The sequence below is a fragment of the Heterocephalus glaber genome, unplaced genomic scaffold (genome assembly GCF_053883595.1).
Source record: "Heterocephalus glaber isolate CG9 unplaced genomic scaffold, H.glaber_assembly_v1.0 deba00001509, whole genome shotgun sequence".
Classification (NCBI taxonomy): Eukaryota; Metazoa; Chordata; class Mammalia; order Rodentia; family Bathyergidae; genus Heterocephalus; species Heterocephalus glaber.
Genome location: NW_028258325.1, coordinates 29,379,506 through 29,523,684, shown reverse-complemented (window position 1 = coordinate 29,523,684; position 144,179 = coordinate 29,379,506). Strand labels below are relative to the sequence as shown.

The 144,179-nt window shown below is 36.9% G+C and overlaps 1 protein-coding gene and 1 pseudogene across 1 annotated transcript; both read right to left on the bottom strand.

Annotated features, from left to right (window-relative positions):
• Positions 1-2,208: 2,208 nt before the first annotated feature.
• Positions 2,209-2,428, bottom strand: LOC147825100 (U2 spliceosomal RNA; annotated as a pseudogene).
• A 77,988-nt stretch (positions 2,429-80,416) lies between these two features.
• Positions 80,417-143,891, bottom strand: Dthd1 (death domain containing 1). The gene is made up of 10 exons (XM_004867674.3): positions 143,456-143,891; positions 140,979-141,585; positions 136,315-136,642; positions 133,764-133,943; positions 132,001-132,248; positions 121,710-121,874; positions 118,507-118,796; positions 110,839-111,083; positions 87,244-87,301; positions 80,417-81,609 (listed from the first exon to the last, which is right to left on the bottom strand). Exons 1-10 carry the CDS (start codon positions 143,724-143,726, stop codon positions 81,287-81,289), a joined length of 2,715 nt encoding a protein of 904 aa, XP_004867731.1. The 5' UTR covers positions 143,727-143,891; the 3' UTR covers positions 80,417-81,286.
• Between the last annotated feature and the right edge of the window lie 288 nt (positions 143,892-144,179).

The following is a 144,179-nucleotide window of genomic DNA, read 5'->3' as shown; positions in this document are numbered from 1 at the left end:
AAAAAAATAGCAGCCCAAGTAGAGTAAGACAGCAATAAAAAAGGTTATAAAGCATTCTTGCCAGCTCTATTAGTGCCCTAACAATCCCCATTCCCGCTCCCTGAGAGATCCCAAGGCTCACACATGGTCAGGCATCATTTGACATCCATTGCTTTTCTACTAACACAATAAACATGGAGATTCATGAGGGTTTGCAAATAAAGAGCAGTAGAGGAAAAGTGACATTTGGAATTTAATTTTAGGAGAAAAATTATCATGTTCCTTGATTGATGACAGATGCGGGACTGTGGAGCACAAGTCTCAAGATCAAAGGTGAGGGCTTTCATGTGGCTGTCATGTGGCACCTGTGTGAAGACCATCCAGCCCTACGCTGAGCTAGCCATCGCAGCAGCACCTGGGACAAGGGACAAGTGAGATTTGGAAACTTCAGAGTGTTACCCAGGAGGTGTTGGATACACAGAAACCAGTACAAAATTTAGATTTAAATTTGTACATGACATCTAACCTGCACAGGGAATTCATACCATATATTTCCCATTATCAACTCCATTTGTTTTACTTTCCTTGATATATGGGATTCTACAATTTTAACCAAATTTATAACTAAAAAAGGGGAGGGGGAAGAAAAAAGACTATTGATTATATTAAGTACACAAAGTGAAGAAAAAATTTTATGTGACATATAATAAAGAGAAAATTGTACATTTTCATGTTTGAGATAGTTGGAATTCTTTGGATACAATCCTTCCTACATCACGGGTTTCCTTGTTCTTGCATAATCCAAGACAGAAAATATATGGGAAAACATTTTAGCTTTTACTCTTGTAACTAATTCATAGTTTAGACTATATTCATACTTTCACTCTTTTGGAAATGCTTATAATGAAGTTTTATTATATTTGTCTAAGCGTGTATAGGCTATATGCATGTGTTTATATTTACATAAACAGCCTGAGTATGCAAATAACAATTATGTAAATTTTATAATTTGCTCCTATGATGAAAATATGAAGTTGATGATTGTCATTCATTCTAATTGGTCTAATGTTTAACATATTACAGAGAATATTATTCTAATGTATTACATATTAAAAAGAAAGTCAATTGTACTTACCAATGGCATTGTCCTCATTAAAAATGATCCACAGAAGAAATTGTATTCCTTCAATTCGGTTTGCAGCTATTCCTAGGAAATGTAAGCAATTACTCTGTGGAATTTGTACATATTTAAATATTTATGATTGGCTTATAAATATTTATGCTTTAATAATTCTGTAGATGAAAAGTAAATGAAAACTGCTATAAATATGTATTGGATTTGAACAATTAAATAAATGGAGGGCGGGTGGTATGGTCCCTATCTCTCACTGGTGTAGACTGAAGTTACAGATGAGCATGGGGAGGAGACTAGAAAGAACCACATAGAGGTAGATTACAGTTGCCCAAAACTTAGTTGTTAATATTATTCTACAGCAAAAGGAACCAGGGCTCCTTGGGTTTTTAAAGAAATGGTTAATTATAATGCTGGGACAGGAAATAAAATAAGCTTAGACCATCTTAGTGTCAGAAAGTAAGAAAATGCAAGGACTGGGGCAGGGGGAGCCAAAAGGACCTCACAACCATGTCAGTGAGAGCAAAATACATTGAAAGATCACAGGAGCCCACTTGAAGTAGTCCAAATGGTCAAAGATGAAACAACTTGAACTACAAAGTAAGTAAAATAATACTGGGTTAGAATGCAAAATATTTGTACTAATGACTCCATTCTGATATAAATAAATGATCAATCAAATAAATAGTAAATGATAGAAGAGTCAAATTTTTCAATACAGAAGGCCTCTGTGAACATCCTATTCTCAGGGAGGTTGATCATAACTCCCAACAGTTCGAGTACCTACTGTGCATGGTGATTGTTATGGGTTACATGGTGTTTCCCACCCCCTGGAAATCAATGCCTTGAACTCCTAGCTCCCAGTACCTCTGAATGTGACCTTATTTGGAAATAGGGCCATTGTACACATAAGTTAAGAGACGAGACTTTCTTACTGCAGTAAGGAGGGGCCCTAATCCAGGAAGACTGGTGCATTTATAAAACAGAGAAATTTAGAGAAAGACACAAACACAAGAGTACCATGGAGCCTGGAGGCAGAATTTAAGATGATCTGTCTGCAAACCAAAGAAGAATTTGTAAGATTGTAGCAAACTAACAGAAGCTAGGATGAAATCCTGGAACAGATTCTCCAGGACCACCTTCAGAAGGGATCAAACCTACTGACACCTTGGACTTCGAGTTTCATGAAACAGTTTGGAACTAGAATCCCCCCCAAAGGTGCATGTGTTTCAGCTTGATTCTCAGTGCTACTGGGAGAGATTGAACTGATAAGAACTGATACTACACTTGATCTTAGCCAAAAGGCCGATAAGAGATTACTGGGAGAGATTGGAACCTTTGGGAGATGGGATCTTGGTGAAAGTGTTAGGTCATTGGAGATGTTCTGTTCAAGAAAATATTGGTACTCCAGCCCCTTCCTGTATCTCTGTTTCATTTCCCAACTGCCATGAGGTGAACAGCTTTGCTCCATCAAAGCCTCTTACCTTGCTACTAGCCCAAAAGCAATGGTCTAAACCATTATGGACTGAAACCTTTGAATCTGTGATGCAAAATAAACCTTTCCTTCTAATAAATTTATTATCTTGGGTATTTTGTCACAGCAATGGGAAGATGATGAATACATTCCAAAATTCTGAGACAATAAATTTCTGTTATTTAAGCCACTCAGCATGTGATATTTTGTCATCCCCAGAAAATCAATATAGTGACTTGCCTCCAAAGGTTATGATGTGGTAAAAGGAAAAAAAATATGACTCTACAGTGGAGAAATGTAACAAACACTGTCTCAGCCAGCCAATCAGGTTATAGCAACAGTGGTGAGTCAAACTACTAGTGTGTACCCTTGATATAATGTGATGACAAAGGCATTTTATCTATAGTGTTCCTCAAAACAACCCATAAACCCAGACTAATTAGGAAAAAAGATTCAGACAAATTCCAGTTGAGGGACATTTCATAAAATACTTGAGTAGTCCTTCCCAAAACTGTAAAAGTTACCTAAAATGAAACAAAATTTGAAGGACTGTCACAGCCATGAGGAACATAAAGAAAGATGATAGCTATCATATTCTACATGGAATCTATAAACAGGAAAGGGACTCTGCTAAAGCAAGGAAAATCTGTTTGACATGTGAACAATACAGTAGTCAATAATACAGGGGTACTTCTGTTCATGAAATTAATTGGAAGATGGTCAAATTCCTGGTCCTGCCAGGAAGATGACCTTGGTCCTTTTTGTCACCCCATGTGGAGTTCGTGAATGGAAGCAAAATTCTGTCAAATACTTCTGATTGCAAACTGGTTCGCAAGCAGAAGCATTCATGAACCAAGATATTACTACAACATGTTGATACTGGTTAATTAATCTTTCTTTTTATTTTTATTAGTACATGTTTGTAATCCATAATATTTACATCTCTTGTGGGAAGTCGGTGCATGTACATTACCCCCTTTCCCCTTTCCTTCCCCCTCCCTCCACCTCTTGATCCTCTTCCCATTTGTAAAAGATCTATCTCCCTAATTCCTATTATCTGTCATTTATTTTGCCCTTTATTTATATTTTGGGTTTCTCAAATAAAAGAAATCATGACATATTTAAGCTTAGTTATTCAATTTTAAAAGACATTAATGTAAAATGTTATCTTATCAACTTTTGCATAAATCGAAAATTGTTTTAGAATGACATCACTTTAAACACTTACTGAAAAAATTTGAATCAGCTGCAGCATGTTGAGTGATATATTTTAAATCCATGAGACAAAGTACCTGAAATATAGATATACTTTTTATGAATTGTAGTTTGCAATAATTTCCACATGCTTGTAAAAGTTAATGAGCACATTAAATATAAAATAGTATGATTATAAATTATTTATACAAATCAGGCTCTTCAGTGATGCAGAATGCATATTTCAAAATGATCTCCAACTCTTTTAATCCTTTCAAAGTATAACTAATAGATAATTTTTCCCTGTCATCTTACTAGAATTATAATAATCTTTGACATATTTTCCTTAGTTACATAAACAACATGTGGTTCATTAATTTCAGTTTAACAATTTTTTATGTTCCACAATAATGACTCAAAAAAAACACCAAAAGAGTAAGAGATTTATCAGTAGATTTTATCTTCTGCATTATATGCAAGGGTTGTTCTGTCACCTCTCACCTTGCTAAGTTCAGGCATCCCTCTTTAAATCAACAGAAGAGAGGTAGGCTGTTTATAAAAACATCTAAGGCACTCATTACCAACTCATGTATAATATATTGTCTTTCTCAGTAGGAAAATACTTCTTAAGAGATTAGAAATATTTTAACTAATAATTCTATGAATTAGACCTGAGAATGATTAATTGCCATCTTGCTTTTTATTTTGTTAATGATTACCATTCATGTTTTGTTGATGAACCAACCAAGATTCAACCAATAAAGAAGTGTCAACCTGAGAGTTTTGGGATAAAGAATATATTGCTGGAAGTAGACCTTACATAACTGGGCAACAGAAGACCATAAGAGGGACTGGGTCAGAGATCGAGTCATCGAGCATCTAATAAAAGAAGACATGTCCTTTCAGCTGCAGACATGAAACCATAAAAGCAGAATTCGTGGAGAACCCTGAGGGGAGGCAGTGCCTCCAAGTAGCTGCAATCAGCATGATTCAGGAGAGAGAGGAATAAATGGGCAGAGCAAGCACCTCTGTGAATGTCTGTCACACACATATGGTTAATAAAAGGCTTTCAGAGAACAATGGACATTACTTCGTTACTCTCTTCCAAATTTACACAGGTACCTTTAACCAACTAATTGGGAACCATACAAGGAAAGGTAGCTGGCAAGTATAATCAGTTTACCCTCAGTGAGTGCCATGTATATACCCTGTCCATGTGAAAATAAAGTGAATGTATGAAATTTGAATGTTCCTTAAATCTTGAATCTACATGTGCTCAAGGCTTTGTTAAAACATTTCTTGCCCATTTGAGCACTTGAATAATCCTTTAATAGACAACTTCATTGACAAAAATGATATTTTGATAAAATTCCCCTAAATTGGAATTACAACATAATTCTGATTAACAAATGCACTCTTCAAAAATGTAAAATGGCGGCCTGGATTTAGCTCAGTGATTCCGCCTCCTGCCTCACAAGCACAAGGTCCTGAGTTCGATCTCCAGTACCAAAAAAAAACCCCAAAAAACAAAAATGTAAAATAAGAGACACTGATGGTGCATATGTCTGGATGGAATGAACACATATATTAGACTTGGAGAGAAAATCTATAATGGAGTAGAAACACCTAGAGATAACATCTAGAAGTTGGGAGCCTGTGCTGAGTGGTAAAGAACCAGGGAATTTACAAACGCAAATGAGAATAGTTGGAGATGAACAAGTCATCCTTAACAGAGGTGTCAGACTGCTCTACTTCAGAGTGAGGCAAACCTGGTTCTAGGATTCAGCTCCCCTGCTTATTGGTCACTCAACCCCATGGCCAGTGAGTCAGTCCTTCTAAGCCTCATGTTTCTTATTCTATAATTGTATAATATTTTCCAAATTAAAGGTACTTCAAAATTTGATTGAGGAACAACAATAATAAATGTCTACAAAAACCCAGCACACGATGTCTAGTACTTGAATACTAGTAAACACTAGTTAAATGAAGGCAGAGATTGTTGTCTATTTGGTTATTGCTAGATTATCAGCTGCTAGCACAGCTTATTACCTGTATCAATCACTTTTCTGTGGCTGGAACAAACAACTTAAAGGAGGAGAGATTTGTTTTGGCTCTGGGTTTCAGAGGGTTCAGTCTATGTTGGCTGGTTCCAAAGTAGAAATTACAGGTGAAAACGTCTGGAGGACAGCTGCCCACCCTATGGCAGCTATGAAACAACGAGTGAGAGAGGAGGAGTTGTGGACATGAATACACCCTTCTAGATCACATCCCCAGTGGCCCACCTCTTCCAGCCAGGCCTCACCCCCTAATAGAACATTCAGCTATGAACTCATGAATGAATTAATCCACTAATGAATATAGCACCCCTTTGACTCAATCACCTTCAAAAAGTCTTATCTCTGAAAACATGAGATTTTAGGGGGACATTTTAGTCCCAAACCTTAACAGTAGGCTTTTTGAGAAACAATTGATTAATTAATGGCAACTGCTTATATTGCTGTTAAGGGAAGATAGCATGTTGTTTGGTTTGCTCACTGTTATATCTCCAGCCCACCCAGGCATGCTCTGCCCTCAAAATATTTAAAGAAGATACATTTACTGCTGATTTCTTAGTATACCAAAAGTTTCAGTCTTCTGAGTTTAGCCATAAGAATCAGTCTTTTATAAGATCCTCTTGGCTCAAAGACATTTTTTGCACAAAACTCTTCACATGAATGTGTTCTTAAATGTTTGTAGTGATCATTTTGGTTTTTACTTCTGGCCTCAGGCCCTGTAGCATATCTTTGCTGAACAAAATGCTGCTATTTTCCAGAACTACATTATAACACTTAAAGCCATATGTCATGCTGTCTTTTTGTCTTCTTCTTCTTAGCTCCTACCATAGCAAATGTCAGTGTTGTTTCATGTAACCTTTGCAGTGTTTTACATATAAAGTGAGGATAAAAGTATGTTATATTAAAGACTAGAAGCATTTCTAATTCTAGGGTGAATGTCAATGTCTTCTTTTGCCTTTACAGGAGTTTCTTTGATGACACTTTTACTCACGCCAACAGAAGGCAGTAGAGAAATGAAAATGCACATGCTTCAGACCTCACTGCTGAGGGTGCTATTTTATTATTCATCACATGAAAAGCTCTATTTACTTTGAGTTAACTTTGGGTTTGCAGAGATTATGATATTGTTTAGATATATCAATTTCCTCTTTCTGAGGACAGGCAGTGAGAGTGAATAGAATTAAGAGAATGAATTCACCCCAAAGAAAGTCAAATCCACAAAATATGGAAAGAAGCCAGAATTGGAAAAACATGGAATAATATTCATTATTAAGAACTTGAATCAGTGAAAATGGCCAACATATTAAAGAAGAAAGTTATCAGACAATCAATTTCAATTTTTTTCTTTTCTGAATTATAATTTCCTTTCCTTTAAAAAGTTAAATTCTATAAGCCAACTTCATGGGCATAAATCCTGGTTTTACTTATCAGCTACATGTCCCTGGGAAACATCATGTTCAATGCTTCAGAGTCTTATCTATAAAATTGTGAAAAAAACTTACATCATATCATTGCTGGGATAATTAGGTAGGTGGATGGATAGGCAGATTAGGTATATATGTAGTAGATATAGCATCTATATAGACATAGACTAGGTATACAGAGATAAAATTTTCTCTATATATGGATATCTATATATAGTAGAAATAACATTATTAGAACAATGCCTTATTCACAGCAAGTACTGAGTAAGTGATTGTTATTGTTACCATCTTATTATAAGCAAAAGTTAATAAATCTTAAACATGAGAACATCACAATAGCTGAGCTTAGGGACCTGTGTCTGTGCTTTGGGATAAAGTATGCTCAGGAATCACACAGTGGTCATGAGCCAGCTGGAGGAAATTTGTAAGGGAGAAAGAGATGTGACAAGGAAACAGGATTCATTTCATTTCACATAAGAAGTGAGCTCCAAAATTCATGGGAAGAGAACTAGACTTGCATTTATCCTGTGTGGGGGCTCAAATAATGGTTGCCTATACATTAAAAGTAATAAATAGTCTTGAAATCTAGACAGCTTCTGGACACTGAGGCTATAATTTTGTTTTAATAAAGAAATTTTATAAGCACCTGTTTGGGTGCACCAGATATTTTACTAGGTTTTAGAGCAATAGCTAAAACTTACATTCTGGTCAGGAAGAAAGGCAATGAGCAAGAAAAGAAATAAATACAAGATAATTACAAAATATTAATACTTTAACTTCTGAGCATATATTGCGTAAAGATATCAAGAAAATATTTTCTGCAAAAGCATTTAGGCCAAAAATTAAATATGAAAAACAGGAAGCCAATAAAATGCCAAAGCAATAAATTACTAGGCAGAGAATATAGCAAGTTGAAAAGGTTTGACAGAAGAATAAGAAGAGGGAGAAGAAGGAGGAAGAGAAAAAGAGGAGAAAGAAGCAGCCTCTGTTTGTGGCTCATAAAGGGATCTGAATTGTGAGACATTAGGGTGGAAGGGAACGTTGTAACAGATAATCTATGTAAGACAGTAATTGGTTCTTTTGTAACCTCAAAAGGAAGAGCAAGGATTGTTGATTTTTTTTTGTAAAACAATGAGAAGCCACCCATAAGCTTTGAGTAAGCAAATAAAATAATGTTTCCTAAATCAAAAGTAGTCACAAAGCACTGTGGTTATCACTGAGTATCTCTCCACCTATGGGCTAAATTCTATTCCTTCTTGTCTACTCAAAGGCTTCACTGGAGCAACTCTCCCTTGTGTTCAGAATCATCCAAATTTTCTCAGTGGATTTTTCCCAATAACAACCATATGTGCAGTTTTCTAAAACCATCTTTTAAAAACTCTCAACCTCTTTTCCCACATTACCTCTTCACTTGCCACCCACTTCTTTCTTATCTTTTATAAGAAAGAAAGAGAGGGAGGGAGGGGCCTGGAGGAAGGAAAAGCAGGAGGGAAGAAAGAAAGTGATTTACAAGTTGCCTACACTTTCTGGCTGTATTTTATCTACATCTGTTCTCTTTTAATCTCAGTAGACATTTGGCCCGACTACTCCATAGAAACTATTCATCATGAAGGGCACCAATGACATTCGAGTTGCTAAAGCCTCTTTGTTCACAGCTGACCTGTCAAAAAAAATTGCCTCTGTTTACCACTGTTTCCTTCTGGAAACTTTTTCATAATTACCTCCCAGGTTACTCCTCCTAGAATTGCTTCTATTTTTCTGGAGTTTCTTTCATCTATTAATGTTTCTGCCCCATCTCTTCAGTCTTTAAATATTGGCACATCTCATCTTTGTCATATGTAAACTCTCTAGATTTTATTCATTTCATGGTGTTAAACATTATCTATATCATCCCAAAGTTATATCTCCATCTGAGAATTGAACTTCAGTTCTTCAGTACAAGTGTCTAGTGACACCTCAGGTATCTAATCAACATCTGAAAGTCAGCATGTTAAAAGCATAGCTCCTGGCCACTGGCCATGCCCATGGCACGGTGGCGATCCACTTAGAGAGAGGTCCCGGGTCGCCGGGAGCCACACTCCATCCACCCCATGCTATGAACACTGCCAGGGACCAGCCAGAAGGTGAGGACCCCTCGTCCACAGCAGCGATCCGCTTAGCTGCACAGGCACCTGCACCACTCCCCCTCCCCAACCCCCGCCTCTGGCCTCCTGGCTGTACCAATACCTGGTTCCACACTACAAAGGCACAGGGGACACCAGACCACTGTACTTGGTAAATAGGAGGGATCATCACCTCCCATCAGAACCTGGACTATCTTCAGGGGAAGGGTAGCTGGAACCTGCAGTAGAGCCTTGCAGAGTTCAACCCTAAAGGAGGACAGGGAGCTCAACGTGGGACTTGCCACCAGAAATCTGTCTGAATCCCGTCGGTCTGTGACTGGCATGCTGAGACTTACTGACTTATATCTGCACACTACTGCCCACGTTTTCTATTGTGACAGCAGAGACATTCCCTGAAGGAGGCCCTTCATTTTCATGTTTATTCATTATTTCCAAAGTTATTATCATTGGTTTTCTTTTGCTTTTATTTTTATTTTTTTTCTAGTCTTTTCAAATTTTTATTTTTCTCTTCTTTTTCTTTCTTTTCTCTTTCCTTTCTCTCTCTCTCTCACTCACTCTCTTGTTGTCCCACATTGTTCTTCATCTCCATTTTTGTTCCTGTTCTGGCCCTAATTCAGATTTCTTCTTTATTTTTCTTTTATTCTCCCTTTCCATCTCTCACCTGTGTCCTCTGGCCTCACTGCTAACCTTCCCCTATCCTTCAACCTATCGATCCCTCCCTCCACAACTTCTTCTGACTCCCCATCCCAAAGGGTAAAATTGCTATATTGAAGAATTTATTCACTATAAACATATGTTGGGTTCATCCTCAATTTTGATTCAATTCACACAGTTAAAGGTGATAGATTAGTAACTTTCTCAAATTGCTATTTTCTAGGATGTACTTGATCCCATGGTGTTGCTAATTGTATCATGTGGGTTAAGGTGTTGTGATTGATCTAATCAGTTGTCCTTCCTGGTATAATGAAAATGAGACAGCCTCAGAGTCCTTACAGACTCAAAATCTAAAGACTAGCTATATCTGGAAGACAGATGTCTTCCAGAGAAGAATCATTGAGAAGAACGATTGAGAAGCAATCATTCCATACAGGTTCTAAATACAAGGAAGAAAAGATACTTACAATAAACAATTTTGAAGTATCAAGCCAGGAATTAAGCCAAGGACAGTAACAAAAACAAAAATGACAAGACATTTAACCAAGGCACAAATTCAGACTTCCACCACACCAAGGGTAAATTCTGGGGGAAACCAGATGGAAAAGTCTGAAAATTGATGACCTGGACACCCTGAATTGATAGCAAGGAAGTAACAAAACAGATGAATGAGGCCCTAGAAAAATTCAAAGCAGAAATAATCTCCCACATAACTACAGAGATGCTGAGGAGAGTGAAAGACACAATTAGAGGCTCTAGAATAGAAACAGATTAAAAAAAAAAAATTGGGGCCCTACCGAGGTCCCAAGTCTCGCGGAACACGCTGAACCAGCCTGCTGCAGACAGGCAGGTCTGTGCACGCCCTACTGAAGTCCCGAGTCCCGCAGAAGACGCTGAATCACCCTGCTGCAGACAGGCAGAGACCTGGTTCCACACTACAAAGACGCAGAGGACACCAGACCACCAGACCAAGGTACTGAGTCTCACTGCTCCCAGCCCAGAGGTAGGGGCTTCTGAGCCGCCGTCCCACTGCTCCTGGTCCAGAGGAAGGGGCTTCCCGGTCACCATACCTCTCACTGCTCCCAGCCCAGAGGAAAGGGCTTTGGGCCACCTTCTGTCCCACTGCTCCTGGCCCAGAGGAAGGAGCTTCCAGGCCACCATGCCTCCCACCACTCCTGGCACAGAGGGAGGGGCTTCTGAGCCACCATCCCACTGCTCCTTGTCCAGAGGAAGGGGCTTCTGGGCCACCATCCTTCCCACTGCTCCCAGCCCACAGGAAAGGGCTTTTGGGTCACCATCCCTACCACTGCTCCCGGTCCCTGTCCCACCTCTCCCAGCTCAGAGGAGGTAATCCGTGCAGGCACTAACAGCACCCCGCCCCAGTCGAAATGAGAAAACACATAAATAAGTCTCAAAACCAGACTTCCACATCACCTACAGCAACCCCAAAGGGATATGAGATGGAACCCTCTGATACTCAACCACCTGGACCCACTGACTGGCGACAAAAGGGGATCTGGAAAAAATGAAATCAGAAATAATTTCTCAGATAACAGGAGAAATTGTGCCCCTAGTGCAAGACATGATTAATAAATCTAGAGAGGAGCTCAGGAACATGATGGAATCCCAACATAAGAAACAAATGGAATCCATAAAACAGATGCAAATAGATTTCCAGGACATGAAAAACTCCACTGAAAGGCTACACAGCAGAATGAGCCAATGTGAGGACAGAATTTCAGATATAGAAGATAAGATTGCAATTAGTGACCAGGAAAAGAAAAATTGCTTCAAAATTATAAGGGAACATGAGAAATCAATCCAGCAGCTGCTAGACCATGCAAAGAAGAATAACATAAGACTGATTGGTCTCCATGAAGAAACAGAAGAGAGTGGAGATGACATAAAAAATCTCTTCACAGAAATTATGGCAGAAAACTTCCCAAGCAGGGGAAAAGAGCTTGACATACAGATAAGTGAGCCATATAGGACTCCAAATAGATTTCATCAAAAAAAATCTATACATAGGCATATAATTGTTAAGATTCCAGAAACTCAACAGAAGAACAAAGTTCTACAAGCAGTCAGAGAAAAGAAACAAATCACATAAAAAGGAAAGCTCATCAGAATCACAGCAGCCTTCTCAGCACAAACCATCAAAGCAAGAAGAGCTTGTAGTGACATATTCCAAGCCCTAAAAGAAAACAGCCTCCAACCCAGACTGATGTACCCTGCAAAACTATCTTTCAAAATGGATGGAGAAATAAGATACTTTCATGACAAAGAGCACCTTAGGAACTTCATGAATACCAAACCAGCACTCCAAAGAATTTTACACAATATCCTAGAAACAGACATTGAGGATCACAGCCCCAGGAAGCAAAGCAGAATGAACCCATCTGGCATGACAAGAAATTAAATGTAAAGGGGGAGAACCCAACAAAAAGAAAAAGTCATGGCAATAACAAGTCAGTATGTTTCAGTTATAACCATCAATGTTAATGGTCTCAATTCACCAATCAAAAGAAATAGACTGGCAGAATGGGTCAAGAAGCAAAATCCAACAATATGCTGCATACAAGAAACACACTTCATTCAAAAGGAAACTCATAGACTGAAAGTTAAAGGGTGGAAAACAATACTGCATGTGACGGGAACCAAAAAAAAAGCAGGAGTAGCTATCCTCTTGGCAGATCAAGTAGATTTCAAACCAACACTGATTAAGAGAGACAAAGAAGGACACTACATCCTTGTAAAGGGAAGAATCCAAGAGGAAGAGATGACAATCATAAATATCTATGCACCAAACACTAGTGCACCCAACTATCTAAAACAAATACTAATGGACATGAAAACTCATATATGTACTAATACAATTGTCGTGGGGGACCTCAACACCCCACTGTCACATATAGATAGATCAAGTAGACTAAAAATAAGTAATGAAATACTAGAACTCAATTGAACTCTTGAACAAATGAACTTAACAGATGTTTACAGAATCTTCCACCCCACAAAATCAGAATACACATTCTTCTCAGCTGCACATGGGTCATTCTCCAAAATAGACCACATACTCCCACATAGAACATGTTGAAGTAAGTGCAAAGGAATTGAAGTTATCCCCTGTATATTATCAGACCATAGTGTGATGAAATTGGAGATCCATAGCAAAAGAAACTCAAAAAATTTCATAAACATGTGGAAATTGAACAACACACTTCTGAATAACCAATGAGTCACAGAGGAAATTAAAGAAGAAATCAGACAGTTCCTCCAATTAAATGACAAAGACAATACAACATATCAGAAACTATAGGACAAAATGAAAGCAGTCTTATGAGGGAAATTCATAGCAGTGAATCTGCATATTAGGAAAACAGAATGGGCCCAATTAAACAACCTGATGCTGAACCTCAAACTTCTAGAAAAGAAGAGCAAGACAACCCCAAAGCTCACACAAGGGAGGAAATTATAAAGATCAGAGGAGAAATCAATGCAATGGAGACTAAGAGAATGATACAAAAAAAATCAATGAAGCCAAGAGTTGGTTCTTCTAAAGAATCAACACAATTGACAGACCTTTAGCTAACCTTGTCAGAAAAAGGAAAGGAAAGGCCCAAATCCATGCAATTAGGAATGAAAAGGGTGAAATGAAAACAGACCTAGCAGAAATCCAGAGGATCATCAATACCTACTTCCAGAACCTATACTCCAATAAGATGGAAAACACAAAAGAAATGGACAGATTCCTAGATACATATGAATTACCAAAGTTGAACAAAGAAGACCTAAAAATTCTGAACAACCCAGTTTCAACCAATGAAATTGAAAATGTAATTATAAACTTATCAACTAAGAAAAGCGTGGGCCCTGATGGCTTCACTGTTGAATTCTACAAGACATTTAGAGAGGAACTGTTGCCACTACTGTTTAAACTCTTCAATGAAATTGAAAGGGAAGCAATACTCCCAAATTCATTCCTGGAAGCAAGCATCACCTTGATCCCCAAAGCAGAGAAAGACCCAACTGAAAAAGAGAACTATAGGCCAATCTCACTAATGAACATAGATGCAAAAATCCTTAATAAGATAATCGCAAACAGAATGCAGAAGATCATCAAGAAAATCATACACCCTGATCAAGTGGGATTCATCCCAGGGATGCAGGGATGGTTCAATATACGAAAATCAATTAATGTAATACACTATATCAATAAAGCCAAGGACAAAAACCATATGATTATCTCCATAGATGCAGAAAAAGCATTTGACAAAATCCAACATGCATTTATGATAAAAACCCTACAAAAAATTGGAATAGATGGTCTCTACCTCAAACTGATAGAAGCCATCTATGAAAAACCAACAGCCAATATCATACTAAATGGTCAAAAACTGAAATCCTTCACACTCAAATCAGGAACAAGACAAGGATGGCCACTATCACCACTCTTGTTCAATATAGTTCTGGAAACATTAGCCACGGTAATTAGACAAGAGAAAGAAATAAAAGGAATAAAGATAGGAAATGAAGAAGTCAAATTGTCATTATTTGCAGATGACATGATACTGTATATAGAAGACCCCAAGAACTCCACCAAAAGTCTTCTAGACTTAATAACCAAATTCAGTCAAGTAGCTGGTTACAAGGTCAACACACAAAAACCAATAGCTTTCCTCTACACCAATGACAGACTCACTGAGAGAGAAATAGGGCAAATAATTCCTTTCACAATAGTATCCAAAAAACTGAAATACCTAGGAATCAACCTAACAAAAGAAATCAAGACCTCTTCTCTGAAAACTATGGCACTCTGAAAAGAGAGATTGAAGATGATATCAGAAAATGGACAGACATCCCCTGCTCCTGGGTAGGAAAGATTAATAGAGTGAAAATGGCCACACTTCCAAAACTGCTATATAGATTTAATGCAATTCCAATTGAGATCCCAGCAGCATACTTCATGGACCTTGAGAAAACAATCCAGAAATTCATTTGGAACAAGAAGAGGCCCAGAATAGCAAAAGCAATTCTAGGTAACTGACACCTGGCAGGGGGTATCACAATCCCCAACCTCCAACTCTACTGCAAAGCTCCTGTAATAAAAACAGCATGGTACTAGCAAAGAAATAGACCTGGGGACCAGTGGGACAGATTAGAAGATGCAGAAACAACACCAGACACACTCAGTCATCTCATCTTTGATAAAGGAGCCAAACACCCTCACTGGAGGAAAGATAGCCTCTTTAATAAATGGTGCTGGAAAAATTGGGCTTCAACTTGCCAAAGATTAAAACTAGACCTGTGTTTCTCACCATGCACTAAACTAAAATAAAATGGATTAAAGATCTAAATATTAAAATAGAAACTCTGAACCAGTTGGAACAGAGGTTAGGTAGAACCCTTGAAGACATCGGTGTAGGAAAAGATTTTATGAACAAAACCTCAATTGCCCATGAACTAGCACAAACAATCAACAAGTGGGATCTCTTCTTATTAAAAAGCTTCTGCACAGCAAGAGAAACCACCAGCAGTGTGAAGAGACAACCCACAATGTGGGAAAAAATCTTCACCTGCTCTTCCTCAGACAAAGGTCTACTATCTCGAATCTGTAAAGAACTTAAAAAGATCAGACCTCCCAAATTTAATGATCCAATCCGAAAATGGGCATCTGAAATGAACAGACATTTCTCACACAAAGAAGTAGAAATAGCAAATAAATACATGAAAAAATGTTCAACATCACTGGTCATTCGAGAGATGCAAATGAAAACAATGCTGAGATTCTAGTTCACTCCAGAAAGAATGGCTGCTATCATGAAATCAACCAATAACAAATGCTGGTGGGTCTGTGGGGAAAGAGGAACCCTGCTCCACTGCTGGTGGGAGTGTAGACTGATACAAGCACTGCGGAAATCAGTATGGAGATACCTCAAAGAACTAGGACTGGAAGTCCCATTTGACCCCGCTATTCCACTGCTGGGGATCTTCCCCAAAGAATTAAAAGAATCATACCACAGTGATATATGTGCACCCATGTTCATAGCAGCACAGTTTGTAATAGCTAAAACTTGGGAACAGCCCAAATGCCCATCAACTGGAGACTGGATAAAGAAAATGTTGGGTTTTTATAAAATGGAGTACTACTCAGCCATAAAAAATGAGAAATTAGAGACATTTATAGCTAAGTGGATGCACATTGAGGTGATAATCTTAAGTGAAACAAATAGGACACACATGTGTAAATACCGAATAGTTTCTCTGATGTGAGAAACTGAAAGTGTAAATAAGGACTAAATGTATAATAGGTAATGTGAAATAGGAAGAAAAGGGGCAAAGGGGAAGGAAGTGGGAGGGGTAGGGGAAAGGATAGAAGGGAATGGGATTCATATGAGAAAATTGAAAAATAGGAACAAAATCTTTGTAAATAGGGAGGAATGGAGGGGTTGAAGGGAGGGCTGGGCAAGGGTGAAAAATAAGAACCAAGAGAGACTATGTAATGGTACAAATTTCCAATGATGAATGTCATTATATAGTATACCTAAAATGTACCAATGATTAGAATGAAGAATCGATAATGCATAATAGGAAGAAAAGGTCTAAAGGTGTAGGGGTAATGGGAGGGGTAGGGGAAAGGAAAGAAGGGAAAGGAAAAATGCTGAGAAATGGAAAAAACAGAAATAAAGTCTTTGTAAATAGGAAAGGGTGGAGGGGGTGAAGGGAGGGCTAGGAATGGGGAAAAAATAAGAACCAGGATGCATTATGTAAAGGTACAATTCCCAATGAGAAATGTTATTGTTTTGTATACCTACAATGTACCAATAAAAGAATTTAATAAAAAAATTGGCTCAGAAACATGCTAGAAGCCCTGAATGCCCAGCATAAGAAAGAAATGGAAACCATGAATGCCCTACATAAGGAAGAAATGGAATCCATGAAACAGATTTAAACAGATATTAAGGAGATTAAAACTCCACTGAAAGTATACCCAGCAGATTAAGGGAATCTGAAGAGAAAATACCAGATGTAGACAACAGGATTCCAGTTAATGACCATGAAAACAGAGATTTCTTAAAAATAGTAAGGGATCCTGAGAAATCAATCCAACAGCTGCTAGATGATACAAAGAAGAATAACATAAGACTGATAGGAGTCCACAAAAAAACAGGAGAAAGTACAATTGACATAAAATAAATTGTTCAAAGAATAGATGAAAACTTCCCAGACAGAGTTAGAGAATTAGACATACAGATACATGAGGAATATAGAACTCCAACTAGCCACAATCAAAAAAATCTATAGCTAGACATATAATAGTCAAGATCCCAGACACTCAACAAAAGAACAAAATCATACAAGCAGTTAGAGAAAAGAAACAAATCACCTACAAAGGAAAGCACATCGGAATCACAGCACACTTCTCAACACCAACCTTCAAGTCAAGGAGAGACTGGAGTGAAGTATTTCAAGCCCTAAAAGAAAGTAATTTCCAACCTACACTGTTGTATCCTGCAAAATTATCTTTCGAAATTGATGGGGAAATTAGATACTTCCATGACAAAGAACACCTGAGAAATTTCATGACCACCAAACCAGCACTCCAAGAAATTCTAAACAATATCCTAGAAAAAAACAACGAAGGTCACAATTCCATGAGGGCCAACAGAGGGAAGCCACCAGGCAAGGCAAGAAGCTAAAGGGAAAGGGGGATAAATAAAAAATAAAAGAGTCAACTAATGTAAAACATCATGACAAGGATGAGTCAATATCTATCAATTATAACATCAATGTTAATGGCCTCAATTCACCAATCAAAAGAAATAGACTGGCAGAATGGATCAAGAAGCAAAATCCAACAATATGCTGTATACAAGAAACACACCTAACTCAAAAAGAAATTCATAGACTGAAAGTCAAAGGATCGAAAACAGTTCTCCATGCAATGGGAACCCATAAAAAAGCAGGGGTAGCAATATTATTTGCAGACAAACTAGATTTCAAACCAAAAGTAATTAAGAGAGACAAAGATGGTCACTACATCCTTGTGAAGAGAACAATCCAAGAGGAACAGATGACAATCATAAATATATATGCACCAAATATGAATGCCCCCAACTATACAAAACAAATATTAATGGACATGAAAAACCAAATAAGCACTTATACAATTGTAGTGGGGGACCTCAATACCCCACTATCACAAATAGACACATCATCTGGACAAAAAATTAACAATAAAATTCTAGAACTGAACCAAGCTATTGAATAAATTGATTTAATAGATGTTTACAGAGCATTCCACCCCACAAAATCAGAATATACATTTTCAGCTGCACACAGGTCATTCTCCAAAATAGACCACATGCTAGCTAATAGAATTTGTCTAAGTAAATGTAAAAGAATTGAAATTATCCCCAGTATATTATCAGACCATAGTGCAATAAAATTGGAGATCAATGACATAAAAAACCACGAAACCCCCACAAATACATGGAAATTGAATAACACCCACCTGAACAATGAATGGATCACAGAGGAAATTAAAGAAGAAATTAGACAGTTTCTACAAGTAAATGATAATGCCAGTACAACATACAGAAATCTATGGGACACAATGAAAGCAGTTCTAAGAGGGAAATCCATAGCAGTGAATGCCCATATTAGGAAAACTGAGAGAATTCAAATAAGAAACCTAATGCAGAACCTCAACCTCCTACAAAAAGAAGAGCATAACAAACCCAAACCTCTTACAAGACAGGAAATTATAAAGATCAGAGCAGAAATCAATGCACTGGAGGCTAAGAGAATGATACAAAAAAAAATCAATGAATCAAAGAGTTGGCTTTTGAAAGAATAAATACAATTGATAAACCTTTAGCCAACCTTATCAAAAAAAAAAGGAAAGAAAAGGCTCAAATCCATGAAATTAAGAATGAAAAAGGTGAAATCACAACAGACCAGCAGAAATCTGGAGAATCATCAATACCTACTTTGAGAAACTGTACTCTAAAAAAATGGTAAACACAGAAGAAATGGACAGATTCCTAGAACCATACGAATTGCCAAAGTTAAATGAAGAAGATATAGAAGTTCTAAACACCCCAATTACTATGAGTGAAATTGAAAATGTAATAAAAAATTTACCAACAAAGAAAAGCCCAGGTCCTGATGAGTTCACTGCTGAATTCTATAAGATATTTAAAAAAGAACTATTGTCATTACTCTTTAAACTCATCAAGGAAATTGAAAGGGAAGTAATGCATCCAAATTCATTCCTGGAAGCAAGTGTTACTTTGATTCCAAAGCCAGGGAAAGACCCAACCCAGAAAGAGAACTACAGGCCAATCTCCCTAATGAACATAGATGCAAAAATCCTCAACAATATACTAGCAAACAGAATACAGAGGGTCCTCAAGAAGATCATACACCCTGACCAAATCAGATTTATCCCAGGGATGCAAGGATGGTTCAACATTCATAAATCAATAAATGTAATACACTGTATTAACAGAGTCAAGGGCAAAAACCATATGAGCATCTGAATAGATGCAGAAAAGACATTTGATGAAATCCAACACCCATTCAGGATTAAAAAAAAAAAAAACTACAGAAAATTGGAATAGAAGGTCTTTATCTTAACCTGATTAAGGCTATCTATGAAAAACCAACAGCTAGCATCATACTAAATAGTGAAAAACTGAAAACTTGCACTCTAAAATCAGGAATGCCCACTATCACCACTCCTGTTCAATATAGTTCTGGAAACATTAGCCACAGCAATCAGAAAAGAGAAAGAAATAAAAGGAATAAAGTTAGGAAAGGAAGAAGTTAAACTGTTTTGTTGATGATATGATACTTTACATAGAAGACCCAAAAAACTCAGCCAAAAGACTTCTAGACTTAATTGACAGATTCAGTAGAGTAGCTGGATATAAGATCAACACTCAAAAAACAATAGCCTTCTTATACACAAATAACAGACTCACTGAGAGAGAAATTAGGAAAACAATTCCTTTTAGAATAGCATTCAAAAAATGAAATATCTAGGAATCAATCTAACAAAGGAAGAAAAAGATCTCTACACTGAAAACTACAGCACTCTGAAAAAGGAGATCTAGGAGGATATAGGAAAATGGAAAGACATTCCTTGTTCCTGGGTAGGAAGAACAAATATAGTGAAAATGGACATACTTCCAAAACTACTACATAGATTTAATCCAATGCTGATTGAAATTCCAACAATATATTTCACAGAACTAAAGAAAGCAATCAAAAAATTCATTTAGTACCAGAAGAGACCTAGAATAGCAAAGCCATCCTAGGCAACAGGGTCATGGCAGGGGGTATCACAATTCCCAACTTGAAACTGTACTACAAAGCCACTGTGATAAACACAGCATGGTACTGGCAACGAAACAGACCTGAGGATCAGTGGAATAGATTAGAAGATGCAGAAACAACTCCAGACACACTCATCCACCTCATCTTTGACAAAGGAGCCAACCACCCTCATTGGAGGAAAGATAGCTTATTTAATAAATGGTGTTGGAAAAACTAGATTCCAACCTGCCAAAGATTAAAACTAGACCCCTATCGTTCACCATGCACTAAATTAAGATCAAAATGGATTAAAAATCTAACTATTAAGCCAGAAACATTAAATTTTCTGGAAGATAATTAGGTAGAACTCTTGAAAACACTGGCATAGGAAAAGACTTTATGAACAAAACCTCAGTAGCACAGGAACCAGCACAAAGAATCAACAACTGGGATCTCATCTTATTAAAAAGCTTCTGCACTGCAAGAGAAACCAGCAACAGAGCTAAGAGACAACCTACAATGTGGGAAAATATTTTTAGCAGGTGTACCTTAGACAAAGGACTACTATCTAGAATCTATAAAGATCTCAAAAAAATCAGACCTTCCAAATTCAAAGACCCAATTCAAAAATGGACATCTGAAATGAACAGACATTTCTCAGACAAAGAAGTAAAAGCTGCAAATAAATATATGAAAAAATGTTCAACAGCACTGGTTATTTGAGAGATGCAGATGAAATCAACACTGAGATTCCACCTCACCCCAGAAAGAATGGCTACTATCAAGAAATCAACCAATAACAAATGCTGGTGTGGTTGTGGGGAGAAAGGAACCCTTCTCCATTGTTGGTGGGAGTGCAGACTGGTGCAACCACTGTGGAAGTCAGAATGGAGATAACTCAAAGAAGTAGGACTAAAGGTCCCATTTGACCCAGCTATTCCCCCGCTGGGGATCTTCCCAGAAGAATTAAAAGAATCATACCAGAGTGATACATGTGCACCCATGTTTTTAGCGGCACAGTTTGTAATAGCTAAAGCTTGAAAACAGCCCAAGTGCCCATCAACTGGAAACTGGATAAAGAAGTTGTGGTTTTTTAATAAAATGGAGTATTAGCCATAAAGAATGAGAAACTAGAGACATTTATAGCTAAATTGATGCATACTGAGGCCATACTCTCAAGTGAAATAAATAGGACACACATGTATAAATAAGTAGGACACACAGGTGTAAATACTGAATAGTTTCTCTAGTGTGACAAACTGAAAGTGTAAATAAGGGTTAAAATGATTAAAATGAATAATTGATAATTTGAAATAGGAAGAAAAGGTTCTAAGTGGTAGGAGAAGTGGGAGGGGAAGGAGAAAGGAAAGAAGGGAAAGGAAAAATTATGATAAAAGAAAAAAATGGAAATGAAGTCTGTGTAAATAGGGAAATGTTGAGGGGGTGAAGGGCACACAGATAATGGGGAAAAAAATAAGAACCAAGATATATCATGTACAGGTACAAGCACCCAATGATAAATGTAAACATATTATATACCTAAAATGTACCAATAAAAGATTTTAAGCAAGGAAAAAAAAAAACTATAGCTCCTGCTGGCCATCTTCCACCCTAACAAAAAGAGACTGCTCAGTTTCTGTTAATGGAAGCTTCATTACTCCAATTGCACACCAAAACCTTGATGTCATTTTGACTCTTTTCCTTTCCCTTTATCCTATATCCAATTAATTAGCAAACCTGGTTGATTCAATCTTAAGATATGTTCACAGTTATTATTATATGATAACAGCTTATTATTATAATACATACTTATTATTACCTCCCCTAGCCCACGCCCTGCCTTATTTCTGACTTTGATGAATGCAACTTGTTCATAATTGATTTTTGCTTTTATCCTCCTAAATATGTTAAAATATATATATTAGTTAGCCACAGTGATGTATTTAAAGACTTGTGTCACACTTACTAAATTTTTCAGTGGGTTCCCTCTGCAATTTAAATAGTTATCTGGCTCTGCTATTATTTGATACTATCTCCAATTACTTGCTTTCCAGTCACTTTGCATCAATCACAATGGCTTCTTTGCTGTTTCTTACACATTCTAGGCATGCTTCTGCTCTGCACATGCAAGGTCTTGCTACCTGGAAAGTTCTTGGTCTAGGTATTCACAAGGCTAGTTCATGAATTTCCTACAGATTGTTTCCAAGGAGAAAATCAAAGCCACAGTGTGGGGGGCCTTGTCCCCCCCCCCCGCTAGTACTCTTGAGTGCCTTTTACGGACATGTCTAAGCCTGCTGCAAGTCTACCCGGCAACAAGGAAGTAGCCCCAGTACCCTCCCCTTGCTCCCTCCCTCTAGCCCTACGGTATATATGCTGTAGCAGCTTCTGCAATAAACGAGACTTGATCAAAAACCTGTCTTGTCTCCATCTCTCGTGTCCCCTGTCCTTTGTCATTCTCACTTCCCCTCTAGGGTCTCCGTTGACTTACCCGTGGGCCGGGACACCACAGTAGGCATTTCAAGGAAGAAGATCTGGTATAGCTGGTTAACGAGTGTTGAAGTATGGGAATAGCCAAGGTAATGCAAAGGTTAATGGGAGGAAGTAAATTCAGCAAGCAGGTACAACCTAGCCACAGCTGGCAGAAACAAGAGAAAGGGCTTGGAGCTATCAGAACTTCAAATTCAGAGGAGCAACTGTGGAATTGTGATTTGGTATATGACCATGGTTCTCTGGCTGGCTGGTGTTGGGTCTCGGGCACTCAGAGGGAAAGACCCAGGGGAGTTAATTTCATACCTCAGAGGAGGGACTACATTGTGGATTGAATTCTATCCTTTCCAAAAATCATATATTAAATCCTTAATCCCTGATAGTATTATAGACAGCTAAGTCAGACAGGGCTAAGCCCTAGAAGGAGTTGGTGCAGAAGATAAGTACACATTACAACTGTGGCTTGAGGTGCATTCTTTGAAGGCTAGGCCTCAAGATAAAGACCGAATGCCCATGAACCTCCATACTAAGGGATAAGCCATATGGTATGATTAATATTACCTCGTCCAATAAGTTAGATAGGCATCAGTCACCTGGATGGGTAACCAGGACCGCCTGACTCGTCTTTTCCAAAAAGGTTCTTATTCTTTCCATGTACAATTGCTATAGACCTGCTTCCCCATTGGATCAATATTACCTAAGTGGCTATATTTGTAACCCTATTGGTTGATCATAGTTTTGTCCCATATTGTACCCACTTCATGATTTTATACCTATCTTGGGATTTTGCTCTGTAAAGTAGGGTCCTCAGCAACTCATTTTCCAGGTCCCCTCCTGCCTCTCAGGAGCTATCTCTCTAAATAAATATTTCCTACTCTTAACCTCTGTTGTTCCTCAGAATTCCTTCTTTGATTTTGGAAACATAAACTTGGCATATTGGACATCTAGCAAGTTTGGAGTTATTTTAGTTCCCCTATATTATTTGGAGTTCTATATTGACAGGACCCTTGGAAGGAATTTGAGATTAAATAGAATCATAACTGTGGGACCATAATGCAATATGACTGACATCCTTTTAAGAAGATGAAAAAAATAAGAAAATATGTGTATTGAGGAAAATCAATCTATGTACTGTGAAAAAAGTAGTTAGCCAAAAAAAGAGATCTCCAGAGAAATCTTGATTCTGGACTTCAGGCTCCAGAACTATGGAAAAACAAATTTCCATTGTTTAAGCCACCTAGCTTATTATATATTGTTATGGTGATAAGAGTCATTGATGGGTACCACTTCCTGTTTGTGCTGATCCCTCAAGGTATCAAAAAAGAGTCTGGAAAAACAGAGAAATAGAATTAAAATTCAGAGATGGCAAGGATTTTGATTTTGCAATAAATCTGAAAGTGACAAAACCCTGAAAACCAAAGTCGTCTTTTTCTTCTCTTCTCAAGTGAAAAGCTCATTTCTAAAGTGATATTGCTAAGAACAGAAAGTGAACAGGAAGTAAGAAGTCCCATCTTTCCTCTTCTGCATCCATGTCTCCTTTTAGTGAGTTCTGTTGGTAGAGCTTTATAAGAAACCAGCAGACAATAGAAAAATATTGTTAGCAGAATCTGAATCATCCACAATTACAGTATAGCATCAGAATTACTTGAATAATGAGTTCTACAGACAGAAAATGTTATGGTTCATATGTAGATGTTCCCAAAGTCTTCATGTGCTCATAAGTGGGGAACTTGGAGGTGACTGGACCATGGGGATGTGATGTGCGGATTAGTCCACTGATGAGTTGAAAGCTAAATGTGATTTGACAGGTGAAGCCTGCTTGCAGGAAGCAAGTCCCTGGGAGGATGCCTGGAAGGGTATGTCTACCTCTGTCTTCTCTCTGGTTCCTAGTTCCATGCCATGGACCGTTTGTCTTCTGTGATCCCCTCCACCATGCTAATCTGCCTTGGAGTCAGCCAACAATGCACTGAAACTTCTACAAATTGTGAATTAAATAAAGCTTTTCTTCTTTATTTTTAATTTGTGGATGACAGGCATTGTGTCCCAGCAATAACAAATTAGCTAAAATAGAGAGAAAATATGACTCAGTAAGTCTCAAATAGACACAAAAAGTCTGTGATTTGAGAGTGTCAAGTTCATTCTGAAGTTCAGCTGGTTTAGGAAACCCCCAACCTAAAACAAACTCTTCATTTTGTATGGAGGAAACTGATGAAAGAACAGGAGTGTCTTATGGTTCCTTTTTCTGAGACTTTGGCTAAAAATGAATACTTAAAATCCTAAATAAATCTTAACAATTAATAATCAATGTCTGCCAAGCATTGGTCATTTGTTGATTCATAATCAGTTTATTCACCCACTGGATATAAATTGTGTGTTTTGCACTAGCTTCAGTGAAAATATAACAAAATATATTAGATTAAAATGATATATTTTGTCCAAATACTTAGGAGATGACCACTAGGATAATACAGAAACTAACATTTATACCAATACTGTCTAACAATTGCTAGTGTCTGGAAAGAAATTATGACAGTAAATAGATAAAATACATGGGTGACATAAATATTATGAATGATATAAGTAACAGAAAAAAGGAAAAGTAGGAAAATCTATGGGATTTTTACTTTTTTATTCATTGTTTATTGGTACATTTTAGGTATACAATATGATGGCATTCATCATTGGGAATTTGTACCTTTGCATGATATATATTGGGTCTTATTTTTTCCCCACTCCCCTACCCTCCCATCAGTCACTCCACCCCACAAAGATTTGGTTTTCATTTTTTCCTTTTCTCAGATTTATTCCGTTCCCTTCTTTCCTTTCCCCTACCCCTCCCATTTCTCATTCTACTTTCAATGTTTTCCTCCTATTTTAAATTATCTATTATACATTTTGATCCTTATTTACACTTTCATTTTTTCACAAAAGGGAAACTATTCCATATTTACACATATGTGTCCTATTTATTTCATTTAAGACTATGGCCTCAATGTGCATCCATTTAGCTAAAAATGTCTCCAGTTTCTCGTTCTTTATGGCTGATTACTACTCCATTTTATATTTTTAAAAAACTTCTTTATTCAATCACCAGTGGATAGACAATTGGACTGTTACCAAGTTTTAGCTATTACATACTATGCCACTGTAAACCAGGGTGCATATATATATAGCTGCAGTATGAATCTTTTCATTCTTTTGGGAAGAAAAACAGCAGGGGAATAGTTAGGTCAAATGAGACCTCTACCCCTAGTTTTTTGAGGACCCTCCATACAGATTTCTACAGTATGGTAGTTGCACCAGTCTCCATTCCCACCAACAACGAAGAAGCATCACTTTTCCCCCACAACACCGGCAGCATTTATTATTGGCTGATTTCTCCATAGAAGCCATTCTTTCTGGAGTGAGGTGGACTCTCAGCGTTGTTTTCATTTGCATCTCTCCAATGACCAGTGAAGTTGAATATTTTTTCATATGTTTGTTTGCTGTTTCTACTTCTTTGTCTGAGAAATGTCTGCTCATTTCAGATGTCCATTTTTGAATTGGGTCTTTATATTTGGGAGGTCTGATGTTTTAACATTCTTTATATATTCTAGATAGTAGACCTTAGTCTGAAGAACAGCTGGTAAAAATGTTTACCCACAGTGTGGGTTGCCTCTTCATTCTCTTGGTGTTTTCTCTGCTGTGCAGAAGCTCTTTAATAAGATGAGATCCCAGTTGTTGATTTTTTGTGCTAGTTCACATGCAACTGAGGTTTTAGTCATTAAATCTTTTCCTATTCCAATGTCTTCAAGAATTCTACCTAATCTCTTTTCCGGCAAGTTTAGTGTTTCTGTTTCAATGTTTAGATCTTTTATCCATTTTGTTTTTGCTTTAGTGCATGGTGAAAGATAAAGATCTATTTTTAATCTTTGTCAAATTGAAACCCAATTTTTCCAGCACCATTTATTAAAGAGGCTATCTTTCCTCCAGTGAGGGTGTTTGGTTCCTTTGCCAAAGATGAGGTGGCTGAGTGTATCTGGAATTGTTTCTGCATCTTCTAATCTGTTCCACTGATCTTCAGGTCTGTTTCTTTGCTGGTACCATGCTGTTATTATCACAGTAGCTTTCTAGTATAGTTTCAAGTTGAGGATTGTCATACCCTCCACCTTGTCTTCGCTGCCTAGAATGGCTTTTGCTATTCTAGGTCTCTTCTTGTTCCAAATGAAATTTTGGATTTTTTTTGTCAATTTCTGTGAAGTATGCTCCTGGAATTTCAATTGGGATTGCATTAAATCTATATAGCAGTTTTGAAAGTATGGCCATTTTCACTATATTAGTTCATCCTACCCAAGAGCGAGGGATGTCTTTTCATTTTCTGTTATCCTCTTTGATCTCTTTTTTCAGAGTGCTTTAGTTTTCAGAGTAGAGGTCTGTAATTTCTTTCCTTAGGTTGATTGCTAGGTATTTCATTGTTCTGGGTGCTATTATGTAAGTTGTTTCTCCAGTTTCTCTCTCAGTAAGTCTGTTGTTCATGTACAGGAAAGCTATTGATTTTTGTATGTTGACCTTCCATCCAGCTACTCTACTGAATATAGTTACTAAGTCTAGAAGATTTTTGGTGGAGTTCTTGGGGTCTTCTATATAGAGTATCATGTCATCTGCAAATAATGACAGTTTAACTTTTTTGTTTCCTATCCTTATTCTTTCTATTTCTTTCTCTTGTCTAATTCCTGTAGCTAAAGTTTCCAGAACTATATCAAATAGGAGTGGTGACAGTGAACCTACTTGTCTTGTTTCTGATTTTAGCATGAAGGGTTTCAGTTTTTGACCATTTAGTATGATGTTGGCTGTTGGTTTTTCATAGATGGCTTTTATCAGATTGAGATAAAGATCATCTATTCCAATTTTCTTTAGGGTTTTTATCATGAATATGCGTTGGATTTTCATGTGCTTACTAGGCATCCAGTAAGATTAAGACCATGTGCCTTTGTTCAATTTCTTATTCTTCCTCCTTGTAAATAAATAAGGGTACAATAATTCTGTTTCGATTACATAATTACATAATTACAGCTGTCATGCCACCTTAGGAAAATTGATGATGCTGTGTTGCTGGAGCTTTACCACATTGATTCTGAAGTCAAAGTAGAATTATTTCCACAATGTCACGGAATACCACAACCCCAACCTGTGAGCTCAAGAGGTCCTACTTTCTCAGTCACACCTGTGGAAAACAATTGTACCACAACCAGATTTATTAGGTTAATCTGATTCTACGAACTATCCTGCTTATCAAAAGGAGCCTCTGTCTTGACATTGCATCTAAATATTGGTTCCCTCTGCATATTTCTACTTCAACTTACCTTCCATCATCCTCTTTGGAATTAATTCCCTTCTAATAGTAGCACATAATTCTTACATTTGTTGATTTGCATATGTTAAACCATCCCTGCATCCCTGGGATGAATCCCACTTGGTTTCAAGGGTGTATGATCTTCTTGATAAACCTCTGCATTCTGTTTGACAGTATCATACTGAGGATTTTTGCATCTGTGTTCATTAGGGAGATTGGCCTATTGTTGTCTTTTTCAGTTAGGTATTTCTCTGCTTTAGGGATCAAGGTGATGCTTCCAGGAATAAATTTGGGACTATTGCTTCCTTTTCAATTTCATTGAAGAGTTTAAACAATAGTGGCAATAATTCTTCTCTAAATGTTTTGTAGAATTCAGCAGTGAAGCCATCAGGGCCTGGGCTTTTCTTGGTTGTAAGTTTTAATTACATTTTCAATTTTGTGGATTGATATTGGGTTATTTAGAATTTTTAGATCTTCCTTCAACTTTGGTAATTCATATGTATGTAGAAATCTGTCCATTTCTTCTGTGTTTTCCATCTTATTGGCATACAGTTTCTCAAAGTAGGTATTGATGATCCTCTGGATTTCTGCTGGGTCTCTTGTAATTTCACCCTTTTCATTCCTAATTGCATGGACTTGGATATTTTCTTTCTTTTTTTGATAAGTTTGGCTAAGGGTTTGTCAATTTTTTTTATTCTTTTGAAAAAAACCTCCTTGCTTCATTGATTTTTTTCCATCATTCTCTTAGTCTCTATTGCATTGATTTCTGCTCTGATGTTTATAATTTCCTTGTATGAGCTTTGGGTGTGTCTTGCTCTTCTTTTTCTAGAAGCTTGAGGTTTAGCATTAGGTTGTTTATTTGAGCTTGCTCTATTTTCTTAATATAAGTATTCATTGCTATTAATTTTCCACTCAGAACTGGCTTCATTGTGACCCATAAATTCTGATATGTTGAATTGGCATTGTCATTTAATTTTAGACACTGTCTAATTTCTTTTTTAATTTCCTCTGTGACTCATTGGTTGTTCGGGAATGTGTTATTCAATTTCTATGTGTTCATGAAGTTCTTGTGGTTTCTTTTGCTATTGATTTCCAATTTTATTGCACTATGGTCTGATAATATACAGTGGATAACTTCAATCTCTTTGCATTTACTTAAACATATTCTATGAGTAAATATTCAGTCTATTTTGGGGAATGACCTGTGTGGAAGTGAAAAGAATTATATTCTGATTTTCATGTGGGGAAACACTCTGTAAACATTTGTTAAGTCCATTTGTTCAAGATTTTGGTTCAGTTCTAGTATTTTATTGGGTTTTTTTTTCTAGTTGATCTATTTGTGACAGTGGGGTATTGAGGTCCCCCACTACTACTATAGTAGAGCTTCTTTGATTTTTTCATGTCTGCTAATATTTGTTTTATATAGTTGGTTGTACTAGTATTTGGTGCATATATATTTATGATTGTCATCTCTTCCTCTTGAATTGTTCCCTTTATAAGAATGTAATGGCCTCCTTTGTCTCTCTTAATTAGTGTTGGTTTACAATCCATTTGATCTGCAAAGACAATAGCTACTCTTGCTTTTTTGAGGGGGAGGTTTCCTGTCACAGGGAGTATTGTTTTCCACACTTTTAATTTCAATCTATGAGTTTCTTTTTGAGTTGTGTTTCTTGTATGTAGCATATTGTTAGGTCTTGCTTCTTGACCATTCTGCCAGCCTATTTCTTTTGAGTGGTGAATTGAGACCATTGACATTGATGGTTATACCTGATATGTATTGACATATCCTTGTCATGAACTTTTCCTTTTGTTGGATTGTCCCACTTTGAATTTAATTTGTTGTCTTGATGGATGGATTCATTCTGCTGGGCTTCATGAGGTTGTGACTCTCATTGTCTTGTCACAGGATATTGTTTAAAAATTTTTGGAGTACTAGCTTTGTATTCATGAAGTTCCTCAGGTGTTCTTTGTCATAAAAGTATCTTATTTCTCCATCAACTTTGAAAGATAGTTTTTTTGTTTGTTTGGTACCAGAGATCGAACTCAGGTCCTTGAGATTGTGAGGCAGGTGGTGGAACCACTGAACTAAATCTCTGGGCCTTGAAAGATAGTTTTGCAGGGAACATCAATCTAGGTTGGACTTTGTTTCCTTTTAGGGCTTGAAATACTTCACTCCAGGCTCTTCTTTCTTTGAGGGTTTGTGTTGAGAAGTCTGCTGTGATTCTAATGGGGTTTTCTTTCTATGTGATTTGTTTCTTTTCTCTAACTACTTGTAGGATTTTGTTCTTCTATTGTGTTTCTGGAATCTTGACTATTATATTCCTGTATGTAGAGATTTTTGATCACAGCTAGTTGGAGTCCTATATGCCTCACTTATCTGTATGTCAAATTCATTTTCCCTGCTTGGGAAGTTTTCTGCCATTACTTCTATGAACAATTTTTTATGTCATTTGCCCTCTTTCCTATTTCTTCATTGACTCTGCTCAGTCTTGTATTATCCTTCTTTGCATCATCTAGCAGTTGCTGGATTGATTTCTTATGGTCCCTTGTTATTTTTAAGAAATCTTTTTTTTCCTGGTCACTAATTGAAATCTTATCATCTATATCTGATATTCTGTCCTCACATTGGCTCATTCTGCTGCATAAACTTTCAGTAGAATTTTTAATCTCCTGGATATCTATTTGCATCTGTTTTATAGATTCTATTTGTTGCCTATGCTGGGATTCCATCATGGTCCTCAGCTCCTCTACATTTTTGTCTGTGTCTGCTCTAGAGTTATTAATCATGTCTTTCACTATGAACACAATCTGTTGTTATTGAGAAATTATTTCTTATTTTATTTTTTCTGGATCCTCTTTTGTTGCCAGGTCAGGTGGTTAAATTTCAGTTTGTTCCATCTTATTGCCCCTTGGGGTTCCCTTTGGTGATGTGGAAGTCTGGTTTTGAGTCTTGTTTAAGTGTCTTCTCATTTTTACCAATGCAGTCTGCTGAGCCTTTACTGAGGTGACTCTTTGCTCTCCCAATGGGGTTCAATTCTCAACAATCCTTGGAGATGCCTTCTCTCTACTGCTCACCACTGCACCAATTCCTGGGTTCAGAATGATGGCCTTCTGGATTGCCATGCTGAGCTGTTGTCCAGGCAGGATTATGGCTTGGGCCTGTGCACACTTACAGTTGGTATGTGGGTGGGCCTTTTGCTGGGGCCTGCCCACCTGCATAACAGTTGTGCAGGAGGGCCTTTGGCTCAGGCCTGTGCACCCAAGCCACTGCTGACTGGCAGGCTTTAGGCTGGGGCCTACCTTCACTTACTGATGATATCTGAGCCAGCTTCTGGCTTAGGCCTACTTGCTTGCTGTTTTTTACTTTTATAGAATGAACAAAGTGGCACTCAATATCAAAAAGTCCCCATTCAATATAATATGAAATTTAAAAATTATTCCAGTATGATATGAGCAGCCCTAGACAAGGGGGTATCTATCCTCTTGCATTGTGAGTAGGCAAGCAACTCTATGTGTTTAATAAGCTTATTTAGTGATGAATAATAGCATTGATACAGCATAGGATACTGGATCATAAATCTTTATGGTTTTGTTTTACAAAAATACCCTAGACCATTTATCAGAGGGATAAAATCAGTGTCAGTAGAAGGAGTTCTAAATTTACTGTGCCCTCCATGCATTTTAAAATAGCACAATTATCAAGCAATTGAGTGCTAGAACCCAAAGAGAAAAATTAGAGAGTGTTCTATTTAAGTTTAAGGTACAATCCTGGCCATGCCTAATTACTTGGCTTCTCTCCCCAAATATATAAATTAATTTTTATTAAACTTATAATTTATTCTCAAAGACAAGGGAAAGAGCATAGTTCTTGGTATTGAATTCTTATGAAAATTTTCCCTGAATTTCATAAACTGTTCTTGTGATAACAATGAACAAAGAAACACAAGAATAGGATTTTTCATGACACCTGCTGGCTAGTGTGTGCATGATGCAAAACCTTATATTTATTTTCTCCAAATATAACAGTACATTATTTCTTCAAATCTATTTATGCAAGGACAATGTCCACAGAGCAAAAAGGTTTCCTTTCACCTGAAACTCAACTGTTCCACAAATAGATTCATTAGCACATGAGATTTTATTCTACACTAATAACAGTAAAAGAGAATGGAAGTCTGGTTGGGACATTTAAACCTTCTTATCTCCTATGTCTGATTATTACCTTGAGCTCTAGGATTTTCCTTCCAAAGCACATTAATTAATGAAACCAAAAAAGTGAATTGGCTTGGAAGTTTGTTAGGATGAAAAGCAAGAACAAGTTCTAAGAGTCTGTGATCAAGAGCAAGTGTTGATTAGCTAAAAATATTTCTTAATGTTACCTTAAAGTTCACTATTAGAAGACTGTGTCTTTAGTTTAGATATTTCCTTTTATTAATGTGTAAATAATTCAGTGTATCCACTTGAGATGTAATTTGATTTTTTTTTTTTGTATGCTGATAACTTCCTTGTTGTCTTCTACCTGGATCTGTCCTCTGCTTTTCTGTGTCTCAGTTGTTAACCGGAATCACCCATGTTTCCTTGCTGCTTGTTTTCTGATTGGAATAGCCAATGAGAGGCACTAACAAAGAAGCAGATAGCAGGGTGAAAGAAGTATTATGGTTCTTTCCTCCAACCCTGCTCATAATGCCTCACATGCAGTGCCTCTCAGGGACCTATATCTCTCCAAGAGCATTGTTCCCATTTGGGCTCTTCCTTCTGGATTCAGAAGCTTGCCATTAGTATTAGTTTCTAAGTGCCTCCACTGTCTTTTGTTTCCAAAGCATTTCCAATGCCTCTTTAAGTAATGGCTTCAATAACAAGTCTTTATTTGAAGTCAATCTTTTTACTTACCATGCTCTTTCAATGACACCTTTCTAGATGAGACTCAGTTTACACAGGGGAAGAACAAAAGAAAGAGGAATACACCAGAAGGAAGAGCTATAAAATGCAAGAGACTACCAGAATAGACAGATGTGTTTTATGTGACTACAGACTTCCAAAAAATGCAACATTGAGAAATATGCAAACCCCTAGCCCCCAAAATAATACTTTGTACTTAGGGAAAGAAGGACTGTGCCTTACTCCATTAAGCCTTAAACTCTATAAAAGCATGATAGTTTTAAGGTTTTTAAAATTGCTTTTTGCCCATTTAGAACACTGATAATCAAATATCTAGAACTCTTTGTAAAAGTTCATTAAGAAGTTTTTGTTAAATTCTATAAGTTGTTGTCTCATTATTTGAATACAAAAATTGATGGATAGATGGATGGATGGATGGATGAATGGATGGGTAGTTATTGATTGACTATTTTCTTTAAGTAATTTACATATTCTTGACTAGTTTTCAGAGATGTGATATGTACTAAGGTGAACAAGAAAGAAAGAAAGAAAGAAAGAAAGAAAGAAAGAAAGAAAGAAAGAAAGAAAGAAAGAAGACCCTGAGGAGATATAGTGTAATGAAGAAGGCTTCTACTTTAAAAAGTCCCAATAGACCAGGCACAATCTCCTATCCCAAAATGCTAGTCAAGGAGTTGCAAAGTGGTGAAGGTCATAAAGAGGTTTAATCAAAATAACCACAGTGAGAAAGACAGGTAAAGGGGTTCAAGATCTGTCTTGGAGGGGCTGACAGAATTTTGGGTTTTTATTTAAAAGAGGAACAAAGGCAAAGTTTGGGGATTTTCATTGCTGGGGGATTTGGATCACTGGCAGGGTAGGTTATCCCAGTCAAGCCATGGCCTGGTTGATTGTTGTCTTAGGACTGGTTCTGCAAGCTTACTCCAGAGAATGGCTTGAGGGTGCAACCCAGTTCCCATAAGATAATTGTTCCTGCTTAGGATCTGGCCTTATCAAGAGGATTCTCATCATAGGGTGATCTGTGCTCTGAGGCCCTGAAATCCAAGGTACCTGCAGATTTAAAGCAATCACAGGAGACTTCTAGGTGCCACTCCAGGGGGTCTGGAGCATACACTGTAAAAATTGGTAGTTTGATATTTCTGCAAATCCTGAAAATCACCTTAGTCCTCTTATCTTACCACTCTCAGTCTTGAAGGAGGATGAGATAAGTGAGGTAAACCTAGGACTAATAAATCTTGTGTTACTAGTTTATAGAAAGCCACTTCCTAAGTGATTATCATGGCTATATGCAGAGCTAAGCAGGATGTGAATCAAAGTTTTAAGGTAATAACCAAGACTGATACAAAACGAATGCAGGGCTGGGGATTTAGCTCAGTGGTTTCACCGCCTGCTGCGCAAGCACAAGGACCCGAGTTTGATCCCCAGCACCAAAAAATATTAATAATAAAATAAAATAAAATGAATGCAGAGATCCCAGGTTTTTCCTCCTTTATTTTTTTGTTAAGTTTAATGGTACATTTTAGGTATACAATATGATTACATTCATCATTGGGAATTTGTACCTTTACATGATATATCTTGGTTATTTTTCCCCATTCCCCTGCTCTCCCTTCAAACCCTCCACCCATCCCTATTTACAAAGACTTTGTTTCCATTTTCTCCTTATCTCATATTTATTCCTTTCCCTTCTTTCCTTTCCCCTACCCCTCCCACTTCCTTCCCCTTTGCCCCTTTTCTTTCTATTTCACATTATCTATTCTAAATTTTCATCCTTATTTACACTTTCAGGTTCTCACACCAGAGAAACTATTCAGTATTTACACATGTGTATCCTATTTATTTCACTTAAGAGGATGGCTTCAATGTCCATCCTTTTAGCAATAAATGTCTCCAATTTCTCATTCTTTATGGCTGAGTAGTACTCCATTTTATTTTTTTAAAACCCGCATTTTCTTTATCCAGTCTCCAGTGCATAGGCAATTGGGCTGTTTCCAAGTTTTATCTATTAAAAAGTGTGCCACTATAAACATGGGTGCACATATATCATCACTGTAGAATGACTCTTTTAATTCTTTTGGGAAGATACCCAACAAGGGAATAGCTGGGTCAAATGGGACCTCTAATCCTAGTTTTTTAAGGACTCTTCATACTGATTTCCACAGTTTATACTCTCACCAACGGTGGAGTCTACACTCCCACCAACAGTCTACTCTCCCACCAACAGTGGAGCAGGATTTCTCTTTCCCCACAGCCCCACCATCATTTGTTATTGGTTGATTTCTTGATAGCAGCCATTCTTTCTTGGGTAAGGTGGAATCTCAGTGTTGTTTTCATTTTCATCTCTTGAGTGAGCAGTGATGTTGAACATTTTTTCATGTGCTTGTTTGCTGTTTCTATTTCTTTGTCTGAGAAATATTTGTTCATTTCAGATAATTACTCATTGAGCATCTGCAGGCCTAGCCTCTAAGTCCCTACTATATCTCCAAGGGAAACAAACAGACTAATAGCATTTGTATGTAAGTACTCCTTAGTTATCTATTGCTACCATAGAAATTGTCTTCTCGGGCTGCATCTCTCTGATCTTGATTCTATTTTTACATCATTTTCTCTGACCACTGGTGAGAAAGCTTCTTTACTTCTAAGAATTTCTGTGATTAGATTGAGTTCACCCAAATAGACCATGAAACTCTCCCCATCTAAAGGTATTTAATCACTTGTATATCCAAAGTCCTTTTTATCAAGTGAAGCAACATATTCACAAGTTCTAGGAATTCAAGCATGGATATAGTTGTACTGTGGACCTTTATTATGGCTCCCACGCATATCATGAGCAATTTCAAGGTACTTATATGACATTAACTGGTTCACAAGTTTCTGAAAATTTACCAATTCCTGTGATCCAGAAGGAATGAGCTACCAGAGCACAGAACATTCGTTCCAGAGTCAGAATACCTGAACTTGATCTTGATTTTGCAATATGCTACATAACTTTATTTAACTTCCCAGTAGCTCAATTCTTCTCTCTATAATAGTAATAAAAATAGTACTTTTTCACTAAGTTTCAATGAGAATTGCCAACAGGATAATACATGTATAGCTACTAGAAAACACAAGTCCTCGATATGTGTTAACTAATATCATCTTTTTAAACATTTCTATATTTGATATTAGGAGAATAAGTATTCCTACACAGTATGCTAAATACTAAATCCCCAGACAAATAAGGTTCAAGTAACTAGAAAGCTCAGAGCATTTATTTTCTTCCCAGGCACATGTGATTTATGTTCATAATGATTATTCTAAAATGTATCAAGAGCATTATGGACATTCAGAAACTTCAAAGATGCAATCAATTTAGCTGTGTATGTGTTACTAGCCAAATTCTTAGATGATGTTTTTAGTCTTCTAGTAACTCCATTATCAAGGGTTAAGAAGGAAAGAGCACTATAAATTGGGTAGAAAAGCTGGAGCAAAATGTTTTTGCAATGTACCCTTGGAAGCAAGACAGAAATACTAACGTGGGGGAGTACACACCTCCTTTCAGTAAGAACACTGGTGAGACAGGAGGGCTGAAGAGCAGGGGTGAATGTTTTTCCAGTTCAACACAGTTCTAACAACATGCTATGTTGGATAAAGCTCAAATTATAACATTTTGTCTCAACACAAGGAGTTAGAGATGTTATCCTATGTCTCCCTGAAGTCTTCTGACCAACTAAAATTTTCCAAAGAGCTGTCTTACATATCTAAATATTCCACATCTTTGGAACCACAACATAATTGCCAAATGAAACACAATTCAGTTGTTCATTTATTTAATTGTTCAACAAATATCTATTATGAAGATCCACAAATTATTCATAAAAGAAGCCCAAATTGGACAAAGGATCTATGAAGGCCAGGTAGGATCTACAAGTGTGCTGTTCGCTCCAGCTGGCTCCTAAATCCACTCACTGCAAATGTAGAGAGTAATTTCTGAGTTACCTAATGTAGTGAAGTGCTTCAGGATGATTCTCTAGTTAGTCTATGTAAAGGACACAGAAATACTTGCAAGAGGCATCACTGATCCCAAAATGCTCATTACTGAGGTGCAAGAAATGAGACATGTGAACCTGGAAGATCTTGGTAGGAAATAGATGCAGTAATCTTGAGGTGCTAGGAATCTAAACCAGAACCTCTTGCATGCTAGGTAAGTGCTCTGTATCCCTGTAGTGGGAAGCTGGGGCATGACAATGAGGTTGGATCAGTTGGGTGTGACCTGCTAGTTCAGAAGTCTTATTAACCACTGAGAAGCAGCACCAAGCCTGACATGAGGTCAAGCCAGCCCTGCACCAGTACCAATCAAAGGAACATCCCAAACCATGCACCTGATGCCAATCTTCTAGCACAAGCTCAAGTGGGACCATCTGGATCAACCATCAAAGATGACACAAAAGGATGGCAACAACTAACTGTGCCACTGCCCTCTTATTCGCACAGTTGTGCCTTCTGCTTGCAGGACGTAGCTTCTCTTTCTCTTTCAAAGCACCCCCCCCCCAAGCACTTCTTCTCTTTTCCTTTTTCTTATTTCTGCTCTAGAATAACTGGTAACGTTTCACATCCACCAATTGTCCTGACCAGTTCACTGATTGGAACAAATAACCTGGAAACCAGGAGTGGTCCCTACCCCATCCATTAACACCTCCCCTAAATGAATAGCTCAAAAAAAAATTAAGAAGTATAAACAGAAAAGAGCGACAGAGGCAAAAATTACAATGAATCCAGAGATCACAATGAGTTAGAAAAGCCGTGAAGGAGCAAGACTTTAAAAGTATATCAACTGGCTAGAACCCTGAAGGGAATAGAGTACTATATCACAGGTAGAGACAGGTAGCATATGCAGTGTGCTAGTGCTGTATGTGATGTTTTGGTGACAGGAAACCATTGCACTGACCTTTCCTCTTTAGAATTTTCTCCTTTCAAACCCAAATACCACATTTTTATTTCAACCATCTTATGCCAAACTTCCAGCGCTTTTGTGAAAAGTCAGAAAATCCATAAAGACCACTGAAGTTTTTGTAAATTCCTTTTTTGGTTTTCATCCTGCCATTTTCTAGGTGTGGCCTCTAATTGGAACTTTTTTATTAAAAAACAATTCTAACATCTACTAACAGGTGTAAGTTTAAAAAGAAAAACCTTAAATTTTTACCTCCTGCCAAATTTAAATGTCAGAGGACAAGAGTCTGGTGGAGAAAGAATTCCACAAAACATCTCAGTGTGATGGATTAACTAATGGTCATTTTGCAATGCCCAGCTGAACTGAGTCAGTACAGTTCGGGGTTTGGAAGACCCACCTAAGGATTGTTGCCAACAGCATAAAAAGAGAACTGAAGGGTAAGATTGTATGCTGTTGATCTTCTTGGAAAAGCTTGCCATGGCTGGTTTTCCTGATGCAAACTTGGCTGTTCTTATTGGAGGAGGAGCTCAGGGCCTCACTGTCACTGTGGACAGCTGCTGTTCTTGTCAAGGAGCTTTCGTCTTCACCTTGAGCGTTGCTTCCTGGCTCCAGTACAGATTTCTCAGCCTAGTGGTACAAATTCTTCATCTGCTGGCACAGACTTTCTAGCTTCTACCACTGGCCTTTAGGCTTTCCCAGTGCAGGTCTTGATATGGACTTGCATGAGACATTGCCGTGGACTGTATGTCTCTGGCTGGATTCTTGGAGGACACTGCCTTGGGCTCTAGGCCCTTAGCTGGACTTATGCAGGACATTGCCATTCGATCCAGGCCCTTAGCTGGATTCTTTGGGTCTCTAGTGTGTGGACAGATCTTTTGCACTCCTCTACATCTGACTTTTTGAGTGAATATTATAAAATAGTCCTGCAAATTTTGTGTCCTGTATTAAGCTTATTCCTTTGCAAACCTTGACTATAACACCAGGTATGCTATCATTTCAATTTCTTGTGCTGTCTTATTATTTCAGTGTGAGAAACAAAGTCTCCTGAAAACATAGTACTGATAAAGATACTGAATAAAATCTTATTTTATTATGGTTTATGCTTTCTACTGATTCTCTAGATTTTTCCATCAGTTTTATGTCTATCATCATACTTCTCTTTTTGCATAGAACCAAATACATATTTTGGCATAATATACTGATATGGTAAATATATATATATCAGATTGATCAGCCTACTTAACTCTAACTCAAAGAAAAGTTTAGCTGTGCCTCCCTCACCAGGTCAAAAAAGAGTCTTTCTATATTCTCAACCTGATTCTGTAGTTAGAAAAGAATGAGGTGCCCCACTGGAAGTGTGTAGCCTGCTCCACCAACCACAAGGCACAGAAAGTCCAATAGAATTTATTTGTAATATGAAAAGTCCAAAAGAAAAAGAGGAATGATCTGGCCATGTCTGGTTTTGTTTACTACTGTGTCCTCAGAACTTAGTGTAGTGTGTAGCATACAGTAGACAGTCAAATAATACATGCTGAGTGGATGGATGCATGGATGAATGCTTTCAGGGACAGGAACTTTTTGGTTTTTTTGATACTGGGGATCAAACTCAGGACCTTGCACTTGCGAGGCAGTCAGCAGAACTACTGAGCTAAATCCCCCCCAGCCCCGGGATAGAAACTTTTTTGAGTAATTGAAGTCACGATATCTAGCACTGATTCTGAAATTATGCTGATGACATTTAATACTTGGCTTCATGCAAAAATAATTGGGAATAACTGAACTAATGAATGAAATTATCTCCATTAAAAAATGCACAAAAGAGTAGTATAGTACTCTCCCCTTATCCAGTTTCATTCTCCATGAACTGTTACCTAAATTCAACTGCAGACTGCAATTATTAAAAGAAAAATAACAAAAATAAATAATACATAAATTTTAAATGACTTATTGCTATACATATTATATTCTATTTTGTTACATTATTTTTAATATCATACTTTATTTCATTTATAATTTATATTATCACAGGTATGCATGTATGCATAGGAAAAAGTATTTTTAGAGTTTGGCACTATCCATAGTTTTAGGAGTTCATGGAAATATAGTTCCCGTAGATGAGGGGAATGCTATACCCTGTATTTTTTACAGTTGCTTTCTCTTCAATCTATCTCATTGTTCCATCATCCTAATATATCCAAATGAATGAATTTCCTACTGCCTGGCAAAGAGAACACTGCAGAAGCCCCAGGTTTCAAATTAATAAATGGGATTGCACTTTCCCATGGATGTTTGCAATAGGGGCATGGGGCGGGGCATGGATCATCTGTCACTGTCATTCAGGGTGCAAATGTCACCACAGGTGGGCCCCTCACTTTTCCTCTGCCACAGAAAGTATCTTGGCAGAGTCCAGGGAGACATAGGATGTATTTTCAGGCATGTCTCTGATGTTCAATTGTCAGATTAATGAGCAAAACACATATTTCAACTGAGAAAAAAATGATAGATCGGGTGGCCTTCTTCAATGCAAGGAGCATAATCCATCAGTCTTGTGTTTCTGTCAGAGTTCCGAGAGAGGATTGCTCCTGCTCTTACTTTCTTGGCCTAAGCATTGATTCAGGAGCTGCTCATTGGGTAGAAATCATTACTCAGCTGTCATGCCCTTTATAGTCAGATGTAAGTTCCTTGTACTTTAACTCCCAATTTATAGGAAAGCCTACCTGGAAATAACACTTCGTATGAAAGCATTGACATTTAGGGATTTTTAAATGCCTCAGAATTTTTTTTTTCTCTGAAACTCAGGCAGACGTTAATTGCACTTCTGATCTATCTATAGTAAACTAAAGTAGAAGACTTTTGCTCTTCTTAGACACTTGGAAATTTTAGGTGCTGTAACACCCTTGTATAATGCCATGTGTCCCCATAACTCCTTGCCTTGGCATAGGATAATCAGTCTAGCAGGGCTTTCTAGTTCTTCCCTGCTTTGTCTGCATGGTAGACTAAATGTGTTTGGTTCCTGTTCATTCTTCATGCACGATCTGCTTGATCTGAAAAGTATCAGTCCCCTCATTTTGACTCACAATGTGCCTCATACCTATATCTATGTTGGCACTTAACCTTAAACATTATAACTTTCTCTTACTAGAATGTGACTTTCTTGAGATAAAAACAAATCCATTTATCTCTTGGAACCTGATAATTGTAGATGCTCAATAACATATTTCTAAAACAGTGGGATGGATGGATAGATAGAGAAGATGAACAGATGGGAGGGACTTATATGTATTGCAGACAATTAGCCTTCAACTTTGAAGAATGAGAGGAAGAACAATGCATTAACTTGGCCTAGGCTAAAAGATGCAAAGATAACATATCTTTCTAAATTTTAGGAGCTTAGAACTAGCTGATAAGTGACACAATGAAGAGCTTGCCCACTCAGCTTTCTAGAAATGTTTCCTATAAATAAAAATGCTGAAAATCTTGTGAGTAGTTATAGCTGGTTGGTAAGCACAGAGGCAAGTTTCTTAGCCAGCAATAAGAAACAGGATAGGTAAGATAAAATGGGGATGGAATTGGTTACCTTTTCTCCTGCTCTGTCTCAGCTGGGGTGACTTAAATTGGTACCTATGTTAAGTCAAAGGGGATTCAGGGCTTTCCCAGAAATCAGGCCTGGGATCTTTGCCAGGCAAACTGGGAAGCATTGTTTAAATGTGAGGGATTGTCATTTTACCATTACTTCCAATAAAAAAAAATTATAAGGCCCATCCCCCGCCCCCCTGCAATCAGCCAGCAGATGGTGAGGACCTCCACAGCATGGAGGTGGGTGCCCTCCCGTCCACACCCCACCCCCTCGTGACCAGCTTAGCCTTGAGTGCACCTGTAGCACACCATAAACCCCCCTGCCTCTGGCCTTCTGGCTAGGCCTGTACTTGGTTCCACACTACAGAGACACAGAGGGTCATAAATGCTTCTGCCCTGAGCACCAGAAGATAGAGCAGAAGTGAACAACAGAAAGAGGGCCTCTTGCAGGCTCCTGGATGAAAATTGAAGCCCACTGGAAAAGTGAAGAGAATCTCTGTAGTAAAGGCACACCAAACAACCATATTTGGTAAGTTGGAGGGATCATCACCTCCCATCATAACTTGGACTATCTTCAGGGAAAGGGTAGCTGCAACCTGCAGTAGAACTTTGCAGAGTTCAACCCTGCAGGAGGACAGGGAGCTCAACTTGAGACTTCCAGCCAGAAATCTGCCTGAATCTCATGGGTCTGTTACTGTCTTGCTGAGGCTCATTGATTTATATCTGCACACTGCTGCCCACCTTGTCTATTGTTACAGCAGAGACATACTCTGAAGGAGGCCCTTCATTTTTATTTTTTATTTGTTATTTTCAAAGTTATCATTTTTTGCTCTTAATTTAATTTTTAATTTTTTTCTACTCTTTTCAGATTTTTTCTCCTTTTTTTTTTCTCTTTTCTTTCTCTCTTTCTCACTCTCTCATTCTCTCACTGTGTCCCATTGTTCATTTCCCTTTTTGCTCCTGTTCTGGCCCTAATTCAGATTGCTTCTTTATTTTTCTTTTCTTCTCTTTTACTTTCTCTAGATTGTCATTACTTTTAAAGGAAAGTAAATACAGTTTCTAGCCTCCCTATTGCTGTTAGGTTGTTCTGCTCTTGTCTTTGTTCTTTCATTTTGTCTTTTCCCCTTGTCTTCAACAGATTTTAGAGTTTGCGTGATCTTCCTGCGTCCTCTGGCCTCATTGCTAACCTTTCCCTATTCTTCTACCTATCTATCCCTCCCTCCCCAACTCCTTCTAACTCTCCATCCCTAAGGGTAAAGTTGCTATATTGAAGAGTTTATTCACTATAAACATATGTTGGGCTGGTCCTTGATTTTGATTTAATTCACACAGTTAAAGGTAATAGATTAACAACTACCACAAATTGTCATTTTCTAAGCTGTGTTTGATGCTATGGTGTTGAAAAAAAGAAATGGAATCCATGAAAGAGATTCAAATAGATATCTAGGAGATTAAAATATCCTTTGAAAGTATTGAGCAAATGTGAAGACAGAATATCAGATATAGAAGACAGGATTGTGGTTAGTGACCATGAAAACAGAGATTTCTTAAAAATAGTAAGGGACCAGGAGAAATCAATCCAGTAGCTGCTAGATAATGCAAAGAAGAATAACATAAGACAGATAGGAGTCCACAAAAAAGCAGGAGAAAGTACAAATGACACACAAAAAAACCGTACACAGGAAGTAATAGTAGAAAACAATCTCCAACCTAGACTGAGGCATCCTGCAAAACTATCTTTCAAAATTGATGGAAAAATAAGATACTTCCATGACAAAGAACACATGAAAAACTTCAAGAATAACAAACCAGCACTCCAAACAATTCTAAATAATATCCTAGAAAAATATAACAAAGGTCACAACTCCATGAGGCCCAACAAAGCAAATTCCTCAGGAAAGGCAAGAAATTAAAAGGAGAGAGGAAAAAAATTAAAAAGAACCAACAACAGGAAAATGACATGACAATGATAAGTCAATACATATCAGTTATAACCGTCACTGTTAATGGACTCAATCCACCAAGCAAAAGAAATACACTGGCAGAATGGATTAAGAACCAAACTCCAACAATATGCTATATACAAGAAATGCACCTCATTCAAAACAAACCTCATAAACTGAAGGCAAAAGGATGGAAAACAGTTCTCCATGTGACAGGAACCTGGAAAAAAGCAGGAGTAGCCATCTTATTTCTTATTTGCAGACAAAAGTAAATTTCAAGACAAAACTAATAAAGAGAGACAAAGAAGGACACTACGACACTACATACTTGTAAAGGAAACAATCCAAGAGGAAGAGATGACAATCATAAATTTATATGTACCAAATACAAATGCCCCCAACTATACAAAACAAATATTAGGGGACATGAAAAACCAAATAGGCACTAATACAATTACAGTGGGGGACCTCAATACCACACTGTCACAAAGAGACAGACCAGCTAGACAAAAAAATCAACAATGAAATAATAGAACAGAATCAAGCTTTTGAACAAATGGACTTAATAGACATCTAAATTGTCGTTTTCTGCAAAATTATCTTTCAAAATTGATGGGGAAATTAGATACTTCCATGACAAAGAACACCTGAGAAATTTCATAAACACCAAACCAGCACTCCAAGCAATTCTAAACAATATCCTAGAAAAAAAACAATGAAGGTCAAAACTCCACAAGGCCCAACAGAGGACAGTCACCAGGCAAGGTAAGAAACTAAAGGGAAAGGGGGAAAAATAAGAAATAAAAAAACAACAATAGTAAAACATCATGACAAGAATAAGTCAATATCTATCAATTATAACCGTCAATGTTAATGACCTCAATTCACCAATCAAAAGAAATAGACTGGTAGAATGGATTAAGAAGCAAAGTCCAACAATATGCTGTATACAAGAAACACACCTAACTCAAAAAGAAATTCATAGAGTGAAAGTAAAAGGATGGAAAACAGTTCTCCACACAACAGGAACCCAGAAAAAAGCAAGGGTAGCAATATTATTTGCAGACAAACTAGATTTCCAACCAAAAGCAATTAAGAGAGACAAAGATGGTGACTACATCCTTGTAAAGGGAACAATCCAAGAGGAACAGATGACAATCATAAATATATATGCACCAAATATGAATGCCTCCAACTATACAAAACAAATATTGATGGACATGAAAAACCAAATAAGCACTAATACAATTATAGTGGGGGACCTCAATACCCCCACGTTCACAAATACACAGATCATTTGGACAAAAAATTAACAATGGAATTCTAGAACTGAACCAGGCTATTGAACAAATGGACTTAATAGATGTTTACAGAGGGTTCCACTCCACAAAATCAGAATACACATTCTTTTCAGCTGCACATGAGTCATTCTCCAAAATAGACCACATGCTAGCTCATAGGACATATCTAAATAAATGTAAAAGAATTGAAGTTACCCCCTGTAGACCATTGTACAATAAAATTGGTGATCAATAACACAAGAAACCATAAAACCCCCACAAACAGATAGAAATTGAATAACACACTCCTGAAAACCAGTGGGTCACGGAGGAAATTAAAGAAGAAATTAGACAATTTGTACAAATTAATGATAATCCCAGTACAACATACAGGAATCTATGGGACACAATGAAAACAGATCTACATGGGAAATTCATAGCAGTGAAGGCCCATATTAGGAAAACAGAGAGAATACAATAAATAAACTAACCTAAATCCTCAAGCTCCTAGAAAAAGAAGAGCATAACAAATCCAAACCTCATACAATAGAAGAAATTATAAAGATCAGAGCAGAAATCAATGCAATGGAGACTAAGAGAATGATACAAAAAAATCAATGAATCAAAGAGTTGATTTTTTGAAAGAATAAATAAAATTGATAAACCCTTATCCAACCTTATCAAAAAGGAAAGAAAAGGCTCAAATCCATGGAATTAAGAATGAAAAAGGGGAAGTCACAACAGAACCAGGAGAAATCCAGAGGATCATCAATACCTACTTCAAGAACCTGTACTCTAATAAAATGGAAAACACGGAAGAAATGGACAGATTCCTAGATCCATATGAATTCCCAAAGTTAAATGAAGAAGATATAGAAGTTCTAAACACCCCAATTACAACGAGTGAAATTGAAAATGTAATAAAAAATTTACCAGCAAAGAAAAGCCCAGGTCCTGATGGCTTCACAGCTGAAATCCACAAGATGTTTAGAGGAGAACTATTGCCACTACTCTTTAAACTTTTCAATGAAATTGAAAGGGAAGCAATACTTCCAAATTCATTCCTGGAAGCAAGTGTTACTTTGATTCCAAAACCAGGGAAAGACACAACCCAAAAAACAGAACTACAGGCCAACCTCCCTAATGAACATAGATCCAAAAATCCTCAACAAGATACTGGCAAACAGAATACAGAGGGTCCTCAAGAAGATCATACACCCTGACCAAGTCAGATTTATCCCAGTGATTTAAGGATGGTTCAACATACATAAATCAATACATGTAATACACTATATTAACAGAGTAAAGGACAAAAACCATATGATCATCTCAATAGATGCAGAAAAAGCATTTGACAAAATTCAACACCCATTCATGATTTTAAAAAACCCTGCAGAAAATTGGAATACATGGTCTTTATCTCAACTTGTTAAAGGCCCTCTATGAAAAACCAACAGCCAGCATCATACTAAATGGTCAAAAACTGAAAACCTTCATGCTAAAATCAGGAACAAGACAAGGACGTTCATTATCACCACTCCTGTTCAATATAGTTTTGGAAACATTAGCCACAGCAATTAGACAAGAGAAAGAAATAAAAAGAATAAAGATAGGAAAGGAAGAAGTTAAACTGTCATTGTTTGCTGATGATATGATACTCTACATAGAAGACCCTAAAAACTCCGCCAAAGGACTTCTAGACTTAATTGACAAATTCAGTAGAGTAGCTGGATACAAGGTCAATACTCAAAAATCAATAGCCTTCTCATACACAAATAACAGACTCACTGAAAGAGAAATTGGAGAAACAACTCCTTTCACAATATCACCCCCAAAAATGAAATATCTAGGAATCAGTCTAATGAAGGAAGCAAAAGACCTCTACATTGAGAACTACAGTACTCTGAAAAAAGAGATCAAAGAGGATATAAGAAAATGGAGCAACATCCCCTCTTCCAGGGTAGGAAGAACTAATATAGTGAAAATGGCCATATTCCAAAACTACTACATAGATTCAATGCAATCCCAACTGAAATCCCAACAGCATATTTCACAGAACTAGAGAAAACAATCCAAAAGTTCATCTGGAACCAGAAGAGGCCTAGAATAGCAAAAGCAATTCTAGGCAACACGGTCAGGGCAGGGAGTATCACAATTCCCAACTTGAAACTGTACTACAAAGCCACTGTGATAAACACAGCATGGTACTGGCTAAGAAACAGACCTGAGGATCTGTGGAATATATTAGAAGATGCAGAAACAAGTTCAGACATACTCAGCTACCTCATCTTTGACAAAGGAGCCAACCATCCTCACTGGAGGAAAGATAGCTTCTTTAATAAATGGTGTTGGAAAAACTGGAGCACTCAGAAGGAAGCTCCCCTGCTGCCATCTCAGGCTCCTAAGGCCAAGAAGGTGAGCCGGTCCCACCACCCAGAAGGAAGCTCCCCCACCTCCATCCCAGACTCCTAGGGCAGAGAAGCTCAGCCAGTCCCAGCATGAGGAAGGAAGCTCCCTGCCTCAATCCCAGGCTCCTAGGACAGAGAAGCTGAGCCGGTTCCAGCACCTGGAAGGAAGCTCCCCTGGTGCCATCCCAAGCTCCTAGGGCAGACAAGGTGAGCTGCGTGGATGCCAGAAGCACAGGGCCCCCCCCACACACATGGAAATGAGAAGACACATAAAAAAGCCTCAAAAACAGACTTCCAGGTCACCTACAGCAACCCCAAAGGGAAACAAGATGGAACACTCTGATACTCAACCACCTGGACTCTCTGAACTGGCAACAAAAGAGAATCTGGGAAAAATGAAATCAGAAATAATTACTCAGGTAACAGTAATATTTTGCTCATGGTACAAGACATGATTAATAAATCTAGAGAGGACACAGATAAAAAAATAGAGGATCTAAGGAGCATGATGGAATCCCAACATAGGAAACAAATGGAATCCGTAAAACAGATACAAACAGATTTCCAAGAGATTAAAAACTCCATCAAAGGTCTGTGCAGCAGAATGAATCAATGTGAGGATAGAATTTCAAATATAGAAGGTAAGAGTGCAATTAGTGAGGAGGAAAAGAAAAATTGCTTTAAAATTGTAAGAAATCAATCCAGCAGCTGCTAGACAATGCAAAGAAGAATAACATAAGACTGATTGGAGTCAATGAAGAAAAAGATAGATTGCAGATGACATAAAAAAACTCTTCACAGAAGTGATGGCAGAAAACTTCCCAAGGAGGGGAAAAGAACTTGACATACAGATAAGTGAGGCATATAGGACTCCAGCTAGCCTTAATCAAAAAACATCTACACATAGGCATATAATAGTTAGGATTCCAGAAATCCAACAGAAGAATAAAATTCTACAAGCAGTGAGAGAAAAGAAACAAATCACATACAAAGGAAAGCCCATCAGAATCACAGCAGACTTCTCAATGCAAACCCTCAAGGCAAGAAGAGCTTGGAGTGATGTATTTCAAGCCCTAAAGGAAAACAGCCTCCAACCCAGACTGATGTACCCTGCAAAACTATCTTTCAAAATGAATGGAGAAATAAGATACTCTCATGATTAAGAGCACCTCAGGAACTTCATGAACACCAAACCGGCACTCCAAAAAATTTTAGACAATACCCTAGGAAAAGACAATGAGGATCACAACCCCAGGAAACCCAGCAGAATGAATCCATTGGGCATGACAAATTAAATGCAAAGGGGGAGAATCCATCAAAAAGTAAAAGTCATGACAAGGCTTTTAAAACTTTTGACTTCATCTCCCTAATGAGTGTATAATTCAATCTTATTATTGTACTGATTAGTATTTTTCTGATTCTAGAATTGCACACCATTTCTTGTGCTGTACTATTTATCATCTTCTTATGTCTACATTTTAATTGGGTTGTCTATGAATGAGCTCTAAGAATACTTTATATATTCTGCTCATAGGTTATATGCATTGTAAATATGGTCTGTTTAAGGACTACTTTTCATTTTAATGATGTCATTTAAAATTCTAAATTTTGATGGAATCTTATTTATCAATTTTTTTCTTTTATACATCATGTTTTTTGTATCCTAGGTAGTTCTTGCCTACCCTGAATTCATAAATATTTTCCCTTATAATTTCTTCTTAAAGTTTTATACTCTTAGGCTTTCTTATTTAGGTTCATAGATCCCTTCAAGTTATTTTCATGTGTGGAAAAAAAGGGTTGAGGTTAATTTTTTATATATGGATACCAGGTGTTCTAGTGCCATTTGCTGAAGACACTGTCTCTTCCTCGGCTCTTGAATTGAGTTTATATTCTATAAAATGCTAATGTTAAATAATCTTGCAAAATTCAGTGGACCATATATGTGTGGTTCTATTTCTAGAGTCTCTGTTTGATTCAAGTGATCTATATGTCTTTCCTTACACCAACACTGCCTTGATTACTGTAGCTTTAGAAGAAGTCTTAAAATTGGGTGCTAAACATCTTCCAACACTTTTTGTTTTTGTTTTTGGCTTTTCTGGGTCCTTTGTACTCCTACATAACTTTTAAATTTCTATATCCAATTCTTCATTTATAGCAAGTATACACAGACCTGAATTTTTATATCTACCTTGTGTTTTCTAATCCTGCTAATTTCAAGTACAAGATCTAGGGGCTCCTAGAGATTTCTTAGTATTTTCTCTGTAGATGATCATTTCATCTACATATAAAGAATTTGCTTCTGCCATGCCAATCCTATTCTAGTTGTGTCATTTTATTGCCAGACTATTTTGGTTTAGACCTATGTTTCAAAGTCTAATGGACAGATGAAGAGTAGGCATATATGCCCTTGTTCCCCAATTTAGGGAGAAAGCATTGTATTGTCTCCATTCGTAGAAGGAGTTTTTGTTGGAAATATGGAGTACATGTCTTTGATCTGTTGAAAAGGTTCTGTTCTACTTCTAGTCTCCTGACAGATTTTACCATGAACAGCTGTGGAATTTAGTCCAATACTTTTTCTCCAACTAGTGACAGGACCATATGGCTTTTTCCTTTCCTCTGTTAAAATGATGACTTTTAGGGGTGGATCTTCCAATGCTGAACCAACACTGCCATCCCTATAACAAAACCACTTTCTACATACTGCCAGATCTGACCTCTAATTGTTTTGTTAAACAAATTTCTATCTATGTTCATACATTTTTCTTCTATTATCTTTATCCAGTTTTAGGATTAGCACAATGTTGAGTTCCTACAATGAGGGGAGAAGTGTTCCTTCTTTTTTCTGCTTTAAATGTTTGATATCATTTATCAGTTAAAATGTTTATGAGCCTGCTGTTTTCATATAGGTAGGTTTTCAAGCTAGGAATATACTTTCTTTAATAGGTGCTATTCAAATTTTATATTTCCTCCAGAGTTAGTTTCATTAATTTATCTTCTAAGTTACTTCTTAGAAGTTGTCAAATTTATTTCCAAAAAGATTTTTGTAATATGCTTTTTATATCCTTTTAAATTCTGTTAAATCTGTGGTAATGTCTCCTAGATCTTAATATTGTAATTTTAAAAATGTATAACTGATATTGTGTAACAGGAAGAAAAGGTCTAAAAGAGCAGGGGAATTGGGAGGCGTAGGGGAAGGGAAAAAAGGGAAAGGAAAAAATATGAGAAGAGGAAAAAAATGGAAACAAGGTCTTTGCAAATAGGGAAGGGTGGAGGGGGTGAAGGGAGGGCAAGGGAAGGGGAAAAAAAATAAGAACCAAGATACTCAAGTAATGGTACAAGATCCCAATGTTGAATGTAACTGTATTTTATGCCTAAAATGTACCAATAAAGTTAATGGGGAAAAAAATTTTTTTTAAATAAATAAAAGCTTTAAAAAAATCTGGATTTCAACTTGCCAAAGATTAAAACTAGACCCCTATCTTTCACCATGCACTAAACTAAAATCAAAGTGGATTAAAGATCTAAATATTAAGACGGAAACACTGAACTCACTGGAAGATAAGTTAGGTAGAACTCTTGAAGACATTGGCATAGGAAAGGACTTTATGAACAAAACCTCAGTAGCAGGGGAACTTGCATAATAATCAACAACTGGAATCTCATCGTATTTAAAAGCTTCTGCACTGCAAGAGAAACCACCATCAGAGCTAAGAGACAACCTACAATGTGGGAAAATATTTTTGCCAGCTGTTCCTCAGATAAAGGTCTACTGTCTAAAATATATAAAGAACTAAAAAACATCAGACATCCCAAATATAAAGACTCAATTCAAAAATGAGCATTTGAAATGAACAGACATTTCTCAGGCAAAGAAGTAAAAGCAGCAAACAAATATATGAAAAAATGTTCAACATCAGTGATCATTTGAGAGATGCAGGTGAAAACAACACTGAGATTCCACCTCACTGCAGAAAGAATTGCTGCTATCAAGAAATCAACCAATAACAAATGCTGGCCAGGCTGTGGGGAGAAAGGAACCCTTCTCCGTTGTTGGTGGGAGTGAAGACTGGTGCAACCACTGTGGAAGTCAGTGTGGAGATACCTCAAAGAACTAGGACTAAAAGTCCCACTTGACCCAACTATTCCCCTGCTGGGTATCTTCCCAAAAGAATTAAAAGAATCATACCAAAGTGATATATGCACACCCATGTTTATACTGGCACAATTTGTAATAGCTAAAAGTTGGAAACAGCCTAATTGCCCATCAACTAGAGACTGGATAAAGAAGATGTGGGTTTTTTTGTTTTTTTTTTATAAAATAGAGTAGTACTCAGCCATAAAGAATAAGAAACTGGAGACAATTGTAGCTAAGTGGATACATATTGAGACTATACTCTTAAGTGAAATAAATAGGACACACATATCGAAATACCAAATAGTTTCTCTGGTGTGAAATACTAAAGTGTAAATAAGAATCAAAATGTATAATTGATATTGTGAAATGGGAAGAAAATGTTTAAAGGAGTAGGGGAAGTGAGAGGGGTATGGGAAAGGAAAGAAGGGAAAGAAAAAATATGAGGAAAGGAAAAACATGGAAACAAAGTCTTTGTAAATAGAGAAGGGTGGAGAGAGTGAAGGGAGGGCAGGGGAATGGGGAAAAAATAAGAACCAAGGTACATCATGTAAAGGTACATGATCCCAATGATGAATGCAACTGTATTGTATACCTAAAATGTACCAATAAACTAAATGGAAAAAAAATCTATGAAATGCAGCTTTTGGTGATTATAGATTGTGTTAATGTACATATATTTCCCATAGCTAGAAAAAAAATTTTAATACATGCACCATATAGTAACAACAAACATATAAGGGAGGAGATATGTTTATCCTGATGCAGACATACAAGGTATCACATCACATGGTACCATGTGAATAGATCAATGTTTATGTTTTCATGTGTCACTTAAAACATAAATTTTATAAGTATTAAATAAAATAAAATGAAGGCTTTTCCTTTTCTATGTTCATATGAATTTATTGCCTTTTTCCACCAGTAATGATAATTGTACTTTTTTCTCAATTTTTACCTAGTCTTTTGAGGAAAAGATATGAAAAATTTCCCAAAACACTAGCCTTAAACATAGCTTAATTTATTAGTTTTCCTTGTGACTAGAAGTGAGCGAGCCCAGGAAGATCCTTTCCTACCCCCTCCACTGCTCCAGCTCCTGCCACCAGGTCTAGATTTGCATCTATGGAATTTTTTAAGCTTTCAGACACATTTCTGAGAATGACAACACTTATTAGTATTAAATAGTGCTTAAATTGAATTTGCTAGATATGTGATACATGGGCCATCCTGACCACACTATTCTCTCTTCTTCATCCTTAGACTGTTCACAGCACTCATGGCCTTAGAATCCTCAGGACAGATTATCAGGAAGCCATCACCAAATGATTCAAGTTGTTCTGTGAAATAATACCTGTTTGCTCTTCTGTCTCTAAAGAGATTTATTAAGAGCTGGTAGAGATCAAGAGATTCACCTGTCTTTACCTCAGTAATATTATACCTAAAGTAATATGTTATCACATAAAAAAATCCCTGTGACAACTTTGTCAATAACCAAAAAGTTACAGTAATTCTAAAGGAAATGATTATAATCTGGGCTTCTCAACATTTGAGAGTAAATCAGATCAATCATATAAAACTAAAGAAATAAACAAGGAAGACTTCATCTTCATGCAATTAATTTTGTGACTAATGCTTCATATTCATTTTGAACATCATCATGCAGTATGCCAAAAGAATTGAAAAAGGTATAGTTTCTGGACTCAAGGAGATTCTCATCAGATGGATTGTAATGTGATTGAGCTAGGAAGCACAGAACAACATTAAGGAATTGAATAAAAGCACAGAAGTAGGAATTTTTATTTCACACAGAGAAAGAATAATTTTTATTTCAAATAAATTGACAAATGGGATTGAAAAGCATAGTCACTTATTGCTTCAGTGCAGTATTCCAGCCTTATTCTCAAACCACTTTCACAATTTTTTAACCACAACCATATGTGACCAATATAATTATTTACATAAGATTTAAAATTTATTTGCTTATTTTTTCAAGTTTTACTTGTATTTCCTTTTTTATTGATGCTTTGAATCCTAGTATTTACCTCCCTGCCCCATGCACTCCTGTGTTTAGGGAATTTTAAGGTTTCTATTTTTATTAGTATATGTTAGAAGTGCTTAACGTTTAATTCATCATGGGGAGTTGGTACGTGTACATAACACATTTTAATTCTTTTTCAACCCCTTCTCCCACCTTCATTTCTTGGTTCCCTTCCCTTTTGCAAAAGCTCTATCACACTATTTCCTATTATCTATCTTTTATTTTGCTTTTAATTTACTTACATTTTGAGTTTCTCATATAAGAAAAACAATTTGATATTTAGGCTTTTGTGTCTGATTTATTTCACTTTGCATTATGATCTCAAGGTGCATCCATTTTCCTACAAATGACTCAAGTTAACCCTTCTTTGTGCCACAGTAGTAATTCCATCATGTATTATACAGCATTTTCTCTATCTATTCATTTGTTGATGAACATATAGGCCATTGCCAAGATTTAGCTATTATGAGTTGTGCTGTTACAAACATAGGTGTGCATTTATCACTGCAATATGATACTTTTACATCTTTTAAGATGTTACCCAGAAAAGGTGTATGGGACCAAAGGAATTTCTGTATTTAGTTTTCTGAGGAATTTCCATATAGAATTACATAGTGTTCTTAATAGTCTACATTCTCAACAACCATGTAGAAAGGTTCATGTTCTGCCACAACCTCTCCTGGATATGTTGTTTTTTGAATTCTTTATGACACCTATTCTTCCTGGAATAAGTTAGAGTCTTGTTTTGTTTTGTACCTTTCTAATGGTTGAACATTTTTTTATTTACTTATTAGCCATTTGTACTTTTTCTGAGAAGTATCTGTTTATTTCAGTAGTCTTTTTTTTTAATTGGGTCTTTTATTTGGGGGAATCTAAAGTTTTTATTTCTTTATATATTCTAGATATTAGTCCTCTATCTGAGGGAGAGCTTGCAAAAAATTTTCCCTATTCTGTAGGTTGTTTCTTCTCTCTGTTGGTTGTTTCCTTTTTTGTGCAAAAGTGTTTTAATTTGTTGATTCTTGATGTTCCTTCTTGTGCAACTGAGGTTCTATTTAGAAAGTCTTTGCCTACAGTTATATCATCAAGAGTTTTACCCATTTTATCTTCTAGTAGATTAGTTCTGTTTTAACATTTAGATCTTTGATAAAGTTTAATTTTAGTTTAGTATGTGATGTACAGCCAGTTTTCTCAACACCATGTCTAAAGAGGCTATCTTTCCTTCAATAGATGTCTTGACTACTTTGTCAAAGATCAGATAGTTGAATTTGCTTAAGGTTGTTTCTGAATCACCTATTCTATTCCACTGATCTACATAACTGTTTTTGTGCTGGTATCATGTTGTTTTTATTATTGTAGGTTTGTAATATAACTTGACACCTGGAATTATGATCCCTTCTGCTTTGCTGTTGTTGCCCAGGATTGCTAACTACTCTAGGTCTCTTCTGATCCATAAACATTTTAAGATTATTTTCTCCTGTTTTGTGAGAAATAGGAATAATACTGATTTTTGTGTATTGATTTTGTATCCTGCTACATTGCTGAATTTGGTTTTTAATTCTAGGAATCTTTTGGTGGATTGTTTTTGATCTTCTATGTAGATGATCATGTCATCAGCAAATAGTGATAATTTAACCTCCTCCTTTCCTATACATATCCCTTTTAATTCCTTCTCTTCCCTGGTTATTCTGGCTAATATTTTGAGTGCCATGTTGGACAAAAGTGTTGACTGTGGACATCCTTGTCTTGTTTCTGGTTTTAGAAAGCTTTCATCTTTCCTCCATTTAATATAATGTTGGCAGGAGATAGTCATAACTGTCTTGTATTAGATTGAGATAAGGTCCTTCTATATCTATTTCTTCAGAGTTTTAATCATGAATGGATGTTGAGTTTCTCAAAGGTGTTTCCTGCATCTACTGAAATGATCATGTGCTTCTGTTTATGTGGTGTATTAAATTTATGGATTTGCATGTGTTAAACAGCTTTTGCATCCCTGAAATTAAGCCTACTTGGTTACCATGCATGATTTTTAAAATGATTTTTTGCATTCTGTTTGCCAGTGTATTGTTGAGGATTTTTGTGTTTATGTTCATTAAAAACTGGCCTGCAGTTTTCTTTTTGAGTTGGCTCTTTGTCTGGTTTTGGAATCAGAGTAATGCTAGCTTTTATGAGTGACATCTGAAGTACACTTTCTCTTTCAATTTCATTATAGAGTTTGAGGATTACTGGTGTTAGATCTTCCCTGGATGCTCGTGTTGAACTCATCAATGAATCCATTAGGTCCTGGGCTTTCTTCACTGGTAGTTGTTTTATTACTGCTTCAATTTCATTGCCTATCATTGGAATTCAGGGTTTTTAAATCTTCTTGGTTCTATTTTAGTAATTCATATTTACCTAGGAATATAGCCATTTCTTCTGGATTTTCCAATTTCTTAGAATATTATACAGCTTTTCAAAGTAGTTACTAACAGTATTCTGGATTTTTGGTGGTGTCTGCTGTGGTTTCGCATTTTTCACTTCTGATTACATTGATTCAGGTCTTTTGCTTTCTTTTCTGCTAATATTGGCTGAAGGTTTGTCTATCTTGTTTATTCTTTTGAAGAACCAGATCTTCACTTCAAATTCTTTGCATTGTGCTTTTAGCCTCAATTTCATTAATTTCTGCTGTGTTCTTTATGCTGTTGTTGTTGTTAGGGTATCTTTTATTATATGGTCACCTGCATTGCCCTGTCCTTTAGTTCTAACACTCTGTCCCCACATGGGTCGCTTCTGTTGCTCATTCTTTCAATAGAATTTTTAATCTCCTGGATTTCTATTGAGTACCTTTCCATGGACTCTAATTTTTTGCTAAACTGATTGTTCATGTTTTGTATCCTTTTCTTTAGCACAGCTAGCTTTTAATTAGTGTCTTCTGTATACTCACTGATCATTTTGTTTTTTAAGTCCCTTGTCTAGTTATATCTTCTCTGAGCTTGCCTAGCACCTTATTGATGTATTTCAGTTTCCTCTTCCATAATTTCAAGTATTTAAGCTGTGTGGCTTTTGATTTCCTCCCCTTTGGTGCCAAACAGATCAGCTTCGAGGGAGTTGAGAGTTTTGGGAGGCATTTAGCTGCCTTATCTTCTCATGTTTCATGGGGCGGTGTCTGTGGGTGTGTGTGGGGGGGTGTGCACTGACAAGGTATAGTGTTTTGCTTCCTTCTTTGTGTGCCTCATAATTTTGTTGAAAGTTTAACATTGTGAATGAGACACTAGAAACTAAGACAAATAGTATTTCTGCCTAGAAATGGGCACACCTGTTCTTCAGCCAGGATTTCAGTGTGAAGGAGAGACTTACATTAGTTTTGTCAAGATTTGAGCCAGAACTAAGTTGTCTGGCTGCTATACCTTTTGCTTCTCACAGACTTGACTTTATGGTTGGGGTAGGGGCTGGTTTGCAGTAGGACCTTGAGCCATCTTCCTGCTCAGCCCTCCCTAAGTCTTTCTCTGTGCCCTTGAAGTTCAGAGAGGCTTTCTTCACAATCTTTCCCACCAGGAGACTGCAGTCTTGCTATTGGTTGCCAAATGGTCTGATGATGATGGGGAAAAGCAGAGTTTTCTGTTGCCCAGGTACAACCTCATATCACTGCACCTTGGGGTTTATCTCAGCAATCTTTTTCACAGGAGGAACCATCTCTCGTGATCTGCCTCAGAAAGTTTCCTGTCCCTACCGTGAGGTAGAGAGTGTTTTCCTTTTCCCAGCCCCAACACCTATGAACAGTGTGTGTTAATATTCACTGCTCTCTCCTCAGTGACATAGGCTTTTTTCCACAGGAAGAAGCAACCAGGAAGATGTTTTGAATTTTCTTGGAAAATGACCTCTCTCCTTCTGAATCTGGTCCTACCTGCCCCTAATCGTTCTTGTAAGCTTACCCAGTGGATAGCTGTGGAGAAGAGCCTATACAGAGTACAGATTCCCCTTGTATCTTTAGTTGCCAGAAGTTCTACATTCTCAAACTTGCCCACATTCCACATTTAGCAATGTTTCTTTAAAAGTTTTAGCTGAACTCTTCCTACACATGCCCATGAACTCCCATCTGTGAATTTTCAGGTGAGTCATTGAATGTGACTTAAATTTTCTTCCTTAAAAGTACCTGTTCTTTCTTCATATTCAAGTTAGCTGGTTGATGTTTGGCCTCAGCTCTCTGTTGGATTCAAAAAAATTATAATTTTATAGATCATCTTGCTTTTTCTGACTGTTAAAGTGTAAAAGATGCTTTGTCCAGTTTTTAGTTTCTAAGAAGAAGCCAGAAATCCCCAGTAGATTTTTCAATGAATGTCTAATAATACTTAATGCCCATTCTTATTCACCCAGAATCACTGAGTTTACTATGAGCACTCTAAATATTGGACTGTACTGGAATAAAGCTGGGTTGTAATGGAAGAAAACTGGAACCTGAGTTGTACTCCTGCTCTGCATCTAAATCTGTGTAGCCTATAGAAATTGACTTAAACACTTGGAACTTTAATCTTCTTATTTGCAAAATAAAAATATCACATCACATCAATCACTAAGCTTCTTTCTTTGGTTTCTGTTGTTTCATGTTTTGATAGAAAATCATATATTTTCACAGGATATAAGATGTGTGTCTATTCTTTTTTTTTCCTATTAACTTTATTGGTACATTTTAGGTATAAAATACAGTTACATTCATCATTGGGATCTTGTACCATTACTTGAGTATCTTGGTTCTTATTTTTTTTCCCCTTCCCTTGCCCTCCCTTCACCCCCTCCACCCTTCCCTATTTGCAAAGACCTTGTTTCCATTTTTTTCCTCTTCTCATATTTTTTCCTTTCCCTTTTTTCCCTTCCCCTACGCCTCCCAATTCCCCTGCTCTTTTAGACCTTTACTTCTTGTTACACAATATCAGTTATACATTTTTTAAATTACAATATTAAGATCTAGGAGACATTACCACAGATTTAACAGAATTTAAAAGGATATAAAAAGCATATTACAAAAATCTTTTTGGAAATAAATTTGACAACTTCTAAGAAGTAACTTAGAAGATAAATTAATGAAACTAACTCTGGAGGAAATATAAAATTTGAATAGCACCTATTAAAGAAAGTATATTCCTAGCTTGAAAACCTACCTATATGAAAACAGCAGGCTCATAAACATTTTAACTGATAAATGATATCAAACATTTAAAGCAGGAAAAAGAAGGAACACTTCTCCCCTCATTTTAGGAACTCAACATTGTGCTAATCCTAAAACTGGATAAAGATAATAGAAGAAAAATGTATGAACACAGATAGAAATTTGTTTAACAAAACAATTAGAGGTCAGATCTGGCAGTATGTAGAAAGTGGTTTTGTTATAGGGATGGCAGTGTTGGTTCAGCATTGGAAGATCCACCCCTAAAAGTCATCATTTTAACAGAGGAAAGGAAAAAGCCATATGATCCTGTCACTAGTTGGAGAAAAAGTATTGGACCAAATTCTACAGCTGTTCATGGTAAAAGCTATCAGGAGACTAGAAGTAGAACAGCAACTTCTCAACAGATTAAAGACATGTACTCCATACTTCCAACGAGAATGCCTTATATGAATGGAGAAGATACAATGCTTTCTCCTGAAGGTGGGGAGCAAGAGCAGATATGCTTACTCTCTATCTGTCCATTAAACTTTGAAACCTAGTCCCCACCAAAACAGTCTGGCAATAAAATGACAGAACTAGGATAGGATTGGCATGGCCGAAGCAAAATCTTTATGTGTAGATGAAATGATCATCTACAGAGAAAATACTAAGAAATCTCTAGGAGCCCCTAGAACTTGCATTTGAATTTAGCAGGATTAGAAAACACAAGGTAGATATAAAAATTCAGGTCTGTGTATACTTGCTATAAATGAAGAATTGGATATAGAAATTTAAAAGTTATGTAGGAGTACAAAGGACCTAGAAAAGTTAAAAAGAAAAAAATAAAAACAGTGTTGGAAGATGTTTAGCATCTAATTTTAAGACTTCTTCTAAAGCTACAGTAATCAAGGCAGTGTTAGTGTAAGGAAAGACATATAAATCATTTGAATAAAACAGAGACTCTAGAAATAGAACCACACATATATGGTCCACTGAGTTTTGAAAGATTATTTAACATTAGCATTTTATAGAATATAAACTCAATTCAAGAGCCGAGGAGGATATAGTGTTTTCAGCAAATGGCACTAGAACACCTGATATCCATATATAAAAAAATTAACCTCAACCCTTTTTTTCCATACATGAAAATGACTTGAAGGGATCTATGAACCTAAATAAGAAAGCCTAAAAGTGTAAAACTTTAAGAAGAAATTATAAGGGAAAATATTTATGAATTCAGGGTAGGCAAGAACTACCTAGGATACAAAAAACATGATGTATAAAAGAAAAAAATTGATAAATAAGATTCCATCAAAATTTAGAACTTTAAATGACATCATTAAAATGAAAAGTAGTCCTTAAACAGACCATATTTACAATGCATATAACCTATGAGCAGAATATATAAAGAATTCTTAGAGCTCATTCATAGACAACTCAATTAAAATGTAGACATAAGAAGATGATAAATAGACAGTATAGCACAAGGAATGGTGTGCAAATCTAGAATCAGAAAAATACTGATCAGTACAATAATAAGATTGAATTATACACTCATTAGGGAGATGAAGTCAAAAGTTTTAAAAGCATTGTCATGACTTTTACTTTTTGATGGATTCTCCCCCTTTGCATTTAATTTGTCACGCTGAATGGACTCATTCTGCTGGGTTTCCTGGGGTTGTGATCCTCATTGTCTTTTCCTAGGGTATTGTCTAAAATTTTTTGGAGTGCCGGTTTGGTGTTCATGAAGTTCCTGAGGTGCTCTTAATCATGAGAGTATCTTATTTCTCCATTCATTTTGAGAGATAGTTTTGCAGGGTACATCAATCTGGCTTGGAGGCTGTTTTCCTTTAGGGCTTGAAATATATCACTCCAAGCTCTTCTTGCCTTGAGGGTTTGCATTGAGAAGTCTGGTGTGATTCTGATGAGCTTTCCTTTGTATGTGATTTGTTTCTTTTCTCTCACTGCTTGTAGAATTTTATTCTTCTGTTGGATTTCTGGAATCCTATTATAGGCCTATGTGTAGGTTTTTTTTGATTAAGGCTAGCTGGAGTCCTATATGCCTCACTTATCTGTATGTCAAGTTCTTTTCCCCTCCTTGGGAAGTTTTCTGCCATCACTTCTGTGAAGAGTTTTTTTATGTCATCTGCAATCTCTCCTCTTTCTTCCTTGACTCCAATCAGTCTTATGTTATTCTTCTTTGCATAGTCTAGCAGCTGCTGGATTGATTTATTGTGTTCCCTTACAATTTTAAAGCAATTTTTCTTTTCTTCCTCACTAATTGCAATCTTATCTTCTATATCTGAAATTCTATCCTCATGTTGGTTCATTCTGCTGCACAGACTTTCGATGGAGTTTTTAATCTCTTGGAAATCTGTTTGTATCTGTTTTACAGATTCCATTTGTTTCCTTTGTTGGGATTCTGTCATATTCCTCAGATCCTCTATTTTTTTAATCTGTGTCCTCTCTAGAATTATTAATCATGTCTTGCACCATGAGCAAAATCTTTGTTGTTACCTGAGTAATTATTTCTGATTTCATTTTTCTCAGATCCTCTTTTGTTGCCAGTTCAGAGAGTCCAGGTGGTTGAGTATCAGAGTGTTCCATCTTGTTTCCCTTTGGGGTTGCTGTAGGTGACCCAGAAGTCTGTTTTTGAGGCTCGTTTATGTGTCCTCTCATTTCCATGTGTGTGGGGGGGTGCTTCTGGTGCCCACGTGGCTCACCTTGTCTGCCCTAGGAGCTTGGGATGGCAGTGGGGGAGCTTACTTCTGGGTGCTGGGACCAGCTGAGCTTCTCTTCCCTAGGAGCCTGGGATAGAGGCAGGGAGCTTCCTTCCAGGTGCTGAGACCGGCTGAGCTTCTGTGTCTATCCTTTACTGAATGGAGAGTTGAAATTTCAATCCAGAATGTCAAATTTCCTTTATAAGCAAACTACTTTCTGGCAACAAGTTAGATTTTAATCAATTGCTCTAAATATTAAGTATTTTTTAGAACATGTAGATAGTGTCCCCCAAAGAGAGCCTGTGCTTTACTATATCAATTTCAACAATTTATCAAATTCTTGGAAAGGATCGATGATATAACTCCACAAATTTGGAAAGTGAATTTTTTCTCTAAATTATAGCCACAGAATTGTTCTTCAGATATTCAAGTGAAAGTACAGTTTATATTTCATATGAAAGATCAAATTATACAGGATTATATTTCATAAAGTATATGTATTTGTGTGTTCACATTATTATTCATTTTTACACTAAACAGAGTATCCAAATAGATACTACATTTGGATGTGTTGTTTATCTTTACAAGATTTTAAGTCTTGCTTGAAAGCATGAAAAATCAATTTTCAAAGTAGAAAAACAAAGTACTTTTTCATAGTGAAAGATATGTACTAGCATATTTTTTTCTTTGGTTTCTCCTCCCCTTGATTGTCTCCAGAAGAAGTATTGATGTTGTTAAAAAAAAAAAAAAACTACTTGTCCCTTCTTATTCTCTAACTTTACTTGATAAAGTTGACATAGAATCTGTGCAAGTGTCAACTATTACATGTTAGTAACATTGTCTTTATGTTGGTAAAATACAGGCTTTAAACTGACTGTGCCAGTGACCTATCATACTGAACACTTCCTGGTTCTCATGAAAAAGCAGGGCTTTTCATCAACCTGCACTGGGGTTCTGGGTGAAATATGAGGCACACCTGGAGCTGCCAAAAGCAGCCTTGGATTCCAGCTGACCTTTCAACACATTGCTCCAAAACCCTGCTTCTCTAGTGCAGCAATGTGTCAAACCCAGGAAATTCTAGATGTCATTTGACCCCTTGGGTTAATTAATTGCAATCAAATGTACTGAGTGCACACTATGCACAAGATGTAGTGTATGATGATATAATGATGCATATAAAAATATAAATGATGTAGTTTTTCCTTTTCATGTCTTTGGAATTTCAACAAAAATGAAAGCAAGTGAATAGCAACATTATAAGGATGAGAGTCAAGCCTTACAATGAAACAAGTTCTGTAATTTCAAATATGTACCATGTATATTTAAAGAGTTTTATGCAGTGATTCTTTTTTTTTGTATTAAATTCTTTTATTGGTACATTGTAGGTATACAACACAATTACATTTCTCATTGGGAATTGTACCTTTATATAATGCATCTTGGTTCTTATTTTTTCCCCATTCTTAGCCCTCCCTTCACGCCCTCCACCCTTCCATATTTACAAAGACTTTATTTCCATTTTTTCCATTTCTCATCATTTTTTCCTTTCCCTTCTTTCCTTTCCCCTGTGCCTCCCACTACCCCTACCCCTTTGGACCTTTTATTCCTATTTTACATTATCGATTATTCATTCTAATCATTGGTACATTTTAGGTATACAATATAATGACATTCATCATTGGAAATTTGCACCTTTACATAGTCTCTCTTGGTTCTTGTTTTTCACCCTTGCCCAGCCCTCCCTTCAACCCCTCCAGCCCTCCCTATTTACAAAAATTTTGTTCCTATTTTTCCATTTTCTCATATTAATCCCATTCCCTTCTGTCCCTTCCCTTAGCCCTCCCAGTTCCTTCCCCTTTGCCCCTTTTCTTCCTATTTCACATTACCTATTATACATTTAGTGCTTATTTACACTTTCAGTTTCTCACACCAGAGAAACTATTTGGTATTTACACATCTGTGTCCTATTTATTTCACTTAAGAGTATTCCCTCAGTGTGCATCCACTTAGCTATAAATGTCTCTAATTTCTCATTTTTTATGGCTGAGGAGTACTCCATTTTATAAAAAAAACCCACATTTTCTTTAACCAGTCTCCAGTCGATGGGCATTTGGGCTGTTCCCAAGTTTTAGCTATTACAAACTGTTCTGCTATGAACATGGGTGCACATATATCACTGTGGTATGATTCTTTTAATTCTTTGGGGAAGATCCCCAGCAGTGGAATAGTGGTGTCAAATGGGATTTCCAGTCCTAGTTCTTTGAGGTATCTCCATACTGATTTCCACAGTGCTTGCACCAGTCTACACTCCCACCAGCAGTGGAGCAGGGTTCCTCTTTCCCCACAGCCCCGCCAGCATTTGTTATTGGTTGATTTCATGATAGCAGCCATTCTTTCTGGAGTGAAGTGGAATCTCAGCATTGTTTTGATTTGCATCTCACGAATGACCACTGATGTCGAACCTTTTTTCATGTATTTATTTGCTATTTCTACTTCTTTGTGTGAGAAATGTCTGTTCATTTCAGATGCCCATTTTTGGATTGGGTCTTTAAATTTGGGAGGTCTGATCTTTTTAAGTTCTTTATAGATTCGAGATAGTAGACCTTTGTCTGAGGAAGAGCAGGTGAAGATTTTTTCCCACATTGTGGATTGTCTCTTCACACTGCTGGTGGTTTCTCTTGCTGTGCAGAAGCTTTTTAATAAGAAGAGATCCCACTTGTTGATTGTTTGTGCTAGTTCACGGGCAACTGAGGTTTTGTTCATAAAATCTTGTCCTACACCGATGTCTTCAAGGGTTCTACCTAACCTCTGTTCCAACTGGTTCAGAGTTTCTATTTTAATATTTATATCTTTAATCCATTTTGATTTTAGTTTAGTGCATGGTGAGAGATACAGGTCTAGTTTTAATCTTTGGCAAGTTGAAACCCAATTTTTCCAGCACCATTTATTAAAGAGGCTATCTTTCCTCCAGTGAGGGTGTTTGGCTCCTTTGTCGAACATGAGATGGCTGAGTGTGCTGGCGTTGTTTCTGCATCTTCTAATCTATTCCACTGGTCCTTGAGCCTGTTTCTTTGCCAGTACCATGCTGTTTTTATCACAGTGGCTTTGTAGTAGAGTTGCAGGTTGGGGATTGTGATACCCCCTGCCATGTCTCTGTTACCTAGAATTGCTTTTGCTATTCTGGGTCTCTTCTTTTTCCAAATGAACTTTTGGATTTTTTTCTTGAGGTCTATGAAGTATGCTGCTGGGATCTCAATTGGAATGGCATTAAATCTATATAGCAGTTTTGGAAGTGTGGCCATTTTCACTCTATTAATCCTTCCTACCCAGGAGCAGGGGATGTCTGTCCATTTTCTGATATCATCTTCAATCTCTCTTTTCAGAGTGCCATACTTTTCAGAGAAGAGGTCTTTGATTTCTTTCATTAGGTTGATTCCTAAGTATTTCAGTTTTTTGGATGCTATTGTGAAAGGAATTATTTGCCCTATTTCTCTATCAGTGAGTCTGTCATTTGTGTAGAGGAAAGCTATTGATTTTTGTGTGTTGACCTTGTAACCAGCTACTTGACTGAATTTGGTTATTAAGTCTAGAAGACTTTTGGTGGAGTTCTTGGAGTCTTCTATATAGAGTATCATGTCATCTGCAAATAATGACAATTTGACTTCTGCATTTCCTATCTTTATACCTTTTATTTCTTTCTCTTGTCTAATTACCGTGGCTAATGTTTCCAGAACTATATTGAACAAGAGTGGTGATAGTGGCCATCCTTGTCTTGTTCCTGATTTGAGTGTGAAGGATTTCAGTTTTTGACCATTTTGTATGATATTAGATGTTGGTTTTTCATAAATGACTTCTATCAGTTTGAGGTAGAGACCATCTATTCCAATTTTTTGTAGGGTTTTTATCATAAATGCATGTTGGATTTTGTCAAATGCTTTTTCTGCATCTATGGAGATAATCATATGGTTTTTGTCCTTGGCTTTATTGATATAGTGTATTACATTAATTGATTTTCATATATTGAACCATCCCTGCATCCCTGGGATGAATCCCACTTGATCAGGGTGTATGATCTTCTTGATGATCTTCTGCATTCTGTTTGTGATTATCTTATTAAGGAATTTTGCATCTATGTTCATTAGTGAGATTGGCCTATAGTTCTCTTTTTCGGTTGGGTCTTTCTCTGCTTTGGGGATCAAGGTGATGCTTGCTTCCAGGAATGAATTTGGGAGTATTGCTTCCTTTTCAATTTCATTGAAGAGTTTTAACAGTAGTGGCAGCAGTTCCTCTCTAAATGTCTTGTAGAATTCAGCAGTGAAGACATCAGGGCCCGGGCTTATCTTAGGTGATAAGTTTTTAATTACATTTTCAATTTCATTGGTTGATATTGGGTTGTTCAGAATTTTTAGGTCTTCTTTGTTCAACTTTGGTAATTCATATGTATCTAGGAATCTGTCCATTTCTTCTCTGTTTTACATCTTTTTGGCGTATAGGTTCTGGAAGTAGGTATTAATGATCCTCTGGATTTCTGCTGGGTCTGTTGTAATTTCACCCTTTTCATTCATAATTGCATGGATTTGGGCCTTTTCTTTCCTTTTTCTGACAAGGTTGACTAAAGGTTTATCAATTTTGTTGATTCTTTCGAAGAACCAACTCTTGGCTTCATTGATTTTTTGTATCGTTCTCTTAGTCTCCATTGCATTGATTTCTCCTCTGATCTTTATAATTTCTTCCCTTGTATGAGCTTTGGGGTTGTCTTGCTCTTCTTTTTCTAGAAGCTTGAGGTTCAGCATCAGGTTGTTTAATTGGGCCCATTCTGTTTCCTAATATGTGTATTCACTGCTATGAATTTCCCTCATAAGACTGCTTTCATTGTGTCCCATAGATTCAGATATGTTGTATTGTCATTGTCATTTAATTGAAGGAACTGTCTGATTTCTTCTTTAATTTTCTCTGTGACCCATTGGTTATTCAGAAGTGTGTTGTTCAATTTCCACATGTTTATGAAATTTTTTGAGTTTCTTTTGCTCTGGATCTCCAATTTCATCGCACTATGGTCTGATAATATACAGGGGATAACTTCAATTCCTTTGCACTTACTTCAACATGTTCTATGTGTGAGTATGTGGTCTATTTTTGAGAATGACCCATGTGCAGCTGAGAAGAATGTGTATTCTGATTTTGTGGGGTGGAAGATTCTGTAAACATCTGTTAAGTTCATTTGTTCAAGAGTTCAATTGAGTTCTAGTATTTCATTACTTATTTTTAGTCTACTTGATCTATCTATTTGTGACAGTAGGGTGTTGAGGTCCCCCACAACAATTGTATTAGTACATATATGGCTTTTCATGTCCATTAGTATTTGTTTTAGATAGTTGGGTGCACTAGTGTTTGGTGCATAGATATTTATGATTGTCATCTCTTCCTCTTGGATTCTTCCCTTTACAAGGATGTAGTGTCCTTCTTCCTCTCTCTTAATCAGTGTTGGTTTGAAATCTACTTGATCTGCCAAGACAATAGCTACTCCTGCTTTTTTTCGGGTTCCTGTCACATGCAGTATTGTTTTCCACCCTTTAACTTTCAGTCTATGAGTTTCCTTTTGAATGAAGTGTGTTTCTTGTATGCAGCATACTGTTGGATTTTGCTTCTTGACCCATTCTGCCAGTCTATTTCTTTTGATTGGTGAATTGAGACCATTAACATTGATGGTTATAACTGAAACATATTGACTTGTCATTGCCATGACTTTTTCTTTTTATTGGGTTCTCCCCCTTTATATTTAATTTCTTGTCATGCCAGATGAGTTCATTCTGCTTTGCTTCCTGGGGTTGTGATCCTCAATGTCTGTTCCTAGGATATTGTGTAAAATTCTTTGGAGTGCTGGTTTGGTATTCATGAAGTTCCTAAGGTGCTCTTTGTCATGAAAGTATCTTATTTCTCCATCCATTTTGAAAGATAGTTTTGCAGGGTCCATCAATCTGGGTTGGAGGCTGTTTTCTTTTAGGTCTTGGAATATGTCACTCCAAGCTCTTCTTGCCTTGATGGTTTGTGTTGAGAAGTCTGCTGTGATTCTGATTTGCTTTCCTTTGTATGTGATTTGTTTCTTTCCTCTGACTGCTTGGAGAACTTTGTTCTTCTGTTGTGTTTCTGGAATCTTAACAATTATATACCTATGTGTAGATTTTTTTTGATCAAGGCTATTTGGAGTCCTATATGCCTCACTTATCTCTATGTCAAGCTCTTTTCCCCTGCTTGGGAAGTTTTCTGCCATTATATCTGTGAAGAGATTTTTTTATGTCATCTGCACTCTCTCCTGTTTCTTCATTGAGCCCAATCAGTCTTATGTTATTCTTTTTTGCATCATCTAGCAGCTGCTGGATTGATTTCTCATGTTCCCTTATAATTTTGAAGCAATTTTTCTTTTCCTGGTCACTAATTGCAATCTTATCTTCTATATCTGAAATTCTATCCTCACACCTGCTCATTCTGCTGTGTAGACTTTCAATAGTGTTTTTCATGTCCTGGAAATCTAATTGCATCTGTTTTATGGATTCCATTTGTTTCTTATGTTGGGATTCCATCATGTTCCTCAGCTCCTCTCTAGATTTATTAATCATGTCTTGCACTAAGGGCACAATTTCTCCTGTTATCTGCGAAATTATTTCTGATTTCATTTTTTCCAGATCCCCTTTTGTTGCCAGTTCAGTGGGTCCAGGTGGTTGAGTATCAGAGGGTTCCATCTCATTTTCCTTTGGGGTTGCTGTAGGTGATCTGGAAGTCTGGTTTTGAGACTTATTTATGTGTTTTCTCATTTCGGCTGGGGCAGGGGGCTATTAGCACCTGCATGGATTACCTCCTCTGAGCTGGGTGAGGTGGGACAGGGGCCAGGAGCAGCGGTAGGTATGGTGACCCAAAAGCCCTTTCCTGTGGGCTAGGAACAGCCAGAGGGATGGTGGCCAGGAAACCCCTTCCTCTGGACCAGGAGCAGTGGGATGGTGGCTCAGAAGCCCCTCCCTCTGGGCCGGGAGTGGTGGGAGGGATGGTGGCCCGGAAGCCCCTTCCTCTGGGCCAGGATCAGCGGGACAGAAGGTGGCCCAAGAGCCCTTTCCTCTGGGCTGGGAGCAGCTGGAGGGATGGTGACCGGGAAGCCCCTTCCTCTGGACCAGGAGCAGTGGGACGGCTCAGAAGCCCCTCCCTCTGGGCGGGGAACAGTGGGACTCAGTACCTTGGTCTGGTGGTCTGGTGTCCTCTGCACCTTGGTAATGTGGAATCAGGTGGCTGCCTGTCTGCAGCGGGGTGATTTGTTGTCTTCCGCGTGACTCAGGACCTCGGTAGGGTGTGCACAGACCTACCTGTCTGCAGCGGGCTGACTCGGCGTGTGTTCCACGCAACTGGGGACCTCGGTAGGGTGTGGGCAGGCCTGCCTGTCTGCAGTGGGCTGATTCGGCATCTTCCTCGTGACTCAGGACCTCGGTAGGGCGTGCACAGATCTCTATGCAGTGATTCTTAAGTCTGACTGTGAGAATGATCTGATGATACCACTGACTTGGAATCCCCAGCTTTTTGTATAAAAACTTGAATTTTTGAAAACTCAACAATGATTGTGATGGTCAGCTAGATTTGACAGCTCAGTTAGTGTTTAATAAAGTGAATAATATTTTCTTACCTATTTTTCCTGGTAAAATAATCATAATTACATGTAGAGAAATGTCTTGATATTTAGGAATAAAAGGAAGGTGAGTGGCTCACTACTGAGATCTAATGCACCCATTTCATTCCCATTCTCATTGGTATGCAGTAGATTTCCCCAGTTTTGCATGATGTGTGAAAATTGAATGCAGAAGTAGATATGAGGACTCCAGCCATTTTGTTTAGTGAAAGTAGATATTAAAGAGATTTGCAAAAGATTTAAACAATTACCATTCTCATCATTTTTGTTGTGTGGGAAATAATTATTTTAATGAAAATTGTCATTTGTGTTAATATATGGTAGATTTATAATTTTTAAATCAATTCATCAAAATTATAAATATTTCTGTTTTAGTTTATAGCATGATAGTAAAATGTGACTAATATAGTAAACATAAACAAAAGCAATTTAAGGTGTCCAATTTTTTTTAGAGTGTTAACGGCTTTGAATCACTGAAGTTTTTTGTTGTTTTACCAAATAGCCCTAGGAATATAATTAATAAAATGTCAAAAAAATTTATTAGTGACTTTATACTCTGGGCATGTTTTTAATCAAGCTCATAAAATTATTTGCCTTGAGAACTTACTAACTCATCTACATTTATAGAAATTAATAACAAAACCAAAGAGAATAGATACACTAGGGAACACGAATGATGTAAAGAAAGTTTTAATAAAAATACCCTATAGCCTTAGGTGATGACAGGACAAAGTGAAACAGTGTTGGAACATACAAGGGGCATCAAGTGCTTTCTTTCTTTCCAAGTCTTCTTTATTTGCTTCACATTTTTATCCAAGAAGAAATAAAACAATACAAATATCCCAAACTGGAAACACACCAAGTAAAATTCTCATTGAGTGTGAATGACTGTTGTTAGATTATTGATTTGGGATGGGAGAAACCTAAACACTTAACAAGTAAGCAAAAAAATGAAAGTGCAAAGTCCTCAGATGGTGGATGCTGTGTGATTATGAGCCAGCTTGCATGTCATCTAAGTGCTGCTCACCACCAGCACCAGGAGCACCACATTAGAATCAGTATCTGAAGAGACAATCAGTCTTGAAGATATATCAGTGACACCCCACTACAGTGCCGTGTAGAATCACAAAATGACACAGAGTTTCATCACGGCATAAGTAAAAATGAAATGTGTGGTTTTGTTCCATCCCTAGCTCGATGCTAACCTCCTCAGATAGAAGAGGTTGACTTTACTGTGCACCTCCAGTTCAGGAGCTGCCAGACCCTCTGACAGTGTTTGCCTAATCAGAATGGTCCTGGTATATGGAGTACAATTCAGCCTTAACATTTCTATTGCTGTTAATGTTTATGGGCTTTGTTGGCTACATTCATAGGAGGTTAGTAAAGGTGCCTCTACAAATGCTTTAACTCATTATTTTAATAAACACCCTCACAGCTACCAGTAGGCCTTGGGGATTTATGACTCTAGGTTAAGGAATGCTTGAGATAGCAATGGTTTTCTAAGTATGATCCTCACAAGAGCTGCATCTCAACCGCCAGAAAACTTACTAGAATTACAGATTTGAGGGTTTTGTCTCCACCCAATGAATGAACAACTGCAGATGAACCCTGTACTGTAATCTGTGTTTCAGTAGATGCTGGTTCACACTGTGTGGGAACCACTGTCTTCACAGTTCTTTCTACACAGTAGCAGGCAAACTGCACCCTGCATTTATAAAAAGGCAACAAGGAAGGCACGGAGGACAACGGGAGCCCAGTGGAGCACTTCTAGAGTTCACACCAGGTTCCTTGCGCAGGAGATGGATGTACAACATCATGGAAGTCTGGAAAACTAGAAGTGCACTTGGAGACCATGTATCCTAAGAATAGCATATCTTTTCGTTGTTGTTAAATTGCAACTCAGCCAGGTTGATAACTTTGTTGAAATTTGTTGCATACAAGAAGGAAGGTTCGGTTGAATTTGAATAAATGAGTGGATGAATAGTATTATAATCTGCATGGATTCAGATAGAAGAAACCCCCCCCAGCAGTATATTTTCTATTCCAGATATATCCATTCCTTTTCCTTTTAAATGAAACAAAAATGAGGCAGATATTATGGAACTTGCACAAAGTCATAAGAAAATTTCAGAGCCTAAACTAGGGAGTCAAAACATCTGACCCAGAATCTAATTCTGATGTTCTCATATAGGTCACAGGCCAGAAACTTCACAGCCTGTGCTATGAAATCTTGTATGTTCTGACCCAGAGTCTTCTCCTAAAGACAGAGTGTGCCTCCTCAAGGTTTTATAAAAGAAATGAATAATTCCTTTAGTGCTGACTGTAGCTTTTTATTCAGTGACTAGGGAGTGGAAATTTCAGTTCTTTATATACGATTCAAAACAGTGGAAGCTTCAAATAAATAAGACAAGTACTATTCTTTTCCAAAAAGACAACAGGAGACATTAACTGAAACAAGGATATTGAAACCTATGGTAATTACATCCCCAAACACTTTAAAAGAACAACTGGGAAAGAAGGCGGTTTGGGGGAATAAAGACCTGTAAGTCAATGGAACAAGTTAAAGTGGAAGAAGGAATTTGAACTGAGGGCTTTCTGACAGTGAATACTAATGAAGAATGAAAGATTTATTAAAAGAAAGAAGGACAGAAAAAGAATGGAACCTACTTCAGGGAAGACATCAGAGAAGACTTGCTGCTTAAGAACTTTGAACAAATTCTCATTAAGTTGCATAGGACTGTAGGTTAGATGACAAGTTTACTGATCTTTTGACTTATTTTTGTATTTGTGCTCTTGATAAATTTTCAAGGCTGCATTGTGTAAACATCTGTCTTGTAGCATATTATCCAAACTTTTCTAACAATACCAACTGATTCTTAGCATAAGATTTGAAACAGGAAAAAAATTCCCTGAAAATAATGGTCCTTTATTTTAGTAAAGTGACATTCTATTATACACTTATGTATAAAAAATTTAGGAAAGAAGGGAATGAAATTAATATGAGGAAATGAAAAAATGGAAACAAAATCTTTGTAAATAGGGAAGGGTAGAGGGGTTAAAGGGAGAGCAGGGGAATGGGGAAAAAAGTAAGAACCAGGAGAGATTATGTAAAGGTGCAAATTTCCAATGATGAATGTCATTATATTATATACCTAAAATGTACCAATAAAATTAATTTTTAAAAATTTAAAACTGTTCATGAAGGCTTTGCTACAGAATAATAATATCAAATAAAAAACAAATATTGCACAAAAGTAAAATGACTTGCCAAAAACTAAAAATCTCAAACATTTAACTAATGTTTAACATATGGTACATAAATAAAAATAGAGAAAAAAACATAAATGAAGAGAAGTCAAGGATAATATTTAGGAAATAAGTGCATAGAAATAATACTATAAAAATGAACATGCCTTTTTATTTGGTCCTATTATTTTCCTCATGGGAAAAACTTTTGAATAGACTTCTGAGTTTTGCACAAAAGAAAGCACTCAGCAGCCTAGCCTAACTACCACAGAGAACTGTGTAGTCATGACCAGTTTTCAAGAATGGGAATGTCTAAATTAATGACTCAGGTTCTAGAAAATATCTCATGCTCAAAGTCATCTATTGTGGGTGGATTAAAACTGTCACAAGCCCTCATGCAGAGTCAACAAATAACTCAATTAGTGTGTATGGAAAAATTAAAATTATTCAGGAATTACCTTGAAAAGAAGACAATAGAAAGTACTGGTATATAGAAAGAAGCTTAGCATAGCAATACAGTAGTATAATCATTCATCACTTCTTTTCTTTTGCTTTGTTCTTTTTGACTGAACATACTTTTGAACTTTACCATCATATTTTCCTGTTTTATAAAAGCAAATTATTCTTGAAATTAATGACTCAAAGTTACCCACCCACGGTTCATTCATTTTCTATGGATCTTCTGTTTTTGAGATGGGCTCTCACACCTGCCCAGGCTGGTGCAGGCTCCTGTGCTCCAATGTCTCCTGCTTAGTGACCTAAAGTAGCACATATTCTTATGTGCATGAGTCGGGCATATTTAGTCAGTCCTTTGCTCAGGATCAGTCTCAGAAGACGGCACTGCAGGTGTCCTCAGCTGCCTCTGTCACTAGGGACACGTATCAAGCTCCACCAGACTGTTGCCAAAATCTATCTCTTTGTAGCTGCAGGACTGATGTCCCCATTGTTTTGCTGAGTGCCATTTTCTGGGAGCTATACTCAAAACCAGAGGGGCCGCCTGGATAACATTTCTGACCTGGAATTCCCTTCATGCAGGAAATCCTGAGCGTCATTTTAGAATTCTGCCTACCACAGAACCCTATGGGTTAGAGAGAATATAGGCTTTGGGGTTAAAAAAGCAAGGGTTTGACAACATAACTGTACCACCTGATTTATAATAGGCATTTAATTAATATTAGTTGATTTAGTTATGAATGAATGAGTGAAAAAAGGAATGAACTTAACATTTCAAAATTTATTGTGTTACGAAGAAGAAAGGAAAAAAATAACATCAAATTAAAGGGTGCTATGAGAATGAAATGAAATTATACATAAAAAAATCCTTGGTATGTAGATGACGCTCAATAAATTAGGACCTATTAGTAATATTTTATGGTGCCATGATATGTGGTTTTGCTACTCCAGTCACAACTTCTAATGTTTCCATTTGCTAGAGCCATCCACTGCCCACCCCTAGCAATAATTCCAATCTTTCCACAGTGCTTCGTTTTGCCTGAGAGAGCCCACAGCTGAGCTTTTCCTAACACTAACGTCTGATAGCTTCAGTAGTCAACAGAGTATGTTCTTCATTATGCTTGGACAATTAATTTTATCAACCAGGATAATGGGAAGTTATAACAACAAATATGTTTTCAATATTTTCATGCTAATATCACAAATAGGCTGTGGATCTCGCCCATGTACCCAAACCTAGGCTAATGAAGCACCCCTCATTGGAACATTGCTGGTCTCATGACAGAGAGAAAAAGAAACACAGTGGAGAACACTCAATGATTCTTAAAGCTTCTACTCAAATACTGTATAGCCCTCATATTTCACTGCACACTTTGAAACATGTGTCCTAGCATGACATCAATGGAGCAGGGATAATCCACCCACAAGGAAGAGCAGCAAATATGTTAACACATCAACCACATTTTAGCACTCTTTCTTAGATATTCAACTATTTTCACTTGTGTTACTCAGTTTTTGCTGTTGTCTGTTGAGGTTTGTTTACTTTATGTTCAGTGACTGTTCTATTGCCATCACACTTGTTGGTTTATGTATTTTGAAATGTGTTGTATAAAAAGAAATACCCAGTTTTATTTAGAATGTATTTCACAAAATATATCACTCTAAAACCTATATTTTGAAAAAGTCACCTGATTATTTTGAAGATAATAATCCTAATTCAGAAATGCATTTTCGATATATGTTAGACACTTTTATTTATTGACAAACCATGGCAACACCCTATTCAAAACATTTCAGAAATTAGAAGGTAATTTTTTAGAAATAAGGTCAATGAATATTATTTATTGGAAAATGAAGCAAATTAAAAGTATATTTATTTCATATAGCTATCAGAAGTTCATACTTGCACTTGCTATTTCAAGACTCCGTAATTTAAAAATTACAGAGTTCCAGTAATCAATAATATATCACATTACCATTTAAATTATTTTGATGAAAGAGAAGATACAACATAAAGACTTCTATAAATGCAGCAATCAGTATATACTGTTTCTTATTAAATCAGAATTAGATATTTCAGAATATTAGAACATAAATTCTAGAAAATAATGTAATTTTACATCAATAATATATTTATTCCTCTCCCCAAAAGTAGCTTTTTTTTTTTACAGTGTCGTGCAAATAGATCGTTTACTACATAAAGAAATTTCTTTGTAAGGTCTTACTATGTGTTCATTTTACTTAAGACACAGACGCCCCCTTGTGGTGAAATCTGGACATTTGCCTTGATTATTTCTAAAGAACGGTTTGGGTTTCTCTGTCACAGGCAGGGCCTTTCAGGCGAAGCAGGTCTTGGGTCACTTCCAGTTTTGATGCTCTCAGCATATGTACAAATGTCCCCAAATAAGTCTTAAAAGAATATATTTTATTACCGTGCATTTAAATTTTTTAGCACACAAATACAATGGAGTATTTTATTCATTAGAATGAAATGATGAAAATATTAATTCACGGTATGTAGATATGTGTACAGTGAACTGCAGTTTATCTTTGATTATGGCAGGCTCTTCTCATTTCCTAAATCTAAATTCCTTTTCCAATGAGAGGCTGGGGGGAGTGTTTCTCCTCAACAGCTCCAACCCCTGCCTCAGGCACACACCCCACCCTGCTTGCTTTGTCTCAGGATCTTTCTAAAACAAAAATGTTTGTATTCAGCAGAGCACAGAACTGTCTCTGTCACATTTTCTTCTGTTACTCTAGGTCCAGAGCTAACCATAAAAAATAAAAATAAAAACTGAGAGGGTGCTCTGGACAGGAAGTAGAACACAGTAGGCAATTTCTTTTCATTCCTTGGATGTAAACATGACTCGAGGCCTTCACTGACCATACAGACTCCTTGGATCCATAGCCAAAGATTTCGATTTAGAAGGTTCTGTTTTGGTCCTGCCATACCACCCGTTTCGTACTTCTTTTGGTCCATTTGACTAGAAAAAATTATTCTTAAGCCTGGCTGCATTTGAAGAACTTTATGATTCTTAATCCCAAAGCCCACTCCAGATTAATTCAATCAGAATTTCCCAGAAAGTATCCAGGAATCTCCTGGGGATTCTAATAGGCAGCTAATCAGAGAAGTGTTGGGTTGAACATGGGAGGGTCATCTAGGTGGCTCGATCATGGAGAGACCATGAGGCACATGCTGGAAATTCAGCAAAGATGAGTTTACTGACTCACTGCCATGGGAGAAAAGGAGCACCTGAGGAATGGTGGGTGTCTCACTGAACAAAGGCAAAGTCAGAGGTATTTTAGTGCATGGGGTTAAGGTGGGGCTGAATGTTTCAAGGGGATCAAAGCAAACTGTGGAGAAAGGGTTCATATCAAGTCTGCCCTGCAAAGTGGATCTGGAGTCTGATTTCCTAGGAAGCAATCTCGTCCAAATTATTGTGCAGTGTTGTATCCAGAAACCCTGTATCTGAGGTCCGGTACCTGGCGTGTAAATTGAGAATGCTTTTCTATGTCAAAGTGATTTCCATCTTCCAGGCCGGAAAGGGACATTTCTTTCTTTCTGATATGATTTCAAACAGCAAAGTTTCTGATAGTCCATGACTTTGGTGGAGAGGGTTTCTCAGTATGTCTAAAAGCAGTGGCCACTCAAAGAAGTGGCACTTCAGAGCTGCACTGTGTTCTTGGGGAAACACTCATTCCTCTTAACTTTCCGGGGGCTTTGTCTGTTATTCCAGCCTGATTCATGGCAAGACAAATTTTTATAATCTGAACTAATTTTCTGTCTTTTCAAACACAGGTTCAGAAAAAAGCAAAAGCAAGGCCCCAGGGTTGCTTCTAGAAGAAAGATGAAGCCACATCTGAGGGTCCAGATATCACGTTAGTGCACAGATATTGCACTGATCCCAAGGTGCTGGAAGAGAACAAACATGTAAGGGGTTGGGGAAGCAACCAAGAGGTAGAAAGATGGAAATAGAGAGAAAAAGAATTTTGAAAATAAACATTTGGTTTCTGACCCAGAAGTTTTCTCACCTCTACTATAAGGATAACAAACAGCGAGCACCATTGAGAGTTCTACATTAACCAGAAAACCTCAAAGAGCACGAGTACCATGCTGGCCTTTGTGCGTATGCACTTAAGAGACTACTTATTTCCAGAAAATAAGAACCATAGTAGATAAACAAATCATTTTATATGCTAGGAAATAAGTGTGGGGGTGGCTGGCATTGAAAGAGACAGAGGCAAAGGGTTAAGTGATGCGGCGCCTGTCCAAATGTGCAGAGAACACAGGGGAATTCTGAAAAGATGTGATCACAAAAGCCACGCTTGGCTAAACTACAGGGGAACTCCCAGTCTGCGTCAGTGTGATTTTGACCTCACTCAGCATTTCCCTCAGCAGCTGCATGATTGCCCTTCTCATTTCAAAGTGCTTGACTTTGTACCTGAGATCAACTTTTCTTTCTATGCCTCAGCTCTGGCCCCCTTGCTGAGAACCTTTCTGGCCAAGTCGTCAGACAATTTCCAACACAGATTGCAAATGCTGGTGCAGTGGGACAATTTAAGCTGGGCTCTAGGACTTGTAATGGTCTAAATTTCCCTTAGTTTCTCTTGCCTGCGCTCTCTCTCTCCCTCAAGTCCTACTTCCAGGGAAAAGTTGAATAGTGGTTCTTGACACCCTCCCTTTGCCTCCCACTCTCATGAGCAGAACTGTGTGGAAGGAATTTTACTTGTCACGTAGCTGAGGAGCGTTTGGTGGGCAGAGGTCAGAAACGCCGAATAGCCTAAAATTCAGGAGGCAGCCAAAAACGTCCCACTGAGAAACATGGAGTCTCAACAAAAGAACTTTCCCCACAAAATTTAGCTGTCTTGAAAACTGGATTATGATATCCTATGAAGCTTGCTTATGTTACTTGTTAAGATATTTCTACCTTAAAGTATTTCAGATAATTCAGTCTGATATTACGTATGTGTTCATTTAAACTACATTTTATAGATTAGCTGCTCTGATCAAGAATTTACACTCCAGATATAATAAGAATTTAATTAAGAAGACTGTTTTAATACCATAGGTCTTGTTAAAGTAATAAATGTTACGACTATTTTACTTATGAAATTGAATGTTTAATAATTAACAAAGTCATGATGGTAAAGAGTTTTAGCGAAATTGGTGTGATTTGAGATACAAAGATTCCCTTTTAAGTTTTACCTTAAAAGGGAAGACAGAAATACAGGGGAACCACAAAGAATATTACGGTTATGCTGGGCAAGAAAGCTAGTACTATCTCTAGACCTGAAGACACAAAAGGAATGCTAGCTCTTGCTTACCCCCTGGCTGGCATACAATAGGCACCTCAGCAATCATGTCCAAGACTTAATTATTAAATGATCCTGAATATGCCACAATGTGTAACTAATGATGGCAATCTATTATACAACTTGTAGGTAGCACCTGGAAGAAATGAAACTGTTCACAAAAAGGCATAGAAAGAACATTCATAATAGCATGGTGTATGATAGCCTCAAAATGGAATCCACTCAAATCAAATGCCCAACTGCAGTGTAATAGATATGTAATTTTCAGTATATGCAGATAATGAAATATTATACAATAACAAGAATGAGTACCACAATGTCACATGACAGTAGAGGTGAACTTCAACAGAACAAAGTTGAATAAAAAGAGACTACCCAGGTATGATGGTACACACCTGTAATCCTAGCACTCTAAGAGACTAAAGCAAGAGGACAACAAGTTAAAACCCAGCCAGAGAAACTTAGCAACTTTGCAAGGCCCTGTCTCAAAATAAAAAATAAAGAAAGTGATGGGGATATGGCTCAGTGAGAAGGCCCTGTGTTCAATTCCCTGTACTACCAAAAAAAAAAAAAAAGAAAAAAGAAAAAAAAAAGAACTGTCATACTAGAAAATATATAAGTTGCTAAGAGCATAAGAAAGAAATGCAGAGATATAGAGGCAGGGTTTCTGTAAGAAACATATTATCTATTCAAATTTGCAAAATTAAGTTTTATCTTAAAAGGGAAGTCAGATATAGGGGAACCATAAAGGATAGTAAAGTTACTCTGAGCAAGAAAGCTAGTGCTACCTCTAGATCTGAAGACACAAAAGGAAAACCAGCTGTCAAAACCCAGAAGATAGTGGCCCACTGGGGGCTACTCTAGAGGAGTAGTAATAACCTTGGGTGAGGCACACAGCCTGGCCATGGTGAGCATGGACAAAAGACAGGGACAGCATTGACTTACTCTCTTCCCTCCTTCTGGTCTCCTGCTGGGGTTCCCCATTAGCCAAAAGCAGTAAGAAGCCAAGGGCCTCATCTTTGATGGGACCCATACAGGTCAGTCATCCCAATAGAATGCAGGTATGCAAGACTGGGAAGTTGTGCGGGTGTCCAGGGGCAGAGGAACAGCGCATATCAGACTGATTGCTTCAGTTACCTAAAGGAGAAAAGTTACTGAAGAGTCGATCAGTTGTTGTCTTTATATATTTTTGCCTTGTTGAACTATTGTAATGACGTATGCAATTTGATGCTGGGAAAATGTGTCCATGTGTATGAAAAGCTGTGTGTGTGTGTGTGTGTGTGTGTGTGTGTCTGTCCACTTGTTTGCCTATAAGAATACGTATGTGAATGTGGGAGAAGAGCAGGAATGGGGCATGTGACAAAGAGTGTCCTTGTGAGAACATAGGTGTGCAGGTGAAGGTGTACCGGAAATTCATAAGGTGTGCTTCTGTGTGTATGTCTGAGGGGTGTGTGTGGTGTTGGGCATATGTGAGTAGGAGATGTGAGAGTGCACGATGTGCGAGACACTGTTTGCAAGAGGATGTGTGAGAGGGTACAAGTAGATCTGAGGCTGCATCTGTGTGCAAGGTGTGTGGAAGTGGAAAAGTGTGTACACGTGAAAGGTGGAAGCAGGGTGTACAGGAGGGGTGTATGAGTGGGTGTGAGGCTGTGAGGTAAATTATTTGCACGTGTGCTTGAGAGTGTGTTTGTGAGAGGTGTGTGGAGGGGATCTGTGCATGTGTGTGTTTGCATGAGTGAGTGTATATACAGGGAAACAAAGGAGATTGTGTGAGTGAGAAGACAGGCAAGTGAGGCAATGCGTGTTAGATGAATACATACTAGCGTGTGTGTATATGTGAGCATTTCTGTACATCTATGTATGTGTAAATAAAATATTTCCTTCCAAAAGAAAGAAAAAATTGGAAGAGAATACATCAAAATATTCATAATAGTAATTTTCAGTGGCAGAATAAAAGTCAAATTTTATTTTATTTGCTTTTTATTTTCCTTGTAATCAGAAAAATAATCAGTATTTTAGTCTGTATTCTTCATTCCAAGAACACATGAAAATACACATTCTATCTTTTGAGTAACAAGAAAAAATAAAAATCTTGACTAGTAAAATGTTTCTTTTTCAAAATGTGTTTGGAAATTAGGATATCCTTTTTCGATACATAACCAAATATATAGCCAAGTCCCTGGTTAATTTGTAGATGAAAAGCTTGTCTTTAAATTTGAAAGTCATCAAAATGCTTAATTTTTCTGGTAATTTTATTCATTTCTAGGTATTTGAAAATTGAAACTGATTGCTACTGATGTTTGCAAACCAAGGTCATGTTGATTTTGCATTAATGAACTGGTTAAGGTAATGTCTCATTGCTATCAAACTGCTCTAGATTGTCAAAGTGCTTTAGGTTTTCCAGACTCAGTGCTTGCACTAAACAGGGATTATCAGTGGACAGAGGGTTTTAGCAAATGCTTTTTGTTTGTGTTTTTCTACAGGTTTATTTTATTTTTTTTAATTTTTTTCTTTTTTGGCACCGGAGATCAAACTCAGGACCTTGGGCTTTCGAGGCAGGTGCGGTGCCACTGAGCTAAATCACCAGCCCCTCTACAGGTTTATTTTTAATGATGAGCATACAAGCCTTATGTAATAAGGTTTCTGTTAACTGACTACAAAACACATTGCTTTTGAAGTAGAAAGAGGCCTTGAATTTTTTTTTTTTTGTACTGGGGATCAAACTCTAATCCTCGCGCTTGCAACACAGGTGGTGGAACCACTGAGCTGAATCCCCGGCCCCGAGGCCTTGAATTCTTACACTTTATTTTCTCTGTACTCCTTCATTTCACTAATAGCAAAATATGAAAATTTCCCTACCCCAACCTATATTTTTGTAAAACAGAAGTTTGCGGCAGTTGGTGGCTGAAATATTCTGAGCCTTTCTGTTTCTTTAAAGTGAGTTGATGTCACTAACATCAGCCTGATTTATTTTATGTTTTTATCTGTAGCTCCCATGGTACCTACGTAACTTGAACTGGATTTTTGGTCTGTGGATAACTAGTTTAGTTTCATGTTGATGACAATTAAAAAGTGACTCTGTGCATCATAGTCTTAGAAAGCAAGATTGACTATTAAAATGTAAATGGGGAAAACTGTATTGCAAATGCTATCAGGCCTGGCTGAAACCCAAGGTAGTCAAGATTAACAGAATACATGCCACTCAGCAGTGAGAGGTGCTCACACCCTTGTCTTGTCTGATTACTGCTTCTCCCTTGTTTCAAATATCTATCAAATAGACTCATTTCAATCAGTGTTACTTGAAAACTGCTTGATACAAGTTGACAGAAACCATCTTTATAACCCATAAACGTTTTCCTAGGGCAAAAAAGAAGAGTCACCTAGTTTTTACTCCCCTGCCATATCAAACCACTGCTGGGGTTCAGTGAATACTTTATTTTCCCACTTGAATTTGAGCTCTTCTGCAAGGTCACTCCTGCCCATCTTGCGGAGATGACGAACTAGGAGGCGAAGTTTGTCAGTGGAAGTTGGAAGTGATTTTTTCCAGAAGCAAAGAAGTTCATGGATCTGTTCTGTGAGGTTGTCGGGGTGCTTGAGTTTGATGAGCTGCATGGTGCTGCGGCGTAGAGGGAGGGATGAGGTAAGGGCCTCCGTGCCTTCTTCAGAGAGCTCGTCTGCCAGCCAATGAAGCAAGTTATCCCAAAGGGCTTCTGTGGGCACATGCAGAATACCCAGGGTTAGGACCTTTGCTTGGGGAGGTGCTGAACTAACCCTCCACATCTTGGTATCAGAAATCACTTGGCCTCTGTCTGCCCTCTGTCAAAGACATGAGACCAGCTAAGTGGACAGTGAGAGCCTTTGGGTCCAACCTCTGCTGGGATCATCTCCTAGGTGTGTGGCAACTGTTGCAGAGGATTAGAAATGTGTCTCAAATTTCAGTATACCTGAGAACCAAGAGGACTTGATAAAATGGCTTTCAGACCGCAGCCCACATAGTCTAATTGAGTAGGACTAGAGAGGAGCAAAAGTTGGCATTTTTTTTTTGGTACCAGGTATCAAACTTGGGACCTTGCTGCTTGTGAGACAGGCAGTAGAACCACTGAGCTAAATCCCCAGTCCTGAAGTTGGCATTTTTAATGAGCTCCCAAAGGATGTTGCTGCTGGGGTTCCCAGTCATCCTCTAACTAGCGCTGTGTCAGAGGAAGTTTTGTAGGTTCAAAAAGATGCTTGCCTTTATTAGCACTACTGAAGTGCTTATATTATACCAGAAGCTAGGCAGTGCTCACAGTCCTCACTCAGCCAACACACACACACACACACACACACACACACACACACACACACACACACGCACATGAGAAGCCCCAGTACCCAAAGAGGGTCCTTTACATCAGCATCCCCACTAGGCTTCTGGAATACTTACACTTGCAGACATCACCTCTGAATGTGTCCTGTATGCTCAATGTAGCCTTTCCCTTAGCCTGAGACTCCTGTCTACCTGCTAATCTCATGATATCACCAGACTGAACCCTGAAATTACTAGCAACCCATTTTTCTCTCAGCTCTTCTGCTTGCTTGTGAATGTTAAAGCCTAGATACTGATAACCAAATGTTCCCACCTGCAGATCATAGGGTTATCTTATACTCTCCATCACCAGGGAGGTGGCTCCAGCTGACTTGATCTGGTCTGGATGCCACTGCACACTCCAGATGAGGTTGGGCTCACTGTAATTTCATTATAATGGTAAAAATACACCCCCCTGTTCCATGACAGATCTAACAATACCCAAAGTAGGGAATAAAAGAGGCAGCACCCTGATTCCTGGAGATGTCCTCCTTCTCAGTGAAAAACTGATGACAGCACACATACCACACCCACCCCCAACTCAGGCCTAGTAAAGACCCAAACTCCAGATCTGCAGGAACAAAGTCCCTTTAAAGCATGAGCCCACTTGCCCCATTCATTGGCTATTTAATAAAATTTACTCCCTATTCTCAAAGCTCTTTTGTATTTGTGAATGGCACTGAGTAGAAGAACCTGCAAATTGATAACTGATTCCATTTTGCTGTTGTTCATTTTTATAAATGAGATTAACCACTCTGAGAAAAACCTCTATTCCCTACAGTCTACAACTTTTTATTTCCCAACCCTACATGGCATGACAGCCATTTTTTTCATAGCATGTTCACCCCTGCACCAGCTTCCCTGGTTTTGTTTGAACAAAAAGTTCTATGTCTGCCCACGGTTATTCAATGACCCCTTCCATCTATCTGCTCATGTAAATCACACTCTGATTTACATTATAAGCCATTTTTCTGGGAAGGGTACTTAGGAAAAGAAGCTAACAGAACCTTGTTGGCTTTTGAATGAACATTGGGCTATCATTATTTAATGCATTTATTTTGAAATCTATGCTTGGTTGGTCTTCTCCTCCCCATCTATAGCATCCATCTCCTGCCATGGGTAGGCACCTTTATTAGCCACCCTACTGATAATCTTTCTCTTTGAATCACATGATTCCTTCATCTTATCAATTTCAGTGACCCCTCTTTTTTTTTTTTTTTTTGGTACCGGGGATCGAACTCAGGTCCTTGCACTCGCAAGGCAGGCGACAGAACCACTGAGCTAAATCTCCGGCCCAACCCCTCTTGTGACACTAGAAACTGACTTTCAGAGCCAATTCTTATGTTTTATCATCAGCCAGAATTATTCCACCTCCATGGCCTCAGCTTTTCAATGTTATCACTAAATCTTACTTTATAAATTACCATGGCTTCTGTTTCTTTGCTCCTTCATAATATGCTCTTTGCCCCATCCTTAATACAGTAATTCCTCAGATACCCTGTAACCATTCAGTTACCTTGCAACATACCACCCACCTCTGTCCCAGCACTGCTCCCAATGATCAACGTTGGTCTTAAGACCAATTTAAAGCATTTTTTCCTCTTTAGCTTTCATTTCTCTCAATTTGTCAACCCTAATCCTGCCACTCTAATACTGTACTGAAGTGAAAATATGAAAATATGCTGAATGTGACCAATAAACACTATACAATGTTATACCTTTTAGGCCAGCAGTAGTTTATAAATCCACTAAAAATTCTTTTCTAAGCTCAATTTAAAATTTTCCATAGGAATGGCTCAAAACTTTTGTCCTATATTTAAGCCTCGGTCTTATTCTCATTCTATTTCATTCAGCCAGTGTCTGTTTCTTTTACTTTACCCAAGATCCTTTTCCCCGAGTTCTCCCTGCCTCGTTTTCAGCTTAAAATCATTTTCTTACAAAGTCTCCCTCAGAGACTCCTGTGTCTTCTGGAGTCCATCTCTAGTGTTTTTCACGAAGTATTTTACCTTCATGCCTGTCTTTTAATCTTTCCTCACTGCAGATTTCTTCTGTGCTTCTTAAGAATACTAGTCACTTCTTTCCCAGCTTCTACCACTATGCTAAGCTACTGGGCTAAGTCTTCCCCCTTTTAACCATAAAATCTCTTAATAACCAATATAAGCATGAATCCTCAAGTTCCCCACTAGTGACTGACGACATATACCTTTGCTTTAAGGTTCTATGCCTTCTTGTAAAAGTCAAGCTTTTCTTCCTATCCTATTAGACCTCTTAATTACTACTTACAGCAAATGAATGTTAGCCTGTATCTTCTCTGACTTCCACAAAGCATTTCACTTACTGTTTTAGATTCCATGGCCTCTTCTTGTTCTCTTCTTCCCTCCCCTGCCCTTTGTTAACTCTCTGCCTCTTGATGCTACTGAATTACTGCTTTCTATCTCAGGCCTCTTGTATTGCTGATCTTTCTGCTTGGAGAACTCAATACCTCTTACTTTGTGAGACGTGTCCTCCACATCAAATGTCCCAGATCGACTATATCTTTTCATCTTTTCTTTGTTTCTCTAAATCTTGGTATAGTATTCGCAATATTCATTTTCTCTTCATCTCTACCAAGGCATATTATAGTTCATATAAATGCCATATTTCTAAAATTCAAATTCAAAGGCCTCACCTCTGGCCTTTCCTTCTCTCTATCTCATTTGCCTTCACTCTACTCACTCTCTTAGTCAATGTAATCACTCATCTGAGTAAGCTACAATGCAATATTATTCACACTTCTGAAACCTCATTTCTTTTTATTTTGAAAGCCTGTTTTTATCCTCTGTACTTAAGTTCTAATGGTCCCAATTCTAAACATCTCAAATATTTCTTCAACTTTCTAGTTTAATTCACTTAATTCTAATTATTCCTGCTACATTTGGAGCTCAAATGTCCCCTAAAGGCCCATGTTTTGAAAAATTAGTCCCCATCCTGTGGAACTACTGGGAAGTAGTGGAACATTTAGGGGGTGGGTTCCAAAGAGAGTAAGTTAGATCATTGGGGGAATGTCCTTGAAGTGGATATGGAGACTCTGGCCACTTCCTGTTTCTTTCTTTGCTTCCAGATACTATGAAGTGAACAACATCTGAAGTGAACTCCAGAAAACATGGGAGTCTCCAAAGGAGACTTTGTAAGACAATGATTTTGAAGTGAAATTGAGGCAAGGAGAACACAGGGAGACATACACTCTTATTATGATGCATTGTGCTGCCAAAGTCCCAAATCAACAGAGCCAAGCAACCATAAACTGAAAGCTCTAAAACTGTTAGACCAAATAAGCCTTTCCTCCTGTTAAGCTGATTACCTCAGTTGTTTTAGCACTGTGAAAAAAGTGCTATGAAGTCCTACCATAAAGTCCTATGAATCTCTTATTGCAGAATCCCAGTTGCTACCTCGTATTCCTGTTATCAATTGTGACTCATTTTGGTCTCCTGCACAACTAATGGAAGTTTTGGGGCCTAATCTGATCTTGTTAGTACCCCATTAATAAATCTCTTGAAAGGTCTTTATGTTATTTAAACTTCTAAACATTTAAAGCTTTTAAAAGTTCCATCCTATTAAAATTTCAAACTGTATCTAGTATCTTGTTTCTATAGGAGCTTTGACTTTTTTGTACATAAAGGAAGGATCATTATACTCTTGTACTCTCTGACTATTGACAAGGGCAATAATTGTGCCTTTATTTGAATATCAAATTTTCAAAAGTTAATATTATTAACTTAAACTTACTGATCTCTTGCCAATTGGTGTTGTCACTATTTTTTTACATCACCTGCTCTCTCTTTTAAAAAGTTTTATTTTCCCTTAAAGAGTATATAATATTAAAGTTTATTCCTGTCCTACCCCTAATGTAGTTTAGTATACCCTGTGCATTTTCTGCACAAATCTCTAAGGGTAATCTCTGGTTAGGATACTATGCCATCCATGGAAAGTGGTGATAAAATAGTCAGAAGCCATTCTCTGCTCTCCTTTAAAGACTAATAAGATATTTCAGTAGTAGCCATTAATATTACAAAATAATTTTTAAAGCCTAAGACAGAATAAAAGCATCAAATTCTACCCTGAAAACTATATCATTATTTTGTAACTACATACTTACTTATGTATAACCTTACCAATTGTGCACAACCACAGTAAGTAGTAAACGTTTTTTTGTGGGCTCATATAAATATGTACTTCTATTTCAAATCTATTGACCTTGAATGTTGGTTTGAACTGACCTCATTTAAAGATTTACAACTTAATAGTCAACACTTCAGTACAAACTCTAATCAGTTATTTATGAAACCTAGGAAGTTACTTGTTGTCTGAGCAAAATAATACTTGATATGGTTTATGTTTTTGTATAGGTTTCAATACCAATTTAATTATATGCATATTTCAGAATGCTATTTTGGTTTATATGTGCACAACTTTCAAGAAAACTCTATTTTATTGGACTGATAAACTTAGCAATTAATTGAAAAATCACTTTCTTCATTCTTTGCCACAAAAGGGTTCATATATCCATTTTTAGTTTAGACCTAAAATGTCCCCCAGAATTCTCATCTCTGTCAAAGGTGACTGGATCATGGGGGCACTGTATTCATCAGTGGATTCATTCACTGACAAGTTCAGTAACTAAATGCACTGTCAGTATGTGGGGCCTGGTTGGAGGTGGGTCACAGGGAACATGGCCTGCAAAGGTGTATTCTTGTCTCCTGTTCTTCACTTTTCTCTCCTTTCTGACCTCCTGCTACCATGAGTGGAGCCCCTTTTCTCCTCTGCCAGGCCTTTGCACCATGCTGTTTCTGCCTTACAGGCAGCTGACCATGAATCAAAACCCTAAGCCAAAATAAGTCACTCCTTTAAGTTGTGAGTATTGGGTATTTTGTCCCAGCAACAGGAAAGTGATTAAGAAAAATACATAGAATATAAGAGGTGGGAGGGGTACTATAATGAAGATAGAGCAAGTATTCCATACCTACAGGATCTGTAGAAATTCTTTTGGTACTCTGTGGACGGTTGATCAATTTTTCATGCTATTGAAGGAAAGAGACATAGAATAAGCAGAATAAATTATTCATTGGTGAACGTTTTGCAAACGAATATTCAACTGAACCTTATTCCTATTTGGAAGAAGGACTGAATTCATACCTTGAAAAAGTAGACCTTTAATTTGTATGTGCATGCTTGAAAGGCAAAGTATTGTAACCATATTTTTAAACATAGTTTTAAACAAGTTTAAAAAGACATTTTTAAATAATATTATGAAATTCACATGAACTCTGAACAAACAAACATTTTTAACTAAAATGTAAAACTGTTAAAGCCAATTAATACAGAGCAAACTCTCTAAACCACAAATATGGTGCTTTGGGGATCAGCACCGAGATCAGTCTTGGTGCTTCAACAGTTGGCACAGGGGTTAGTGCCTCATAGGTAGTCAAATAATAGGTTGCGTGACTGATGCATGAAGGATGTGCACACAGCATGGTAAGAATAATGGCACTGAAAAAAATATAAAAGAAAATGCAAATCATTTGAAGAAAAAGGGACAATTTCAGGTTTTTTTTAAAAAGGTATTAATATTGTTTTATCTGAATTTCTAATGGACTGTGATGGTTAATTTCTGCATCAACTTGACTAGGTTAAAGGATTTCCAGATAGCTAGTAAAACAATATTTTGAGTATATCTGTGAGGATGTTTCCATGAGTGATTGATATTTGAATCAGTGAACTGAATCAAGAATGTCGACCCTCACTAATGAAGGTGAGCATTTCAATCTCTTATGGCCTAAATGAAATTGAAAGGGAGATGAATGATAAATTCTGCTACTCCCATTGGTTCTGTTTCTCCTGGAGATTCCTGACAAATAAAGATGTAAAAATATATATACATAAAAAGAATAATGGCATTGAGCATATATTATCCTGGACAATATTTTATCAAGAAGTAACCACATACATAATCATTACTTTACTTTTCTACACCATCTGCTGAACATTGTCCTCAGTTAATGTGATATAGTGGAGAGAGCACTGGAGATAAGATAAAGACATTGGGTTTGGATAACAATTCAGTGGTTGAGTAGCAGGGTTACTGGGGAGAATTTACCTCCTCAATCTCTCTGTTATGTTTATCCAAAGCTACATAACAAAAACATGTGCACAAATGTTCACAGCAGCTTTATTTATAATAGCCAAAAACTAGAAACAAGTAAATGTTTCCCAAGAGGTAAATGGGAATCTATGGCATACTATTTAGTAATAATAAGGACAAATCATTGATACATGCAACAACTCCTAGCCACAACTTCCAAGGACTGCAGGGCATTATAATGAGTACAAAATTCTAGTCTCAAAAGTTTACATATTCTGATTTCACTTATATCACATTCTTGAAATTAAAGAATAGTAAAGACGTACAACAGAAGGGGTTAGGGACTTTTTCTGACTGAAGATGTAGTACAAAAATGAGCTTTGTGGCAGTGGACAAGTTATGTGTCCTAAAGGTAGTGGTGGAGTGATGGGAACACAAATACACACATATAAAAAAAGTCACAGAACTATCTTATATCAAAGTCAACTTTCTAACTTTCATATTCTGCTATAATTACATAAGATGTTACTACTGAGGAAAACTAGTTAAAGAATGTATAACTCTACTGTCTTTTGGAACTTTCTGTGAATCTATAATTATTTCTTTCCTTTTTTTTCTTTTCAGTGCCGGAGATTGAACCCAGGACCTTGTACAATCTAAGCATGTACTCTATACTGAACTATACCCCAGCCCAAAATATTTTTTAAAAGCCTACTTCCCAGCAATGATATAAGGGGAATGATATAAGTCCTGTATTTTAATGTGTAGCACACTAATTCCTACTAAGCACTGTACACAAGTTAATTAAATCTGAATAACATATTTTGTAGGCATTCTCCTCACAGATATTGCATAAACATAGAAACATAAAATGTCTATTAAGAAGTGTGATGGGAAGGAATTCAGAAAAACAGTGTAAGTATAATTTTACTATACTGTAACATTGCAAAATAAATGCATTTTTGAGGCACTATGTGCTAGGCCCCCTCAAAAATAAAAAATAAGTACGAATTTAAACAGTGCACCAGGAACTGTGATTCCCATCAAGGGCACATAACCTGAGCCGAGTCTGGGACAGATATACATGTTAGATTATTTTTCTTTATATCAATAGTTTTGTCTCTGCAGTCATATTTCTTCACAAATGTCTTGTAGCACAGAGCGTGGAACTAGTGTTTAAATATAGGGATTTTTTTCACACTCATGAAAATTCGGGTCAAGTACTTCATCTGACACAAAACCACAGAAGCAGTGGGTAGCAGCAACACAGGTGTGGTTAGACTTCCAGACATTGTGCTGGTCTTCTTCATAGCCCCTTGTTCAGGGATTTTCAATGCCACTTTCCCTTCCTTTTTCTCCCTTTCACTTTCTTACCTCGTTCTCTTTTCCTTGCACAATTTTTTGTCATTTTTGTCTGTGTAGTATGTTTGCCGTATATATTACCTTTTGTAAGTCACTGTTACCCAGAGTCTGCCCCAAAGCAAACAGGAAGTCTCCGACTGTCTTCACATGGCTTCCTCTCCCCCAAGTGTCTTGTAAGTCCTCATACTGTCCCCTGCAGGCCTTCCTTAGCACAGCTGGCTCTAAGGTTTCCCTACATTTGTTTGTTTGTTTGTTTGTTTGGTACCGGGGATGGAACTCCGGTCTTTGCGCGCTTGCGCAGCAGGCGGAGAAACCACTGAGCTAAATCCCCGGCCCGATGTTATTCTAATACCTCTCCTATTTGCTAAAGGAAAGTTTGCTATTCTTCTCAAGTAATCTATTTCTATGTTAATATTGTATATTTTGACTTGTTATACGTAATGTTTTCAATGCCACTTTTAACATACATATCACTGCTTAGGATGATAGCTGGGCAAATTGAAACATGCCTCAAAAGCTCTCTGTAAACACCCAAGTTTGTCCTTATGCAGCAGTTTGTCCCTCACTGTAAGTCTCTCAAGGGCATCAGTATAAAAGGATAAATAATTAAGATATGTACAAGTGTTGTAAGCACAGCACAGGCCTCATCTACTTGGAGGTGATTTAAAAAATTGAAATCATAGACAGACCTTGACTTAGTACAATTGTCTTACATGCTTCATGTGTTCTTTGACTTATTAGTCTGGTTTTCAATCTGTGTGTATGATAAAAACTTTATAAGGCCTTATAAGATAAATAAATGAATCTGATGCTGGAAGAATGAAAGGAGGTGAAGGGAAGGGGAAAAAGAAAGGAATTGAAATGTGTTATGTGCATATACCAATCCTCTAAAGTGAATGTAATCATTATGTACTGCAGATATGTACTAATTAAAGTCAAAAAAGGAAAAAATAATAATAAAATGAAATAAGCCCCCCCCCAAAAAAAAACAAAGGCAGACACTTACACTGGAAGGATCCATATGTGTCTTACAGCCACTGTTGTTAGGATTTCTTCAATTATAGACTATTCTTTCCATGCTGCTTAAATATAATCCTCTCACTGAATTCTTAAAACCGAGTAAATATTTTTCTAGGTGACTCATATGTGTGGCACTTTGATCTTTTGTGTGCAAACAAATAACACTTTGGCATTGTAGTATAGAGCATTATTTCCCATAGCACCTCTGAAAATTCCCCCATGATCTTTTCACCACTCTATGCTTGAGCCAGAACTGTCTTGGCCTTGACTTGTTATGCCAATCCCTCTGAGGACCAATGTGTTTTCTTTGAAATAGTTGAGGTAGCACTGTACGAAAGAATGGTAAAAATGTTTAATCTGTGCAACAATATCTTTTCTTGACTTAAATGGCATGCCCTTTCAAATTCAGATGTATTTTCAAGACATTGGTTAAATTCTACCCCTTTTATCAACTACGTTAATGACTTGTTTCTTAGTTTAGAGTCTATGTATTATTACACAATTTATCTAACAATTTAATTGTATTGTTATTAATGCTGTTCATACATGCTTATTTTCCATCCCCAGTTATGCTTTTAGTAATTTATTGTGTGCTTTTCTATATCTCCTTTAACATCAGGACTTACATTTGCCATTGGGAACTACATCAGACTCTTAATGAACACATTCAAGTCATGGGGACCCTCCATAAATAATCACCAAGGATTGTTGTACCCATATTTTTAAAGTCAATAGTCTTAGATGGATACCAGTGATGCTCAGAAAATGTTTTTATGTATTTATAAAGAATTCTTCCACATTTCAAATTTGACCACTCTTGGTTAGACTTTTACTTCACTCCTGTTTACCACTCCCTTAGCAAGGGATTACATCTCCTACTCTTTAAGAAAAAGAAGCAGTGTTTCTCCATCCTCAATCCCTGACAATGAATCTTGAAGAAAAGGCAAAAAAAGAAGTTCACACATTGACTCATTTGGTCACAGATAAGGCCACAGTAAGGCCACAGCTGTAACAAGCAAACTGGATGATACACATGTTCAGATGTGGTGACCACAGTAGCAAAAAAACCTAACTGAACTGTAAACTGGCACTCTTCAAATGTACCCTCAATAAATGCATGGAAGAATGACAGAAATATCTTTATCTAAAGTTATAATGATTTCAAGTATTATGTCAAAACAAGAGTGAAATTCTGATTGCTCCTTTCTTTTCTTTTTTGGTACGGGGGATAGAACTCAGGTTCTTGCTCTTGCAAGGCAGGTGGCGGAACCACTGAGCTAAATCCTCGGACCCTGTTTGCTTCTTACTTACTTGACACTACAGGGTTATAGTAATCATAGAGTTAATTTCTATTAAATAATTCCATAAATTACCCCACAAGAGTCACCCAGATGACCTAGCTCTGGGATGCGCCTCCTCGTGCACAATCTCCATCTTCAAGAAATTTCTCCTCAAATATTTCTGGCAGTTTCATGGGCCTTACTCTCTTGGTCTTCACACCATTCCACTTAGTACCTCACAATGCTCAGCTGGCCCATGCAGCCCCCACACCCCTCCTGTGGTAGAACAGCTTCCGTAACCCCTCAGTTCTACCACATACAGTGCGTCCTGATGGGTTCTGCCAATCTTGCATGTTTGGTCCTGAGGCACCACATAGGCCCACATGTTGACATCTATGACTCTCACAGGTTGGTACCATAGCTGCTTCACCACCATCTGCTGGGTCCTGCCAAGGTGACCCTGTTTTTGTCACTCTCTGTGGAGCACTCAGTTCCTCCTACTTTGCTCCCAAGCTGTGCAATTCTCCACCATGTATACATACCAAATGCTCTCCTGATATGTCAGCTGTGTGGCAAAGTATGATAGAGTGCAGGAATTGGCAACTTACCCCTTATGTGACATGACAGTGGAGTAGTATTGACTGTGCCCTGATATGCCAAAGAGCTCAGTGAAGTAGTTTTTCCATTTTTTAACATCTAAAACCCTTTCCCTTAGGACCTAGTCATACAAAAAGGATAAACTTGGAAATAGATTTTGCTAATACTTCTAAACACCTGCCAATATCTGTGCTGACATTAATATGTAATACATAATGTATTTAACATATATATTTAAAACATATAATTATAGCATATAATAAGTCATAATATGTTATATTAATATTAAATAATGGTATATATTTATATACTTATATATTTAACTTGTGATATTCAATATGTACTCATATATTTAATAAGTCTATACAGTAAATATATGTAAAAATGTGTTTCTATTAAATAATAGCACACACATCACCCCTGCAAATAGAATTCTGTCAAGTACTATCCAAGACTGTATTTCTGAGACTCAGCTTAATTCCTAATCCAGCTTGCGCCTCACCTTCTATACAATAACCTTCTAGGCTGCTTATTTCTCTAAACATTTATCAGGTAAGTATAATATTTTCAGAGCTGATCCTGCTTCAGTGTCATTTAAAATCACTTTCTTCTTTGGTATCTTAGCTGCCTTTTCCACACAGGTGCCATACATACACATAACAAAAATTGTGTGGAAAATAGAGTATGTTTCATGATTTCCTCTATTGTGGCTGAGAATATCAAGGCTGATGGAAACAGGGAGATAGAACTTTTGCAAACAGGAAGGGGTCCAAGAGACTAAGGCCAAGTGGAGGGTAGGAGGCAAAGAGGAAGTAAAAAGATTTAAGATGTGTCATGTAAACATACCAAATATCCACAGTGAATGTAAACGTTATGATGGGTTTCATTTTCTGTTTACATTATATGTTTCCTTATGTGTTTACATGAGCTAAACATAATAATGACAATAATAATGAAAATGGGGAAAGAGGATCAAGAGACAGAAGAAAGGAGGTGGGTGGGGAGGAGAAGAGGAATAAAAAAATCACGACATGTTATCTTCATGTTTCTATTCTTGAAGATGAATGTAAATTTCATGTATTGCAAACATGTACAAATAAAATAAAATTTTCTTTAAAAAGAGTGGTTCAGTTTCTTTGCTGAGACCCCAAGTGAGGAGCAGGGTGGGGAAATCAAAGTGTGATTAAGCCCAAAACTGTCTCCCTACTACCACGCTACTTGACACATGGACTCTCTGATCACATCAAGTTTATACGATACTCTGTCAACTGCTGGTTCCTCAGCCAATTCATGCCTTAGTTCTCTGGCCTTTAAAATCATTATCATTATTTTATATATTTCCTAGACTTGCTGTATGCTTTAAATGAAAGAAAATAAGTAGTACAATTTTTTTCATTGTTGTGCAACACATTGCTCTAGTGTTTATCATGGTGATGGTGGAGCACACAAACCTATTTCGGTTCCATCCATGTAAAAGTACAGCACATACAGTCATGTTCAGTACATGACACTTGACAGTGGTAACAAACAACTGATACTGGTTCACATAAAGTACTATAGAGTACTTTTTATTTTTAAGTGCCCCGTAATACTTGTGCATATTTACAGGATAAAATATGATAATTTGAGCGATATTTGTATATAATGTGGAATGATCAGATCAGGGTGAAAAGCATTCTCATCTGTAATAGTTATCATTTCTATGGATTGGAAACCTTCCAGATCCTCTAGCTATTGTGAAATAATAATAAATTGTTGTAGGCTACAGTTAGTTACATGGCTGTTTTATAGAGCACTAGAACTGTTTCCTCCTAACTATATCCTGCCACCCACTGAAAAGGGGAGAGTATAGAGGGAGGTTATAATGCACTGTCAATGAAATCAGATGAAATAATTTAGGTCAGTTACTGGCCCACAGTATGTTTTCAGTAAAACACACCTAATTGTTTTATCACACAAGTTTTGGTAGAATTAAAGCATCATTTCTGCATGCAGAGAGGCTTTCTACAACCCTAAACTTCCAATTTGTAGAAGATTGTCCAAATATCCACCTGTAACTACAGCTAATCCTGTAAATATAGCCTTGTGCAGAGGAAGATGTAATCTGAACACTACTGTGGTGGAACAGCTTCGGAGCTACCTTAGCACCCTCCCGTGAGGTCTCAGCCTTCCCTCTGGTCCCAGACTCGGCCACTGTGGACCATCTGGTCTCTAATAGTGCTTTAGCCTGGAAAAAGGCTCAATATTTCAATCTCAGCTAGGACTCACTCTCATTGTACTGTGCTTTCAGGGAGCTTAGAATGGGGCTGACGTTAACCAAGCTAACGTCACTGTAGAAACATGTGGGTGGAAATAAGAGTGAAAAACAGTGCCATGGAAATAAGTGCCATTGTGGGTTGGCTTTAGGGCTGATTTGCTTGGTGACATCTGTCATCATCACTGCACCCTCCAGGCTAAATGAATGAACATAAATCACAGTAGAGAACACAGCAAAGATGAGGGAATGAAATTCTTCCAGGACTCAACAGAGTAACCAGTAAAATCTAATATAAAAGTTAGAACAAGAGAAAGTTGGGGAAATTATTTTCATGATTTCATATATTATTTGAGGTGCTCTGTGGAAATAATGAAATAAAATGATATTTTTGACTATTATAAATTGTACCTTGGGTGGTCACTTAACTTCAAAGCACCCAAACAATGTTATTGGCATTTGGTAGATGTAGGAATAACAAGTAGTGAAGATTGTTCTCTTTAATTTATACTGCCTTCCAGTTCTTGGGTTTCCACTACAGAGCTAAGTATTGTGGTAGATAATATGCTAGCACATTACGTTTACTTATTACTTACATTACTTATTACTGATACTGTACTTTTAGCACAGATGCTACACAATATAAAAACTAAACAATAGCTTTATACAACTGCCACCACCACCAACAACAACAAAAAAACCCCACCATTCTGTTATTATTTTTTATCATTTACCTTGGGGCACTGATACATGAGATTTTCACAGGTAAGTGCTATAACTTGTGGGGACAACTACTTCATCCAGCCTCAACTTGTACCCCTTCCACCCCCTCATAATTACCCAACTTTTTTCTGGTAAATACATAATGTATTTTGTAATGAAAAGGCACACATGTGAAAATGAGTATCAGTAGACTAAGAAAGTACATATAATTAGCATTTTCTGCATATCTTTAGCAAGGATTTTTGCCAGATGCTTGTAAAGTATCATAAGTAATTCCTGGTTTTCATTGCTTCCTCTATTCTGTATTTATTTTGCATAGAGGTATCTATAAAAGTTGTCTTCTGCTTAACTTGACTGCATTTATTACATAATAATTGTAAACTGTATTCTCAGTTTTATAATATATGGTTCAAATAAAATTCTTAATAGTTTTTGTTGTAAACAAACTAGACAGAATATTGATCAATGAAGTACTCTGGTATAAAAATTAATGGTAGCATAAATTGTGCAGTAGCTGTGGGTTCAATATAAACACCAATCAAATGAGAGCTTATCTCAGTGTTGAATGAGGCATATGCATGACTATATTATCCCATGCCAAAGTTATAACAATGTGTTAATGTGTTATTATCCCCAATTCACTGATGTAACATCTCCAACATAACCTAGCTAGGATATGGAAAAACTGGTCTTAAAATCCAGGTCTGTCTAAAATCTCAACTTAATAAATAATATTGACTCTAGGTAGTAATATCAGCTACTGTTTTTATTAATTATCATTTACCAAGACTTACTCTAAAAATGTATTATAATCGTAGCAATATAATATTGCATACTCAGGGCTAGAGTTGTAGCTCACTGTAGACTGCCAGTGTAGCAGGCATTCGGCCCCTAGGTCCAATTTTCTTTTTTATATGAAGAGATTTTTAAATATAGATATTTTTATATATAGATATACATGTGGCATAGCTATATATCTCCTTACAAAGCAATTGTTATGCTTATTTTACAAATGAGAGAACAGACTTACAGAAAAAATAATTTAATCTAAAATGTGCATATTAAGTGACAGATATAACTTTTCAGTTAATATCTGTAAGTGTCCAGATCCTCTAATTATAACTCTAAGTCAAAATTTGTATGTAAAATGAAGGTTATGACATAGAACTTTCTGTTCAGCCATTCTAGTACCTCCTGCACTATGCTCATGATTTACATATATCAACTTTACTTTTCTGGTCTTGAATGGAGATAAAGAGCTCAACTCCTACTTATCAAACTTATAGTCTTGAAGAAAGTATTCCCTTCACTCTTCAATTTCCTCACTTAAGGAATGAGGATAGCATTAGTGCCACTGAAGTGAGGCCCTGAGTTATACCAGGTAACTTGGAACAAGACATTATATTTAATAAATTCAAAATATGACCAGTTAGGACTTTTATTTTTCAATTATTCCACTATTTGTGGCCTATATTAATATAGCTTTTAAAGAATCCTTTATATATGGAAATAATTTCACTTGTGTAAACACCAAAAAACTTTTAAAATAAATACAATTAAAACAAAACAATGTTATTAAATTCTGTTGCCAGCTAAGAATTCTAAGCTTGGAACAAGTCCGTCAAAAAGGAAATTTTGTTAAAAAGAGTGAAACTGACTCAGAAGATCACAGATAGGATTTAAAAGAGAACAAATGTCTCATCATATAAATCTATTTTTAGATGTACTATCCTAAAAAAATAAACAAATAAAGCAACTCAGAATTTCAAATTTTGGAGATAAATCATTATATCCAAGTACCTCCTTTTATTTGCTGGGAATTAAATCTTTCAGTTTAATAGTATGGAAAATATTTTTGTCTTTCAGAACTATAGAGCTAATATTTTAAGGGGATCTGGGTGACCAGTCAGCAACAAACAGCGAGGAACATGGACTCATAACCTAAAGAAGGGAATGTTGGAGCTGTCCTGTTAAAGGGATGGATATCACATCTGCACTGAAAATCAGCTAAGACCTGATATCATCACATAAATAGGACAGAAAAATCGATCAAGCTGTTCAGAAGCTGCTAAGCATTCAAAATGAAGATGACTGAGAAGGCCTGCTTCTAATTCAAACACTGAAAATGTCCAAGTCAACAAGGAAACTACCATCCAAGGCTCTGTTCCAAAGCCTAATTTCAGCAAAAGATATAACCACCCTTCCCAACTGGCTTTTTGAAAGATCTAGATTTGGGAAACACTCTGAAGTGCAAAACATGTGAGGCAAAATGTCACACTGGTAGAAGTGGCAGGCATAACAATAAGCAAGGATCTGGCTTACTCAGAATAGGAGGAGATGGGAAAGCATAAAAGAAGGTTGACTCTGCAGTCTGCTTCACTCTCTATGAAGTTGTGCAAGCTGAGGCAAACCATCTACACTCTTATCCTGAACTTCTAACTGGGAAACAGAAATAATAGCCCCCACCTCTATGGTGTGCATGAAGATGGATTAAAAAAAAATCTATAAAAGATGTGGCCTACATGGAGAACTCAACAAAGGGTGGCAAGGACATGCAGACAAATACAATGTTCTTATTTTATTAGGACCCTGGTTCTAAAAAAATCCACTGAGGAAACCATTGAGTCAGTAGGTGAAAATAGAACATAGGCTGGGCAGTAAATGCTAATAAGTAGCAATGGCTACCAGCAGTGTGAAGAGACAACCCACAATGTGGGAAAAAATCTTCACCTGCTCTTCCTCAGACAAAGGTCTACTATCTCAAATCTATAAAGAACTTAAAAAGATCAGACCTCCCAAATTTAAAGACCCAATCTGAAAATGATTATCTGAAATGAACAGATATTTCTCTGACAAAGAAGTAGAAATAGCAAATAAATACATGAAAAAAGGTTCAACATCACTGGTCACTCGAGAGATGCAAATGAAAACAATGCTGAGATTCCACTTCACTCCAGAAAGAATGGCTGATATCATGAAATCAACCAATAACAAGTGCTGGCAGGGCTGTGGGGAAAGAGGAACCCTGCTCCACTGCTGGTGGGAGTGCAGACTGGTGCAACCACTGTGGAAATCAGTATGGAGATACCTCAAAGAACTAGGACTGGAAGTCCCATTTGACCCAGCTATTCCATTGCTGGGGATCTTCCTCAAAGAATTAAAAGAATCATACCACAGTGATATATGTGCACCCATGTTCATAGCAGAACAGTTTGTAATAGCTAAAACTTGTAAACAGCCCAAAAGCCCATCAACTGGAGACTGGATAAAGAAAATGTGGGTTTTTTATAAAATGGAGTACTACTCCTCCATAAAAAATGAGAAATTAGAGACATTTCTAGCTAAGTGGATGCACATTGAGGCAATACTCTTAAGTAACTAAATAGGACACACGTGTAAATACCGAATAGTTTCTCTGGTGTGAGAAACTGAAAGTGTAAATAAGGACTAAAATTAATTAAAATTAATTAAAAGACACCAGCCTCAGCCAATTATTGCTGTTATCATTATGAATATTCTCAGAATTGTAATGTCAGTATAGAACTTCCTGAAGGTTTAGGCAGAAATGTTTGGCCCTCACAATAAAAGGAAGTGCTTCTACGTAGAGTGGTCTAGAAATCAGCATAAATCCATAGAGAAGTGAGAGTAGTGGGGAAAAAGGTGAGTACAGAGTTCAGAGCAAGAAGAGCTGACCTAGAGTGGTTTCCAATTACAAAGAAGTCTAGCAATTAGGTTTGGGAATAAAAACAGGCTGCTTCCAACCATGGAAGCAATGTAGATCCCTGTCTTAGTTCTGCTTGTGTCTTCCCTTATTTAAAACCCACTCATACTTCTATACATCCAACTTTATGTTTGGCTTTAAATGCTTTTTTTTTCTTAAATTCTTTTATTGGTACATTTTAGGTATATAGTAAGGTTTCCTTTATCATTGGGTGCTTGTACGTGTACACGATGTATCTTGGTTCTTATTTTTTCCCTATTCCCTGCGCGCCCTTCACCCCCTCCACCCTTCCCTATTTACATAGACTTCGTTTCCATTTGTTTTTCTTTTCTCATCATTTTTTCTTTTCCTTCTTTCCTTTCCCCTTCCCCTCTCACCACCCCTACCCCTTTGGACCTTTTCGTCCGATTTCGAATTATCAATTATTCATTTTAATCATTTTAATCTTTATTTACACTTTCGGTTTCTCATACTAGAGAGACTATTTGGTATTTACACGTGTCCTCTTTACTTCACTTAAGAGTATGGCCTCAATATGCATCCACTTAGCTATAAATATCTCTAGTTTCTCGTTCTTTATGGCTGAGTAGTACTCCATTTTATTAAAAAAAACAAAACAAAACAAAAAAAAACCCACATCTTCTTTATCCAGTTTCCAGTTGATGGGCACTTGGGCTGTTTCCAAGCTTTAGCTATTACAAACTGTGCCGCTATAAACATGGGTGCTCATGTATCACTCTGGTATGATTCTTTTAATTCTTCTGGGAAGATGCCCAGCTTTGTTTTTAATATTTAAATTTCCTTTCTTCTTAGAAAATCAGTTTTTAAGCCTTCAACCTGAGTGTGGTTTTATCAAGAGGAAGAGATTCACACATCTCTCAGCCCTTAATGAGCTCTTTCACAAAAGTATATGTACAGCCAGGGATTTAGCTCAGCGGTTTCACCGCCTGCAGCGCAAGCACAAGGACCCGAATTCAATCCCCCGTACCAAAAAAAAAGTATATATACAGCTTTAGGCCCTTGTAGCCAGATGGATCAATTCAGGAAAACCCTAAGTGTCTAAGGAATGGGGACACTTGGGAGAAGGTGCACCCAGCCATGGCTGCAAACACAAAGAAAATTCTGAACAATTCAAAAAATATATGTGAAATGTATGTAAAGGTAACCAAAAGAAGTTACCAGAATCAGCCAGGAATAGAGAAATCTCATTTCTACACGAGTTTCTCTGTTTTCATTTTTTTACCTACCAAATAGGCAAAGCAGTAGATTCAAATGACTTGGAATAAGGATTAACTGCAGAATACATAAAACATTTCAAATGTGCAAATATTACACAAATGTTAACTATTTTTAATATGATTTAATATTTAGCATTCCTAGTAATTCTGGTACAAGCAGATACCTTGATTCATCAATGCAGCTATGTAGAAGGTGTTATTAATTCTTGAAGCCATTTAACAAATCAAAGAGAGAGACACAACACTGTTAGGACTTACATTACCTTTAACCTTTTCTCCTCACTGTTTCATTTCTAGGTTATACTGCCTTTAGATTTTGTCAATCCAGAAGACTTTTCAAGGTGTCTGTTGAACTCTAAGTATAATTCTTTCTAGAATTTTCTAAAAATCAGGCTGTCAATTGTGTGGAAGGTGGCCAAAAGCAGAATAAAGACCTACTGATACTCTCCAAGGAAATAATCTATTAATAGATTAATAATCTATTAATAATCTATCTAATATCTGTAATTATCTATTAGGGCAATATTAAAAGGAATAGTGATAAAATGCAAATGTAAATGCTTCTAAAGACAATAAAGTACTACGTTGTACCACAAGATAACAACTCAGACTGGTGTCCCAGAAAGCCCCTATCTATAACTTCCTCTATCTCCCAATGCACTTCTACCTCCCAGCCCCACATATTCACTCTGTCACCAAGTCCTATTGATCCCAGACCCCAGCTCTCCAACTCTGTTATCTTCTTGCCATCCTTATTACCAAGATCATATATCAGACCATCATTGTCACTTCTGTGATCTATTTAACTTTTTAGTTTACTTGAGCTCTTTAATTTACCTCTCTAGTTTATTCTTATAGGCTAAACTTGTGATAGTGCCAACAAAAATCTCATTTTATTACTCCCCTGATTAAATTTTTCTAATACCTTCTCATTACTTACAAGTTAAAAGATGAGCTTACTTATAAACTAGATATTTTCTTCTCCATCCTCAATTATGGTCATAACTATCCCAAGAATACCAGTAGATGAGTGATTTATTTTTTCACTCTTTCTTTTCCTGGTACTGGGGATCAAACTCAGGACCTTGCTCTTGCAAGGCAGGCATCAGAACCACTGAGTTAAATCCCCGGTCCTATTTTTTTACTCTTATGCTTAGGGCCTCTGGTCAAAATGTCTGACATATGTTCACTATGTCACAAAATAAATCACATTCTTTTGATGAATTTTGACAGAACCCTCACTTAAAACTATCGCAGACATTTGGTTGACCTAAATAAGACATTCAAAACCTTCTGCAATCTTTCCCCAATTTCTCTCCAATATGACTTTTCCAAATCTTCCACTCAAGCTACACAGATATATTCATTATCCTTTCTTGAAACAAACCTCATCCTTTTCCACTCTGAAGTCCTGCCATCTTTCTCTTATGAAATGCTCTGTCTCTTTGTCTCTTCCTCCCCGGATCCCAAATATTACCTACATCCACCTTGCTCTCGGAAGCACCCCCAGGTCACACAAGCCCACAGGAATTACTCCCTTCTCTGAAAGATCCTAGCTCTTACCATCTTGGACATTCCCTGGGAATTAGTCATCAGTCCCTGCCTTTTGATATTGCTGTATTGTTATGTGTGATTATTATTTATTCTTGCATTGTTTTGTAAGTTTAAAATGTTTACATTTTATTTCCTGAACTGGACTGTAATTTCCTTAAAAACTAAAACTTTAACCTTTATTCTGTAGGCCCTAAAATACTCATATTAAACATACAGACATACATATTAGACAATTAATGTTTGATACTTGACATGGTGACTGATATATCTAGAGAAAAAAATAAGAATAGCTGGAGTTCATAAAGTAGAAAATTTGACTAACAAACAATGTCTACTACTTGCTAAATGTTACAATTTAAGACTATAAATGCAAACATAATTACTTTTTAATTGTTAAATTTTCTCAGATAGACAAGAATACATGTAGTTCCTTTGCAGAAGAATCATTGAAAGCCACTTGACAACAACACAGTGCTCTCGATTCCTGGTTTGATGTTTCATTCTCTGAGCAGAGAAAAATTCCCTTTGTTGGACAGAAGTTAAAGGAGGAAAGAGGATGGGTGAGTGGGAACAGGAAAGGAGGGAGAGAAGAAGAGAGAGGAAGAGGGAAGGGAGAAAAAAATGAAAAGGCAGAGGAAAAATTAAGAGGAAGGGGAGGGAGATGAGAAAGAATCTCTTGATTAAATTGGCCAGCAAAGCAATTTCTGGGGGGAAAAAAATGCAAGATCCTGTTTCTGACTGAACCAGCTGCATTCATTTTTCTCCCATTTCTCTTTTAGTGACACAGCCACAACTGGGTCTTCCTCTGAAGCCCATTCTGATGACTTATAAGCAAGTGACACTGTAGTCCTGAGCTGTGTCAAGGGAGAGGCAGGAGACCTAGCATTAAGACACTGGGAAGAGCTGGAAGGTTTTGAAAAACTTTCGCAGGTTAAAAGTTAGATGATCTCTCTACTTACCAAGATCGTTGTGCCTTTCTTCCATCACTGATAAAACACCAGATATGTTACTAGAATCATCTCTAACATAGAAAGCATGAAATGAAACTACAGAAAAAATTTTAAATAGTCATAAGTTCACCATTCCCACAAAGACAACAATAGCAACCACTAAATACCCCTCACTTCTCTTATAGATTTAAAAATTTCTTACCTGTTTTTTGACAGCTAGCAATAGGCTAATAAATTCTATTTTATTCTTGAACTCTAATTTTGTAAAATTATAGCAGCTGAAAAGTCTAAGCAGAGCTGAGGCATCTATAGCTATAAATATTTTCATGCCTCTAAAACTCTCCTATATAGTCAAGATTACTTTAGTATTCCATATTGTTCTTTTAAAAAAAAAAACCAAAAAACCTTTTAATTATTTTTAGCAGGGCAGGGAGATGGAAATAAAAGGACCAAATCATGAGCAAGTGGGTGTGATAAACTGACTCTTGCACTAGCGTCTGCAGGCTTCCTCCCTTTGACACAAAATGTTATCTATTTTTGGGAAAAGTGTTAAAGGAGTATCAGTATTCACTAGAAATGCCACATCATGAATTCAGTTTTATAAAAAAGGAAGTTCAGGCTAAGCAAAGTTGGGTCAACACACGGCTTACATAAATCTGCAGTTAGATATGGCTGGGAAACTCCAGCCTGCCATGGACTCCAGCCGTCAGATCTGGGGCTCTTCCTCCCTTCAAAGAAAACCTCCAAGCAGGTGGGAAGAGTCAAAGGAGGTCCTGGCCCGAGCTGACACAAATGGCCAAATGTCAAGAAGCCACATATCTGGCACAATTTCAGAAGGAAGCGCACAAGCACACACACGCATACACATAATCTTCCTACTTCCTTCTACCTGAAAAAAACCTTTGAGAGGTTTTGTTTTGCTTTGTTTTGTTTTTTGAAAATTGTCTTGTTTCTGCCAAAGTACACATATGCACAATATGGACTAAATTTTCTTGAACATTTGTCAAAGAAGACAGTCTGAAGAACAGTTTGGGAAAGACTTGGGGGAAAGCTGCTATTCTTTGAGGCAGTGTATTTTCACACATATTGGTGATATGACCATTGTCAGAAGATTGTGCTGAATATGATGTCACCAGGATCCCTCTGTCTTTTCAGTCTCATAACCCTGATGCACACATTAGCCATAGTGGCCTTCTTTTTTTATAGTATTAGAGATTGAACCCAGGACCTTTGCACTTAGCCATGTCCTATATCTCTAGTCTTTAAAAAATATTAAAGACAGGGTCTCACTAGGTAGCTAAGTTTCCCAGCCTGGGCTTGAACTTGGAACCCTCTGCCTCAGCTTTCCAAAGTACTAGGACTACAGGCCTATACCACCATATCCAGCCTCTTCATTTTTTACTTGAAACTGTGCCCACCACAGCAGCCTAAGTACTTGCTATTTCTTTCACTCTGATGTTTCCCAGCCATACAGGCAGAGAAAAGGACTTCTGGTCACTAGTTGTGCCTTAGACCAGAAGTTACGTCCATTGGTTGGTCTTCCCTGGTCATCTTACTCCAAAGAACACATTACCAATTTTGTCTATTCTTTGATGCCAATGGATTCCTTTCTTGTCACCTCTCACTTTCTCATTCATGATTTTGGTATTTAAAGTGCAAGCCTCAATCTGAATTCACTCATTTATTCAACAAACATTTATTAAGCATCCACCATCTACCAGGCTCCACTCTAAATACTTGTGATTTGGTAGGAAATGGGAGCTTACACACTGGTTAAGGAGTAGAGGGTATTCCTGTGACACATACACACACATTGCATGGCAATAGGTGGTACAAGGATTTAAAGGACAATCCAGGCAGGTTAAATGGGATCCAGAATATTGGAATGATGGGGTAGAAGTATGTTGCAATAGTGAACACCTTCGGGGTGGGGCTCAGAAACAAAGGGAAGAATTGAAGAAGACGAAAGTGTCAGGCATACAGGTGCCTGACATTTCAGACAGCACAATCACTAACAGAAAGACCTAAAGCAGAGACATGTACAGCATGTTTCACCAGTACCAAAAGCTTGTCCTGCAGTGCTGAATTAATGAGGAGAGAAGAGAAGCAAAATCCTGGAGTCACTGGAGACCGAGTTCACTTAGGCCCTTTTACAAGCATCCTTGCTGGTATGCAGTTTTGCTTTCTGTGGGTTCAATTACACATGGTCAACTGTGGTCCACAAATATAAACTGAAAAATTCCAGAAATAAGTCATAAAATCTAAGTCACACTGATTATAATATATTGTTATAACTGTCTTATTTTATTGTTAGTTATTATTGCTACTATCTTACTGTGCCTAATAAACTTTATCATAGGTATGTACAGGGAAAACATGTTACACAGGATTCAGTGCAATCCATGATTTCAGGCTTCCCTGGGGGTCTTGGGTTGGATCCCCGAGAATGAGTGAGGATTGTGCTTTGAGGGAGACTGGGAATCACTGTGGGGTTTGCAGCAGAGGCAGGAGAGGACCTGATTTATGGGTTAATGAAGGATAGCTTTGCTCTGAGTGGAAGATAAACGGCAGAGAGGCCAAGGGATAAGACACAGAGATCCTCACAAACACCGAGTAAAAACTACAGTGTCTTCTTGTCTTTTGGAAGTAAGACAGTGCCTTAACATCGCATTACATAATGATCTGTATGTCCCTGTGTGTCTGTGTATGGACATAAAAATATTTACTTCCTAATAATCCACAATAATATCTTCAAGATGCTTTTTTCTCAAATTTCCTTAAAGTTATAAACTTAAAGATACAAAAACATTCAGCCTGTATTTATCGTGTAAACAATCTTACTAGCTGCCCAGACCAAGTAAATAAGGATTGTCTAGCTTTGGGGTGAAAGTTTACACACAACCATCTTTTCAAGCAGGATTTCTTAGGGGAAAAAAATGTGATTGGATTGACTTTGCTCTAAGTAATATTTAATACTTTGATACCCTTTTCCATTTATGAAAACAATTAAAAATAGCATTTCTATTTTTAAAATTTGTCTTCTGTGGTGAAGAACTTAGAATATTCACAAATACCTTCACTTAATTTATACTACATGTATAAATGTGTGAATAATGCCACATTCATTAATAGCAACCTACTATACTAAGGTGACTTCCATTTCTTGAAATACAGCACATTCTAATACAACTAAACTGAAGTAGAGTTTTTTAATTTTGAACTTTATGGAAGAAGTTTGTTCTCACAAAAATAAAGGTCATGGTTTCAATTCCCATTGAGATACGCTAGTTACAAAAGAGGAAAAAAGTTTCTACAGCCACAAATTCTCTCTCAACACTGGCAAAATTATTTGTGAAGATTTTGGACACAAAAAGGGGTTATGAGAGTGAATGTGGAAAGCCCTGTGCAAACCCATCTGGGAGAAAAGGAAAGTACAGATGGCATATTGGCAGTAGATTCATCTACAAAAAGGAACAGATGTTTAAAATGTCCTATTTTTAAACATACCAATATAGTTTCAAGATTATCAGTGTCAAGTCTGTGCAATTTTTAGATTTACAGAAATTACCTCACTCATGCAGTCATTCACACATATTTATCAAGCACATACTGTGTGCCCGGCACTGAAATGCAAAGTTGGGCAAGACAGTGCCTGAGCCTGCCCTGTCCAGGCCTGTGTTACTACCTGGGGAGATAATGCCTTGGAGGAGAGAAGATTCATCTGGGTAAGACAGAAAACAAAACAGCAAACAAACAAAGAAGCTTTCTCTTTTAATATTTAAATCATGGATATGCATTAAATACATAAAGACACGCACTGTATATCTGTGGCATTAAAATTTCACGGGGATTCTGGTATAGTAACACATGCTTATAATCCCAGCACTCTAAGATGCTGAGGCAAGTGAACTGAAAATTTGAACCCAACAACTTAATAACTTAGCAAGACCCAGTATCAAAGTAAAAAGTGCACTGGGGATATAGCTCAATACGGTTCCATCCTCTGTCCACACACTCCACACACGCATACACACACACACACACACACACACACCCCACATGTCATGGGGAGGGGTGATTAGGAATGAAATGTCTAAAGACATCCTGAGGAAGGCAATAAAAACAAGGTTGAACCTCTAATCCCAGCACCCTGGGGGACTGAGACAAAAGAATTGAAAATTCAAGCCCAGCATGGACAACTCAGTAAAAGCTATGTCAAAATAAGAAAAGGTTGGAAATGTTGCCCAGTGTTAAGGTCCTGGGTTCAATCCCCAGTACAACAGAAACAAAAACAATAATACTTGTCTACTGGGAAGAAAATAAGCAAGTGATTATAAGGAACTGTGATAACTACAATGGTAGGAATGGTACAGAATGATGGGGCTGTACATACCAGGACACCTAACTCGGTATACCACAGGAAGTCAAAGAAGACTCAACTCGTGGGGAGGACACATGTGAGATGTTAGGGATGGATGGCCAGTAGGAATTACCCAGACAAGCAGATAGGCAGTGATGCGCTAGAATCAAACCAGAAAGGGCTTATGGAATGTCCTTGGCAAACACTCACATACACTATCCCTGAAGAAAATTGGCATACACCCTAATTTGTCTAGCTTGACCAACTCAGGCAACTGATACACAAAGTCTGATACAAAAACAAAGATTACTGACAGCTGAGTTTGTGTCACATTTTTGGACAGCAAATCAGTCCTGTTTTACATAAGGGGCTTCCTTTCCATTGTCTGCCATCATTCCAGCAAGATTCTGACCACCTCCTGCCAGATCATTCCAACAGCCCCTGACTTGTCTCCCTCCAGTGGCTCCATAGCACAGAACACCACAGAGCCTTCTGGAAGAAATGTACCCAGTCAAGCTGCCTGGATGGTAGGTATTTCCTTACTCCAGACCTTCATCCTAATTCAGTCAGCTCCTCAGCCTGCCAGTTAGGGTTTGTCACCCACCTGAGACAATGTGAGTATTCCTTTCAGCCAACTGTTCTTAAACTTTTAATCTAAGAGGAGCTGTGGCCCTCCCGTCACTCATCCAATCACCAACACCAAGAGCCTGCTGTGTGCCTGGCACCGTTCTCGCCCCTGAAGACAGAGCCTGACAGGGCAGCCAGGTCCTTCACACATGCAGCTTGTTTACCCAGAGAGCAAAGGCACAGAGGACATACTTGAGCAAATAAATCCAATCATTTCAATTAAGAATGAGTGTTAAGAAGTAAACACAAAGAGGGTGACTTTAGATAAGGAAATGGAAGAATAAGGCTGACAAGTGACATAGAGGCTGAGACCTCAAATAGCCAGCTATGGGCAAACATTCAAAATCTTCTAGCTATTTTGAAATGTTTGAGGTGATAGATATGCTAATTAGCCTGGTTTGATTATTACACATTGCATACAGTATCAAAACATCCTACTAAGCCTCTTCCTTCCTTCCTTTCTTTCTCTCTTTCTTTCTTTCTTTCTTTCTTTCTTTCTTTCTTTCCTTTCATTATGGGGATTGAACCCTGGGCCTCACATACACTAAACATACACTGTACCACTGAGTTACATTCTAGCCCAACCCATACACTTCTTATGTATCAATTAAAAATAAAATAAAACTAAAATAACTAAATACACAATTAAAACTAAAAAACAATCAGCCATGTAACTATCAGAGGGAAGAAGGCAGGAAATTGAGAGTGGGGACCCACTAACATGGCTATCTTATTATGAAAATGTCATTATTTTCAGCATCAGTGGTTTAACACAAAGGTCCCCAGGCCCTGGGTCACAGACTGATGTGGCTTCCTGGTGTGACAGGAACCTGGGTGCATCACAAGAGGTGAGCAGCAAGACAGCAATCTGAACTTCCCCTGTGTCTACAACCACTGGCCACGGCTCATATCACCACTTGAGCTCTGCCTCCTGTCAGATCAGCAGCGGCATTAGATTCTCACAGGAGCCTGGACTACTGTGAACTAGGTATGGGAGGGATCTAGGTTGCGTGCTCCTTATGAGGATCTAACATAATAATAAAAATAAAGTGCAGAATGTAATAATAATAGAAATAAAGTACACAATAAATGTAGTGCACTTGAATCATCCTAAACCTATGTCCCTGACCTATGGAAAAATTGTCTTCCATGAGTCCCTGGTGCCAAGAAGTTTGGAAACCATTGGTTTAGTAAACACTGCCACTCTGTCTACACAAGCTCCCAAGAACCTGGCTCTCCCTCAAACCAGCTAGTAAATAGTTAATGTCTCTAGGAGCCTGCTTCTCTGCAGTAAGGCTAGCTTCAATGCAGCTACAAGTTGCAGGATTTTTGTGACAATTCAATGCTACAATGCATATAAAACCCTTGAAAGACTTTGAGCATATGAGAAGTTATTACAATAGTTTTTACATGAAGTATGAATTTTTTGCTAAACTATCCCTACTATCTCAATCAAATGCATTCCATTTCCTTACCCTAACTTTCCTTTTTTTCTTCATATTCAATTCCCAAATTCCTGCAAATTTACAAATCCACAATCACCACAAAACTTGCACTGTTTTAGCTTCCAAAAAAAGCCATTTCCCTCCTCTGAGCAGCTATTAATACATTGTTTATATCATACTATATTAGGTACTATCATGTAATATAATTTTATGTACATGTTTTTATGCTCTGCTGGATTATAAATTCATTCAGAGAAGTACTATCCCAGAGATATACAATTTGAGACACTTACAATGTTCTAGTGGACACATAAAAAAGTTAATAGCAATTAAAATTAATTTAATAACACCTAATTGAACCAGAAATGACCAAATTATCACAAAATTTATCATGCAATCAATATAAGTCAATGAAGTTGTATATACTTAGAACACCTCATTTCATAGGAGCCATATTTCAATTGCTCAATGTTAGCCGTATGTGGATGGTAGCTACCATTCTGAGCAATACAGCCTAGGACATGTATTGTCCTCTACACTCTGTATTTATCATAATGCCTAGCATAGCACATTTGTTATGTCAGAAGCTCAATTAACATTTTTTAATTAATAACTTATTTTGCTAATTTATTTAAAATCAGTACAAGGTTTATCTATGGAAAATATACTTCTGCTATTTATAACACAAAAAGTGAAAGCTGGAAAATAATGATTTTAGCTTTCTTTATAGAATAAGAAGTTTGTTTTTCTTAGGGAGTAATACAATGCAATTTCAATTCTATTTCACATTAACAATATAGTTTATATGTACCAAGTCTTGTAAAGAAATTATATATATGGCAATAAAATGTGTTTATTGGTATATTTGATATGTTTGAATAAATAATCCTACTTTCTGACTAAAATAAAACTATTAAGTAAGAGTAATTAACTCATAAATCAAACACATGGCATTTGGTAAGGCTCAGTGAAAATATTTTCCTAATCACCATGATTTTTCTGTAAAGTAATATGCTCTGAAATGTATTCACTACTTTCATAAATGATTTCCCAGATACTCAGATGCTGCTCCAGAAAATGAATGGCATTATTTCCATACTCATAAAAACACACTGTGAGGAACAGATCGATTTTAATTGCTCGTCAGAAAAACTGGTATGAAAAATGTATGATTCCAAATATGTATCCTAGCACTCTAAAGCTAGGCCTATCTACTCCTTCCTTTTCAATTTTATTGTTACCTTTCCTCTTAACTTTATATATCTATTTGCCTACAGAACAGATGTGGGTCGAGCATTATAAAGAATTAACAAAATAAAGTAATTAAGAAAGGAAAAGAACTTACCTTTGGCAGTCTCAATGGTAATTTGCAAATTGGCAACTGGTAATGGTTTTCACTAAGTACAAGAGATTGATCCAAGTTAGAAGTTATCTTTTCCTTGGGTATTATATAAACTACAATTGTCCCCTTATAATGAGGGCAGCTATAGTTTCCAAATTCATCCACTTCTTTGATCTGAAGTTCCAGCCTAGATTTTCTTTGTAAGTGGAAAATAAGCCTGTGGTCTTTTCCATAATCCTTCCCATTGCCTAAGTAGAAGTAAAATGAATTTGTTACCATTAAGACACATCACTTTGTTTTAATTTTTTAAACATAAGTAATCATTTCATATTTAAATACAATTAAAGTGTACATTTTTTTTTTGGTACCAGGTCCTTGCACTTGCGCAGCAGGCGGCGAAACCACTCAGCTAAATCCCCAGCCCTAAAGTGTACTTTTTATGTGTCCTATTCTTACCAAAACATAACTTGATAAAGCAGCAATAGATTGAGAATATAGATTACTAGAAAGATTTTTCATCTATAATTTGGTCATGTGCTTTTTGCTGCTTCTAGATCTGATAATCTTCCATTTCCTACTTTTCCCCCATTTTGCTGGAACAAGAAACTATTAGAAACATTTAGCTCTCTCAGTGTTTAGAAAATTATCTTCATGCTTTAAGAATGATCTTTTTCCTTTGCCCTAACTCTTCATATCATATTTTACATAATCAGGTCCTTATAATTGACATTCTAGTACTGTACTTTCCTATATATGGCCATTTAAGTTTACATGAAATTTAATTAAAATTAAACAAAATTTAAAATTCAACTCCTCAGTCACTCTAACCACATCTAAAATGCTCAGTAGCCACATGTCTAGTGGCTACCTTATTGACCAGCACAGAAATAAAACATTCTCACACTTGCAGAAACAGATATTGGCGTTTAGGAACATCCAAATGGACTAGCTATTGGATTTGTGTTACTGAAACTTTCAAGAAAATGTAATGGAGGCTTCTAAAATAATTATATAGATAAAGGTCTCCATTCCTCACTGAAAATACTGAAACTTTTGTGAAGATAATCTTGCGTTTCCAGGGGTTGCACCAGGGGAATCTAGATATTTTGCTCTGGTATTCCAACGGTAGAAGGGGCATTGCAATATATGTCTTTACCTTTACAAAATCTATATTACTATAAATGCGGCAGTTATGATGACATAGTTTGGAAAGAAAGATCTAGATTCAAGTCTAGCCCATCATTTTCTGCACCTACCATTTTTCCAGTTCTTTTGCATTTTTGAAACTTTAACTTCCTTATCTTTAAAATAGGAAGAAACAAATTTACCTCTTAGTATTGCTCTGGGAATGAACTGAGATAATCTCAATAAAGTAATCTCAATAACAGGCCCTGGCCATGTTAAGTGCTGAGTAAATGATACCAAATGACAAAGGAAGATTTTTTTTATTACTTTGTATTTGTGTTCTAAAAATGAAACCCAGTTAGCTTTTTAAAAAAATGACAAAGTGAAACTTTATTATCTAAGTTGAAACTTCCTTCTCTTCAGTAGGACATCTTAAAGTTAATTGCCTCAAACTGTCTTTCATGAAAAATCTTCCATTTTGAACAGTAAAAGAAGAATTCAGTGAGAGATGTAGAACACACCACTATCCTCCTTATGGTGAAAGCGAAAGGTCATTTTGGTGAACGTTAAATCTACAAATAGACTTGAACACAGATTTACACAATAGCACAGCTCCCGGATGTAGAAGGCAGGAGTAGATCCCTTTGTCCAAATCTATATTTCAGGGGCAAGCTGGTACTCGAACAGAGCAAATGTCTAAGTGAAAAACTAGCTAGGAGCATTTCTTACAAGTTTTACTCTTTTTTCAATTGAAGATAAATTATTTAGGGTAGATAAAATGTGATTTTAATTTTAAATACAGTAAATTAAATTTACAGATTACTGGAGTAATACATGGTAGACTTTGCTTCCCATTATTCAAATAGTCTCAGGAAAAATATTAATACTTTGATCTCAATGGAATAAAATTTAGTAAATTTCTCCTTTCTTCCTTTGACTTTCTTTCCCTGACAGTGCACAGTTATTCATAAGGTATAATTTATAAAAGGAACAAAAGGATTAAGGATGATTTTGGATCTAAAGCCTACCTACTTCTTGTTGGCCGTTTTAAAAAATAAAGATCCGTAGTATAACTCTAAAAGTCACATTTATATATGAAATATGAATGAACTTATTGAGGATTTGCTATTAATATGCAGCATAATCCTAGCATTATAAATAAAAAGTATTATATAAAAATTTTTAATTATAGTTTTATTATTGCTAAGACATAATACTATATTTTGAGGACCTTTGATCCCTGGAAAAGTGGTACATGTCATATATATAAAGAAATTGTATTGTTTTATTTGTTATCCTTCACTGGCATACTTAAAGAAGTAAAAGCAAAAGTTACTCATTGCATATTCACTCACTACTTGACCTTTTAAGAATCTTTTTCTATTTCTCAACCTTTATTGTACATAGGACCTAGTAGGGACCTCAGATGGCAGCTTCTCAATAAATCTTTGTCATATAAAGAAAACTAAAATTTTCTTATATTTTGTGAGTGATTGTTTTCATGGTGATATATTTTCTTCTCAATAATGGACATTGAATGTTTTTCATTGATTTGATGTCATAGAGAGTACAAACATAAAATGTATTTTTCCACATAGAAAAGTTAGGTGAGAAGAAAAAGTTCTAATATGGAGAACAACAACAACAAAAAAACTATGAGAACCACTGGGTTGGGGTATTCCTACAATTCTAACCCCTTCTCAACCACCTCCACCTCCAAAACACTGCCATCTCTTATCTGGTAACTTTGAAATGGCACCTCTGCCACTCCTAAAACTTGGTCCCTTTTCTTTTTTATTAGTATATTTGTCATACATAATAAATACACTCGTCCTGGGGAGTTGGTACATACACATATCACATCTTGATCCTTCCTCTCCTTTTCATGGGCTCATTTACTTATTCTCTGTATATAGCTTCTAGAGTATAATATACATGTTGGCAGGGAATTTTTGTTGAATGATTAAAAGGGATGAATATTTTAGCACCCAACACAGGTGTCTAGGAAAATCACTTCCCCAGACCAAAAGGCGTCAGGGCAATTCTGAGACACACAGGCCTCTCTAGGGCATTACTAGATATGAGGGGAAGGGTGTGTGATTATAAAAAAATCTTGGGAAAGCACTTCCTCGCATTTTTCTGAATTTGTGTACAAGAAGGGCTTGAGTGCAATGGAACAGAAAGTCTAAATGCTGAACTGATAGTTCTGACCTAGAGAACAAAAGTATGCTCTAACTTTGTCCAGAAGAAGGACAAAGACCAATTTAAGCCCAGTGGGGCCAGGGCTTTAGCTCAGTGGTGTCACTGCCCTGCCTCACAAGCTCAAGGTCCCAAGTTCAATCCCCAGTACCAAAAAACAAACAAACAATTTAAGCCCAGAGAGAGCACCTACCCATCTTATTTTCGTTAGAAAGTTTGTATATAAGCGAATAGAGAAAATTTGGCATTTCTCAAAGGGGAGTCATGTAAATTCGATAAAGTTTTAAACACTTTGTGTGTATATGTGTATGCATCTGTGTGTGTGTGTGTGTGTGTGTGTGTGTGGTACTGGGGACTAAACCCAGGGCCTTTGAGGTGAGCTACATCTCTGGCCCTTTTTTATTTTTACTTTTTAAATTTTGAGACAGGTTCTTGTTAAGTTGCTAAATCCTCCAGGCTGGCTCGAACTTGCAAACCTCCTGCCTCAGCCTCCCAGAGTGCTCTAAATACTTTTAATAACATTTAATACTGTAATATTAACTTCTTCCCCAAGTTACAGCATTTTCCCAACAACTACTCACTGAGCTCCTTCTAGCTGCCAGGCACTATCCTAGGAGCTGAGGATTGAATGTTGCTCACCAAAAAAGACAGTGCCTGCCCTCACAGGACTATCATCAGAGAAGCTGGCATTGATCAATTAAATATTATTGTTCAGATATGCAGTGTCCCTCCAAGTCTCATGTGTTGAGGGCTTAATCCTTGTGAAAGTTAATCCTCATATGTCAACTTCACAGGATTAAAAGACACCTTGAAGATTGTTGGCATATGCTTCTGGGTGGCTGGTGGAGGTGTGGCCTTGGGTATAACATGTGGTCCCTCACTCATCCCTCTCTGGCACTGGGCCCATGCTCTGCTTCCCAGCCAGGAACTAAGCAGCTTACTTCTGCCACACCCTTTTGCCATGAGTTTCCGGCCTCAGATTCTGCCAATCATGTACCTGAATCTCCTAAAAACATGAGCTAAATTGAACCTTTCCTCCTTTAAATTGTGAGTACTAGGTATTGTGCTCAGCAATGGGCAAGCTGACTAATACAATTCCCAGTGCTGCAGCGTTCAGAGGTGGGGCTGAGAGAAGTGACTGGACCAGGAGGGTGCTGACCTCATCGGAACTTTAACCTACTGATTAGATTATTTGGAGGTCAAGCCCAGGTGGAGGAAGAAGTGTGTCTTCAAAGGGTGCCACCTGCCCCCAGTCCCTTCTCTGCTTTTCTCACTGTCTCTCTCCTTCCTGGCAGCCATGAGGGGAGCAATTATCCACCATGCCCTTCCACCTTGATGTTTCATTTGTATGTTTGTTTGTTTGTTTTCACCTTGATGTTTCTGCCACGAAGCTGATCAACCATGGAGTGAAACCATGACCCAAAATAAACTTTTCCCCCTTTAAATTGTTTTTTTTTTTCCTGGTATTTGGTCACAGCAATGGAAAGTTGACTAACACAGTGAGCAAACAGAAAATTACATCTGTGACAAAGGACCCAAAAAAGTGAAGATCTGCAAAAGTATAATAAGGCTCTAGAAAAAAAGAAACACTGATATACTTGGGAAATACAATATCACATTCTTTGAATCTAACCACTGAAGTGGGATCTGACAATGGGGATGAAGGTAGTGAACAAAGAAAGGGAAGAAAACCTTGCAGGCAGAGAACCTCTGATTTTGTCTCCTTGGGGTTCACAGAAACTACTCAAGGCTCTGATTTCCATCAGGTACCGATTCTTTACTGCAGGTTTTGTTTCACTTAGAGAAAAATTCAACCATGCTCCAGGTCTGAGCATGAGTCTCTAAGAAAAGCAAAGTAGCAAAGATCTGGGCATCCTGCCTGACTCACTTTCTTCGAGTGAGGATCTCTCACATGGAAGAACTGCACACATGCCGGCTACCTTTAGGCACTTCGATTTAGCATGCGTTCCCTTCTCCATTAATAATCGTACACTCAGTTCACTCCCTATAAGGATAGTAACTACTCATGTTCAGGGCAGTAAATGCAGTTGTGTCCCAAGTATTATGGGAAAAGCTTTTTCATCAGTACTTTGGGGTCCACTTCTGGTTTTTCAACTGTTTCTCAGAGAGATTTCCCCGGGGGAGACACCATGGTTTCTGCTCCATAAACCAAGTAGGAAGGAATTTCTTCCACCCTTCCTTCCCCTCCTTTTTATCCCTTCCCTTCCTCTTTGATATTCTGGTGAGTCACTTACTGAGTCCTTTCAGGGGTTTGGGTGGCTAAGATTCAACATGGGAAAGTGGAAGACATTTCAAACTGAGATTTTGAATTTCACTTATTCCTGGTCACCAGAAGAGCAACATTGGCTTCAAGGCTTATCAGCAATATTTTTGTTTATGTGCTTTGGTTTTTGCTTTGTTTTGGTAGTACTGATAGGAATCAAACTCATGGCCTTGTGTATGCTAGACAAGTCCTTTACCAGGGAGCTGCATCCCCGGTCTCACTTTTTTTTTTCTTTTTGAAGCAACAAAGATACATTGGGTTTTAGAGCCATTTCCTGAATCAGAGAGAAAGTAGACAGGCATCATCAAACTCAATGGGATATGTATGAATTCATAAATATACAGAGAATATTACCTCAAGTGAACTGCATAGCAAGACTCCCAGCCTAGAAATCTCCATGGGGATTCCTTTACTTCTTTAAAGGGATTCTCCCATCTTTACATGGGGATTACTTCTTTACTTCTTTAAAGGGATTCCCCCATCTTTACATGATTCCTCTCCATCTCAGGAAAGGTGTTAGGGGAAGGAGTTAATTTAACAAAAAAGAAGTTATCACTGTGGCAAGTCCACTAAAGATTTTTTGCTCTTTTCTCACACCCATCTCCTTCCTTATTCTTCTTTTTTCTTTCCCTTTTGCTTTTTTTTTTTTTGGTGCTGGGGATCAAACTCAGGACCTTGTGCTTGCGAGGCAGGTGGTGGAACTACTGAACTAAATCCCTGGCCCCTCTTTTTCTCTTGCTTTTTAACTCTCTCCTCAAATCTCCTTCATCTTCTCTGTTCGCTTACCACTCTCATCTCTCCCTCCACTTCTCATAGCCATCATCATGCTTGATAGCCTCAGCACTGTCACAGACTCCTTCATTTGCTATACTTTTATTGAAAGTCTGTGATGTGCTAGGCTCAGAAAACATAAGACAAGAAAGACATGCTCACTGTCTCATGAAATTTCATTCCAGTGAAGACTGTAACATGAGTATATGGGCAAAAAAGTATAAACTGAAAAAAGTCAAATTGTGATAAGGCTGATAACAGGAACAAAAATAACACTCCATGAATATGAAGACAAAGAGGAGGAGGATGTGTCATCTGGGTCTGAGGTTCCTAAATCTCTTTTGTGCTATGGTCAATTATATTGTAGCAAAAACTGTCAATTCTTTCTGAGAGTTACTTTTTAAATGTATAAAATAAAATACATGAAAATACAAATAAAGCAATTATGCTAAATATAGTTTCACCCAGTATCTCTTTTGAATCCACTAACCCTGGGTTAGATTCTTACAGGACATGTTGAAGAGTTTAGAAGTTATTGTAGTCATGACAGAAGGCAATAATAAGGTTTTAATCAGAGGAGTAATATATACATGCTGCTATCTTTACAGCAGGGCCACTTCCCTGGAAACCTACCACAAGTTGAAAGTATCAGGAGTCAAAAGTGCATTTAATACACTTAACCACTGAACATCATAGCTTAACAACCCAGTCAAGTATCAGTTATTTCCCCTCACTATTCCCTGGGTGACTGGGAGCTCTGGCTCACTGCCACTACCCCACATGACAAGAAAATATCATACCACATTTTCTAGCCCAGGAAAAGATCAAAGTTCAAAAATTAACATTCAGTTCCACTGAATGCATATTGCTTCTGTACCACTGTAAAATGGAAAACTTTTATATCAAAGTTAGAGACTGTCACATGATGTAAGTTTTTAACAGATCACTCAGTTAGTGGTTGGGAATAGATTTCCAGTGACTAAGAGTAAAGTAAGGAGCACTATAGGGGGATACTGCAATATGATAGGAAAGAGATTACTGTAGCTTGGACTTTGGAAGTCACCATGGAGGAGAAGACTATTTCTAAAAAAGATCACTCCGAGTCTGCCTAGAAAGAAACAGGCATCCTCTAAGTAGAGAAAAAATAGACTTCAAAGGAAAAAGTAAATATTTCTCTTTCTCTTCCTTCTTTCTAAAAACTCCCCTCAATTCTCTGAAGATTTCTTTGATGATAAGAGTGTGATAAACTTGTGAAATTGGTAGAATACATTAAAAGAGTGCTTTATACTTACTCGAACCAAATATGTTTCCAGTAAACCTTAAAAGCAGTTGTTCTCCTTCTCTTACTTGGAAATGGCGAGGTGATTCTGGGAGTCCTCTGAATCCTTCCAAGTGCAAGTTCTTAAGTGTCTGGTTTAAATTTTTAGAAGGCACCACTAAAATCACCACTCTATGTGGATTGTCCTTCTGGTGGGACAGTACTACACAGGCAGTGGTGCTGAGCGAGGCTTCCTCTAAAGACTTCACAAAAGAAACCAAGTGGCTGCTGTCCACCATAGAGGAAAGGTAAAGCACAATAAACCTGCACAGAAGAAAAGAGGCAAGACCTGCAGGAAACTCACAGCCTCCAAAACATCCTTGACATCTAGCAATATCCAAGAAAGGAATCACTATCCTTTAAAGCAAGCATTCTGCTGTCCCACTGGTTAAATTCGTGAACAGCTTTAGTAAAACTCTTGGTAGTCAAGAAATCAGTTCGAGTCAAACTAAATTCTAACACATGTTCCTAAAGTAATCACATCATCTCAACTCAGCTTTAAAAATGGCACCCTATTATAAGTTGTATGTTCATGTGCTACATAACAATGTTGCAGTCAACGATGGACAACATATGCTTTGATGGTCCCACAAGATTATAATGGAGTTGGGCCAGGGATTTAGCTCAGTGGTTCCAGCGCCTACCTTGCAAGCGCAAGGTCCCAACGATCCCCGGTACCAAAAAAAAAAAAGATTATAATGGAGCTTAAAAAATTGTATTGCTCAGTGATTTTTCTATATTAACATCACAGTGCAACACATTACTTCTATGTTTTTGGTGGTGCTGGTGTAAACCTATTGCACTGGCAGCCACATAAGAGCATAGCACATACTATATAGTACAGAGTACTTGATAATGATAATAAATAAGTATCTTACTAGTTGATATATTTGCTATAATATACTTTTCATTGTTACTTTAGAGCATGATCCTTCTATTTATATTAAAAATAAATAGTTAACTATAAAACAACCTCAGGCAGTTCCTGTCAGGAGACTCCAGAAGGAACCGTTGTGCTCACAGGAGGTGAGACATCCATTCATCTGTGTCACGGCCCCCGCAGACCTCTCAGCAAGACAAGATATGGAGGTGGAGAGTGTGATTTTGATGAACCTGACCCTGTGTAGGCCTAGGCTAATGCGTATTTCTGTGTCTCAGATTTTAACAAAAAATAAAAATAAAAAGTTAGACACAGTAAAATCTTAGAGAATTATATGGAAAAAAACTTTTATATGGTTGTACAATGTGTTTATATTTTAAGCTAAATATTTTATGAAGGAGTGAAAAGGGTTTTTTTTATTTTAAGGCTGATCAAGTAAAAATGTTATAGTAAGCAAGGTTAATTTATTATTAAAGAAAGAAAAGATTTTAATCAATTCAGTGTAGCCCAGGTTCAGTGTTTTAAAGTTTACAGTAGGGTGCAATTGTGTGTGGGGCCTTCACGGTCATCACTACTCACTGGCTCACCCCAGCAATGGCCAGTGCTGTATGCTGCATTCATGGTAAGTGCCTAAGCAAGTGCTCAACTTTTATATCTTTTATGCTGTATTTTCCTGTATCTTTTCTGTATTTAGATACACTAATACCATGTGCTATAATTGCCTGCAGTAAGCAGTATATAGTAACATGCAATCCAGGTTTGTAGTGTAAGAGCAATAGGCTGAATATTGCCTTGGTGTGCAGAGGGAATCTACTCAGGTTTGTGCAATCACACTCTATGATGCTGACACAAAGCAACTGCCTCCTGATGCAATTCTTAGAACATATCCAGTCATTAAACAGAGCTTGACTATATTTTAAGTAACATTACCAAAGTATCATTTCAAAATATAAAAGTAAACGATGTTCCAGATAATCTACTCCCATAGGATGCAGACTATATACCATAATTAAGTGGAGATTGGAATACTGATCTCTGTTTCTGTGTGGTCAGGATTTGATGGATTTGCTATTTGAATTATGCCCCCTTCCCAAGTCCCTTACTGCAATATTAACCCCTATACCCTAGTATATGACCTCAGTCCCAGATAGGCTTCTTACACTGGTAAGCAAGTTATGGTGAATGCCCTGATCCAATATGATCAGTGTCATAAAAAGGAGAGATTTTAACACAGGGGAAAGTATACAAAGAAAACACCATGTGAACATGAAGGTAGTTATCTGTAAACCAAGGAGATTCCTAGAGTTTATCCTTCTCCCACCCTCCTAAGAATAACGCCTTGCATTTGAACTCCCAGCCTCCAGGAATCTGAGACAATCAATTTCTCTTGCTCAAACCACCAATTTGTGGTACTTTGTTACAACAGCTATAGCAAAGTAATACAGATTGTATTTCTGCTACATCAATCATTCCTCAGCTCTTCTCCAAAGAGTTGCCCTGTGGAAGCCTTCATCCAAGCAGCCCCTCTTCCACACCAAGGATGAGCTGATGTGAACGTGTAAAGCCAACATTTCTGCTGCTTCTGAGCTCCCTCAGGTACAAGGCAGGGGAAAGACTCCGGCTGAAACTGGTTTCCTCTCTTCTTCCATGGCTCTGCCTGCTTCTTTCATTTTCTTGCAGGACCCACCTGAGAGCCCTGCCTCACTAAATCTCTTGAATTCTCATCTTAGGCTCTGTTTCTAGGGAACTTCATCCAAGATAATTATAGACATAAGGTCTTCATTATGAAATAAAGGCTATCTTTAGACATGTGATTGCCCTCTCTTTCTGTGTGTCTGCTCCTGATGAACCTCAAAACCGTCTAAACTCTCCTCATAATGGGCTGTCTAGAAAACATGGAAATGAGAAACCAAAACGAGGGCACTGAAATAACAAATTCAGTTTATATATACATAGTTACGAGATGAGCATAACATGAACAGTTAATTACTATCCCCACGGAATTTCAGAAATGAAGGTGCTATTTTAAAACTATTTCAGAGTTAAAAGAATCCTATAAAACTGTAAGTTATGAGTGGTTAGGTTACCAAAAGCACTTGTTTAACTGTTATGAAAGAAAATATAAACAGCATATTAACATAAATTGTGGCTTACCTTTCAAGTGCACCCTAAAACACGTTCATATTCCTATTTGAGGAATAAAAATCAAAACCTATAATTCCATGTCTATACACCACAATTATAGACCTCCAGGAGGAGAGAATACACCCAACCTAGATTGCTCAGGATGGCATTACCTCTCTAAATGTTCATACAGTTCAAATGATATCAAGCCACTCTGGATGGTTCTCACCACAATGTTATCAAGTCCAAACCAACCACTATCGTGGCTTCTGAATCCCAGTAATTTCAAAGATTCACAAGGGTTGTTTCCAGGTTTTCTTATAGAAGCACTTTTGGCCCTATACAAAGATAACAGAAAAGTAATTGGTAACATTTACATAACATAATAGCATAAATCAAATGATTTAATGCCTCTATTCTTTCACTAAGTGAATAACCCAGTAATAATTCATTAAGTAAATGTTTTACATGAGAAAGAATTCCAGGCATCAGGAATACAAAGATCAGAAGATGTGGCACTCATGCTATCACAATATTATCTGACTCCAATACAAAGTGATCCATGTGTAATTAAAGGAAGGTACAGGGTGGGTTTAGCAGCAGAAGCCAAGTACTCAGGGAAGCTTGCAAAATGAAAATGCTTACATTAAAGATGAGGCTTGGAGAATGAGAAACATTTTACTCATTTACATTTAAAAAGAAGTTGAATGGAACACTCAAAAGCATCAGGGAATCTGATATACACCCAGATTCATTAGGAAGCCAAGTGTGGTCATACACCACAATAGGTAAGATGCAAATCTGCCCAGTTTCAACTCCTGGGTGACTCTGCTTCTTATTAACATATGACCATGGGCAAGTTATTTGATTCCTCTGTATCTCAATTTTCTGATCTATAATATGAGGGTAATAATAGTATTTACATCATAGAATTAAATGAGTGAATAATTGTAAAGCACTTATAATTTGAGCAGGATAAATGTTATTAATTTTTACCCTAATTTCTATAGCAAACATAGTCAATTAGCTTTCTTGTATACTTTTCCTTCCATCATAATCTGCCCAAGCAAAGGCCCTAAAAGAGACAGTTGTGTGAGCCATATGCTGTTTCTCATCAAACTACAGCTGGTTTGATTATCTGCAAAGCCAGTTTGACTTTCTGTCATTGGAATTTGATTAAGAAGTTCAGATTTTATAACTTCTCACTTTCCTTTGGCTGTGTTGCCCTGGAATATAGAAGTTAATAACAGAGAGCTTATTAGAAAAATTTAAAAACTAGATTTCAAAGAAAAAAAATCAAGAGAAGGATCCATGGAGTCCTCAAAATAGAAAATAAATCAGGGGTTAAATCTTCTAATCTTACAATAAAACTTTTATTTGAGTTTTATTTAGGTGGGTATCTGTTCTTCATAAGTGAAGGAAGAAAAGACTTTGACACTAAACATCTTGGAAGAAAAATACATTGGTAATAATCAGCATGGGGGGAAATATGATACAACACACAAAAAGCTAGGTACTAAGAATGAAGACACAGGTGTGAATCCCATATCTCTTTTGTGTATATGCGTGTATGAACAAAACTAGGGTTACAGACTTAAAACCACCTTAAATTCACAGGGTGAGATGTCCTCTGATCCAGAGACAAGGAACTAAACTAGATTTAGAAGGTTTAAGCTAAAAAACCCTTAGCTTGTATTGGTTATTTCAGAGGATCAGCTACTTAAAATCAAGAGTAGGGTGAAATAGTTTTTGGTTGCTGGGTGTAACTACAGATAATGATAAATTTTTAACCTTCGGAAGTTAATAATTTATTCACATAGGAAGATATAATGAATCTAGAACTTTGGTCATTTACTAGAAATTAGTAAATTAACTGCAGTGTTAATTTTTGTTTTTCTGGCATCAGCTTTTTCTGCCAATAGTATAAATCTTCCATGGGATCCTGTAGGCTTCCCAGTGTGATGGGACTTCCCTATTCCCAGCTCCTTAAGGCAAATAATGCATTTGCCATTCGTTAGTTCTGTTCACCAAAATCCCTTATTTACTCTCTTTCTGTGTTCATGATGGGATTGCATGCCAAAGGTCTTTCTTCTGACACCATGACAGCAATCAGACAGTGGTTTCCCTGTCTGCCTAAGTCCCTTGGTGAGAATAACTGAGAAGCAGCCTACTTTTGATGGCCACACACTATGTATGAGATATTAAAACTAGTGTTAGAAGCCCTTGGGAGTGGAGTGTTTTGCTGTCACATCATAAACTAGGATAATCTGCACTGTACCTTCCTTCTAGTTACAGTAAAATCTTCAAGGATGAGTTTGGACAGATTTGGAAGGAAAATCAAGCTCCGGGACTTTATGGTGGGGAAAAGAACTTTCTTTTTCACTGAACTTGGAGCAATGAAGATGTTGTGCAGCCATGCTGTCAGCACAAGGGAAAAACCTGTCACAAAATGGAATTGGTATAGAAGCAGGCAGATAGATGCAGAAGAGAGACTGGGTTCTTCCTGGCTCAAGAAAAAGTACAAAACTAAGTGTAGATCAAAAATCCTTTTTTGCTAAACACTTCAGTTTGATTTTCTGTCACTTAAATAAAGAATTCTTGAGATAAAAAAAGAATTTAGAATGATAAAAGACAGAATTCAGATTCAGATTAAATAATCTGATGATATTCCTATGTCTACCAGATATTAATGGAGTTCCAACTAAACTATTCTCTTTATATGTGCCATTCACATTAACAACCGTGTTTTCCCAAAAATAATTCCTAGCTGGAAAAGAATCAGCCTGAAAAACTAAAGATCAAAAATGTCTTACCTGCCTTATAGAGTGGCCACCAAACAAGAGAATAGTGAGAGCAGGTAAGGCAAGAATAGGCTGATTGGGGCTGGTATTTCTGATCTCTAGTTTTCAAGGCTGATTATTTTTGGGTGGGTCTTATTTTCAGGGAAAGGGGGAATTAATTCTGTCTAGCAGTGAATGCCACTTGGTCAAACTCCACACAAGATAATGTTTTGATTTCATGATACATTCATAAAATATACTAAGTTCTTATTTAAACAATTTACTTATTTAAAAATGATCAAATTTTACCCAGAGAGTGTCATGCTTTCTGAGAGTACTGATTAAAATGTATAAGCTACTTTATCCATGGAAAAAAATAATATGATGAATAATTTGGCAAGCAATCACATAATCAAAATTCTCTTATGATATCTTACTTTCAGATTAGTTCCTTTATGGTATGCATAATGTATAGGTATTTAAAAGTGAATGTCATTAACATTTCAGGATTAACTTTTTCTCAGAAAACTATAATTTAGTCATTAAAGTACTAATTTGAAATGATATGCTACTCTCAAAAAAACTGAAAATTTTCCCCTTATAAGTTATGCCTATTGATTATAGGTGATGTTAAAACAGAGAAGTAAATGAAAATGGAAAATACATGTAATTCAAATTACCTAGAAACCAACATTATAACATACTGATAAATTTCTGGTCATCTTTTTTCTGCATAGTTCTTTATTTGGTTTGTAAAATGGTAACCATATTCTGTGTCAAATTATGGACCCTAATTTTGACATTTACAACCAACAAAATCATTTTGAAAATCAATTCAAATGACTTTAGTACTCATGACACCACTGATAGAAATGTCTTCACAGAAATCTAGGTACAGAAGCATTCAGCTGTAAATGATAGTGTGGTGAACAAAACATGAAGCTTCCACAGTCATATGAGAAACGTAAACTTTAGACCTTCACCAAGATATGCAGGGGCTGAAGTCGTCCCAGGGAAGTAGCAACTGAGGCTCTGCAGAGGCAGAAACAAACACTGTTTGGAGGAAATCAGCTCCATGTTATACCTGCGGAAATTTCGTATGTACGTGCCCACAAATAAAAGTTTCTCCCAAAGAAAGAGATAAATTCCATGGAAAAAAGTCAATAGCAGCAACAGGCAATAGATATAAATACTGTAAAGAGTAAAGATTTTGGAATTAAAAAAGATTTTGGAATTAGTACATATGGGATGAAAGCAACTATATAGGACAAGTTTAAGAAAATGAAAGACAGCATCACAAAATTAAGCAGGCAGTCAAAGACTACTAACAGTAATTGAATAAAAGCCAATTTTTTAAAAAGCCAAATAAAAGTTTAAGAAATAAAAATTGGTCAAAATGGTATATTAAAATGGTATGTTAAAAGTAGATTTTAAAGTGTATGATATTTTTGGCATTGGCATTTTGAACTGGAATGTGAAGAATTGCAGATTATAGCACACAAAGGCAGAGAGATGGAAAATATATGAAAAGTAAAGAAATTTGGAATTTCTAAAAAGGCAGTTTAATATACATCATAAGAACTCAGTAAAGAATCGTTAAAGTGAACAAGGGTCAATAATTAATTAGAAAACATAAGATTTTTCAAAAATGTAATATGACATAGTTCCATTTCATCAGGAATCAATATATTTTGTTTAGAAAAAGTTTCTAAGATATCCACCTAGATGTATCATAAATAACAAGTATAGAAAACAAGTATAAAGATCTTAAAAGCAACCAGCAACTGCAAAACTTCACCACTAAAGTTAGAAAAGTTTTAGTTATTGCAGTCTTCACAACAATATTGAATGCTATGAAGAAGGGCAAAATATCCCCAAAGAGAGAGAAAAAAAATCAGTGTTATTCTAGCATCTTCTGCCAAATGTGGTAGGTGGTCTGTGAAACAGACCCTCTGTGAAATGTGCTCTCATGACTGAAGTCCTTGCACACTCTCACAGAGATCTAGAGCCAGCTGTGTGACTCAGCTTTTATCTGCAGAGCTCCACAAGAAAGGAGATGACTACAAGTATATGTGATCTAACAAAAAATAAATAGGGCTAAGGATAGAGCTCAGTGGTAGAGTGCTCACTAGCCTGTGCAAAGGATTTGATCCATAACACTGAAAAAAACTGGGGCATAATGGTTAACCCTGGTGGGATGAGGAGCAATTATAGTGGGGAAGAAGGGGATGGATGGGGAGGGACAAGAAATGAGATGCAATTTTACTGATAATGGTTAATTTCTTATGTATTAGCTTTACTAGTTGCTCATTTTATTATATGATATAACTTGCATATATTTTATAAATATTCTTGGGACAAGTCACATATTACATTTGAATACAATGATATTGAAATATTCCTTGTATAATATATATTTTTATTTAATGATTCTTTTTCTTCCTTCATTGCCATTGGGAAATCTTTTTTTGTGACTTATTTTATATTTTATTTTATTTTATTTTATGGCAGCATTGGGGATCAAACCAGGGCCTCTTGCATGGTAGGCAATCACTCTACAACTGAGCTACATCCTGACCCCACCACACCCATCATCATTAAATGACTCTCATCTTTTCCACAGAAATCATTCAGTCATAAAGGAATGTAATATAATGGAAATGTTTTATTCTTAATATTCAGACTATGCTTTGGCCTCAAATAGTTATTATCTTTTTAATTTTATGAGGCATGGATTGCTTCATTATGTTTCCATTTCCATAGAATGTATTCAGCTGTTTTTCTCTCTTTGAGACTAGAATGCTAAATAAACAGATGAGATGAATTTTCATTTTCTTCTTTTGTACTCCACTGGGTGGAGAAAATACATTTACTCTGCCCAATACAATAACAACAGAGTGCATTAAAATATATCGGCTTAGCATAGTCAAATACTATAGATAACATAATATAATCTACATTTCCAAAAGCTTACTCATTGCATTAATTTATCTAATGTTTTAAGCATTATGTTGCCATTGTGCTAAATAATAATAAATGGAAACATATATACAGTGGTACCTCAGTTCATGAATGCTTTTGTTTGCAATTTGGTTCACAAACAGAAACATTTGGGAAAACTTTGTTTTTATTTACAAACTCTGCATTGCATGACAAACATGACCATGGCCATCTTTCCCTCACAAATACAAATGTGGCCATCTTTTCCAAAATCATAGAACAAATTAAGTTCATGAACCAAGGTATCACTGTGTATTATCATTACAGTATACACATGATGTGAGTAAAGAATGGTACTAGGACAGAGAGAAGTGTGCTCAATCTGATGACAGATATTTCCCACTCCTAAGGAATTCTGGACAAAGTCTCTCTCTCTCTCTCTCTCTCTCTCTCTCTCTCTCTCTCTCTCTCTCTCTCTCTCTCTCTCTCACTCACACACACACACACACACACACACACACAATTACACACAAAGTCTTACAAACTCCAAACCTGAAGAGAAAAATCTCTTAGGTCTGGAATCAAAGATTCCAAAATGTAGGAATTGTCTCAAGCCTCAAGAGCTTGAGAAACTACTCCATGGACACTACTTTTGCTGTCATTCCCTCTCCTCACCCAAGCCATGTGAGTATACCAGGAGGCTCAAGTTTAATCTCCCCTCCAGATACTAGATATACATGTGCATAAAGAAAGAACTGGAACTAACTCAGGCATGTAGCTGAGATCTCAGAAGGACAATATTGGCCGTGAAAGGTGGAAATAAGAACAACCACCAAAGCCCTTGTCCACTGGCTCAAGAAAGCAGCAAAGAAATTCACAGAAATTGCTTTGGGTTAGGGAAAAGAGAAGAGATTCTGATGTTTAGATCTGATAGAAATTACAACCAATACCTGGAAAAGAATGTCTAAGGATGAGAACCATAGAAGAGAATGATTATTAAAGATAATATACAAGTTCGATCCCTGGTACTAAAAAAAAAAAAAAGATAATATACAATATTGCACCATGTGCATAGATAGATGACAAACATCATGCTAAGAGAAAACATGCTAAACATCACACTAAGAGAAAGAGGAGAAAATAATCAATAGGACAACATAAAAAGAATAAATATGCTTAGCATAATGAAAGGAATAAATATAAAGCATAATGAAAAAGCATAGCAGCTTGAAAAGAAAAGACTATATGAAGCAATAACCTTTCAGAAATTAGAATTACAGTGATTGAAATTATCAGTTTAAGCAAGTATAACTCAAGCCATAATCAACATTAGAAAATTAAGTCCAATTACGCCTTTGATTATTGCAGCTTTTATGATTGTTTGGTATCTTCTTTAATGGCATCTATAATTATTATTTACATCACTTCAAAATTATCCCTTATCATATCTTTTTTATCTGAGCATGCTTTCTTATCAACCTGTCATCCTTTCATCTTTTCTAATTTATCTGGATCAATTTCTCCTCCTATGTCATGGAAACTATCCTTCTGGATACTACCAAACTCAAAATAGACTTCTATAACAACTTCCAGGTAATTGTAATTTTAGTTATTAAAATTAGTATGAAATATCAAGGCTATAATCTCTTTCAGTACTTCTACAAGTTTTTGTCCTCCTTTTGAAATCTAGATTTGAAAATTCCTGGAGGAATTTGAGAGGCATTTTTAGGCTTGGCTGAATGTCCACCCAATATTTGCATATTGGTAGACATTTGAATCTTTTCCTCAGGTTTGAAGAAAAGATTCATGTGCAAGTTCAGTCTCTAGCCATCTTATTTAGTACAATTTCTGGGGACTAAGAAGTGACCTCCTTGTGCTAACTGGATTTCCAAGGCTTTGAATAGAGTAAGTGAACAAAAATATGTCACTCCAGCACGTTACTCAGCACTCTCAGAGCCTTTATTGTCTCAGCCTTTATCTCTACACTGGTGGGAATTTCATTCCTGACAATCCAATACGTTGCCTTTATTTTATTCTATTTTATTTCTTTCTTTTTAAAATTTTTATTACATGTTTGCAGTAAATAAATTCATCATAGGAAATCGGTACATAACACATCTCAATTCCTTTTTCATTCTCTTCCTCCCTCCCCTCACTCCCTGGTCACCTTCCCCCTTGCAAAAGTTCCATCTCCCTATTTTCTATTATCTTTTATTTTGCTCTTCAATTTATATATTTTTATATATATATATATATATATATATATGTATATATCTTGGGTTTCTCATGTAAGAGAAAGTATGTGATATCTAAGTTCATATGCCTGATTTATTGTACTTAACATTATGGTCCCAAGGTGCATCCATTTTCCTACAAATGATTCAATGACTTTATGTTCTCTTTGTGTTATAGTTTATACCTGGATATCCCTGCAAAACATCATGCACTTGGAATCAGGGATAGCAAAAGGCAGTTGATTAAAAGGGCACTACCCTTGGCTTGGTGTTGGTAGGTGGAGTCTGGCTGGCAGAGGCAGGTCAGTGGGGCATGATTGAAAGGGTTCATCTCCCTCATTGGCTCCCCCTTCCTCTCACTCGGTTTACCAGTCACAAAGCCATGAGTAGCTCTCCTCCACCTAGGATCTTCCACCATGGTTGCCTGCCTTGGAGCTGGCCAACTATGGACGAAAAGCATGAGCCAAAATAGACTGCTTCACTATGACATTGTGGGTATCAGGTATTGTGTCTCAATGATGAAGAAAGTTACTAAGACACCTTGGTATATAAAAATCATGGGATCAGACAATAGGAGAAAGGAATTTTTTTTCTACTATCTGTTAGGCCAATGGAGCCATTTTGTTTTCCAATATAAAGTACCTGTTAGTCACAAATTATTTCATTAATTTTCTTTGCTATTCACCCTATGCATAGTAGAAATATTCACTAAATTCTGACAATGGATTACCATTCTCAATTTTTGGGCTAAATTCTTATCTTTTTAAAAATATATATACAAATAAGTATTTATTTGGGGAGATAGTAAGTCTTAATCTATTAGACTACTACATTTTAATTTGGAAGCTCCAGAATATATCTGGTTATAAGTGATGTACAGAAACATGTATTAACTAAATAGCCACTTGAGATATAGATAGTTGATAGATAGATTTAGATATAGATATATAGACATATATATGTAAATATAATATGTAGATAGGGTTTTGGCAGCAAAAGCATCTAACTCTATGATGCGGTATTTCTATTCTCTCTCACTTATCTCACACTAGAGAAGGCTTTATTGCTTCTCCTATCCACAACTCAACATTCTACTGTTATCAGTTTCCTAAACTGTGAACACAATAGGAAAGAACAAAATCCAGTTCTTAAAGTCTAGCTTTGCAGCTTCAAACCGAGAAGATGATGACTACAGAGAAGTCATGATTAAAAACTGAAGTATACAAGTCCGGGTCAAGATTGCACCATTCATTAGCTAAGGTACTTGTACAAGTTCTTAATGTCATTGAGTTTGTCTCTTCACTGATAAAATGAGATTAGATGAGATAATCTACATAATTAACCTAGCACATAGTAATTCTCAACTAATACAGTAGTGGTTATTCAATTAAGTGTTTGAGGTTGTTTCTCCTTTTTCTGATTTTTCAAAGAAAAAACTTCCTTGTCAGAACTAACAAATAGAAAATTCCCTTCCATCTTTTCTATTAGAAAACCAATATGTAATAAAAGAAAGGATAGGAATTAAGATTATGATAGCTATTTTCCATATATTCTTTGTTGTTAGCATTACTTTTCTGAATTTATATTCTGACCAATACATATATTTGACTTACTGGTGGATATTGTGTTTAATTATAAAAATTGAGAAAAGTAATCCATTTATAGGATAAATATGGTTCCAAACATGTTTTTTAAAAGATCAGGTTAGGGCTGGGGATTTAGCTCAGTGACACCACGCCTGCATCACAAGCACAAGGCCCTGAGTTCAATCCCTCCCCAAAAAACAACAACAACAAAAAAAAGAAAGTAAAAGATCAGGTTAGTCCTTTACTTACATTAACAAACTTAACTTTTAAATACAAAAATTAAAGCCATGATGCCACATTTTTGTTGGTATACGCTTGCAATACATAATAATTACATTTACCTTGGGGAATTAGTACTTATACACATCGGATCATTTTTACTACACCTTCCTTCCCCTTCTCCTGGGGGAGCCCTGTTCCATCTTCCAGACCCTCTTCCCATTTCCACAAAGCCTGCCTCCCTGTTTCTTACCATTTCCTTTTATTTTTCTCATTATTTTATTTATATTTTGGGTTTCTTATATAAGAAAAACAATGCAATATTTATCCTTCTATGATTTATTTCTCTTAGCATTCTGGTTTCAAGCATTATGATCTCTTAGCATTAAGGTCCATCCATTTTCCCACAGATAACTCAAATTTATCCTGCTCTATGGCTGAGATACATCATGTTTTTAATCCACCATATGTTCTTGAAAGGAAGAATTAATTTTACCTGTTTTATATTAACCTGACTGCATAGCACACATTTGTGTTCATTGGGCCTAAAATTACTTACTTTCGTAGATCAATAATCTAAGTTTAAAATAGTTTGTAATATTTAAAAACTAATATTTAAATTCAAGACATTTTATTATAATTTTTAATCATTTCAGTTTCTTTGTTTATAATTAATTCACTTAGCAACAGTAAGTGTTTACTTACCGGTTGAAACATAAAGGTGTGTTCCTGTTTGTTGTGGCACTACCTGTTCTTTGATGATCTTTCTCAGGCCCAGGACTCTTTTTGTCAGGTTGTGGAGGACAAGGTAGGAATACTGTGACTGGCTTCTGAAAAGGATGAGTTGATGGGTGCTGAACATGAATCAGAGGACTTGTGGACAGTACTGCTGAGTAGGAAGTATCTTGCTGTGCTTTTAAATATGCCACCAGAGATGGGTCAACTGGTTGAATCTAAACAAAGAACATATATTCCTATATTTAATGGCAAATATGCAAAGTATCAGCATATTCCTAAGCCAATCTTCTGAAAAATTTTCAGAACACAGTCATATGTTGCTCTATACATTGCTGGCTAGAAACACGACTTTATATGAGATGTCATCAAAAAATACATGTGTTTAAATTTAAATAATGTATTATAGTAAAAGACACATTACTATTGATCCCCCTAAAGATATTCTGTCTCACTTCGAACACACTTATCCCATTGTATAGTGCTTGTCACTTTCAGAAGCAGTTCTGGAAGTCTTCTTGCATACATGCCTTTAGCTGTACTATCATGGCTGCCTAACTGTCCTGAATCAATTAAAAAAATTTACCTTCTATGGTCTTTTTGACTTAGAGAAAGAGCTATAAGTCACATGGTGTCGGATCCAGTGATTAAGATGGATGAAGACTTCATTGGGTTTATGTCTTTATTGAGCCTGACTTTCTGTTGAATGGTACTTGACATCATTTACTATATTTTTTATTTTACCTCATATAAAAGAGGACCTACAGAACTGCTTCAAAAAGTAGCAAGAATGATTGGATAAGTATGTTTAGAGTAAAGGTGAATATTTTGAAAAGGACTAACAGCAATGTGTCTTTTACTGTAATAACACTGTTTTATTTAAAAGTACACCATATTTTTGATCAATCCTTGCATACAAGAATACCATTTGAATTCCTTCTTACAGAATCTTTTGGAAACCCAAGTTCCCTTTCCTATATTATAAATAACTGTGAAACACTCTAAATTTTAGACAACAAAACAACCTAGGAAATAAAAGAGACATTTTATATAATTTCAAATTAGTACTATTTTTAGATCAAGTCATCTTTAGACATTAGAAAAACAAGACTATATTTACTTAAGTATTTTCTCTCACACAAGAATAGTTAATATTTTTAAGTAGCTAACAAAATTTCAAAGTTTATGGAAAATATTTACCAGTAAAATATTCATAATGTGTTTTCTTTCTAATCTTCTCTAAGGGAATATTGAGGAAATAAAATATACATTAATACACCATTATATACTTTGTAAATAGTGCTTGTGTATATTAAATCCTTATTTCAAAATAGCTAATGTAAATATAACTAAATATCCATAATAACAAATATTTTAATTGATTAGCTTTTTTGTGCCATCCTCAAAGATGGAAATCATGAGCTACATGATTTGCTAAAGTCTGACATCAATTGTTTCATAGTCACTCAAAATATGCATGTGTCAATAAGTATCATAAAAACAGCATAAATGACTAGCTGGGAGAATCTTTCAAATAAAGCAGGGATTTATTTTGGAATGAGATTCAATGTACTCAAAAATATCACTCCATCATTTATATCAGTATATGTTAGTCCTTTACAAGTGAAAAAGAAGAATCTATTGCATGAAATATTTGCTTCCTCTTCATCCTTTGAGACTATGTATAATGACTTAAATCTAAGAGAAGAACCCATTCAATGTTTAATATTTACCTTTAACTGTACAAGCACTGGTGAGCTGAAAACCCCTGGAGGGTAAGATAAGGATATTCGGGAATCTATGCTGGACTTCAGGGTGAGGCCTTTCTTTGTTACTGTGAAAGACTCTTTCTTTAAGCAAGACATGACAGAAAAGATACCCAGTTTGTAAACTTTCACTGCTGCGCAGGATACCTGTAAGGGTTAAAGGACAGTAAAGCAAGTTAAAGCAATACTTTGGGGAGTGCATGCTATATATACTCTATAAACTATAAAAACCCCACATGCTGTCAATATAATCACCCACAATTTGGAATGAGTCCGTTAACTGAAAATGCATGATCCTTTCATGAAATATAGAAGAAGTAGATTACTAAGAGGTCCTCAAACTTAGACCGCCTGATAGAAAAAAAGAGAAATAAATGTATTTTAAATTAAAATTAAATTCCACAAATGTATGGGTAGAATGGGAAACTGTATTCAGTGTTTCACAAATATTAATTATGGACTCCTAGCCTGCTTTAACTAGAGTGGATTTTTAAAATAGATCTTTATCCAGAACATTCAAAAGTATTTTAGAGAATTAGTTATTTGGATAGTTTATTCAAATGGCATAGCACCTGTACTGTCAGCAAATTCTTCCTTCTAATAGCTCACAATCTTTTAGGATGCCAAAATAAAGTCTATTTCTCTCTGTGCAGTGGGAACAGATGACTGCAGAGAGACGCATTTGTGTTTCTTTTTTATATGGAGATATTCAAATATGTAATCTTATATGCAGGCACATATTCAAGCTTTTTTAATCACACAGAAGATAACTGAGTACATAAATGAAAACAAAATGATCTACTGGTATAATCACCAAAGCTTAAAATCAGGAGGCAGACTTAGAGTAATTTGGTCTATTCATGCTACCTCAACACCAGCCGGACTCCACCCCAGCATGAGTGGATAATCATGCAGACATACGCACAAACATTCAGGGACAATCACAATGGAAAATAATCTTGCATTTGAAAGCTGACTAAGGAAGAGATTTCACAATATCAAGGCACAAATTTGTCTCTGGGAAAATTCAGAGCCTGATGAATGTTCTTAACTGGCCAGAGGGAAAATGGTGAGAATTGAGAAAGGACAGCTTCCTGGGAACCAGTGTGTTTGCAGAACACCGAAAGCACATGTCGCAGATATTGGGGAACCAAAAGTGTGTTTTTAAGAATTAGATTTTTTAAATGTCATAGGCTCACACAAAGATTTGGAGGGAATCCAGAACTTAAATGTTCTTCACCTAAAATTAGGGGTAACTACCATAATATTATTATAAAGAGAAAAGTACATACTATTATTTTTTACAGTAGCCAATAAATCTTTTAATTTTTCCTTTTGATTTGATTATCCATTTACTAAACAGTTTTCAAATCCATTTTGTGAAAAACATGTGTGCTGTGCGCAGCTTTTACTCTTATTGTAGTAGTCACACAGGCTATGCAAGATTAAAAAGACTCATCGCGAGCAATGCTGATCAGATTTTATATTTCCAGGCTTCCTGGACAAAATGTGAAATGGACTACTTGCATGAATTAGAAGGAATTATTAGAATAGGCTCAGCTTTCTTTTTCAATTGTATGAAATTTGGTTTGTAATATGGAAAGTGCAAAATCAGAAAAGGAAGGGATTCATTATAAAGAATTCTTTTACATTTATTTTCTGGCCTCATCAAATAAGAAAAACCTACTTGTAGCTGAAAAATTAATTGGTTAAAATTAATTTCAGAACCTTAAATATTAGTTCACATCAATTCTGTAGTACTAAAAGTGTGACCATAGAAAGCCTCAGAGTTATGACAATAAAGTCTAACATAAAAAATAATTTACTATAACTACTATGTTTATGGGCTTCCTTATCTTCTTAAGCATGTTATCTATTTAATTCTTACAACCTTATCAAGTAGACAGTTGTGTTCATTTTTTAGATGAAGAAAGTGAGTTACAGCAAAGTTTATTCATCTACCCAACTTCACACTGCAAAACATGTAGTTACCAGACTTTAAACTCTACCAATCTTTCTCCACTGCTCACATCCTGACCACCACATATACTATCTTCTGTGTACAGACTGAATTCTATTTATAGACCTATAATTCTATCAAAGCATGCACACAAACACATAATTTTTATTTTTAAATATTTTTCAATCTATAGATAATAAAAATAAGCCTACTATCACTTGGACATTCTAACATTCTAAATTTAGGGATCCTCCACACTAGATATATTATTCCACAATTAACTAAAAGCATGAAGTTAATTAAGCCATGATATTGGCTTTGTTTTTCAGGTGAAAAATTAAAATTTTCTGGGTCCTGGACCCAAGTTCTCCATTCCCAACTTTAGGAAATAAATTTTACTCTTTGATCTGCATAAATGGCAAAAAACCACAAAGGTGCTGACACAAATCTACAGCCTTTCCTTTCTTACCAATGGAGTAATTATATCTACAATGTAGTAATCAAATATTCAGAAAAGAGCTAAACAGCAAATGCAGATGTAGCCAAGGACTTACAGACCTTATAACCTCTCATTCCTTCCAGTGAAGTTGGGGATAGGTAACTCGATTGAAGGTTTATGTCAGACACTTTCACCATGATGTCTCTGTAATTTCCCCTGGAGCGGGCAGTAAATGGAATCGCAATGCATATTGGAAATGGAATTCTCTTTTCCTTATCTGAGCATTCAACAGAGACAACATTGCTGACCAATTCTTCATTATCAGTCACAATTAAAGAACTCATGCTATTAATTATCTGGCATTCTAGTTGCTGCAAAACATATGATGGTGCTGTAATGTAACAAGCCACTTGGGGATCTGTCCCATCACTCGGTACATCAAGATACCTGCAGGAAAAGGTGAGCAACATTTTACCAGTTATTTAGTTATCATATTTATGTACTCTATAGCTAAATGCAGAAGGGTACAAGTTCTAGAGCACCGTGTCTTGGTGTGCTCAGTTCCCTCACTTACTGACCCTGTAAGCATGGACAAGATACTCAACCTCTCTATGCCTCAGTTTCTTCAATTGTAATATAGTACTAAAATAATATCTACCTCAAGGGGAGCTGAGAATTAAGTGAACTATTGTGAACTAAGGAATTAGAAAGATCTGTGCCTGGAATATAGTAGGCATCGTGGTAGATATTAGCTATAATTATTGTTTACTATTATTATTATTATTTACACAATTGCCTCAGTATTGTTCACTCCACAATAAGAATTTGAAAATTGCTGATGTTTCTTAATAAACCAAGTACTGATACTTAAATAGTTTCTTAAATTGTGAGGAGAGAGAGAAATCATATATGAGGTACTGGGATTTTCTAAACACATTATGTCAAATGATGATGCTTTTATTTTGTAGAAAAACTAAAAGTACAAAATACTGTGAATTTAAAATTATTGATACTAATTAGGAATACATTATTTCCAACCTCAACTAGTCATTCCAAAATCTTATTTTGACTATTTATTTTATTCATTTTAACCATCATCTTTGCTGAAGATTTTATAACATTAGTAGATATTTGACAAGAGAAATTTCTGATTTGTTTGGTAACATATTAATAATTATTTGAAAATAGCTAATTTTTTAAATTTTATTTTAATTCATTAAGTTTATTGGTACATTTTAGGTATACATTATGGTCACATTCATCATTGGAAATTCGTACCTATACATGGTATATCTTGAGTCTTGTTTTTTCCCCTTTCCCCTTCCCTCCCTTCCACCCCTCCCTATTTACAAAAAACTTTGTTTCCATTTTTTTCTTCTTTTCTCATATCTTTTTGCTTTCCCTTCTTTCCTTTCCCCTACTTTCCCCACCTCCCCTTCCCCTTTGGACCTTTTCTTCCTGAAAATGGCTAATATTTTAAAGCTTTGTGGACCTGGTTTGGGATTTATATTTCATTTAATCTTCACAACTATTGTGTCAGTAAGATATTACTGTTATCATAATCTTACAGTTAAGAAAACTGAAGCTTAGAAAATTTTAAGTTCAGAGCTGAAGGTATAATGCAGTGGTAGAGTCTCTACCTAATGTAGATTAGGAACTGGTTTCAATATCCAGCACTGCAAATAAGAAAAAAGAAAAGAAAAGAAAATTTAACTTGCTAAAAATCCAAAGATGGTAAATTTCATAATCAATAACTGGCTCCATCTGTCTTCTTTGTGTGTGTGTGTGTGTGTGTGTGTGTGTGTGTGTGTGTGTTTGTCTGTTTGGTTGATGGTTGGTTAGTTGGTTGGTTGGTTGATTTTGTGGTCATGGGCTGAAACCCAGCGCCTCTCACATTCTAGGCAAGCACTCTACCTCTGAGCTACATCCTCAGGCCTTTTTTAGAATTCTATTTTGAAATGGAATCTCACTAAATTGGGCAGGCTGGACTTGAATTTGTGATGCTCCTGCCTCAGCCTCCCTAGTAGCTGGGATTACAGGCATGTACCACATGCTAAGCCTTCTATCAATCTATCTTTAATGTAAAAAGCCCAACCTGTGAAGGGCTGGGGATTTAGCTCAGTGGTTCTGCCACCTGCCTCGCAAGCAGAAGATCCCGAGTTCTATCCCTGGTACCAAAAAAAAAAAAAAAAAGCCCAACTGTCAAATATTATACTCCTTCATATAACTCCAAGGTACTGATTAACTCCATTATAAATGGAAACTAATTAATCCATACTCATATGAAGATGGACTGAAGAAGATAGGCTTCTTATAGTAATGTGTTATGTTGGGTGCTAAATAAATGTTAGGTTTCTATATTAAAAATATGAACTACAGTTTATCCTTTTCTTGCTACTTTTCATTTCATACCAGGGAAGTGACTGAAATATGGACAATGTTGAAGAGAAACAGAGAAGATCTATATTTCTCCACAGCATTGTTTTCAGTTATAAAATAATCCATTTTTAGCTATTTACCAAGCAGAATTTTAAAGTGCACTTTCACATAAAAATCTACAACAAAAATGTGGAAAGTACAGAGAGGGACCATTTATTTACATTAACAATAAAGACAGAATAGAAAATTACCAAGCACGTTGGTCTGCTGGCATATTCTCCAGTGACAGTGATAATGGGAACCAGAAAATGAGAAGCACAGTTCAGTAGAGGACACAGTGACCCAGCTTTTGTAACTTCAGGAGTGGCTCTCCTCTGTGTCCTGGAAGCCACCTAAAAATCGTCTTTATGAAGCTCTGGTTCCCAACTGACAAAGTAGAATGAGGAGACCAGCAAATAGTTCCATTCTCCCCAGCCCTGATCAAATATATCCAGTCTACTAAGTGATATAATTACATTTATTTTTTCCAATCTTTTCCCCTTTTGTGTAAAAATAGGACATATACACTAAAGGGGATGTGGTTTTTTAGAATGCAAACCATGGTGGAGCCACAACTGATTCTCAGTAAGGATTTGTTTATGACAAATATACTTTATGTGGCATGATGGCTTCCTGGCCTGGGTGATTTCAATGAACAATCATCTTCTTAAATATGCAAGCCAAGCACAATTGGCTTGGATGTCACAAAGAGGAAATCACTAGCCAGGGAACACCTGAAAGAGGTGTTAGAGGGAGTGGTTCAGGTAGTGACTCACTAGCTGATGTTTTGAGTCACTTCTGAAAGCGAGGATATAGTGTCAGTGTTTTACTCAAGTGAAATGGGCGACCACATGTTGACTAGTTTAGCACTTGTTTTACTAAGTGGAAGTCTTTCATATTCACATTCTCTGGCCTATAAAGACATCACAATGAAGCTAGCCCAAACTCTTCATTTTATAAACAAGGTCAATATGAGAAAAATGATTTGCTGAAGATCATAGAACGAGTGATATTGTCCTGAAAATGGTATCATGTGTCTATGTGAAAAAGAGCCTCATGGCAAAGAAGGAGGTAGTTGAAGAATGGTACTGAGTGGGAAGTGAGGGAAGTGATTATTGTTGGGGGTGAAATAAACTATCACATTAACATTTAGCAGAGCATGGATGCCCTCACAGTGGCACAGTGGTAGGCCCTTTCCATGATTTTCTCATTTGACCTTACCAATTACTCTAGGGAGAATATATTATTTCCACAAACAAGAAAATGAGGCTAACAAATGAAGTGAGTTTCCCAGGGTCACCAAGGTAGCATATAATAAAACAAAAAACAAAAACTGAATTTGTCTGGCTCCCAAAACAAATGATTCCCCCACCCCAGTTCCTCATTGTCTTTTAAGGGTATTACGTTTATCTAGGAAAATGTGGTTTGTTAATATTTTATATACTATATTATCTGAACAAATAGAGGATTATCACCCTTTCATAAAGGAGAAATAATTCATGAAATATGTCAGTCTTTCTCCCATTTTAAAAGTCTTAGTCTTTTAAAGAATCTGGTAAGAACTCTGGACAAGCAGATAAAATAGGTATGGACATATGTACTCAGCTTTAAGAATCTCTGGAAGCTTACCTATAAGCCCCTAAAATTCTAAAGATAAAGATTAGAAATTCATGATGATTTTCCTGAGAATATAAATAACATAAAAATTCTCTTAATTTTTTAATATTCTGTAATCTCAGTTTTTACTTATGTAATTCAGAAAGTAGTGATTTTGAAGTGTCCATGGTCTGAACAATTATTTTTAACTACTTTCTCATCTAATTCTTTCCTCCTTTAATATATTTGTTTCCTAAAACCATTAGTAATAGTAATCACAAATTTCAAAGGGTAATTTAACCTGAATTACTAATTTACAATATCGTTTGGAGATACGACATGGAAATATAAAATTTTATTTATGCACGAATACTATTTATTTTATTCATGTATACTGTGATAGTTGAATGCTTGTGTTCTCCCAAAATTCATATGTTGAAATTCTACCCCTCAAGTGATGATATTAGGAGGTGGGGCCTTTTCAGAGGTATTAGGGCATAAATGCAGATTCTTCTTTAATGGATAAGTGGCCTTATAAAATAGGACCGAGGGAGTTGATCACTTCTACCACCATGTGAGGACACAACAAACTATCATTTCTGACCTCAAAAAGCTTCACTAGACACAGAATCTACCAATGCCTTTATCTTGGTCTTCTCCCAGTTTGTGGTATTTCATTATAGCACCCTGAACAACTAAGATATCTACAAACACAGCAGCACCCTATAAGTAACCATATAAAAGTACTTCTCACACTGTATTTACTTACTCCTTTTCCATGATGTTTTTCTTTTGTTTTAGACTTTCTGAATCATTGAGATTATTCACATATTCATAGGAGATCTCACATGTTGAGGATGTGGTAATCTCTTCTCTTTGGTTCTCTGAGTTCTCTTTAATGTCTCTTTCTGTTGTCTGGATTATGCCATGAATCTGTTCCTTGTTGCTAGTTATGTTCTCAGCGGTCATGTGTTCTATTTGTTTACCATCTCCATTTTCTGCATTATCTGGGAACATTGTGTTCTGTGACTCTTCTTGCCCTGTTACATTTCTGGTCAATGATGTGTTGTTTTCTTTTTTTACCAGTACAGAATTTATATGTGTTTTATTTTTTTTTAACTGGACCTGGCTTGTGTAATGACTTTTCTCTCCATTTGTGCAAGAAACAGTAGCTGTTTCTATGACATTTAGTTCCCCTCCTGCAGCAATGCCTGTTGCTTTGGTGTCTTGAATGGTGTACATTGTCTGTTGTGGAGTATGTTCATCATGCATGCTGCATAAATTACACATCTCCTTTTCTTCTTTCTTTAGAAGCATAGCAGTGTTCCCCAAATGTTCATTCATTTTCATGAGGTATTCTATGAAAGTAATCATTTCTACATATACACATACACAAACAAAGAAAAAGAGCAAAACTGAACCAAATTATGCAATTACATCACCACATAATGAGGTATGGCAAGATAATTTTGAAAACCTACAAAATTTACTGGACACTTAAGCCAACCTCCTGAAGCAAAAACCATTTATACAATTGACACTTTTTAAATTTCTAGGAATTGGGAACAAACTACTTCTTAACATAATAGCAGAGAGTAAATCTGATCCCTATTGCTCTTGAAATGCTTTGTATTTTAAATATAAATATTATGATCCCTTCTCCCCAATAAAAACTGAAGTCTGCATCTCTATCAGTCATTCTTCATTTGATGTGATTTTAAGAATTGGTCCTTTACCTCTGGAGATACTGTAGTTTATCAATTATCCATTTAAAAATCAGGGCCTACAATTAGCTGAACACCCCAAAGAGGCCTGGGTAGGAGAAGTACTTCAGCTACCTTATTTCTGCTGATATAAATGCCATATTTGGGGGGAGGGGCATCGTGCTGCTCTGAGGATTAGACAAGCTTAACACTATTCCTCCTTCCAAGCTTGTGATCATTAGAAATCTTCAAATTAGTCTTTCAGAGAGTAGCTGTGATCATACCAATTCTGTGCCTGCCATCACTTATCAAGAACTGTAAGACCAAGCCAAGCCTGTGTCCTCCACCAGGATCTGATCTGGTGTGGTCTGTCACTCCATCCCCATTTCATACCATTCACCTACATGTGCATCCTTCTTCTCATGATTGAGCAGGGTCATATGACAACTTCTTGGAGGCTTAGCACCTCTGCAATCTTTAAAATTCAATTGGAAACTAAGGAATCTAAGATTCAGGGCCCCATGGCTCAGAATTTTTAGAATTGTCCCCAAATCATACTTTGAACAGTCTGAGCTTGTCTTTGGGCTACACTTCTGATAACTTGCTATTTGTCTTCTACCTAAGACTGCCTTTTTTTTTTTAATTCCTGTTTTCTGGTAGTTGAGTGCTTATCTTGACCTGTTGCATAGGGCCATGTTTGATTCTCTTCAGAGATTGGAGGTCTGGTTATGAGCTCCAGCTGATGCCTCCTGAGTCCTACTTCTTTTGGACCAATTTCTCTGAAAGCTCTTTGTCTTCTAGACAGCAATATCTTAATAGTGCCTACTTTGGATTCCAGATTGATGGGGCCTGCCCACCCACTTTGCACTATATTATTTAGAGTCGAATTTCATGATGCCAGTATATTCTTATCTGAAGAAACTATTGTTTTGCAAGATAATATTCATCAGATATTATGTTTTTCCTGCATTACTGTATTTTGCAACATAAGTGGGCCTATTCTGAAGAACTTGGCACCTCTTTGCTTTATGGGTGATCTAATTTTCTATCCCAGCCCATCCACTCTTCTTAGTACCATTGTAATTAATAGGTTCATGCTTAAATGACTCTAGAGATGGAATATTATTCTCCAATATTTTTAAAAAATTTGCTTATTCTGCCCCAGACTAGGCCTACATTTCCCTCCTCTAAGCCTTGGGTCCCACTAATAATTTCTCAAGACTCCCAAATTTCCATCTATATGATTCCAATTTCATTCTGTAAGCCTCACTTTAAATATAACATTTTTTCCAGCAAAATTTTGAATTCTCCATCCTAAATAAGAGATCCTGCCTGCTTCCAAAGTCAGAAAGAACATCATTAGTATATTTCTAATGGGACTGGCCTCAAAGCTGCTTGCATTACTGTGTGTATGTTTTACCTTACTTCCCCGATTGCACTGTTAGTCCCTGTAAACAGAGATGGGTCTGAAAACACATAGCACCTCTCGGATATTGCCTCAATCAATATTTCTTAGAGAAAGAATAAACCAAAAGCTACTTGCCTTGTCTCCAGATGCACTGATTCTCCTTGTCAAGCAGTATGTACAGCTGCTGGCAGGTAGAATGCAGGGTCCCTGCAGTGTGTTCCAGCAGCTGTTGAAGGGTACTGCAGAGCTCTTGACCCAGAAAGACCACTGTGGCTATCCAGCTGGCTCCAGCAGCCCCCTCACAGAGGTCCTCACCCAGGAGAGCCTGCTTTAGCATTTGGTTTTGTCTCCAAACCTGCTTCAGTATTTGGCCTAGTTTACCTGAGCCTATGTCTTCCGAATCCATTTTGCACCCCCAAAATAATGTGTTTCTTTCCTGCCAGCAAAGACTAAAGGTTTTGCAAACTCAAACTTGGTCGGGGTTATTTCTCCTAAAAGCTAGGAGATGATCCAAGTCAGCTAGCCAAGCACTTTCCTGCAATATAATAGTTTATTCAGCTTGTTGTTGACCAGTGAAAAGTTACTAGGTGACCAAAGGAAGGGCGTTCCTGAACCCTGCTTGCTATTGTGTACAGAGGATTAACCACAGGGATAGAGCTACCTCACAGAATCCACCTTCCCATGCAAACTCAGTATAATACTGATGTCCCAGATACTTTTCATATTTTGAGGCAACAAACTATGGATTCCAGATAGAATGAGAAATCTATTCAAAGGTAAACTGTGTTTATAATATTGGTAATAAAATTCCAGTATACATATTTTAAAATACCAATAAAATAATACAAAATTTGTTTTG

Coding starts and splice junctions, on each gene's coding strand:
- Dthd1 (XM_004867674.3), bottom strand. CDS start 143,726: ATGGATTCGGAAGACATAGGCTCAGGTAAACTAGGCCAAATACTGAAG. Junction 132,249..133,763: donor CAGTGCTTGTACAGTTAAAG/GTAAATATTAAA, acceptor TTCTTTGTTTAG/ATTCAACCAGTTGACCCATC. Junction 87,302..110,838: donor TACCATTGAGACTGCCAAAG/GTAAGTTCTTTT, acceptor TTCCTTCAATAG/CATGAAAAATTGATCAACCG.